General features: G+C 39.0%; 2 protein-coding genes and 1 long non-coding RNA gene across 7 annotated transcripts; all 3 read right to left on the minus strand.

The window, feature by feature from the left end:
• Nucleotides 1-40925: 40925 nt before the first annotated feature.
• On the minus strand, nucleotides 40926-75830 carry LOC131222838 (uncharacterized). Of its 2 annotated transcripts, none has more exons than XM_058218048.1 (6): nucleotides 75399-75830; nucleotides 57023-57157; nucleotides 56775-56883; nucleotides 55841-55935; nucleotides 41514-41681; nucleotides 40926-41190 (listed from the first exon to the last, which is right to left on the minus strand). In XM_058218048.1, exons 1-6 carry the CDS (start codon nucleotides 75751-75753, stop codon nucleotides 41030-41032), a joined length of 1023 nt encoding a protein of 340 aa, XP_058074031.1. In that variant the 5' UTR covers nucleotides 75754-75830; the 3' UTR covers nucleotides 40926-41029. The 2 variants fall into 2 exon arrangements, with proteins under 2 accessions (XP_058074031.1, XP_058074032.1); XM_058218049.1 differs by having other exon boundaries at nucleotides 56775-56853; nucleotides 75399-75827.
• LOC131222839 (uncharacterized) lies at nucleotides 67023-67998 on the minus strand. Of its 2 annotated transcripts, none has more exons than XR_009160201.1 (3): nucleotides 67822-67998; nucleotides 67446-67731; nucleotides 67023-67306 (listed from the first exon to the last, which is right to left on the minus strand). It is a non-coding gene; the product is annotated as an uncharacterized LOC131222839 (long non-coding RNA). The 2 variants fall into 2 exon arrangements; XR_009160200.1 differs by having other exon boundaries at nucleotides 67023-67328.
• A 17254-nt stretch (nucleotides 75831-93084) lies between the features above and the next one.
• LOC131222841 (uncharacterized) lies at nucleotides 93085-103531 on the minus strand. 3 transcript variants are annotated; one of them, XM_058218050.1, is made up of 7 exons: nucleotides 103320-103531; nucleotides 103060-103192; nucleotides 99459-99562; nucleotides 97115-97286; nucleotides 96814-96954; nucleotides 96176-96395; nucleotides 93085-95710 (listed from the first exon to the last, which is right to left on the minus strand). In XM_058218050.1, exons 1-7 carry the CDS (start codon nucleotides 103349-103351, stop codon nucleotides 93315-93317), a joined length of 3198 nt encoding a protein of 1065 aa, XP_058074033.1. In that variant the 5' UTR covers nucleotides 103352-103531; the 3' UTR covers nucleotides 93085-93314. The 3 variants fall into 3 exon arrangements, with proteins under 3 accessions (XP_058074033.1, XP_058074034.1, XP_058074035.1); XM_058218051.1 differs by lacking the exon at nucleotides 96814-96954; XM_058218052.1 differs by lacking the exons at nucleotides 96814-96954; nucleotides 99459-99562; nucleotides 103320-103531 and having other exon boundaries at nucleotides 103060-103184.
• Between the last annotated feature and the right edge of the window lie 11451 nt (nucleotides 103532-114982).

A 114982-nucleotide genomic window follows, 5' to 3' on the forward strand; every position in this document is an offset into this window, starting at 1 on the left:
CTTAAATACCTTTGAAAATCTATTCAAACGGTTCATATTTTAGGTGTAATGTCATGTGTCATTATTTTCTTAGCTTTGCTTCATGGGTAAAAATAAAGTACAATACTATTTTTTACCTTTATGTTTGTGGTAACAAGACAGATGGTTAAGAAGAAATAGATCAACGGCCCACGTTAAATTAAAAATATTACAAGTATTTGTGGAACATTTTGTTGGATGTTATCCCTGTGGGACTCAGCGTACCGATGATCTGGAATTTCTAACTATGGGCCCCACTACAAACAAATGAAGCATGTGACTTGAGTGTAGAGATGTGCGTTGCAGGGCATGTATTTTACAACCTGGAAATATAAGGTTGCGATTTATTGGAACGTGATTAGGGCCTATGTTGGGAGCGTGGATTTGGAATCCCCTGGATTTGCAATTCTCACAGTGTGTTTGATACCTTGGAGAGTGAACTAACTTTAATCTAAAAATATTTATGCATGGTATATTTATAAGGGTTTGAGTTTAATGACTAAATCAACTTTAATATCTCTAATTAGTGAGATATGTAATTTTTGACACAATGATCATGATAAGCCCACTAAAATAATGCTTTACCTAAAAATGATGAAATTCCAAGTCTTGGATGGGGCTGCAAATCATGTCTGAGTGACTAACTAATAATTTTTAATCGTAACATGGACAATGTTTAAATGGTGCCGGACAATGTTTGGACGGTGCCGATCATCATTAGTGGGTCATGTGCCCAATAGATTGATAATACAGTGACACACATGTTACACATGAAACTATTGAAATGATTTTAGGTGTAATCCAAGCTCTCACCGTAAATTTGAAACTCTCTTTTGGGGAGGGGAAGGGACAATAAAATGATAATACAGTGACACACATGTTACACATGAAATTATTGAAATGATTTTAGGTGTAATCCAAGCTCTCACCGTGGATTTGAAACTCTCTTTGGGGGGGGCAGGGTGTGTTTCTTAGTTGGGGATTATAACCGTTGATCTCAAGTAACCAACAATGGATGGATGATGCCACAAAATTCTCACAGATTAGACCATACTAACCCCTACATTGGTGGCCTCCAATTAATCGGGTCATGGAAAGTCACAGACAGTGGTTTCAAAATAACAACCATAGATCTGTAGATACTTATTCAATCTAGAAATTTTAGAGGTATAATCCGTTATTCACATTGGCCCACCATATCAACGGTCTGGATCACTAGACTCCGGAAACATACATGCCACCCTATTGATTTGCGTACACACTCATTTTCATATTTGAACTTGAAATAGCACATCCAAAGATGTAATGGTCACAAAAATTGTAACAACCCTAAATTTTGATACATTATTAAAAAACTAAATTAAATATTTAAAGATTTTATTTTTAAATAAAAAAATAAAAAACAAGTCAATAGTTGAGTTGGTAGCGAAATTCTTAGTTGAGAGAGAGGTTTAGGGATGAGGATGTGCTCATCCTATCTTATGAGAATTTTCTTTAAAAGGGATATGGAAGGTTTATGTATTTTTTTAAAAAAATGAGATAAAAAGCCTAAAGTAAAAGGAAGAGGAAATTCTAAGAAGGCTCGATCAAGTAAGTTCTAATTGTTAGATCTTTTTAACTTTTTATTATGTTGTTAATTTCTTCTTGATCTATACAATGGATGGCGTGGATCATCCACACCACCATTGTATAGGTGTGTAGAGTCAATTTTAATAAAGTGATGTTTTTATGATTTTGGTCTAATTAGTAATATTTTAGGAATAAATTAAATGGATGGAATCTGATTGTGCTAAGATAGATCTGTACGGATCATATGATCCTTAAGGCCAAAATATACAAGGGCCATAATTTTTAGATCAATCTAACAATCAGATAGACCACATTAGTCAGATCTAAAAGTGTTTAACAAAGGAATCTTAGATTTTTACACAAGTGTTGGTATCACTTGGCGTAAAAGGTCGAGATGGGCCATCGGTGTATGTGTGGTTAGATCCACACCATCCATCTAATGTGTAGAGGCAAAACATGATAATACCTCAAGAATCTGAATGATCTAACCATCCGATGGACCACCCCGATCAAATGATTATCATTTAATTTTATAATCTTAAAAAAGAGAAAAAAATAGAATAGAAATTTTAATTATTTGATTATTTTGGATCTGGCCACCTAGGATGTTAATCAGAGATGGGCCCCACCATGTAATAAAAACATATGAATAATAATATTGTTGATATAACTGATAGGATTTCTGAATTCAAACCAACATAATTACCCTATGGATTCTACACTACCAGACTCAGGTGAGTAACCCAACTTGTCTAATAATTCATTAAAATAAAAATAAATCATTGTGATTGTTTGATTGATTTACTGGTTTGAATATTTTGATATGATAATTGTACGATAAATTTATATGTGAATATTTTAATCGAGATAACAATTCCAAATATGAAAAATATGCATTTACATATCATCCTTCATTCATTACATTGCATAATGCATGGTCGATCCTAGGGGTCCTCTCTAGAAGAAATGTCGATCCTGGTAGAGCGTTACCAGATGCGGGCTATGCCCAAGCCTACCGAAAGGTGGAAGCCTACCCAACGGGTGGATATGGGTTGACGACTTCCAACCTAAGTAGATGGACGATCACCCCATCTGATGCATTCATACCCCATTTTACATCTTTGTACATGTATTTTTGTATTATTTTAATTGATATGATTATGAACCATGCTGGGTTATATCACTAAGCCTGGCTAGCTTATATTTTTTATTGATGGAAAAATCGTACAGATGTGAATGAGGGTGGGCCGGTGGCTCAAAAATAAGAATATGTGGTGAAGCCAGAAAGGACTTAAGGGACACGTGTCCCTATTTACAAAAGAAGAAATTGCAGCCTTAGACTAGTCATGATATTTTTAGTTTAATTATATTTAATTTTCTTAGATTATAAATTAATTCTTTCAAGTTGTTGGACATGTTTATTTCATTTCATAATATCCCAATTGAGAGGGTCCTTAGTTATGTTTATGATTAATTATTGGAATAAATGATCGTTTCTTATTTTTGAGATGTTATTGAGTATGAATGGAATGTAAATCTACGGTAGAGCTAGTAGGTAAATGAATAATTGTATAATTGAATAAAATTAGTACACTTAATGTATGTGTCATGGGCCGAAACTCGAATCTGAGGGTGCACACTCTGTACTCGAATTTCGGGGTGTGACAGAATTGTATCAGAGCGATGCTCGTTCTAAATTTAGTGTGACCTGTAAGTTATGATCCCACATATATACATAATTGGTAGATTCCTTTTAATTAGAAATTGTACACTTAGGATTCCCTATTTAACTATTGTGTATTAGAGAAAAAAAAAACGTAGAAAAAAAATAATAATAAATAAATAAATGTTCCATATTCATTGATATATTATTTTTTTTTTTAAATGAATGTATAAAACAACGTTAGAATGTTTTCCTATATTGTAATTTAATATTATTTGAACCGTAAAATTTTATTAAAAACATTAAAATTCCTAAAATCCTGCTATACAGAAGTGGACAACAATAGTTACTCTGATTGTAAAAATTGTAACTATAAAAAAATATATAATTCTAATGGTGGTGATTCAAAAAAAAAAAAAAAAAACTTAATTGTACGTTGTAAAGTTTGGATTAAATTTTATTATAAAGAAAAAAAATATAGGTTCCCTGCACTCAAATTGAATGTGTTTTACATTGAAACGAGTTATTTTGAATCAAATATAAATTTTAAAGATATTTAGTCGACAAGTTGCGTTGGACAGTATGAATCATTCACAACTTGTAAAATTCATGACTATAAAAGTATAACTCCGATCGATGCGATTCAAAATCCTAATCGATGATAGATAAGTCTAAATTAAAATAAAAGTAATTAGAAAATCGAAATCAGATGGTCATTATACTGATTTAGGGACTTAGTGTAAACTTGTCAAAAATTCGTCAAATTTTGGATAGATCATACTGCGGAAATTTTAAAAATTCATGTGAATTGCTAACTAAGCTAAAATTTTATAAAAGGACTGTATACTTGTCATGGAATCCCAAAATAAATAAATAATTAATTAATTAATTAAAATAAAAATAAAATATAATTTGAATATAATTTGATGTTCCTAAGTATTTAAATAGTGATTATGACCACATCCATTAAAAAGAAATTAAATCTGCCAAAAAAAAAAAAAAAAACTAAGTTCCTGTTAATTTTTGCTGAACGTAGAAATAAGAATTTAGATTCTCTATACTTTTATTTGAATATAATTTAGATTAAGATGGATTAATATAATGAAAATGAATTTTAAAGATATTTTAATTCACAAAATTCTGCTGGACAGCAATGGGCAGCAAGAATTACCCAACTTATAAAATTCATAGCTATAAAAGTACTATTCCGATTGAGGCGATTCAAAAGCCTAATCGAAGATAGACAAGTCTATATTAAGATAAAAATAATAATAAAATTTGAATCTTATAGTAAATATACCGATCCAGTGAATTAGTACGGGCTGGTCATAAATTATCAAATTCTGGACAGGACTGACTGTAGGAATTCTAAAAATTTTTACAGTTGGAATTTTTAGCTAAGATTTTACAGAGACAATAAACTTATAATAAGATCTCCATATAAATTTTTAACCTAATCTGAAATTTTTTAGTATAATAAAATATAATATAAACAACAGTCATCAAACCGAAAATCAATTTGTCCATACTGACTTTCTATAGATTTGAATTAATAGAATTTTTTCATTTTGATAATTACCTTTGGTTAAATAAATATTTTTATTTGAAGTACTTCATCTAAATAAAAAATATATATTAAGTATTAAAAAAAAACCATAATCTCTACTAAATTTTAAAAATTCCTTCTTATAGGATCATAAGTCTATATTTGGTCGAAAAAAAATATTTTAAGAAAAAAAGAAAAAATAAATAAATAAATAAATATCAAACTCACTAGAATTTTTTTCAAGTATAGGATAATGTCTTCCCTAAATTTCAAGGTATAGTTAAATTATTTCTAATTTTCTAATAAATTTCAACACTATAGAGTGAAAATCTAGACCAGTTTAGTATCCCTGATCAAACCAGATCAAATTATCGTTCAAAATCATTCTAAATATTTTTTTTTAGTCATATAAATACCCCTAGACAACTCCAGAAAATTTTATGATGATTCGAATTGTAAAGAAATTATAAACATTTAAGCACTAGGCTGTAAATAATAGAAATGACTGTTGGATAGCAGGATTTTTCACCCTTAGCAGCGATAAAAATCCTAGTAAAAGTAATAATTTTAATATGAATTTTTTTCTTTTTTTTATCATATAGTTAATGACATTTTTTTCAAATTTCAAGTCATTGTGACTTTTGATTCGAATGTTAAAATTCTGTAAATAACATTGTGTCTGTGAGTCCAAATTTAAAATATTTCGCTGGTTATTTGAGTGATGCAATACATAAGATCATTGATTGTTATGGTATCTGAAACTTAGAAATCCAACCTAAGAGCCCATAATATTAAAAAGAAAAAAAATTTGCTCATTATAGTTTGTTAAATAATGAAAATAACCTGATTTGAGAAACTCATAACTAATTAAGTATGAGTCCAATTAAGGTGATTCAAAGGCTACATCGTAGATTAATAAATCGAGTTCAAAAGAAAATAATTAAGAAAAAAAATTTTAAATTTTTTTAAAAACTAAATTTTATTTTTAACTGGAAAAAAAATGTTTATTTCTAAACAACCCTCACTGTCTGAATTTTTGAATCTTTTATAAACCATAGTTTTTGACAACATTTTACATATTTATAAATTCACTATTACAAAAACTAAAAGACCAATCCGGTATATAAAACCATCCATAATATAAGTGTGACCAATGCCACTAAAAACAAAAAGAATAAAAAAAATACAAATAAAAATTGAAATGTTAGTTTCTAAATCTCGAGGACGAGATTTTATTTTAAGGGGGGTAGAATGTAACAACCCTAAATTTTAGTACATTATTAAAAAACTAAATTAAATATTTAAAGATTTTATTTTTAAATAAAAAATAAAAAAATAAGTCAATAGTTGAGTTGGTAGCGAAATTCTTAGTTGAGAGAGCGATTTAGGGATCGATTCTTGAAGTGGTAATAATAAATTTTTTATTTTAAATAAAAAAAGGAGATAAGAAGCCTAAAGTAAATGGAAGAGAAAATTCTAAGAAGGCTCGATCAGGTAAGTTCTAATTGTTAGATCTTTTTAACTTTTTATTATGTTATTAATTTCTTCTTAATCTATACAATGGATGACGTGGATCATCCACACCATCATTATATAGGTGTGTAGAGTCAATTTTAATAAAGTGATGTTTTTATGATTTTGGTCTAATTAGTAATATTTTAGGAATAAATTAAATGAATGGAATCTGATTGTGCTAAGATAGATCTGTACGGATCATATGATCCTTAGGGCCAAAATATACAAGGGCCATAATTTTTAGATCAATCTAACAATCAGATAGGCCACATTAGTCAGATCTAAAAGTGTTTAATAAATGAATCTTAGATTTTTGCACAAGTGTTGGTATCACTTGACGTAGAAGGTCGAAATGGGCCATCAGTGTATGTGTGGTTAGATCCACACCATCCATCTAATGTGTAGAGGCAAAACATGATAATACCTCAAGAATCTGAATGATCTGACCATCCGATGGACCACCCCAATCAAGTGATTATCATTTAATTTTATAATCTTAAAAAAGAGAAAAAAATAGAATAGAAATTTTAATTATTTGATTATTTTGGATCTGGCCACCTAGGATGTTAATCAGAGATGGGCCCCACCATGTAATAAAAACATATGAATATTAATATTGTTGATATAACTGATAGGATTTCTGAATTCAAACCAACATAATTATCCTGTGGATTCTACACTACCAGACTCAGGTGAGTAATCCAACTTGTTTCATAATTCATTAAAATTAAAATAAATCATTGTGATTGTTTGATTGATTTACTGGTTTGAATATTTTGATATGATAATTGTACGATAAATTTATATGTGAATATTTTAATCGAGATAACTATGTCAAATATGAAAAATATGCATTTACATATCATCCTTCATTCATTGCATTGCATAATGCATGGTCGATCCTATGGGCCCTCCCTAAAAGAAATGTCGATCCTGGTAGAGCGTTACCAGATGTGGGCTATGCCCAATCCTACCGAAAGGTGGAAGCCTACCCAACGGGTGGATGCGGATTGACGACTTCCAACCCAAGTAGATGGTCGATCACCCCATCTGATGCATTCATACCCCATTTTACATCATTGTATATGTATTTTTGTATTATTTTAATTGATATGATTATGAACCATGTTGGGTTATATCACTAAGCCTGGCCAGTTTATATTTTTTATTGATGGAAAAACCATACAGATGTGAATGAGGGTGGGCCGGTGGCTCAAAAATAGGAATATGTGGTGAAGCCAGAAAGGACTTAAGGGACACGTGACCCTACTTATAAAAGAAAAAGTTGCAGCCTTAGACTAGTCATGATATTTTTAGTTTAATTATATTTAATTTTCTTAGATTGTAAATTAATTCTTTCAAGTTGTTGGACATGTTTATTTCATTTCATAAGATCCCAATTGAGAGGGTCCTTAGTTATGTTTATGATTAATTATTGGAATAAATGATCGTTTCTTATTTTTGAGATGTTATTGAGTATGAATGGAATGTAAATATACGGTAGAGCTAGTAGGTAAATGAATAATTGTATAATTGAATAAAATTAGTACACTCAGTGTATGTGTCATGGGCCGAAACTCGAGTCTGAGGGTGCACACTCTGTACTCGAATTTCGGGGCGTGACAGAATGGTATCAGAGCGATGCTCGTTTTAAATTTAGTGTGACCTGTAAGTTAAGATCCCACATACATACATAATTGGTAGATTCCCTTTAATTAGAAATTGTACACTTAGGATTCTCTATTTAATTATTGTGTATTAGGAAAAAAAAACGTAGAAAAATAATAATAATAAATAAATAAATGTTCCATATTCATTGATATATTATTATTATTTTTTTAAATGAATGTATAAAATACCGTTAGGATGTTTTCCTATATTGTAATTTAATATTATTTGAACCGTAAAATTTTATTAAAAACATTAAATTTCCTAAAATCCTGCTATACAGAAGTGGACAACAGTAGTTACTCTGATTGTAAAAATTGTAACTATATAAAAAAAATAATTCTAATGGTGGTGATTCAAAAAAAAAAAAAATAAAATTAATTGTAAGTTGTAAAGTTTGGATTAAATTTTATTATAAAGAAAAAAAATCTAGGTTCCCTGCACTCAAATTGAATGTGTTTTATATTGAAATGAGTTATTCTGAATCAAATATAAATTTTAAAGATATTTAGTCGACAAGTTGCGTTGGACAATATAAATCATTCACAACTTGTAAATTTCATAACTATAAAAGTATAACTCCAATCAATGCGATTCAAAATCCTGATCGATGATAGACAAGTCTAAATTAAAATAAAAATAATTAGAAAATCGAAATCAGATGGTCATTATACTGATTTAGGGACTTAGTGTAGACTTGTCAAAAATTCGTCAAATTTTTGATAGGTCATACTACGGGAATTTTAGAAATTCATGTGAATTACTGACTAAGCTAAAATTTTATAAAAGGATTGTATACTTGTCATGGAATCCCAAAATAAATAAATAAATAATTAATTAAAATAAAAATAAAATATAATTTGATGTTCTTAAGTATTTAAATAGTGATTATGACCACATCCATTAAAAAGAAATTAAATCTGTCAAAAAAAAAAAAAAAACTAAGTTCCTGCTAATTTTTGCTGAACGTAGAAATAAGAATTTAGATTCTCTATACTTTTATTTGAATATAATTTAGATTAAGATGGATTAATATAATGAAAATGAATTTTAAAGATATTTTAATTCACAAAATTCTGCTGGACAGCAATGGGCAGCAAGAATTACCCAACTTATAAAATTCATAGCTATAAAAGTACCATTCCGATTGAGAAGTTTCAAAAGCTGTAAAATTCAGTTCCCTACGGGAAGGTCCGTCGAATTTGATGCACTTTTGTTGGTGTGACCGCGTGATGGCTAAAACAAAGTAACTAAATGGCACGTATCCGTTTTATCTGGACCATTCATCAGTTGGGTCCCATCAACCTAGCTCCGAAATGAGGCCATTCTCTTGTCGGCTAAACGTGAACGCTTTGCAGTTTTAATAACCGTCCAAATTTCTCATACACGTGTGGCCAGCATAATGAGTTAACGGATATGATTTAGGGGACCAGGCACGCTTATGGTTTTGCCCACTTGACGAATGGGTAGGATCCTGCGCTTAAAGAATCGTACGAGTCTGATGCGACTCGTCCGAGTTGACTCGGATTTGGTATGACCCGACCAGCTTCAAAACCACGAGTCAACCCAAAACGGCCCAACTCAGGACCCGACGAGTCGATCCAAAGGACGAAATGATAACGAGCCTTTTGAACAGTAGACGGGGACGCGGCGATCGAAACCTATCTGGGGCCCACTGTGATGTTAATAAGAAATCCACCCCGTCCATCCGCTTTTTAAGATCATTTTAGGATTTGAGATCAAAATTGAGCAGGATTCTAGACTCAAGGGGGCCGTACTAAAGGAAAAGGTGGGTAGGGAAATCCTACCGTTGAAACATCCATGGGTTCGACGGTGATGTTGAAATTCCATCCATACCGTTCATAATGTCATTCCTGTCGTAATGAACTGAAAATACAAATATTATCCTGATTCAAAACTTCTGTGGCCCCACGAATATTTCAACTGTGGACGTTCAATCCTCACAAATTCGGCGCACTTAAGCTTATAATCCACCTCATTTTTTACCCCATAGTCTAAAATGATCTCAAAAAGCGGATGGACAGGATGGATTCCTGACAAACATCACAGTATGCCGCACCTAGGTTTCGAGGGCAGGATCTCGGTGGGAAAGGCTTTCGCAGGAAATCCGCGTGCGGTTGACGACTTGACGGGGGGAGATGTTACGGTAGAAATGGAAGAACGAAAATCTGGTACAGCTCTCCACAGGATACGTGGTAGGATGATGTATGACCAGATCCACCCTAGCACCGGACAGCTTAGGTTTGAAAATTAAAACCTTCAAGACAATCCCGTCCGTTGCTTTTTCTACACTTTAACTCTCTTTGTATTTGACCATTCATTATTTTGCTTTCCACCGTTGGTTAATGGCCAACGATTGTATGAATCAGATTGTCTGGTAGATGTGATTTTTGAGATAAACCATCCATGCTAATATACTGGATATAAGTGCCGGTCCGATTTACACCGTCATTGCCACATGTACTGTAAAGAAAATGCCTTCACCCTGCTCAGAAAGACCAGGACTGCTACTAGAGAACACCGCACTCATGTCGGTAGCGTGTATACGTGGCAAAACTCTACTATCCATTGCATGGAAACGGATTGGCTACTCCCCCTGCCACTAGCTCCGTGGCTGGTGGTCGGTGCTCTGTGAGCCCCACCACGATGTATGTGTTTCATCCATTCCGTTCATCCATTTTTACTGATCATTTTATGGTTTGATCGCAAAAATGAGATGGATATAGACCACAACATATGAAAACAATAGTGATTGGATATGCACTATTAAAATCCTCCTAAGGCCTACTATACTGTTTTTTTGACATCCAATCTGTTGATTAGGTCATACAGGCCCAGATGAAGATAAACAACAAATACCAGGTTAATTCAAAACTTTTATGGCCCCTAGAATATTTTTAATGGTCGACCCTCTTTCAACGCTGTTGCCTTTAATGTGGTGCCTATACATAATTTTTAGACTTATACCGTAAAATGATGTATAAAAATAGGTGGACGGCATGGATAAAACATATACATCATGGTGGAGCGCACGTAACACCCACCATGAGCTATTGGCTAGTGTAAGGGGGAGTAGCCAATCCGTTTCCCCATTGCATCATTGATTGTTTCTTAGCTTGTATGCAAAAGATTAGAAGTACTTGTGTACGGCAGGTATTATAAGTCTTTCTTTTTTTGCAGAATGACTTAATTGTCTTATTATTATTATTATTATTATTATTATTATTTTCTATATATGTTGATTTTTTTTAATCTTTTTTATTTATATTTATATATATAAATCATTGATTTTATATCTATTTTTTTATAATAATATTTTAATTTTCTATTAAGCACTTTAGTTTAATTAAACTAAATAGAATGATTTTAATTTCATTTAATATAAAATAATTTCTCCCTTATGTAAAACATTTCTAAACTGGAGATATAAGCAAATGTGTCATATTATCAGATTTAAGATATTTCATACTTTTGTTAACAAACAAGTTGTTTCAAATTTAGTACTTAATTTTCAGACTCCAACAATGATTACCAAATGAGTTTTTTGACTTTATATTTAGACTTCATATTCAGATTTTAAATTTAGATTTCGGACTTTAGATTCAGGCTTTAGACTTTAGATTTAATAAACGAGGCCTATGCGTGTTTAATACATTGAATACATTCGTTTCAACATTATTCCAAAAGTAGAACAGATCCATAGCTCACGTGAACCACACCATCAGGAAGCAATTGGGATATTCATGCCACTTGAAATCTTATTAAGGCCTACCATAATATTTAGTTTCCATCAAATTAATTTACAAAGTCAGACAAATATAGAAGAAGGGATACAAAACTTCCATGGACCTCGTGAAGTTTTCAATGATAGGCATTCAATCCTCACCATTTTATGTGATGTGGTTCATTTGAATCATGAATCTATTTTATTTTTAGATTCATACCCACTATAGATTTGGAAAAATAAATGAGTCACATGGATAAAACACATATATTATGGTTGACTATATTAATTTTTGTTACTTATATATAGTACTAATGTTGGCATTGTTTTCTAATACTAATTAGAATACTTAGGGCTTGTTTGTTTACTTTGAAAAATAGTATTTAATGCAGAATTAAGAAAATGCTCCGTATGGAGAGTTGTTTGTTAACGCTGAAATCATGAAGCACTAATTGATTTTTCATTAAATTCTTTCCACGGTAGGAGTTTGGCTTAATGGTGAATGCCTAAGCTGCTCCATAAAATTTTTTATAAAAAAAATCATTTTGCTTTCAAAATTATCCCTTTTCAAGTTACTATGCAAATTTTTTTTCTTTAAATTGCTTGCGTAATACAAAACCAACTTTTAACATGTGAAACTTCTTTATACCCCTACCATGATTTATCTATTTGATCCACACCGTCCATCAACTTTTTCAGATCATTCTGGAGCATGAGCCCAAAAATGAGGTACATGTAAAACTCAAGTGGACCACACCATAGAAATCAATGGAAATTGAATAAAACTATTGTTGAAACTTTCCTAGAATCCAATGTAACGTTTATTTATCATATAACCTCTTCATAAGGTCATACATACCTTGATGAAAAAGGAAAAATATAAATTTCAGCAAGATCAAGGCCTTCTACAGCCTTGAGAAAATTTCAATGGTAGGCGCCCAATTTTCACTATTTCCTATAATGTGGCCTCCACTTGAGCCTTATATCTATCTCATTTTATTTTATGCCTCCAAATAATATGAAAAAGTAGATAGAGAATGTGGGTAGATCGTATATTTCAAACATTTCAAATGTTTGTTAACAAACAGGTTGCTTCAAATTCAATACTTAATTTTGACTTTAGCCATAACTACCAGGCAAGTTTTTCGGCTACATATCTCAAATTTAGCCTTCAGATTTCATGTTCAGGTTTTAGACTTTAAATTTAACAAACAGAACCTTATTATTATTATTATTATTATTGCTAATACAAATTAGAATACTTAAAATAGGCCCCACCCACGTGACCCCAACAGTTCCCTCGATATTTTTATTCATGCTGTGTTTTATATTCAACAAGCGAACGCAATCACGAAATTTTGGAGCTCGTAAGATCTGAATATCACGAAGAGTTGAATACGAGAGCCATTGCATGCCCCCCTGCAGAGGGCTGTGTGGGACCCACAGAGATGGGCGTAATAAATCCACTGGGTCCATCTGCTTTTAAAGACAACAATAGGATATGAATCTAAAAATCAGTAATAATCAAAACTCTTGTGGGCCATACCACATGAAACAGTGTATATTGAATGGTTGGTGGTGACAAAAGTTTTGTATCAGGATGATATTTGTTATTTCGGTTTATCTGATTGGTAACAACCGTATGAACGGTTTGGATGGCATATAAACATCATGGTCAGATCCAGGAAGGTTCAGTGGTGGATGTTTCTGTTCCCACTCTTTTGTCTTTTGTGTCCCACATGAGTTTTGGATCTATCTGATTTTTACAATTACATCTATTGTGGTCTTTAAAAACAGATGGACGGAATGGATTTGTCACGGACATCTCTGTGGACTCACACAGCCCCGGGCACAGGTAAGTCTCTGTGTGCCCGCGTACATGCAATCCGGTCTCCTCGAATACTTGCCTCTTTTGCACGGCATTTTCATGCCGCTGGATTGTGTACGATGCCACGTGTCACATGTGCTTCATCATCCCATGCAGGCATCCTTTCAGCACGTCTATTGATTGTCTCACAACTAAAATACGGTATGATTCTACCATCTTAACCATATAATAAATGAGCCTTTCTTCACATAAAATGTAACCCAAGCTGATTTTTGTCTTCTCCACTTAAAAGGTTGATTTGCATGTGTCAAATAAGAAAAAAGGGTATATATCAAAATATTACAATTTTTAGAGCACATTTGATAAAGACAAATACAAAATCAAATCTTTTAATCCCATCCAAGTGTACCACGTGTTCACAAGGACTAGGCCAGGGCTAGCACCAACATGAGCCTAGCCTAGTCCATTGCCTTCCCTAAAGCTGAACTTGACCTTGAGCTCAAGACCTCAGTGATGAATGACCATTAAAAACTTTTCGTAGGTTACAAAAGTTTTGGATCAATTTGATTTTGTATTTTTCCTTCGTCTAGGTCTGTTTGACATTATCAATGTGCTGGATGGCAAATAAACATTACAGATCTGCTTACGGTGGGCCATGGAAAGTTTTCAATGGTGGGAATTCAATAAGAACTCTTTCCTGTGATGTGGTCCACCTAAGATTTGGATATGCTTAATTTTTGAGACCACCTACTAAAATGGTCTGGAAAAGCAGATGGACAGTATGGATATACAACACATCATCAAGGTGGGCCCTCAACACGTAAATAGTTTTCACTATAGTTTTCATGGATAAATGTAAGAGAGGGAACGATGTAAATTCCATAATGAAATTTGCAGTTTGGTTTAAGCTATAATTTTCATGGATAAATGCAAAAAAGTGAAAGGGACAACATTCGCATAGTTTAAGTTTTGTGCCTTAAAAATAATTTTAAGGCCTTTTCTATGGAAATGTTGACCCGTTAACGGCTTTTTGTAAAAAAATGATTTTACTCATTTTTTAGGTAAAGATGGAACTTTTCATTCTCTGTTGGTTTCTGAAACAGGGAGTGGATTAGGTGCCGCCGGCCTCACGCAAGATGGTGAGGCCCTTCCAATGGGGCCCACCTTGGTGTATCTATTCTATATCCACACAGTTTTTTCAGATTATTTTAGAATATAACCCTAAAACCAAAACAGATCCATTTCTAAGGTGGACCTTACAATAGGAAACAGGGGTGATTGCCCATTGCTACAAAAGTTTTGGATCAAGCTGATATTCATTTTTCTCTTCATCCGGGTTTATGTGACCTTATCAATATTACCGAAACATTACGGTGGGCCCTAGGAAATTTTTAGTGGTACGGTGTTCTATCATCACTATTTCCTACGGTGTGGTCCACCTGAATTTTAGATTGCTTTATTTTGGGCTGATGTCCTAAAATGATCAAGAAAAACAGATGAACCGCTTGGATGTAGAATAGATATCTAGGTAGGCCCCAGGCCGCACCGTCTTGGGTGAGGTGGGGTCGACCTAATCCGCTCCCTCTCGGTCACTTCAGTGGGGCATATCATGGGAAAAGTGGGGATGGAAGACCACTGAAACCTTCCCATAACCCATCATGGTGTTATAAGCTGTTGAACCGTTGGTGTTGTTATTTTGATTTTTGTATTTATCTCATTTTTGGACTAACATCTAATATAAAATGAAAAATTAATGAGCTGTCATCATATTATATCCTACCAAACACCATATAACAGGGGTTATAACCCAACTGGTCAGGTGTTGGTGGCCAATGTTAGTTAAAAGAGGCCAAAAATCAGAAAGAAGTTACTTTTTGTATCTAACAAAGATGGTAATTGTTGCGTGTGTAGTTGACGAATCAACGTACCTGAATCAACGGACCTCTTAGGTTGGCTGTAACAATAAAAGCAATTATTGAAGAAGCAGTAGCGTAGACAAGACATGACCAAGTCACTGTCTTTAGGACTAGCTCTGCCCCCATAGAGTTGTGGTGGTTTTACATAAGGGTAGTCTGCAGGTCTCAATGTCCCACCTCAGAAGCGTCTGGCTGCACCAGCAGGCTGTGTTAGGAAACTGAAAAGGGACTCTTGTTACACAAAATAATCAAAAGAGAAGAAGTTGCAGAGGAAACAAACAATGATTTTCTATGCCTAGGTTTATACTCTACTGTAGTTTATAAAGAGAGCAGAGGTTCTCTTTGTAATGGAATATACGCATAGCAAGGAACCACACACACATAGTGCATCACACTATGCCATGCCACACCATGGACACAGGCACAACTCAGCCCGGCATGACGCAGTTCGGAAAATAAAAAGACATATAATTACCTTATGATTTGAACTTATATCTTTATTGTAACTTTGTCCTTATAAGAATATTAGTGAATTAAATCTTGAATTGATATTATTTTAATGTAAGAATTGTTATTGGCTCACACACACACACACACACACACACACACACACACACACACACATTCTAAAAATCTTGTATATTACGATGTTATGCATAAATCTTGTTTTACAATCCTCTTGAGATTCAGCTTAAGTTTCATAGGAAGTGGTTCCACTTTCACATTTATATAGGTAAGTCTATCAAGAACATCTTGTAATTAATATACTACTATGAAAGATATGAAATCATTAATGAATTTAAACCTGTCTTCCAACGTTACAATGGTAGCACCATTGCACACCTTAAGAATGAGATATTGAGAATGTTATGTTGGTGCTCTGATTAAACATTCAATTTTAGTTTCCCCTTAATCTTATATATTTTTGATCTCCAGTTTTGGTTTTTTTTTTTTTTTTTAATAAATTTTTAAGATTAAAATTTATTGTAAGGGTTTCAACTGCAGTCTTCTCGATGTGTCTTTTATCTTCTCATGTGTTAGGCCGTTTGTTAGAGGATATGCCAAATTCTCACATGATTTGACAAAATCAAGAGTTATCACTTCATTAACTAGCAATTGTTTTACATGCCTATAATTTTCATTGTATATCTTTGAAAAATTATTTAAAAAACTTCCTTCTTAATATAGAATTTACATTTTAGTACTTTTTTAAAAAAAATGTTTTTAATAAACTGTCCCACCAAGTAATTATTATTGGAATACCTTGTGTTAGATTTTTTAAGGGAAGTTGGGGTCAACCATGTGAGCAAAGCTGTCAGTAGCTTAGGTGGGCTCTTCCATCCCAACAACCAAGTGCATCACCTCATGTTAGATTAAGAGCTCGCAAATCAGCTCAATTTTTTATTTAGATGGACAACATGATTTGACCCTCAACTTCAAACTGTTACTCTTGGCGTGGCCCACTTGAATAAAAATGGGCCTAGTATTTGGGCACATTGCTTAAATTTTGGTGTGACATTAATGGTTGGAAATGATTTTATGTAATCATTACAATGGGCCTGTAAAAATCAAGGGTGGACGTTTCTCTTCAAAATGTTTCCTATATGTTTGGGGGATTCAAATCCCTGTATGTTTGGCATCACAAATTAATTAGGGTTTCAAATCCTTTTGAAATTCAATGTGAAAGCTTGAATTACATCTAAAACTTTTCAAAGAGTTACATGTGTAACATGTGTGTCGTTAGATTATTAATTTATTAGACACATGACCCATTAATGATATACCAAAAGAATTAGATTATCAATAGCATCACTATAATTACTTTAGTACGATGATTTGCACCGTCTAAATATTGTCCATGTAAATCAATGGTTAAAATTCATTGGTTAGTCACTTGAATGTGATATTATACTTGTGGCCCATTTGAGACATGGAATTTTATCATGCAAAGTATATATTTCTAACGGGTATATTATAACAATTGTATCAAACATTAGGCAAGTGTACGAATCAAAGATATTAAAGTTATTTACTAATTAAATTTAAACTCTTACAAATATACTATTCATAGCTACTTTTGGATCATAGGAGGTTTTAAATTCAGATGCCAAACATAACATGATTCAAATCCACATTCCCAACCAACATGCCAACGACGAAGGGAAAACACACAAAGGCCTAATTCAAATCTTTTGTCATACTCAATGGTGGGCGGTCAATCTTGTGAATGAATTAGATATAATACAAACATCGTGGCGAATTTTCCATGGTAGGATAGGAATAAAAGAAAATGAGCAGACAGACACAAAACTCACGTGGACCACACCACACAAAATAATGGGGATTTAACGCCCATCGTTGAAAACTTAGCTAGGGCTACAAACTTAAAAGCTTTTGGTGAGGATGATATTTCCCTTTCATCCCAGCGGAAATAACCTTATGAACGGTTTGGATGTCATGTAAAAATTATTACGGTTTAAGCTCTTGGCCTTTTCATCCCCACTCTTTCACCAATGGTCTAGATTTCAGTTGGGACAAGGAGTCACTTGATTCGGTAATCCGGACCATTGGTCTCTTGAATCACCGCGTGAACATTCACCGTGACTGTGTGTAGCCGTCTATAAGAGTGGACAATGGACACAGTCATTGCACACGTGGCATCAATGGAACCGTCCCTGCACCGTAGAATCCTCGCTTGAGAGTTGAAATTGATGGACATTTGTACAATGGATTTGGACGGTTGCATATCATATCCATCAATTGGACGGTTAGGTCAGCCATTCATTGCGGTGTTTGGGCAATGACTAAATCACAGTGGCTTACGCGGTTTGGATGGTTTGAATTGAGGTTGGTGTTTGCCACGTGTACTACGGCTGGTGCTTGCGTACGGGCCCTAGTAAATGCTAGCGAATCAAAGATATTTTAGCAATGAATTTGGGGCCTTTCGTTGTAGGAGATTTTGAGGGAGACGCTCATGGATGGCGGGCCTCAACAGAGCAACGGTCTGGATTAAGAAACCGTTGGCTCCACTTGTACGAACTGAAATCCCCATTTCGCTCTCGTCACGATAAAATGAATTTATCGCGTTTGCTCGCGGAAAAATGGAGGCGTTTCCGCGTGGAAAACGGTCGCATACCTGGCGTAGGAACCTACCGGTAGCTTTCTCTAGCCAGGGTTAATTATCTAAGGTGCATACAATCCACACCGTCCATCAGATAAACCACCCCTTGTTTGGCCTTGATTGAAAAATCGTATATATTCAACACTCAGGTGGGCTATCCGGTTAAAATATTTACGGATTTATCGTGATATGGCCCCACCGAATTGTAGAATAATAAGATTTCTGGCAATCACTTCATCATGGTGACTCGCATCAGATGAATGGATTGCCTGCATATGCACTATGGTGGGCTCTACGCAAAACTAATGGTGGACGTTCCATCCAAGTGTTTCCTACGGTGTGGCCTACCTAAGTTTTGGGTCATCGTGATTTTTGGCTTACATGATGGAGATGAGGCAACGTACCTGATGGACGGGTGGATCCCAAGGAATTTCTAAACACGTGGCGCTCGGTTAGTGGTACGTACCTATGCGAGGTCACCGCTAGGTACCTACGCGAGGTACGCTAGCGCGGTTCATTTCCTGTAACGGGCAGGCCGGGCAGGGCGGAAGTGGCAACTGGCAAGGTACAGGGGCGGGGTGGGACCCACCAGTCAGGAGTAACGTCCAGTCGTGTTCCCTGTCCATCTCGTGTGCGACCAGGGCTCAGTTGGCGTGCGGTTTCAGTCTGACCGACGGTTGCGGTGGGTAGCCCGGTCAGGACGCAGAAACTGCCCGTAATCGCCCATGGAAGAAAACAGTGATAATTGCAGCGTACATGGACCCGTACTCATGCACAAATCCCTAGTTCACGCAGCACATGCATGGCTCAATCCAAACCGTTCAAATAGTGGGGTCCACTGTTACTCATATTCATACATGAAGAACCACCCTCGCTGTCTGATTATTGTCCACCAAACAAAATCTTTATTCAGAACCATCAATCAGAGGACATCCAAAAATAGATCTGATTAAGGGCTATCCATATCTAACGGGCCCAAAAACTGGAGGGTTTTGATTTAGGTACAGCTTCCACGTGGCGGACGCAGGCATTTTCGGATTAAAGAAAAGAAAAGTCGAAAGAAAAGATACGGAGAAAGATTTCGTTCCCATCAGCAGAGCGACACGGAGCCATAAATTTCGGTCTCTAACGTCGCTGTCCTGGCAATCCCACTAGCTTAAAATGTAGGGTACACCACTATGCGCGTACATCACTATTTACCAGAATTTGCAGATCTTCCACAGTCAACGTGTCATTCTTCTCAATCTTGGCCGTCCAAACTCGCCTGCGTTTCTGATGGAGCAGACACCGAGATAACACGTTGATTGGATCACCCTACCCTTCCAATTGGTGGCTGTCAAATCAACGGATGAAGAGAAAAATCCCGTGACGAAAATTAGAAGGTCGAATCAGCTGGTTAAGATTGCTGGATCAGTGTGGCCAGCTATTTTGGACGGCGTGGATGACGTCCCTAAGTTAACAATGGGATGCTCTCTAGTGCCGGGGCCCCAACTTTGCATCAGATCCACCCCGTGCATTAGATGCATCCTTATATGCTAGACATGGGGCGAAAATTCAGAGGGAGCGAAGACTTGAGTGGCCCACACCACAAGAAACAATTGGAGTAAGCACCTTAATGTATGTTTTACATATCCACGCCGGCCATCTATTTTTGCACATCATTTTAAGAAACGAGTTAAAAAATGAAGCAGATCTAATTCTATGGTGGACTATTCCATAGGAAACAGTGGTGATTGATCATTAAGCCACGAAAGCTTTGGATCAAGCCTATATTTTTGTTTTTTTAGTTAACCCTCATCCACTTTTATGACCTTATCAACCTGTTGGATGGAAAATAAACATTATGGTGGAACCCAAGAAGGTTTTAATTTTGAGCTTGTGCCGTAAAACCGTAAAATGATATAGTAAAACGGATGGACAACGTTGATGTACAATACATACACCAACTTGGGCCCGATGGTAAGGGCCGCACCATCTTGGGTGAGGCCAGGGTGCGGGCGCACCTAATCTGCTACTGAAGTGGTGTGCAGACTATCAGAATCATTGACGTGGTTAGAGTTGTACACACGAATCAAGTTGGATCAATTAGCTCGCTTCACTTGACTAAAAAAAGCTCATTTCAACTCGATTCAAAATTAAATTCGACCCTAGTTGGGTTGAATTTTTTAGCTTGAAAAGATTTTGAGCAGAGTTTGAGCTTGCTGGAGCTCAACTCAGCTCAGGTCGAACTCCAACTCAAATCAAACTCGGATCAAACTAATTTGATGACTTGGTTATTTTAATATTGATGTTGCACACCAAGTATTTGATGAAATGACTCAACAAAGTACCGGCTGGTGATGAGAAATGTATAGATATGAAACAAATATCATTGTATCTTGATTTCGATGTTGCTAATTAACTATTTGATGAAATACTTGGAAACTGCTACTTTTGTTTTACTTACCGTGAGAAATTGGAGGTCCACTCTAGTGAAAATGTTGCCAAGGTGAGCTCAACTCAACATTTGCTCAAACTAGCCAGAGCTATTGATCAAATTGAGCCGAGCTGGCAAGTCAGGTTCTAAGATTGAGACGAGCAGAGCTAAGTTAAGCTAATCGCCGAGCTACATGGCGAGCCTACCAAAGAAAGGGATCCTCTTGTGAGCAATGATATGCCTTTGTTAGTGATGAGCAAGCATCGGAGTCTATGACACATGATGGGCTTGCATAAGTCTGGATTCGTGATGAGCACGCATAAGTCACCTCGTAAAATTGGAAAATGGTACAATGAGGTGACCTGATGGGAGTTTCCCATGAGTTCGAGCTGTGTTGGACCCACTGTAGTGAGTGTAGAAAATCCACACCATCAATCAGATGCAACATTCCATGGTGGGCCGTGGGCCTAAAAATCAGGTCACTTCATGACATAAATGGGCCACACTGTAGACAAAAGTTGAGAGTGGTTACATGCCCATTGAAACCGTCATGATTTTTTTAGGGCCCTCTGAGATGTGGTTAAGACATCCAGACCATCTATTGTGTGTGTCCCACTTGGATGAGTGGTTATACGAAGTTTCAGCCGTATCCAAAACTCAAGCAGACTCCGCCAAGTACTTTTAGATGTTTTGGGCATCTATCACATGATTTTAGACGGTGTGATCCACTGAGCTCCATATAGGGCTTATTTGTGGTGTATCCCATAAACTAGAGGGTCCCACCAAAATGCACGGTGTGGATTTCCGACAAACATTATGGTGGGTTCTACACAAGTAGACATAATGGGAAGCTCCCACGAGGACCTTGCAAGTCGATGTACCTGTAAAGTATTAATACACGGAGACACGGTGAGTAAATATGCCAAAATAGTGGGTAAGTTTTTAGGGTCCGTTTGGCCGGGTGGATTGGAATGGATTTAATGAAATTAGGTGGATGACATGGATTTTTAGGTAATGATGGTGTTGTCAGGGAATTGTCTTGAGATCCATTATCCCTAGATTGCCATATCCAGTCTGTTTGGCACGCCCTGCCGGTCCCGGGATTAAACTTTCCCATCCCTCCCACTCCCTTAAACCAAACACGTCCCAGGCAAATTTGAGCGGATTAGGGTGGATTGGATGGGATTTAAAGGTAATGTTGGTATTGTCAGTGGATTGTCTTAAGATCCATGGGATTGGGATAAGATCACTGACTCTGCTTAGAATGCCCAGCCAATCTCAGGATTTAAGTTTCTTTCAATCCCTTCCAATATCATCCAATCCCTTCCAATCCGACCGGCCAAACAGGCCCTTAGTATATACCCGAGGGACCACTCACTTTTTTTACTCGACCTAAACAAAACTTATTGTATCAAACTAAACTTCTATCTATAAGGACAAGCTTATAAAGACTAAGACACCCTCACCATTTCTTTCTAGCTGATCTACCCTAAAGACCAAAGGTATTTTGGTCCATAACCCTATATTCGTACCTTGAAAATCTCCTTTAGTAGCACAAGGTGGCCATACGGAAGGGAAAAAAAAAAGAAAAAAGCCATAGTACAGAAGGGTCTACGGTGCTAATTTTTTCCCAAAGAGCCACCCATTAGCTTGGAATAGAAATAGTTCCTCTCACTGTCCGTACGGGTGATTTGATGTCATCTAATTTTTACAATCATTATCCTCTTCAAATTTCAAAACTTACTAACATTCTCAAAACATTGGCTGACTCCTTTAAACATTCTTCCTTAATCTATAGTAAAGTTTTTTTTTTTTTTTTTTTAATCTTAAATGTTGTTTTAGTTATCAATCATCTATTTTGCGGCCCATCATATGAATAACGTGAATCAATGCAAGATGCCCCACGACTTCGAAGTAAAAAACATCAATTCATTGTGATGCATTTATGATAGTCGAGGCCTAATTATTTTTAGTTGATGACCATTTAATACCAATTAAGAGCAAAATCTCTCACATCTCCTTTACTATTGGGTTTGTTTAAATACTAGGAAATAAAAATGCATGAAATGATGGTCCTTAGGATAGTGGTTTTTTTTTTTTTTCCAAATAATTGTAAGAAAGGAAAATGATATCTTTTTTGTATCAGTAGAGTATTTGATTTTTTTTATTTATTTTTGCATAAGTATAATGATTATAAATTATAATACATATTTTTTGAAAGTAAGTAATTTAACTGATAACTTTAATATTTAAATAAATGTGGTAAAAATACAATGATGATAGTTTTACATTATTTTAATGTTATATTACATAAAAAAATATATTAAATACAATCTAAAATTGAAATGATTATAAATTTCTTTACCCATCTCCTATATATTATACTTCTATTTAACTGTCAAATTATATGTTTAAACAAATATTATAAAATTATAATTATGACACATTTACAATACTTGACTTATTTAATTCAAAATCTAAACAGTTTGTGTTACTTGGCATGTGAAATTTTTTGACATGAAGATAGATGGTAGAATAGGTGTTCTGTCGAAGATAGATGGTAAACATGTTGAGTGCTTGAAGATGAATAATGCATATGTGACACATTCCTATGTGGGGCACATGTTGGTGCTTGGAGATAAAATTAGAGCACTTGGTGCATTGGCAAATGTAAAGTATTTGAAGTTGAGAGGCAGCACATGCCTAGGACTTAAAGGAATGATAGAACATATGACATCCTAGCATATGTGAGGTGCTTGAAGAAAAGGATGATAAATGCCGCAGATGTGGTGTATTGACACATGGGGCACTTGAAGATACATGGTCGCACATGAGGAATATGGTGCTTTAGCATATGACAAGTCATTAACATGTGGGGCACCTCAACGAAGAAAGGTTTTCTTTTTTTCTTTTTTTTTTGCTCTCTCTTTTTTCTTAAAAAATGGGTTTGTTAAGTATTGTTAGGAATTTTTTATTTTTAAAAAAAAACATTTTCCTAAAAAATGAAAAGGAAATGAAAATGACATTTTCAAAACAATTATATATATGTAAAAAAGAAGTGAAAAGAACATTGTTCTTCTAAAATAAAATTTCCTTAGGGTCACATTTCAGGGAATATAAACATGTCACTATAATTTAAAGGGAAAAATTGCAACTGCACCTATCATCCTCGTCTCTTAGGGAGTGGGTGAATCCTAACCATACTTTATTATACATAAGACTAGACTTAGGCTAAATTATGTATACGTCTCTTTTCTCTATCTAATATCCTTTCTCGCACCTTCAAATATTAAGAAGCTTGATTGATGTAGGATGGGCAGAGGACGACTACATGAATAGCCAGGATATACAAACTTGGGATGGAGAGCCTCAATTAGACAAAACAACTAAAAAGCGCACTATAGCTTCCCAGACAGCTATAATTTTATGACCAGTTACCTATTTGATGTGTATAATATACCACTAGAAACTTATCAACGAGCTCTATGCCCGAGCTTTCAAACAATTTCACAAAATTCAATTGTTTTATAAATCAAATTAGATGTATGTTAAAACTTAATATTTGTTAGTAAGCTCCGTCTTTATCATTTTTTAAGTTTTATGAGTTTGATTTATAGTTTAGAGTTTTGCTTTAGTCATCTAAGGGCTGTTTTACCAATTTTAATAGGAGTGTGTAGTAACTTTTATTATTTAAATAGTGTCCTATTTCAAGTCCAATTAAGATATAGGGTTGTTGGTGCTTATATAAGCATTCAAAGAAGTTGTACTCAACACTTTATTAAACAATATTAATTATATATATATATATATTGTGGATTCTAGCTTTATTTTTTAAAAGAAGGTGGTGATCGCTTTTCTTTATCCATGTACCCGCTATGTTAGTAGGCAATCTAAAAAACTAATTCAATGCAATATTTACCCCCAACTGTTCTCATCGATTAGAGAAGAGAATCTTTATTATATATAGCAAGCAGATCCTTAACTATTCCTTATTTAGGGACATATGATGGATTAAACTAAAGATAAGAATATTTAAGTATTTTGGAAGTGAAACTGAGCTATATTTTAAACATAGGAAACCTTTCCTTCCAAATTACCTCTTTTTTTCTTTTTTTTCTTTTTCATATGGTAAACAAGAATTTTAATACCATTCAAGGCTCAAGGCCAACTCCAAGCTATAAAATATATAAGAAGAGGCCCACAACAGGGGCGTCCAAAGAAAGAAGCCAAGGGTCAACAAAACCGGCTACTCGGTGGATAGGAAATAAAGTCTGAAATAAGTGACAAATTGCACGGAGCAATTTATAAAATAGGCAGACAACACGCCAAAGGAAAGCCGATTAGCCAGAATGGTGCGAATCATAATCATAGCCTTCTTGGAGCGATTGGTGACTAATGCGATCTGATTGAGTTGTAATTAGCTAACGACAGAAGAAGCTATCCTTGCGTGTATGCGCAATGTCTAAGAAGATGAAGATGGGTCTGAAATGGCCTTGCTAGCGATGACATTTGGAGCTTCCACCCTCACATGGGCAATGCCATTGTCAAGAAGCCTAGGAAGGCCTATATATGATAGAGATGGATTTATCTGCTAGATTCGTGTGAGCCTAATAGTGCTCAACTCAATTATAGTTGACCTTAGACCAAGGTTTAAAGCAACATTCGAATGTGGTGTGTAGTGACACACATTGGCCTGAAATAGCTTAATCCAACTCGACATGAGGTGATATAGGTGGGAAACAATACAATACCCAATGAGGCTGATTTTAACATTTGAGGGCCTGTTTGGAATGTGGGATTAGGTGATATAGAATTCCATTTGGTCCCACGTAAATTCCATCCAGTATTTGAAAATAACAGAAAAGATGGGATTAATCCAAGTATCATATCATATGATCCCAACAATATGATACTTGGATTAATCCAAGTAGATTTTTGGTGGATGTCAAAATCTACTACATTTGTAAGCCCCATATTGATGTGTGTGTTTTATCCATTGCCATTCATCCATATGTGCTCTTTATATGTGATTGTTGATGCAAAAATCTGGTCAGCCCTCCCTGGCTCATGAACCTGCACAAAGAACAAATAAAGAAAATTCTAATTTGTATGTCGGGGACCCTCCGATGCCAAAGTCAAGAATCTGAGTCTAGTTGAATATTAAAGGGTCAGGGCTAGAAATTTGCTTACCTCTCCCCTCTAGGGATCATCTTATTTATAGGTGGGAAGAGACAGTGGCGTAGGATACGGTCGTCGCTGCTTTGGTGGTAACAGAATCCTAGTAGGATTCTTAGTTTGGGCGCAGCGGGGATCCTTCTGGATCTTCGACAAGGAGAATCGTGTTAGATATAATTTTCGTAATCTTCGGCACGGATCGCGGGCCGACTGGATGTCGGTTAGTTCGAACCCGGGCTAACGTTGGGGTCGGGCGTGGTGTTCACTCCCCAAGTATAGGGTTGTGATGTAATAATAAACTCGGTGAGACCGAGGTCGAATCCCAAGGGACTGATACCTGTATATTATCCGAAACTAGGTAGAAATAGAACTAGCCTAAGATGAAATCTAAATCAAATATAAATTGATGCATAAAGGTGAGAGATTAATGCAAAACTTAAGAGGAATCAGAGATAAGAAACTAGGGATTCAGAGGATCCACTTGTAGAGATCAGGAAGATCTTATACCTGCTTAAAAAATCATGGAAATCAACTGGACTTCCTTTGATATAGTTTTCAAGAGATGAAAGGTATATGAATTAGAATGGATTCCATCACCAAACCATGCCCAGGAGACAAAGTAAACAACAAAATTAAACTAATTACCAACCAACCAGCAATGTATGAAGATTAGGAAGGGTACTGTCATCCGACCATGCCCATGGAACGATGATGAATAACAGGGCTTCCTGACTTCATAAACATGAAAAGGAGAAAGAAATACTCAAAGCTTTTGCAGACCCATTGTAATTTCAGTCACAACAGACCATTAAAGACTAAGAAAAGCATTCCTTTAATAATCAACTAAAATCAAATTCAGTTCATGAATTTAAATTAAAAGCACAAAATAGAATCTCCCATCTCGCTACAGGCTTCACCTCTTAGCCCTAGCTAAGAGGTTTAGCCGACCATGATTAGACCCTTTAAACAAAGCAATTAAAAAGAGAAAGAAAAAGAAAAGAGCAAGAAGAAAAATAGATGTCACTTCTCTCCTCCTGTGTGCTCCACGGCTGCCCCTTGATCTCCTCTCAATCTCCTTTATACATGCCAAGGGCGGTGGAGGGCTGGAGTCCGCAGAAGAGTCGGCTGCGGAAGCTCTCTTTACGCACAACAGTCCGCCAAACTGGAAAGTCGGTGGCGTGAATAACCCTTACGCAGTCAAATTCGGAGCCTCCCAACTCCCATTTTCTTTGCATTTTGTCTGTAAAATCAACGTCCCTTAGGACGTTTTTGAATGAGCTACATGATGGACGAATTAGATCTTCTATCCGATCATTGCCATGATCGTGCAATGGCCAAAAAAGGAACGCCTGGTGTCCGGCGCTAAAACAGGGATTGCGGATGGCACTTGCGCTGTTTCAATGGTGGGGCCCACTTCGTTGTTATTTTGTAAATCCAAGACGTCCATTAAATGCAGGACGAAATCTCGGTCGGGAAAGGTTAGTTTGTACTTGGATGTAGTCCGGCCCAAGGAAGAAAATCGCACTGCACTGGTTTGAACGTTGCGAGACTGCTTGCTTGTGACCTCTGTAGCGGGCACATGTGCCTGCATTGATGTATAATGTGAACATGGATTCGACCTTTGCGAGCCCCTATATAAGGTGGACGGCTTGGATCGTTCGCGTGGGCCATGATAGTGGCCCCCCAGCATCCGCCAAATCCGTCCGTTGGACGGTTACGCAGCAGCAACACGACAGTTGCCGTTTTTGAAAAGGAGAGATGGGCCAAACGTCGGTTTGACCGTCTTTAAGGTGCAGTGCACAGATGGTGCACATGCGCATTATATACACTCCACACAAGGTGGGGTCCACTGTGATGTTAATCCGAAATCCACTCCACTAATTCATTTTTTTCTCCCCATTTAATGGGTTGAAGCCAAATTGGAAGTATATCCAGACCTCAGGTGGGCCAAGAATTAACGGTTTATGGGCTGATCTGTCGTTTGAAATACTTCCACAGGGATTCGATGGCTGATTTTTTGGTGTATATGGTTAATTTATGGTCCTCAGGCCATGTATGAAGTTTCGAACCGAATGGATGGTTGAAACCATGTGATCTTGAATCTTGGACAACTTTTGGACCTCTTTAACGTGAACGGCTTGATTCCCTCAGATCTCTGTCATGTAAATCTATCAATCTTGGTCCTCTGAAATTCGTCCCTTGCTTTGGTGACTTTAGAGTGTTAAATTCATGCTTTAAGTATCCTTTTTCGGTCCATGCTCGTAAATACAGTCTGTATCACAAACACGATTAAATCGGGCCATTAAACGGTATCATGCTTGTAAATCCATGCAATAACTGGGTCTGATATGCAATATTTGACCCACAACACGTGGCTCATCTACTGAGGTTGAGCTCGGCCAAATGTTGGAGTCGATTTGGCTTGATGTTGAGTTTTGGCCTGCTGAGGTCGGACTTGGCCTGAAGCCAAGAGATAGAGCTTTCTTCGTAGTTGGTCAAGAGGTGCATGTTGGACTATTAGGTTGCACCTCCTACTGTTAGAGTGTTCGACCTAGCTTGTCGACGGCAGGTCAGCATATTTCCCTCACAACAGTGACAATTGAGTTATGTATATATACAAGTGACCAGCATTCCGGCGTGAATTCCAATCTATTGATTACAATTCCAATGGAAACCAAATGCGAGCTTGATGCAGTATTTGTCGGAGAGAGATTTTGATCCCAAAGGTAATATTGGATGGCAAAAAAATAGCATGGAATTTCCAGACATATAATCATTGTATAATAATGATGTTAATTCCACCTAATGCAAATCAATACCATTTAATCCCCACCATCCAAAGAGGGCATTAAAAGGACAAGGGTCTTAACTCAACCCCTTGATTGAATGATTTCACCATTAGCCACAGGCACTCATAACCCATGAATACACAACGGATGTTACTACACCTGGCATGAGAGTAACTGAAATTAAACTATTTATATCCGGAGCCATGATTTAGGTGGATCATATACTAAAATATATATTGATTTGATCATGCAAATAGCCGATATTGGTGGACATCTAATCCGCGGTAGATATCTGATGGTCCAAATTTACTGAAAATCTGTTTACTAACGAAGGGTTGGTATTACTTAGAATAAGGACCCATTCTCCATGATTTTTCCAATTTTAATGGTTGAAATTCAGTATCTGCTACATAAACAATATCTAAATGTTTGTGCATCGAAGCTCATGCTCTGCAAGAGTATCAAATAACCGTTCTTTCAATCCAATTTCTCTCTCCACGTGAGTTGCACGTGCCACCTCTCCAATGATCACAAATCACCCCAGCATGCTATTGCTTATCATGCTGCATGATCTTCACTAGAAAATGTTGCATGCGTGGACCATTATCATCACATCTGAGGCGTACAATAGCCAGGGCCCATCATAAAGATCACCTAGGATATAAATCATGTCTAACCACTCATTAGTTAGTTCATGGTTCCACTGAAATGAGGGGACAGCCGTGATCTGACTCAGGTTTTAGTGTGGTCACCTGATGAGTGGAGCAACTCGATCTTTCTGCCATTGATCTTCGTGGCTTGCTCTGGTTTAAGCTCGGATGCTTCCTACATGTGATGTGATTGGGCCGTACGTGATGATGATGGTTTGAGCCGATTGAATGGTGTATGTACCATGCAACATAATCAAAACCGTCAAATGAGGATCTGATTAGGTAGCCGGTGCTACAAAAAGCTCTATAGGACCCACCACGTGTATGGATGGCATCCTTCCCGTTCAAGGTTTTTTTTTTTTTTTTTTACACGCGCACACACCCCCACACACGCACGCCGTGGTGGGCTTTCACCAACTATGGATACTCGGACCCTTGACGGGGTGTTGAAACTCCCGAGAGTCTACCACCCAAGCAAGAGCAAGGATCCCGCTTCATCGTTGGTTGCAGCTCGTGTTAAGATGTGCAGATGCATGACTCAAGTAGTCCCCACCACAGGAATGGTTATCTTACCTGGGCACATCATGACGTTGATATTCCCCTCAACCTCAACCGTTCATAAGGTGATTCGGACGCGGTTTGGTTAGTGACGCGGCCACCGGCCAGGTGGCTAGTGGTCGGTGCTATGTAGACCCTACCATGATGCATGAGTTTTATCCACGCCGTCCAACAATTTTGAAAGACAATTTTAGGGCTTGATCCCTAAAATGAGGGTATATCTAAGTCTCAGATGGACCACACCATGGGAAAACAGTAGTGATTGAATTTCCACTATTAAAAACCTCCTAGGACCACTATAATGATTATTTGACATCTAAACTGTTGATTAGGTCATAAAGACTTGGATGAAGGGAAAAAATATATTTTAGATTGATCAAAACTTTTATGGCCCCTGAGAAGTTTTTAATGGTGGGAGTTCAATCAACACTCTGCGGTACAATTGAGATTTGGATCAACCTCATTTTTGGGCTCATACCATAAAATTACATGTAAGAATGGGTAGACGGCATGGATGAAACACATACATCATGGTGGGGCCCACAGAGCACCGACCACCAGTCATTGGATAGTGGCCGGGGGAGTAGCCAATCCCTTTACCTCCTTAGATGCCAATAGGCTTATTCTGCACCTACTTTTGTGGGGGCCACCATGATATAGGGCCCACATCCACTCCTTACCAAAGGCCTACCCCTTCAATTTCATCCCGTGTCTCAAAAATAGTCCAATCCAAAACACAGGTGAGTCAAACCATAGGGAGCAGTTGGGATGTGGACGACCGCGATTAGAGCCTTCCAAATTGTGTGTGGGGTCCACCATGTTATCAGGATGAAGGACCACCCCCAAAAATCAGGCCGGTCCAAAACTCAGGTGGACCAGACCATGTGACCGGCCTAATTTTGGGTCTTAGGTAGAACATGAAGGGGCGCACATGACCAACGGATTGGATATGTCATGCGCCCATCATGGTGGGCCACACACAACGTTGTAGAATAAACTTTATTATATGAACGTTGTAGATCATGCATTTTCTAGCAAGGGACTTGATTCAAAGAGTGACCTCTCATGCTATGGAACACGTGTCAGAGATCCTTGTGTATGCCGTATGTGTTAGAGAACTGGGCCATTCATCAGGTAGGGCACCAAAACATCAGGGCCACACACGTACTTTAAATCTGGACGGTTGGACTTTTTTTTTTTTTTTAACGGGTCATTTTTCTGACTGAAATTTGTCTCTGACACAAGTTCTGCCTCCTGAGGTGAAGGGTGACTCATTAAATTAGGGCGACGAAAACAATGGCAGGCAATTAATTTTTAAAGAGGTTGATGGCTACGCGTTCCGATGCAGCAGCGTACGTGATAGAGATCTGGGCAACTCATCCAGTGAGGCTGACCGGAACATGGCCTTGCGCAAAATTCAGCGGGGCCACACTGATCAGATGGCTCACACATGTACATTGAATGTAGAACTTTGGTTACACCTGATGAGTGGCCCAGACCTTGCTTACACGTGTATACTAAAGTCGCACATTTGGCTGCTAACGGGGGGGAGTTCAGGCATAAAATAGTAAAAGAGAGTAGGTGGTGGGTTATGAACCTTTCCCGGGGAGGGAGAAAGACTGAGGGGAGAGAGGAAAGGGAGAAAAGAATAAGAGGAGGAAAAGGTGGGGGCCACACGATATTTGTGCCACACCGGGAGAGAAAGAGAGTGGTGGGTTATTTATGTTTCCATTGATATGGCCTAATTGAGTGCTGATATATCTAATTATTCGTACAATGTATTACTCAATCTACTTGATTAAATGTTTAGTTAGAGATTATATGAAGAGAAGATAAGCAATCGATACATACAATACATTAAAATAAATTAAATGAATTTATTTTGTTTCAGACAATTTTAATGCCATATGATGTAAAACATGAATTATTCATTGATAAGTAGCTACTATTGACACAGATTTTCATCGAATTGTAATAATATTGGAGATGTTTGCATTAAGAGCATTTGTTAAGCAAAGCTATGTATTGAAAGAAAGCATACTCCCTTAAAGTGGCATTTTATTGATATGGTTAATTTCAAAGATACAATTTAAATTGTGGTTTAGCACACGCTTTTAATTACATTCCATGGGGATATACTCTTGATTCTAAGGTAAAGCTCAGATGAGACAAAGGCGTGCATCATATGAATGAAATAATAAGGTGGACAATCGATATAGTCCAAATCTATAAAGAATTTGTAAACCTATATAAGGTGGAGCTTTGAAGAGATGTGAGGTACTGGCCCTAAGGTGCCATGCCTTGGTTCGACCTTATACAAGTTGCGGGATCTTTCATATGGCATTATAAGCTTTCCTTTCCTTCCAATTAAACCACTCAAACACAAGAGGTATAGAGATTTACATGGTTTGATAATATGTTTACTTCACAAGAAAACAATACAGAACTTTCACTAAAATGAAGAAAATTAGGACTACAAGTATTATTTATCTGTGTATAAAATAAAGTAATTAATACATGCAGTACTGCATAATCCTTAATCAGTGATCGGTCATATTCAGAGCATTTGGATCAACAGTCAGGACATCATAACATCAAAGAACATAATATTTGTCGCATGTAGTTATGTGAAGGATCTACAGGTTGCCTTAACAGTGAGCGTCGGGTCTCTCGAGAGCATATGAGAGTTGGACTATCATTCAAGTGAGTACTGGGGTGTGCTCAAGCAGCTTTCCCCTATGACTAGCCAGTCATCGAATGCGTAGCTAAACTAAAATTGGCAGTGGGCCATATGAGGATGAGAGTGAAGAGAAATTTTATTTTTGTGTGTCAACAACTACATTTTTTACAACAATTTTACCACCAAAGAACCAAAGATACGACACTAACTATAGAGATAAAAATGTCCAAACCACCAGCATTATATATACGGGGTATGACATGTGCAACTCATGTGGATTGATAAGGGAACAAAGATAAAAAGAGAAAGAAAGAGAGGCAGAGATTACATTTAAGTACGTGGTACGTACATAAATAGAAACAGATAAAATTGGCCGATCCTTGCCTTTTTCTTCTTATGAACCACTCGAGTCCTCAATCTACCCAAAATTTGGGCTGGCATGCTATCTAAGCCAATTCAATACATTTTCATGAGCAGATATCACACAATCATCAAAGTGGGCTCCATAGAGCATTTTCTATGTCACCTCCCTATTTAAACATTTCGTCCAACCTAAACACGATAAAACGAGTGTATTTGATAATATTGGTCATTTATGCATCTTTTGTAGTAAAATCTAAACAGCCCTTGACAATTAGCTACGTTTCATTTATTTAAATAATGAATTTACATTTTAATGACGAAAATTTCTAAAGTTATGGAAACATCCAAAACTTTGGTGTATATATATATATATATATATATATATATATATATATATATATATATATATATATATATATATATATATATATATATATATGTGGAAATTATACTATAAGGTCTACCTCATAGAAATTTCCCATGGGGTTGAGCTGTGTGGGCCTCACCGTGAGTGTCGAACATCAACCCCATCAGTTAGATGCACCATTCCATGGTGGGCTACGGGCTTAAAAAGTTAATCCATAACTTGGGTGCGCCACACCACATACGCACAGTTGAGAGGGGTTACCCTCCGTTAAAACATTCATAATCGTTTATTAGGCCCATCGAAATGTGTTTCACAAATCCAGACCATCCATTTGTGTGTCCCACTTGGATGAGGGGTCTGACTAAGTTTCAGCCGCATCCAAAACTCAGGTGGGCCCCACCTCGTGCTTTTATATGTTTTAAGTTTGTCTTCACATGGTTTTAGATGGTATGGCCCACCTGAGTTCCGTATATGGCTGATTTTTGGGATATCCCATAACCTAAAGGGGACCCATCAAATGCACGGTGTTGATGTTCGATACACATCACGGTGGGGCCACACAGCTCGACCTCATGGGCAATTTCCTTAAGGTCGACCTTATAATACCATTACCCCCCCACACACATACATACATTGAGAGAGGGAGAGACTTTAAAAAGAAAAAAAAGATAGAAAGACTCTCTCCTACACTCACGGAGACACTGTTAGATTTGCAAGCGGATCTTTCGTTGGAAGATCCTATGTAAGGATTCTGTGTGGGGCCCACTATGATGTTTGTGATAAATCCAATCCGTCCATCCATTTTTTGAAATCATTTTAGGACACGTGACCAAAAACGAGGATGATCCAAAAATTAAATGAGCCACATGAGAGGAAACAATGGGGATTTAGTGACCACCATTAAAACATTCATATGGCTACAAAAGTTTTGTATCGGTTTATGTTCCCGTGTTTTCATTTCATGTCAATGAAAATAACCTTATAAACGGTTTGGATGGAATATAAACACCAAGGTGGAGCCTACGAAGGTTTCAACGATAAGCATTCCTTTCCCCACTATTTCATCTCGTATGGCCCACTTGAATTTTGGATCCTCCTCATTTTTAGTATAATGTCCTAAAATGATATCTAAAAATGAATGGACGGGTTGGATTTCACACAAAGATCACAATGAGCCCCACATGGAATCGTTTCGCAGGATTTTCATGGGAAAGGCTTTAGCAGGAAATCCGTGTCCCCTGGGTTTTGGGAAACATATTGGCTACTCCCCCGCCACCAGCCAATGGTGGGTGGTTGGTGCTATGTGGGCCCCACCATGATGTATGTGTTCAACTATGTTGTCTATCTATTTTTCTAGATCATTTTATGTATGAGACCAAAAATGGGGTATATCCCAATCTCAAGTGGACCACATTACAAGAAACAGTGTTGAATGAACGTCAACCATTAAAAAGTTTTTAGGGGCCATAAAAGTTTTGGATCAAGCTGATCTTTGTTTTTTCCCTTCATATGGGAATGTATGACCTAATCAACAGATTGGATGTCAAATAAACAGTACAGTGAGCCTTAGGATGATTTTAATCGTGGGCATCACTGTCCCTATTTTTTTCTATGGTGGGGTCCACTAGAGCTTTTGATCTGCCTCATTCTTTAGATAATGCCATAATATGATCTCTTAAAATGGATGGACGGTGTGGATATAATACATACATCATGGTGGGACCCACAGAACTTGGTGACGTCACTTTAACTACTCAACCTCTCATTAGGTAATCCGCGTCCTACTCCGAGACGGAAGTGGATTGGCTGGTGTACCACACACCAGCTATATAGTTGGTGTATTAACATCAACAAGTTCTGTGGGTCCCATCATGAGTTATGTGTTATATCCAAAAGGTCCATCCATTTGGCAAGCTCGTCTTAAGGCTTAAGCCGAAAATATGAAATTTATTTTTCCTCTTCAACTATGTATTTGTGATCTTATTAACAGATTGGATGGAAAATAAATGTTATGGTAGGCCCTACGAATTTTTTAACAGTGAAAGTCATCGTCCTCGCTGCTATTTTTGGTATAGTCCATTTGAGCTTTGGATATGGTTCATTTTTTGGTGTGGATATAATAAATAAATCATCGCAGGGCATGTAGCTTTGATCTCCTTTGAATTGTTAGTACAACTCGGAGCTCGAGGAGCGTCAGCGCTTGTCTTCGTGCAACACGTATCTACACCAACTATATAGCTGGTGTGTGGTACACCAGCTAATTCACTTCCCTCGTAGACAGAAGGGGGTTGCTTAGCTTACTGAGTAAACACTGTGAGGGCTACCATGATTTATATATTTTATCTTCTCCGTCCATCCATTTTTCAAAAATAATTTTATTGCTTGATCCCAAAAATGAGGTATATACAATGTTCAAATGAACCACACCATATGAAACAGTTGAATTGAACTTCTATTGTTGAAAATTTATTATGAGCCACATATGTTTTGGATCAAGCTTATATTCCTGTTTTCCGTTCATCCGTGTCTGTATGATCTTATGAATAGGTTGGATGATAAATAAACATCACTATGGGGCATAACAAGGTTTCAACAGTTGAAATCATTATCTTCACTTTTTACTCATTATCTTCACTTTTTCCCCTCGCATGATCCACTTTATCCTTGGATATGCTTCAATTTTGGGCTCAACCCCATAAATTAGGAAAAATGGATGGACAGCATAGATGAAACACATACATCATGGTGGGGCCCACATAGCACTGACCACCCCCATTGGCCGGTGGTGGGGTAGTAGCCAGCCCATTTCCCAAACCCAGGGACGTGGATTTCCTGCTTAAAGCCTTTCCCACAAAGATCCGCAGAAGGATTATGTGTGTGACCCACTATGATCTTTGTGTGAAATCCAACCTGTCCATTCGTTTTTAGATATCATTTTAAGACATCGTACCAAAAATGAGGAGGATCCAAAATTCAAGTGGGCCATACGAGATGAAACAGTGGGGAAAGGAATGCTTACCGTTAAAACCTTCGTAGGCTCCACCTTGATGTTTATATTCCATCCAAACCATTTATAATGTCATTTTTCACTGAGATGAAATGAAAACACCAAGAACATAAACGAATGTTTCAACGGTGGTCACTAAATCCCCACTGTTTCCTCTCATGTGGCACATTTAATTTTTGGATCCTCCTCATTTTTGGTCGCATGTCCTAAAATGATTTCGAAAAACAGATGGATAGGTTAGATTTATCACAAACATCATAATGGGCCCCACACAGAATCCTTGCATAGGATCTTCCAATTAAAGGTTTTTGCGTGAAATCCACTTGCAATTCCAAGAGTCTTTTTATGAGTATAGGAGAGAGTCGTTTTTTTTAAGACTCTCCATCTCTCAGTGCAGCTAAATCCTACCCGCTTTCCTTATCTTACGGCTTACTTGAAGGTTCGCACATAAATTTTTTGTGGTATGGTTTGCAGGAGACCATTACTCAACCTTAGGTGTAGGAACTTTCAAAAAGTCATTAAACTTGGGTTTTAACAGTATTTTTGCTCTAAAATTCGGCCAACCTAACTTTAAGTCTAAAAAAAATAACAAATTTTGTTAAAAATTCGTCTAGCCTAAGTTTAGTTCGACTAGCCTAAGCTTGAAATTTAGCTAGCCCGAGAAATTTCGGGTCAAAATACAGCATTACAATCTTATGAATTTTTGAAAAATTTAGGCAACCGAATTTTGAATAAATCTTATCCCGCGCAATCTGATGGCCGTTGGAACGAATCTGGTGGAATCCGACTAGCAGAAGCTAGTTTTAAGTTAGTCGAATTTTCAACCTCTTTGGCTATAAATATAAGCTTTCTCTCATTCTAAAAAATAACGAAAATTTACTATAATCTTTTCGTCTTTTTTCTCTCTTTTATACTTGGTTTTTTTGCATCTTTGACACTTAAAATCTTCATTAATCACCTCCAAATCATTAAATCTTTATATGGTCATTCTTTGAGTATTAAATCTTCTTTTTAATCATTCTTTTAATATTATCTCTCCAAATCCTCTCGCATAGTAAAACATATATAATTAGATCAATTAAGTATATCCATGCTTATAAAATTAATGCATAATAGAGGAGAAATATACAATATTCTCACTCAACAAAAAAAATGTATAAATTTCATAGAAGATGAAATAGTTGCTCAATTTCCAAGATATAAGGTTGAATTAGGGGATGATTCACAAGGGCAATGGCCCTATCAGAAGACGAGATGAATGCATTGAATCACTAGCACATATGGTTGAAATTTATATTATTTTCTTTAATCATATTTCGGAGTTGATTATAGTTGAGTAGCGAGAATTTTGAACATTTTAAAGTATTTGTTTGTTATGTGGTTTAATAAAACTCCGAATGGGAGGGTTGTAGGGTAGTAAGTAATATTATATGAAAATATGAAACATATGTGCTGAATGATTTTGAATTCTTTTAATTGGTTGATATATGTGAATGGTTAGATTAATTGAATGTGAAATGTCTCGATGAGTGTTTCAGTTTGTAAAATTAGGATACATTTAAATTATGCATATGGGGAAATAGTATGAATACTTCAATTAAGTACACATTGTATACGAGTCATAGTCCATAACTCGGGCCTGAGGGTGCACACTCTATATCCCAATTTTGAGGCGTGACAATATATATGACTAGGATACCATATGACGTTTGTGAGGCCACCATGTACAACTCGAATCATATTCATGGCATTAAAAAATACTTGATCTCGAAAGACCGGGCAAACATCCTCATATGCACAATAAGGACTGGTCGATCAAAAACCTTAGATCGGGCTTGCTACTACACAAAATGAACTGATAGATGTGTTCAACACAACATCTTTGGCCTTAGTAACAAGTTTTAGCCCAATCTGATCTAAAGTGAATGAAAACCATCCAAAACGGATTCAGTAGTCCAGCTTTGATTATGGACATATTTGATCATAATTAGTCAGACCCATGCCATAGAGTGAGTTCATCACATGGAATAATACTCCCACGTGAAATTTCACAGATCAACCTACAACGAGTGCGATCCGATCCAATAAAGTTTCATGTCATCCTCACAATTTAAATTGTATAATGTTTGTAAAACTGATCAACCGGGCATCCACACCACATAGTACTAGCATTAGATCATTCTTCCACTGATCATATGGCGTGGCCAAGCCCGTAATCACACGATCAATGAAAATCTAACCGCTAACGGTCTAGATCGTATGAGCATGCAAGCACACACCAGACATCATGGGCCCTACATGTGCATCTATGGTTGGACATGTAGCGCCACCACCCACCATGCGCAGGTGGGACCCATATGCCCCACAGGCGTGGAACCTCAATCATAAAAAGCCACTAAAAGTGGTCCATCATCACACAACAATATGTGCGGTCATGATAAAAAGGGTGACACACGGGGAATTTTTTAATGAAAAATTCTAGATTTAGTCTTTCAAAAATACCATAATTTCTAGATTTGATAAGATCCCAATTTGTGGGATTTTGAAAATTTCCAACTTGGAAATAACATGTTTTTAGAAAGCAGGGAGAAAGAGGGAGAAAAAGGAGTGAGGGAAGGAGGAAGGGTCATAAGGGTTATTGGTTTTTAACAAAAGGCTACGAAAAGATGTATTATTAAAGAAAAAGCAACAAAACAATGTATGTATGGCGAGTAGATGGATAATAGGAGAGTGAAAAATAGAAAGGAAAAAAAATGATGTCATAAAGGTGTTGTGTCAAGGGTGGGAATTCAATTTTTTTGCTTTTAACTTTGGGCCCACTCACTCTAAGAAGACAGTTGTTGATTACAGGGAATAGGGGGACACTTAATAAGGGTAAAAGTCTAATTTTTGTTCCTTAATTTTGACCAGAACCTGAGATCAATTATGAAAATATCTCACAACTTCCACAGGAAAAAGTGGGAACGGATTTTGGATTTCCGCTCTTTCCAATAGTTTAGTAGGAAAGGATTTTAAATTTCTGTTTCTGCCACGTTGGCAAAATACAACCCATGCCTGAAGCCACCATTTTGCATTCAACAGAATAGTTTTCCAACCAGTCAACGGAATGTTTAAAATATCAATTCACATCAGCAAATACCATAGCAAGGCTCAAAAACTATTCTTCCCGTGACAAAAATCAATACATCCAATTTTATGTCCGGAAATTTAGGGACCGTTTAGCCAAAACTTCCACAAATGGGCTGCAGCATTTTCCTCAGCCCACCGATTTGGAGAGTGAAAACTCCAGAAACCAACGATTTCTAGCAGTTTCTTTCAGGCGGTTTGGAAACGAGCCGCAATGCCCTGGTTTTTTATCCTAACACGTGCATGCTCTGGTGTCTGTTTGCGGTTTTTATATTTGTATTTCTGAGGTATGAAATAAAATCCAACAAACTTGCCAATCTTTTTCTCGGTGTCTACAAAGAATTGCTTCTAATTATCTTTTTAGGAATCCCACAAAGATTTCAAGAGTCCGGCTGAGTTCTCTGAGATTCTGGTTTTAGAATCCAAACACCAGTCTTGGCTTTGTCAGTTTGGCATTAAAGTTGAACCCAACAACTTAATTTGCAATCGCACCTCCAGAGGAACGATTGGATCGCCAACACAGGCTTTTACACATAAGAGTTTCCACTTCTGATAAATGAGGCCCATGGTTCACTGGTCTAGACAATTGGTCCGCTGGGACCCACTCTACGGACAACAGTCTCCCAACCTTCAAAAGAGAATTGCACCAACAGCCAACATTCAAAATGTGAAAAGGCTCAAGATTGGAGACTAGGATGTCCCAATAGAGTGTGGGGCATGGTCCATCCATGGTAGGATGCAACAGAACCAACAGTCTGGATCACTAAACAATGGGACCCACTTGTCATAACTGAAAACCCAAGCATATAGCAAAAGGCCTTGATAATTATACTTCTTTTAATACATCTATTTGGGAAGGAAATACCATGCCTTTTCAAATGGGCAGTGTCAATATCTAGCCCAAACAATCAATCCAACAACATGCATATATCTGTGGAGTCCTATGAAAGCAAACTTTTTAAAACCCTCCAAAACAAAGCTCATTTAAACATTACCATCATCCATAATATCAAATATCACATGGTGTTTATAGCTATTTTGGTGTCTGTGTTAGTAGTGATTTTGATGAAAGTGCTCTAGACACCAAGTAAATAATGCATGTAAAAGAAAATTCTAATTTTGGTCCCACATATAGATAAGGTTTTTTAATATTATGCAAATTGCAATGTTTAACAACAACATTCAAATCCCATTAATATTCAAGCTACGATCAAAATGGCAAAATTTGCTTTTTAAACAATGAATTGTAACAGCAGAACTGTAAAGTATGATTATTTTATGTGCTCTGGTAAAATAAATTGCATACATTTTAAGATTTGATCCTCGAAGGCTCACCAACTGCCGTCTCCATGCGTGTGTACCAGTCACCAATTCGGGTGTTGTCTACCATATCTTTACCAGACGTTAGGTATCTAATTGGTCTTAGGACTCCAAAGACAGCAAGGTCTGCCAAATTAGGATTGGAGCCCCCTGTAGAAATGAACAAATCAAACAATATGATAGCCTGACAAAGTAGACAAAAAATCTGAGACGGTTGCATTTGGAAGTCCTGCTTTAAGTAGTGGATGGGATGCACTCTGCCCAAATCTAAATTAATAATAGGAGCTGGACATTCCCATTCGTATTCTGATTCAGATTTGGGGTGGGAAAAGCAGGAAATGCAATCAAACTAAATGTGTGGTCTCAGTTTCCGTGCAATCCCAAATGCAAAGAGAACAAGGCACCACACAGGTCTCAAAACTAATCCTGAGTCAGCAGTACTTCCAAACAGGCCCTAGATGAGGTGAACATACCAAGAAAATCTCTGCCATTCAGTGCTTCAACCCATGTTTCTGCAGCTTCATACAAAGCTGCACGCTCATCGGTGATATTATGTTTCTTCTTCAGTTTCTTGGATACAAAATACATAGCTGCTGCTCCTGCATATTTCACGGTCAACCTCTCTGTAAAGCTGAAGTTGCCTGCACTTTCAAGAGGTCCACGGAAGAAGTAAGAAATGAGCCAAACTGAGACTAGTAATAGATAAAAATAGATCTTTGAAAATTGAGTATAGGCAAGTTGAGGATGGTTGAGCATTTCCAGTTCCCAAGGCCACATCGTGGTTGAGATAATAAGAACCTGACCTTCACATTCTCATCCTATGTGATTTAAGGTGGATAAAATGGGCAAGTACTAAACTGCTTAATGGGGATTCCATTTTCAGGCTGCCCTAAACACCAAGTCTACCGTGCATGCTTAAGACACCCAACAACCACACCCAAACACAGTAAAGCTCTTAATTGTATAATTAACATGAAAATCAGAAACTCATCATAGTTCACTCATCTGATGTAAATATTTTGCAGCCACCTTCATATAAAGGACACTTGAGGCATGAACCTACAGAATTATGGTGCATTTCAATAAGCATTTCAACAAATCCTGTTCTGAAATAACGGAGTTCTAGTTTCTCCAAATAATTGTCAGTAAATTCATGTTAAGAACCAGGAATGTAAACATGGGGGTGGCTATGTGCAGGTACAAACTGCTCAATGTCGTCCATTGGGACTGGCAATGTTTTTTCCATCCCTTGTTACAGAGTCCAATTTTTCTGTGACCCAAGAATTTTTTTTATATATATACCCCAGCTGCATCTTTTGGATATCTCATGCTCAAACATAGTGAATGTGGGACCAATCCTTCATGCATCAGGACATCAATCACTCAAAATGGTTCCCTTGTGATCACCGAAATGAGAGAAGAAAATGAAAAAAGCAAATAAGGTTTGGAGTTTGAATGAGAAAGGCTCCAAAATTGAGCAGGAATATAATTTACATAAAGCCTGTTTGGATTGTCCTGCAGATGTTCAATAGTTACATAACTGATTATATGGTTTAATAGAGCCCTAAAATAACCTTTTCACGGAAAAAGTTTCACAGAACAACATACTCATTGTAAAAGACAATCATCGTATGTAATGACACTAACATTCTTAAGAAATTGGAGCGTTAGACATGCTCCAACACTCACAATTGAAATTCTGGACAGACTTAAGAATGTTTTTGGGCAGAGCAGGTTGGGAAGCGTGAAGGCCATTTTTGCCCCATAGGTGCTGCAGGTCCCCTTTTTTCGAGCAATGGATGGGGGATGCGTAAAGATCAGCTGTATATTTGAGGGCTTGCAGGGGGGCTGAAAGGATGATCATTATTTGGGATTTAAGAGATTTATAGGATAACTGTGACTAGGTAAGTGTAACACCCCGGCCTGTGGCATTGGATGACCACAGGCTTTACCTTAAAAGCTTTTCGAGAAAGTGTGTCTGCACATGCACACACGTCCGAAACTCAAGAACTTAGGAAGCTTGTAGGTGAAACGAAACCACGAACGCAAACCAGCCCTTGGGACCTAGGCAACTGCTCGCATTAGGAGGGAAACCAATGCCCTATCGGTCCAACAGACACCCTGTCGGTTCAACTGACAGGAGCACATGAAGCAGAAAAAAATGTGTAAGCATTGTCGGTCCGACCGACAGACCGTGTAAGTCGTGGAAAACTTGCACATGAGCTACTAAATTGGGGGGGGGGGGGAATTCTTGGGTATAAAAGGGCATTTCCTCTCATTTGTGCATCCCACCAAAACCTTGGGGGATTTTGAGAGGGAAAGCAAGGGAGAAGGTGGAAGGAGGAAGATCCTACTAATCTAGGGTTGCTAGCCTCCGTATTAAGGGCCGTGCAAGCTGCCAAGCGTCCTTCCCTAGGATGGACTCACCCCATTTGCTTGGTAAGTGGCCTTCTAGCTGTACCTATGCATTTTCTCAATTCCTAAGCCATTTGGAGCTATTAGGGTTGGAAAATCATTCGTATTTCTCCTAATTTCGGATTCTAACATTAGGGTTTGTATGCGATAGGACTTGATGCCCCATTTGCCGAATCGTGGCAGGAATCGTTCAATTGATGTGGGTAATCACAAAAACCCTTGTTGAACATTTGATTAGAATCAAATTTAAGTTATTAACAGTATTTGTGCACTTGAAGTTAGGGTTTGGAGCTTTTCCCCAAATTTCCTACCCCTGGGTGATTTAAATCATTTGAGTCGAGGGATTCCAGCTCCAAGGTGAAGATCCATCCTTCAAGCTTCCCTACGACATCTTTTGTCTTCAAATAGTCTCAAAATTAGAATAATCATGCTAACTAACCTATGAATCATGCGATAACTCTTATAATCTACTTCACATGTGCTAAATTTAGAATGATTGGGTAGAATTCTTAACTTTTGAACCCTGTATATGAACAAGTTAGTTTAGTTCTTGTATAGGTCGATTCACACACGGACACTCCTTAGCGTGCTTTTGATTACTCAAATATATCCCTTGCCCTGTATGATTTACATGAACATGTAATGTAACATGCTTTAATGTGATTCACACGTGTTGCCTGCTAAATGGATAGATTCATGAAATTGTACCTTGAACTACTGGTCACCTTGTAATGGGTTAAATGAAATTTAGTTGTAAATTTACCATCCCTATGAAGTTATGTGCCCTAGTTGACTCTGTTGGGTAGAATCCCTTTGTTATGTTCTTGAATGGCCTTGGTGCCTTGTTGGCCTTGTTGGGAGGAAACCTCCGTGCTTGTTGAGATTATATATGGATTGGCGATGGTAAGGTCTACATGTCAGACCAAAGCGGCCACTAGTTGTAGAGGCTTTGTTATATGGATTATCTATGAATCGAACAAATAAAGATTTGATTCATCATGCATTCACAGCACACAGGTGCTATCGGGTGGCTAGATACTGTGATAGCAGGTACCTTCAAGTATTTTCATTGGTTCCTAGTCCGCTGTACAAGTGGCGAGGAGTTAGCCAATGAGGAGCAATTCACTAGCGTGGCTGAGCTATATGAGCTCAATCAATAGGCTACTAATCTATTCTTTTGAACAGTTTTCTTTTGGGTATTCCTATGCACAGGTTATTGTGGATTGTACAGGCCCCTACTGAGGGTATTTTTTTGGATATTAGTCTGATATTCCTTTGCAAGGCTGCTTTCATTACTTTTGATAAACGTTGTTTGATTGTGTGCTACTCTGATTTATGTGAATGCTAATCTAAATTGAGGAACCATGGGAATCGTACCCATGTACAATATTCCATAGCTTATCACTGCTTCCATCACGAGAGTGTTATACTCGAGTGGCGAAAACCAAAGCGTTACAGTAAGCATTTAGGCATAGGCGGATCAGGAGGGATGGTTGTTATTTGGGATGCTAAAACCCTATGAAGTTGGAGTCATTGGGAAAATGGTCGATCTCGATGTTGTTACAACCTGCTTTAGGAGGGGATGGATGGGTTCCGACCTCAATCTATGGTCCAAATGAACTGAATATGCAACCGGTTGTTTTGTCAAACTTGGATGGGATTCGGAGGAGATGGGAAGCACCGTGGTGCTTGGAGGTGAATTTAATGTCATTAGGTTCGGCTATGAAAAGAAAAGGGGATCAACAATTACAAAATAGTATCATTGTTAGTGAACTCATTGACAAAATGGTTGAACAAACAGGAGAATCCGGTCCTTCTGTAGATTGGATTTTTTTTTCCTCCATCCTAGGAGAAGTCCCACAAAGCATGCCAAAGAGTCCTCCCTAACAAGGTGTAGGACCACAAACCCCTATTATTATCAACATCATTCACATCCTAGGGCCCAAAACCTTTCAGATTTGAGTTGATGTGGCTCAAGCATCTGGGGTTTGTGGAGCTAGACTTGGAATGGTGGTCGCAATTCTCTATCTCCGGGAGTGAAATGTCATGTTTCATCTCCTAGTTAAAGAGCTTAAAGAGAAGCTACAGGTGTGGAACAACGAGATTTTTGGTGACATCCATTAAGAATAACCTTCAGCTAGAATTAGCCCAGTTGGAGATATCGAAGATGATCTCGGGCCACAGTCCCAAGCTCAAATGAGTAGGAAGGTCAAAGTCTCTTCGTTAATGGAAATTTCCCTCTGGATGGAAGAAATACATTGGTGACAATTATCTGGAGAGTAGTGGATTAAGGGTCGGGATCAAAATATTGCCTATTTCCACATGATTTCCAACACTAGAAGGAGAGTTAACTGGCTGGAAATGATTAAAGATGGGGATCAGCTGCTTTACACCAAAGAAGAGAAGTAATTGTTTTATTAATTACTTTGAAATGCTTTTAATGTTTTCCTTCCTGGACTGTTTTAGTGATATTCAATTTCAATCAGTTTCCCAAAACGAGCTAATGGTAGTAGAAAGTGTCAAGGGAGGAAGAAGAAGGGAGAAAGAGAGAGGAGAGAAGCTTGGGGTAACAAGTGGTGTTGTGTTGTAGCCCAAAAGACTAACACACATGCACACACATAGGGATAACATACATACAATGACATGCATCTGATGGCATCTTTGCGCCGCCTCAACTTAGTTCTAGTTGCCCTGTGCCGAACAATGACATCATCACGTAGTGACGCAGAAGCAAAAAACCAGCAAAGGCCTTTAGACCACATAGACTGCTAAGGCAGGCGTAGAGGTTTCCACCTCAAGGTGTCGAGAAAATCAGGCCCACTGACCTATAAACACCCCGACTCTCATTTCGAGGAGGACACACACATATACAAAAAGAGATACATATACTACCTTTAGACTTTTCAAAGAAGACAAGGAATTGCATTTGCCTCACTTTCCTGAACATTCCGCCACTCACTGGAGGACCCCGCATCATGCGTTAGGGACCCCAACAAAAGGAGAGGACCTTGAACCACACATTAGGACCTTTCGAACACAAGCTCTAGCACTATGCACCAAGTGTTATTGGGTGGAGCTCTGTGCCTAAGCAAAAACTTGTCACAGCATCTACGCCAAATAGCCCACTAAAGGACTATGGACACATGCAGCCCACAAATGGACCTCTCACATAGCCAAGTCCCTAAATTGGGCACAGACCTCCTCATAGTCGATGCTCAGCATAGAGGGTCCCATCACCCAATGATGGAAGCTAGAGAACCACCTTTCACACATTTTGACATGTGTGCCCCCACGACAATGTCGGGACAACCACTCATATGTGCCACGGCTATCACGAGTCACCTAGTTCCAGAGTCTCTGAAGACAGAACCTAAGACTAATAAATGATCTGTGCCACGCAGCAGAACATCACAAATGGTTGGATGTGTGTCTCACCCAAGCCATCCAACCATTTGGTGGCCCACCCTGGTAGCATGTTTGTGGGTGGGGCCCACCTTAAATATATGTTACCCAAACCGTCCAGCGTCCAGGGACGCTGGATGTGGCTAGGCAGTGAAGAATGAAATGGTGTGGTGCATTGGCGGCTATATATATATATATATATATATATATATATATAAAAATATTAGCTTGTTTAAGCTTTTTTGGTGGGCTGCTCATACAGGCCCCATCGTGATGCATTGATCCAATCCATGCCATCCATTCCATTCCTCATCCTGTCTTAGGCCTTGAGCCAAAAAATGAATCTGATCCGACTTTCTAGTGGGCCATAGCATAGAAAAACTGTAGTTTTTACTGTTGAAAAACCACCTGATGTCTTTACATACTGAAAAATATCAGATATTGGGCTTGTTTAGTCTGTCTCAGGATATGGAAACCAGTGGCCGGGGTGGATTCAGCTGATGCAGGCCCCACGCATGAAAAACCGTAGAAAAACTATATTTTTTCAAAAAATAAAATATAAGAAGGCAGAGGGGTAGCGCCTGCTGCTGCTGTGCAGCAGGACGCTGCTCGCGTCCATGGAGACGGGCAGGCAGGACAGGGCCCAGTCGTGGGCCCCACCATGATGTATGCTATATATCCACACCGTTCATAGGGTGGGCCCATTCCTGAAGCGGACCCCCTTCAAAAAAATCAGCCCCATCCAGAGCATAGGTGGCCCACATCACGGGAAACAGTGGAGATTTAACGTCTGCCATTGGAACTCTTTTGGGTAAGCACAGAAGTTTTGAATCAATATGAAATTTGTTTTTAATCTTCATCCAAGTCTGCGTGACCTTATGAACGGATTAGATGGCTTATAAACATTATGGTGGGCCCCACAGTGATGTAAGTGTTTTATTCACACCGTCCAGGTGGACGGTGGAACCCACCAGAATGTATGTGTTTTGTCACCACCGTCCACACCACTGGACGGTGGGACCTCCCACGTGATGTACGTGTTTTACACATGCTGTCCATATGTTTTGATGGTGGGACCCACTGCCATATGGCGATAGCAAGTGTTGTGGGTCTCACTACTAAATAGTATATTGTATTATATATTATATATACACACTATATGATATATGCATGGTGGTGGGCCCTACGTGGTACCCACCTTTGCCTTCCTAAGTGCACCCAGCTACCTATGCAGGAGCCATCTAGCTGCTCCCTTGTTGGCAGCAGGCCCCACATTGATGTATATCGACACCGTCCACACTGGACGGTGGGACCCACCCCCACGTGTGGGACGGGGTGTGTGTGTGTGTGTGTGTGTGTATAAAATATTATATTATATATAATATTGTATACATGTACTATATATAAATTATATATTATATTATATATAATATACGGGATGGTGGGCCTTCATGTGGACCCCCACCATGATGCATGGGTTGCATCCAAACCATCCACCATTTGGCAAGCTTGTATTACAGGCTTGAGACTAAAAATTAAACAGATCTATGGTTCAAGTGGACCCCACCTTAGTATATGTATGGGGCCCATTTTGATTTATTTGTGGCCGCCCATTGAGGCCCACCTTGGTATATGTATGAGGCCCATTTTGATTTATTTGTGGCCGTCCGTTGAGGCCCACCTTGGTATATGTATGAGGCTCATTTTGATTTATTTGTGGTCGTCCGTTGAGGCCTACCTTGGTGTATATATAAGGCCCAAGTGATTAGGCTCATCTTGTCATATTTATAGCCGTTGTTGAGGCCCACCTTGATGTACTTTGTGGCCCATCCGTTAGGCCCACTTTGATGTATTTCGTGGCCTAATCAGGAGGCCCACTTTGATATACATGTGACTCATCAGGATGTATCTTTGACCCATGAGCGGGGCCCACCTGTTGTGTGTTTTGAGGCCCAGGTGCAGGGCCCACCTGTTATGTATTTGAGGCCCATGTATTGAGGCCCATTGTGATGTATTTGGGGCCCATGGGTCGAGGCCCATTGTGATGTATTAGGGCCCATGGGTTGAGGCTCATTGTGATGTATAAGGGCCCGTGGGTTGAGGCTCATTGTGCTGTATTTGGAGCCCATTGGGTTAAGGCCCATTGTGATGTATTAGGGCCCGTGAGTTGAGGCTCATTTGATGTATTTGAGGTCCAATGGGATGTATACAAGGTCTATTGCATTGTGTGATTCCACCATGGGTTATGTAATGACATTTATGGCGGGCCATGCCTTGAGAGAGCAATGTTGGTTTGACGTCCACATTGTAAGAATAATGTTGGTTAAATGTCCACATTATAACTCTCCCTAGGGCCCATTGATAAGCCCATACTTGTTGTGTGTAGGCCATCAAGGCCCATCTTCGTTGTGAGGATAGTTCATTACCATATAAAATGCATAGTATAACTCCATGATTCATGCCCATACGCATCATATGTATGACTGATATGAGGAATGTTTGATCATAGCATACGCCATTGGGCGGACTATTTACGGGACTCCTTATGAGATGGAGTGCCCACATTATCGCGCCGTACGCGCAGGATTGTTGCATGACTGGATAGTGTGACTCATGCATCTCGTATACATGTGACATGATCATTGTACGCCCTAGCGACATCAGGGCCGCGACCTCCACAGGCACATCATGGATGGCCAGATGGGACACCGGAAATATTTGGTTTTAGCACTGTGGGCACTTAGGATGTCCTTGGGTGAAAATCCCAAAACATCCTTGGTACCAGGAGTTACTCCAACGTCTAGACCGAGTGGAATATGAGCGTCGGTGCCCATACCATGAGGTCGTGTCTCCCACTGTGTCGTGGTCGGTTGGAAGGGGGTGTGGCCTTATCCGCCCGAGTGAGGGGGGCTATAAGCTAGGCTGAGTATGACCAACTCGTAAATGGGTCCGCTATCGACGAGTCGGGCCTGATATTGGCAGGCGGATAGTGAGGTCTCTTCCACTCATTGGATTGTGCAACTAGGGAGGAGGATGTCTGAGTGGAGTGTAATAGACCCCGGTGATTTTTCCAGAGAGTAACCGTACTGATATGTGGACTTATTGAGCAGGAATTGCATGTCTATTCATTCATTCATTCACTATCCACTCGGACTGGTGGTGCGTAACTATTTGTTACATGTACCATCGCATGGCCAGGATTTCGGTTGGGGTGCGCAACTAACCTGAGATTAGGAGTTTACCACATTGTGTCTGACTATCTAAATTTAGGTATGGGACTGGTTTGGATAGAAGTCCCTTGTGATGGACCCCATAGCCTGTGATACTTCATACTATCATCCCGACTTCACATCCCAGCATGATCATTTCATTCGCACCGCATATTACATTGCATCCGCAGTACTTAGCATTTTGGGTTACTATGTTTTGCACTTATATGGCCTAGATGAGGTTGATGGTATTTGCGTCTCGTCAGGATTTACATATTGCATTGCATACTCAGCATCTGTTATTGTCTTATTATGTTTTGCATCACATAGCTTTGGTACAGCTGATAGCATTCATGGACTTACTGCATATTTTCGCATTACTCTGATGTTGTATGATTCATGATCTTGTCAGTATTTCCGCTTATTCCGATAGTGTATGATTTGTGGGCTTTATTATATACTTGGCACTTATCTTTTGCACACACTTCCACCACCCTCTAAGCTTTTGTAAGCTTATGCACGATAGATGCGTGCAGGTGGTGTTAGGTTGCAGCAGTGTTGAGCTTGGAGTGTGCAGCTGTCCTCTGGAGCCTTGATTTCGATATATGTATATTTCTCTTTCTGCATTGTATCCAAATGATTATATTAGTGGATATGTGATGATGATGTTGCCTTTGTGATTTGGGTAAACTTGTGGTTATGCTTCTTACAAAAAAAAAAAGTTCGTTGGAAAATCCTCCTTGTAGGATCCCAGGATCGGAATTTGGCATGTGAGTGCCGGGATCGGAGAATGGGGTATTACGGAGGCTGTCGGCGCCGGATTCGGCGATCGAGAATTTTGTGAGCCCGTTTTTTGAGTTTGGGGCATGACATTACAGGCATTGGTGGTCTGGTGCATGACCATCTAAGCAATGTGTCAATCAGTTATTGGCCCAATTGGTGTATCAGACACGAGCATTGCAGAAGCATCTTCCCTCCTGAAATCAGTCAAATTAGCACTAAGCTTCACCATATCCCCTGCTATAATAGAGGGTGACTAAGCCATAGTTCTGAATATCAGTATCAGGGGCATATAAGCCCGGCAAGAAAACAATATGATACGGCCATCATGTACTAGTATCGGTCCGTATCAGACCATATCACAGCCCATATCAATCTATATCTTTTAAGAGCTAAAGAATTATGGAAAATATCTGGAACAAGAAAGAGAAAAACGAGATATTCAAGAATCCATTTCTTTTTTTCTTTTTTAGTTTCTTTTTCTTTTTTTTTCTTTTTTTGTATTTTGGACATGCATATAATGTTGTATCAGACCATTCTTTGATAAATATGTTGCATGCCAGTTTGACTTGTTGAAAGTCAACTAAATGAGCCCTAATCGAACACAAATCAAGCAAAATTTGGTGAATCAGAGCCCATCACATTGAAATACATTAAAATTTAAATTTAAAAAAAAAATTAAAAGAAAAGAAAAAAGAAAAAAAAAAGAGATGAAATTATCAAAGAGAAAGTGAAGGTTAATTCTTCTGTCCTATTTTCCCATAATGTTCCCTTCACTTTGATTTGTCAAATCCCATTGAAATATTTTGCTTTGATCCTAAAATAGGCCTAGATCTAGCCTAAATGACTTTCTAAGTTTCCTCTGTGGTTTAAATGAAAAAAGATGAGCAAACATTAGTGAAATTTTCAAAAGAAACAAAAAGAAGAAGAAGAAGAAGAAGAAGATGGACCTTTATGGGTGTATCAGCCTGTATTGGCCCATATTGGGCCCATATTGGTGCCAATACACCCCGCATCGACTGCTATGGCCCGATTTGGTCCTGTAACTCGTATCGTATTAGGCTGATACAAATACGATATGCCATATCGACTGATACAATATTGATATTGAAATTTTATTTTATTTTTTAAGAGCAATGCTTTTCATTGATAAGGAAAAACAGGAAAAGCACAGACAAAAGGAAACAACAACACTATGCTGAGATGGCATAGACCATTAAGCAACGAGGAAAGTAAAGTCCGCTTCCCTTAAGGAAGGGTCGAAAGTGGCCCATTCGATCACCGATCTGATGGCATTGGAAGCCACTTTCTCCACTGAAGAGGAAGCACTGCGGAAGCATCTAGCATTTCTTTCCAACCACACTGACCACCATAGAGCGAGGGTGGCCATTCTCCATAACTGAGTTTTTGGATTTCCTAATGTGACGCCGTGCCAAGCTCTGAGAAGAAGGTCGACGGACCGAGGGATGAACCAATGCATGTTGAACCTTCTGGAGAAATCTGATCAGATGGAGTAAAAGAAGGGGCAATGGAGGAGGAGATGATCGACCGATTCCACATCCTTCATGCAGCATAGGCAAATGTTGGGCAGCACCATCCCTCTTTTCCTCAGGTTGTCTACAGTTAGGATCCTCTTGTTGGCAACAAGCCATGCAAACGCACGAATTTTGGGGGGGATTGGATAAGAACATACATGATGATGAGAAGCATCGGGCGGCAAATGCAGGGGGGCGAGCACATTGTAGAAGGATTTGACCAAGAATCGCGAAGACTTGTCCAAATTCTAGATGATTTTGTTGTCGATACTGGGATTTGGACTGGACCTGTACACACAATCAAGCAGGTTGGCATAGTCTGGAATCTCCCAGTCCTTTAGGTTTCTCCTGCAGCGAATTTCCCATACCATCTTACCATCCAGGACAGAGAAGCAATCAGCCACCGTTATATCCTGGTTGGGGGCCAGTCTGAAGATAGAGGGAAACCTATCTTTGAGGGGCCTGACACCAACCCAGGTATCCTTCCAGAAACTAATTCTATTGCCCTTACCTAGCTCGAAACCGACCTCACTGAGGACTTCATTTTGCAGGCGAATGATGTTCTTCCATATAAACGAAGCCTTGCGCTTGGATAAAGGGTTCGTCCACCATCCCCCATACGAAGTACCATATTTGCACTTAATAATCGAGCTCCATAGGCTACCATCTTCCGATCCTAACCTCCAGATCCATTTCCTGAGCAAAGTCTTGTTCATACAGTTGAGCTCCTTTATGCCTGCTCCACCTTCTTTGTAATGCTTGCATACTTGCTTCCAATTCATGAGGTGAAATCTCTTTCTTTGCCATGCCATAGGAAATCACGTCTCAATTTGTCAATAGCTGAAAGAACTGAGGGGGGGCATTTAAAAAGGGGCATGAAGTAAACCGGTAGATTAGACATGGCAGATTTGATGAGCGTCAGACGACCACCGATCGATAGAAGGCGGCATTGCCACTTGGCCAGACATCTTTCGAGTCTGAGAATAACCTTATTCTAGGCCTCTTTTGGAGGTGCGCCACGGCCCAGCGGCAGACCAACATAAGTTGTCGGAAAAGAGTCAGCGCGGCACCCAAACCTGGCAGCGAAGGCCTGAGTTTCTTCAACAGACAGGTTCACCCTGAATAGTTTTGACTTGGCCATGTTAATTTTCAAACCTGATACCACCTTGAAACAACGGATAGCCGTTCGGAGATTGTCCATTTTGCTGGGAGAAGCCTCCGAGAATATAAGAATATCATCTGCGAACTGAACGTGCGAATCTGATCGGCCTTTATCCTTTCTGCCTACCCTTTGTGGAGCATCCTAGACAGCGCCTCGGCAACAATGAGAAAGAGAAACGGGGAAAGAGGGTCCCCCTGCCTGATGCCCCTATGACTTTTGAAAAAACCTTTTGGCGAGCCATTAATAAGAATAGAGAAGAAATAAGATCGTATGCACTCTCCAATCCATCTGCACCACCTGGATGCAAAGCCCATTCGCTTTAGCATATACAATAGGAACTCCCAGTCGACATGGTCATACGTTTTTTCGACATCCAGACTGCAAAAAATGCTTTTTGAGGCAGATCTAGAAGAGGAGTGGAAGCACTCATTGGCAATCAGGCGCAATCAGTGATTTGTCTACCCAGGAGGAACGCGCATTGATTACGAGAGATGACTGATCCGATGACTTTCTTTAGGCGAGACGCGAGGACCTTCGCCAGAATTTTGTAAGGGCCGCCGATCAGACTGATTAGACGGAATTCACTGAAACTGGCCGCACCTGCTACCTTGGGGATGAGCGCGATGAAAGAGGCACCGATGTCTTTTGATAATCTGCTCCTCTCGTGGAATTCGGCCAAGAAATTCAAAATGTCCGATCTTATGGTCTCTCGGAAGTGAAGAAAGAAACGAATTGGGAAGCCATCGGGGCCGGGCGCCTTGTCCCCTTGGAGTGATTTGATAGCATCTATGACTTCTTCTTCTTCTGAGAACGGTAATTCCAGCAACCGCACCTCATCTGGGGATAAAGTGTTCACCTAGAGGAAGTCTAGGCGAGGTCTATCCCACAATCCTCCATTTAATAGAGCACTGAAATGAGAGACAACCTCTATTTCGATCAACGATTGATCTTCCGTGTGGGTTCCTCCAATGATAATGCTGGAGATTTTATTAGCGGAGGCGTGGAAAGAAGCTAAGCTATGGAAAATTTTCGTATTTTTGTCGCCTTCTTTGATCCATTTCGCACGAGACTTCTGCCTCCAGGAAATTTACTTTTCATGCACTCTTGCAGACAGGTCTTGAATGAGCTAGATTCTCCTTGCCAGGCATTGATATTGAAAACTATGGACACAATAATGCAGGAGCATTTTCACATCGGGCTCAAGTGGGGTAGCCTGTGGGATGCGGGGACACACTCGAGGTGGGTGGCCCATGTAAAGTGGGGCCCACGAGGAGGTTCAGCCGAGGTCCTAACCCATGTGATGTGGGGCCTGGGCTATGAGACAAAGGGATTAATTCGCCATGCTCAATCAGTTCAAGCTTTTAGAGCAAGTGGCTCATTATCCTGCATCAAAGTGGTATCAGAGCGGGAGGTCTCGTGATCGAGACTCCTCACCAGGAATGATTAATGCAGCGGCATTTTCACACCAGGCTCAAGTGAGGTAGCCTGTGGGGTGTGGGGACACACTCGGGGTGGGTGGCCCATGTGAAGTGGAACCCATGCGAAGTGGGGCCCATGAGGATGTTCGGCCGAGGTCCTAACCCATACGATGTGGGGCCAATCTGGCCAAATTGGGGGTGTCTAAGATGGAGTTGATCATGAAACACATGAGATAGGCAGCAGCTTTCGCTGGTTTTGTTATTACTAGTTTTCCGTCTCTGTTTTTAGTTTTTTCGGCTAGTTTCTAAGGTTGGCCATTTGTTTTTCACCACCTTTTTAGCCTGTCCCAATTTGTTTGGCATTGTGCCATTGTTATATTTTATTTTGCTTCTCTTTAATACAACTATCACTCATCATAAGAAAAAGAAAAGAAAAGGCCTAATCTTGACATGACAGAAATCAGAAGTGTAGAAGATGTAGTTTTGCATGCGTGGCATGGGTATTTGTGCAAAAATCTCATATTCAATGTCGGTATAGTGTTCCTGCCATATACCATTCATTTTTTGGTTATTAGGGTTGGTTATAATAACATTAGGGTGTGAAATTTTGATTAGTCTCTTTAAAACCCTTTTCTCTCACATGTAAACATATGCATGCATGCATGCAAACAAAAACAATGCATCATTCCAATAATAAACTTATCTAGCTTCTGCGACAGCAACATAGAAACCACACTTCCTGGCAGTATATGAAAGGCAACAGAAAAGGAACATAGAATATAGTACATATGACACCCCAACTCTATTAGCAACATAGGCATATAATCAAACCCTGATTAGTACCAGAATCACTAAACTATGACTACTCCAATAGCGTACCATGGCTCGTGATATAATCAAATGATTCAAGTGCCTCAGAAGTATTTCGGTATATATTTGGTGATAAGACATGGACCAAGTGATCATCAACCCACCTAAATAGTAAAGAAAATGCAGCATTAGTCCAGTTATGCCATCAAAGTCAAACAAACTTGGCAAGGTACCAACAACAATAGTTTTTTACAAGATATCTCAAAACTAAATTTGGCAAAACACTACAAGGATAAAGGCAAAGCAGAATGAAAGCAAAACCAACAAAACATGATCAGGATCATTAATGTGAAGTAGTTATGTGATATGCTGGCAGAATGGTAAGCCATACACAGGCACTCATCCATTCTTCGCATAGAATGCATTTACCCAAATTCAAACCGTCCAAATGGTACCCCATTGAATATGACATGGCCCAAAAATCAAATTTTGACTGGACAATTCTAAGCTCTGACTAATGAATTTGGTGGATTTTTTTATTGATGACTGTTCTTAGTTTTAACCATCCATTAGATATGTCCACTGATTGACCAGCTTGAGTGATTCATTCAGTGACTTTTAGGTCTTCACTCATCTAAAAACTGCAGCCCATGATTCTACAAGGTTCTAATTGAGGTACATGAATCCCCATGTACAATGGATGTGCCCAGGAAAATGGCCATCACTCTCAGCCAGAGTATCAAATGTTTTCCTTAATGTGAAGATAGTACCAAAAACCATAGCCACAAAAGATTGCACAGTAAGGGAGTATTTGGAGTAGGCTTACGTTCAAAAGGATTGAATAACAAAATCAAGCATTTTATGAAGGTGAATCAAAATGTAGTGGCTAGAAATGTTTTTTGCTGGCCTGAAATTGACATCCTAAAATACATGGAATGAATAGGAATTTTTTTTCAGCAGAATTGCACCACCAAAGAAAACAAAAGTAGCAAAGAGACCATACCTTCTCCATTTCTTCTCTTCATCATCACTAAGAACCTGTTTTTCAGGATGGATCCTATGGCTTAACTTCTCAATTATATCTGCACCATCACAGCCAAAAGCTTGTATTCCTTACAAATCCAAAATGGCATGTAATCTTCAGTGATAAATGCATAAAGCTGTCACAAATTGGCAATGCCTACTCATCTACAGCTAATTACAAAATAAAATTAATCCTTTTTTTTGTTATGGAAATATATGATTGCAAACCTGATGAGTCAACTAGCTGTTCACCATCCACTGTCAGTATTGGAACCTTCTTATAATCGGACCACTTGATTTCTTTTTTACTTAGGGGGTTGACCTCCACAACTTTGTATGGTATGTCATGATAATCTAGGAATGCTGAAAAACAAAAAGGAAAGGCAACAAGAGAACGGTAAGTCAACCAAAGAAGTGGCAACATATTTTCAAGTAAACATAGAAAGAAAGAAAATGGCAGTTTCTTTTTGTATAGAAATATGAAAGGGAGAGATCATCTCTTTGAATAATCGTTATTAGGTGAAAAAGCAAAAGATAGGAACTCCTGCCATCTCCATTCAGAGAAGAGTACGCAGATACAGAATTACTAAACACAGAACAAAATTGCGGAAGATTTGAGGTATTGGACCAGTGCCAACAACATCTCCAAAGTATAAGGTCACTAAGGATTTAGACCTGAGAAGTCAACTGGGCCATTCTATATCCATCGTGAGGTCCATCACATAAACAGTTTGGGTCATTGAAAAAGACTTCAATCCAATGGCTGAAGTCCCGACATATCCTATTGCATTACATCGGGATGTATTCTAGCAATTCTCCTTAAAGTTTCATTACTCTTCACTTCTTCAAGCATTCCTTCTATATCCATTTGTTTACTTAAAGCATGGAAGCACAAAAGACGTGTGTTACTTAAGGATCCAATAGTCAATGCACAAGTAGCCAACAATGACATTGACCTGACCATCTCTTCCCTTGGTATTCTTTAAAAGATCTGCAACTTGAAAAAGTGATCATCCCATTTTCCAAAATATAAGAGTAATCTGCATAGGATCACCATCCGAGATCGTCCTATTTCCAAAAGATGAGAGAGATGCCAACATTTCTCTCTCCTTTGCACATTAAATGCACATGATTTTTTTCTGGCTTTTGTTACCAGATACATATAACCTCCATGTCATCCAATTATATGGGAGTAATGGGGATTGATCTTTATTTTGGAAAGGTGAACACATGATGTGGACGAGCACATAAAGGGATCTACAGATCTAACTCGAAAATCCACAATTTTATCACCCCTACAGCCAGATATCACACCATTACTCACAAATATATTTTTTTGGGCAGCAGCAGCTTATGTGAATACGTATAGGAGAAGAAAAACACAGAAGATTTTAAATATATGTGTGTGGGTGTGTGTACAACAGCAAAGGATCAGGATTGACAACCAATCAACCTGAAGGTCCTGGTTGAGGCTACTAGGAATCACTAATAGTCATTTCTCTTTGTTCCAAACTACAACCCCTGAAACAGGGGGCCCCCAATGCCCAATAAAGCATGCATCCTTTTGCCTTCTGAAAAATAATAGTCACAGACGCCGATTTGTTGTTGAAAATCCTGTTATTATGCTCTTTCCGTAAAGAACACAATGACGCTTGTATCATTAAACACCACCCCACAGCTTTCTTTTTTGTCGAACATGACCCATGTCTCGGTCTGAAAGAGCTCCATTATCAATGACAACATCACCCACTGAATCCCATAGAGACCAAGGATCCTCCACCAAACACCAGAGGAGAATTGGCAATGTATGAGCAAGTGATTGGCTGTTTCTTCAGCTTTAATGCATAATATGCAACAACTTATGACCGACATCTTCCTTTTCCTAAGTTGATTGACTCTGAGAATTTTCCTTTTGCTGCCAGACACCCAAAAGCCACTACTTTCGAGGGGGGCATTTGAGCATCACACATGATATTCCTTGAGCTTCCTTCCCTTTTCCTAACCATGTAGTACTCTTTCACTGTGAAGGCCCTTTTTAAAGTTAGGTCCCATTTCTATACATTCCTCTATACCAACATTGGAGTTACACTGTGTATTTGTTGTTATACCTAGCAAATTCCTCCCCTTTCGAGCCCGAAAAATTCCTGCCAGAATGTAGGCATCAAACGAGGTTGTCCCTAAACAGGGTGAAACAATTGGCTATCCTTAATCCCCTATCCATTGGTACCCCATAAAGACAACTGACTAGTGACGTAAATGGGGTATCACCACACCATCTGTCATCTCAAAATCCTGCAGACTCCTTCGTCAACCATCCTGCCTCTTCCAACCCATACATCACAACAAACAGATAGGAATAGGATCTTCCTTGTTCCCGAACCTCCACAGCCATTTTCCAAGGAGACCCTCATTCATACATGCAATATCTTCCCAGCTTACCTCCTCCCATTTTATCAAATGGTATCGGTATCTCTTCATGTCATTGGACCCATTCCAAAGGAAATATCTTTGCAATTGCTTAATGGGTCATCACACTTCTAGGACATTTGAATAAAGACAAAGTACGCCAGCATATTCTCAAAGGACAGTATTATGAGAGTGATTATATCCCCCAATGATAGATATCTGCTCTTTCATGCGGACAGTTTCCTCTCCATTCTTCCAATTATAGATCACTTGTTGCAACAGGTAGAGGCACTGGGTGGGGTGGTTGTGGGAAAGCCAGATTAGGATGTGTTGTAGCAGGATCTGTGAAACTAAGGTGGTTGTATGGTTCCACCTTTAATAACTAGATTTTTATCCATGTATATGGATTTGAGGGAAATCCTATTGATTGTTGCTTTGTCCAAACATCTGAAAAAAGCATGAAAAGAAAAGGCAACATCCCTTGCCCCTCCTATGTGGCGGCATGGAGGCAGAAAAAGGAAAGAAAGGGATGGGCTTTCTCTCACTTTTGGCACCACATCCCATAGCTTCATAGTCAGCCTACCTACGCACAAAGGTAATCCAAGATATATCGATCGTAGCCCTCTACCTTGCAGCCAAAAGTACCTGCTATCCTCAGGTGAATGCCCAGCATCTAGGGCTGTCAACTAGCCGAGCTTGGGAGGGGCCAAGGTCTGTCTAAGCCCGGCCCGCAAAACAGAACCTTGGCATGAATCCAGCCCAGGCCCATGAGGGCAGAAATCAATAAGCCTGGCCCAACCCAATAAGTTTATGCCAGGCCCAAGCTAAGTGCACGATCCAAGATGTTCATTAGGTGTGTCCCACTAAACATGTACAAGGCCCAAAGAACTAGGTCATTAATGCATATCTTAGTTATCATTTTCTAAAAGTAAGGCCCATGGATCGGTGCTCTGAAACTTCCATACGGTGGGCTACAATTGCCTCCCAGAGGAAATAGATGGTTGAATGGTCAGGATCATGTGTGACCCATGCCCACTTGGTACATATATTAGATTTTAGAAGTATTCCATGGGCGTCATGATTCACTGAGCTGGATGAAAAATGATAGGCCCCACTTGTATAGTCAGTGGACTCATAAGGTAGGATCATGTGTGGCTCATGCCCACCTGGTACATATATTAGATTTTAGAAGTATTCCACATGTGTCGTGATTCACCAAGCTGGATGAAAAAATGATAGGCCCCACTTGTATAGTCGGTGGACTCATAAGGTAGGATCTCATGTGATGGCACAATAAGACACAAGCCATTGGCCTAACGAGAAACCCAACATCAATCATTTGGATCACCCAAGGCACATGTCCATCCAAGGTGGGACACACAAGATCAACAGTGTGTATCACAAATTTGGTGTCCCATCGACAATAAGAAACAACTGTGGCAACGTGGAGGTATTAACATATTTGGGTCATCTTCTTCATTCTTATGTACTAGATAGAGGCGCTATTCTTGTGCACTAGAGAGGCATTCTTCTTATGCAATGGAAAGAGGTAGGAAAGCTCCTCCTTTGCTTTTTTAGAGAAGTAGGGAGAGAGTCGTCGGAAGAGGGAATGGATGAGGTAGTGATCCTACGCCCGGGATTTTGAATTTTCTATTAGATGGACATTGGCGGGTTCCCTTATTCTTTTCTTTTTTTGGGCTTTCCCTAGGCATTAGGAGAGTCATAATCCAATGGTTTGAATGAGTTCAATCACTTACTAGAAATTGTATGCCTCTTTTTTTAAAAAGAAAATGATATTATTAAAGAACGTGCAACAATGGAAGCAACAAAAAACAAAAAAAGAAAAAAGACCCACAAAAGGCCCCCACAAAAAAAAAAACCCCCACAAAAAAAACAAAAAGAAGGATCCCGGTCCTCAATAAGAGCAGATACTTTCCTTGCAGTTGTTTGAAAAGAAGCCCTGCTATTCTTGAAGCATCTATTGTTTCTCTCCCACCAGATTGACCATAGAACCACGAGCATAGCAAGCCTCCGTTTGGCCCTATCTTTGGCGCTTGAAACACCTTTCATGCTAGGAGTGAAATAACTCGACCACAGACTTACCTAGGCATGACCCAAGAGATGTTGAAAGCAAAGAGAACTCAATCCCAGACTCCTTTCGCAAACTAGTAGTGAATGAAAAGATGGTTCACAGATTCCTCATCCTTCAAGCAAAGACTACAAGCATTTGGAACCACCACTGCCCTTTCCTATAAGTTGTTAAAAATGAGAATCTTGTTGCTCTTGAGAAGCCACGCGGATGCAACAATCGTCAACGAAGCTCCATATCTCCACACGTAACCCGTATCGCTAGAAATGGGAACTGTTGGAGGGGAAGACACCACCTCTAGAAGAGACCAAACAAAGAAACCCCCTGACCAGTCGATTAGCCAAATCAATGGACCTTCTTGTGAATTCGAAGGGATTTTGAAGGCCATCTAGGGCACTTGGAATTTCAAGATACGTGATGTTGGTAAATTAAGACACTTGGATTCAGTATCTGTTGGATTTCATAGTTAAGTTTGAATTGTTAATCCAAAATTAGAAGTTGTAAACATTGATTGAGTTATGATCTCACATGTCACATCTCGCTTTCACATTAAGGTTTCAGTTTGATATTGAAGGATTTACTTGGTACTCACTAAGCTTGAAAGGAACCAACCTGAGAAATTGAAAGGATTGGGCGAATGGTCTACACCATAGGTTTGCTCCCTATAGGTGTAGATTTAATTCCCTATGAATGATATGTGAAAAATTTGGGTGTACAGTCTTCATCATAGGTTTGCTCCCTGTAGGTGAGGATTTGATTCCCCTTCTTGGCGTCACTTTTAATAGAAAAATCAAAAGTTGAAGGAATAAAAAGATGATCTGTGAGGCAAGTTTTGGTTATCATGAATCTTCTTATTGATTACCAATGATATCCTGAAATAGAGAAGTGAATTTTAATGATGATAAGCTGAGATTACACTGTACGCTCATAGATCTCAATGATTAGAATTTTTCTAATTAATGGAATAATACTTTGAACTTGATTATGAAGTTTACCATGCGCTTGAGTCTAGGAGAAAGTAATATCCAACATTCATGAATCTGGGAATTCTCATATCTGGATTATTCTACAAAAATCACTCGAGTTTATAGAAATTGTTCTGTAATTCTCAACTTACTTTTCGCATATTTTGCTCGGGACTAGCAAAATGCTGGTTGGGGGTTGTGTTGAGAGTCAAATATTGCATATCAGACCCCAGTTATTGCCTGATTTTACGTACATGATAATGCTTAATGTCATATTTTAATTGTGTTTTTATTGCAGGATGCAATCAGGAGCGTGGACTGAAAAATAGCACTAAAAGCATGGATTTGACACTCCGAAGTTACCAGAGCAAGGGACGCACTCCAGAGAACCAAGACTGAAGAATTTACATGCCAGGGATCCAAGGAAATCAAGCCATTCACGTTAAAGAGGCCCGAAATTGATGAAGAATGCAAGATCACATAGTTCCCGCCATCTGATTGGCCCAAGCCTACATAGATGGCCTGAGGGCCATAAATTAACCGTACATATCAAATTTCAGCCCTCGGATCACTATAGAAGTGCCCCAACCAAGGTGTCCCGTATCGGTATCGATTCTGGGCCCACCTGATATCTGAAGCTGCCTCAAATCTGGTCTCAACGCCTTAAATAGGGAGATTAATTGAATGAATGGTTTGGATTTTGTAGGAACATCACAATGGGCCCCGTTTATACAGCGTGTGTACATAAGGTACACACGTGCCGCTGCGCACCGAACCACGTAAGGCGGGTCAGCAGCGCTGACCCGCGTTCTCTTCTCAATACGGCAACTGCCGTTTGACGCTGTTGTAACGAACGGACGGCGTCCGTTTTTGCGGATGCTAGTGGACCCCATAGAATGACCGTACGGATGATCCAAGCCGTCCATCTTGTAGAGGGCCATGAATTCTTCAAACCTATGCTGAACTTTTGGACCCATACAAGCACACGTGCGCGATACAAAGGCCATAAGTGGACTGCCCTGCAACGTTCAAATTGATGTTTTAATGATTTCTTCTCTGATTCTGAGTCAATGGACATGAAAAACCATCCGTTTCTTACCGAAATTTCGAGGGCAATCTAATGGACGGGGTGGATTTCCTCGAAAACACCTCTGTGGAGCTCACCGATCACGTCAGCGCCGGACATGCGAAAGGCTACGCACGTCCGCGAAATCTGATTTTCCAGGCAGTTGTGGCCCACCATCTTTGATCATATGGTAGATCTGAACCGTCCATCATGTAGGCCAGCCAAAATACTTCCAAGAGACGTTGATTTTATAGGAATAACGCAAGGAACGCGAGAGTTATGAAGCCCCAAACTTGGCTGTGAAAAGGCTTTCGCTGCGCGTGCGATAGCTTCCCAAATCCAATTTCCACCACTCCAAAAGCTATAAAAAGAGTTCCAAACGTGGAGAAGAGGGTGTGCTTGAATAGGGGACGTCAGATAGAGAAAGAGAGGCGGAGAGAGAAGTGTTTGGAAGTTTTATAGATTTTTTCTTTATTTTTCTTCTTTTTCCTATGAATTATGTTGAGACTTAGTCTAATTATGTTAGGCTAAACCTCTTAGCTAGGGCTAAGAGGTGAAGCTTGTGGCGTGATGGGAGCTTCTACAGGTTTGATTTGAACTGAACTGATTGACTCTGTTTTGATTTAAGAAATTCTTTTAGTCATTAATGGTTTGTTGTGATTTAAATTACAGTAGATTTGTGATGGCTTGAATAATTCCTTTCCTTTTATTTTGATGTTCGGAAACCCTGTTGTTCGCCGTCGTCTCATAGACATGGTTGGATGATGGAATCCTTCCTCACACTCATACATCTTTTAGTTGGTTATGGATTGGTCTAAGTTCTGTTGTTTACCTTGTCTCTTAGGCATGGATTTGTGATGGAATCATACCTAATTCTTATACCTTTCATCTCTTGAAAACTATATCGAGTAAGTTCAGTATAATATCCATGAAGCAGGCATAAGATCTCCCTGATCTCTACAAGTGGATCCTCTAAATCCCTAGTTCCCTTTCTCTGAATTCTTTAAGTTTAGATTAATATTTCACCATTATTCCTCAAATCACAATTGGTTTAGATTTCATCTTAGCCTAGTTCTAGATCTGGTTATTTTCAAATAACGTACAGGTTTCAGTCCCTGTGGATTCGACCTCGGGCTTACCGAGTTTATTACTACATCACAACCCTGCACTTGGGGTGTGAACACGAGACTTTTCGGATTGGGTGACTAGGAACGAAATAGTAGGTATCCCAATGGATGATGAGACCTTCACTTAGTCGAACAATTACGAGAGGGTCGTGATGCCTAAGTTAGATAGGTTTTTTGTTTTGGCTTCTTGTGTCAAGAAACAACCCCTAGTGTTGCAAGGGGGCCTCCCAAGACCGGTCTACAATCACTGTCGGATTCTTTTAGAGGTGGATGATGGCAAATGGAGGCCACGCCCATTTCATTTTGAGCTTATGTAGCTAGAGGCGGAGGGCTTCCTCGGTTTAGTGGAGTGGTGGGAATCCTTTAAAGTAGCAAATTTTGTCAGGTTCAACCATTTCCAAAAGTCGAAATTACATTTTTTTTAAAAAAACACAAGCACGCACACACCCACACACTCACGCTAGTGGAATTTCACCACATATGGGTACTCGAACCCTTGACCAGGGGTTGAAACTCTTTAGAGTCTACCACCGGAGCAAGGGTAAGGACCCAAAAAAAAAAAAAAAGTCGAAATTACATAAAGGGAGGATCAATGACTGAAAAAGAGGAGTTAAGCAGGAGGCATAGGTGGACTCTATTTTGTGGGATATTCAAACGCTTGATATAAAGGAAGGAGAGAAGTTGTTGGCGGAAGAAAGAGTGGCAAGGGAGAATTTAATTTTATAATATAAGAACAAGTTGAAGGAGGAAGAAATCAAGTGGAAACAACATTCTAAGTTCTTCAACGACATTGTTGGTGCCCAAGAGAGATCTAACATGATTCGTAGCGTAAAGATGAAAGAAGACAAGGTGGAAGACAGAGCAAGAGTGAAGTTATAGTCTTTTTTTTTTTAAAAAAGATTTAATAACTGGCGAAGGGTGGATGCAGCCACATCTAGACAACTTGCCATTTAACCGCTTGTCTGAAGTAAAAGAAAAATCCTTAAAAAGTTTGATTTCAAAGGAAAAAGCTAAGAGTTGGGGTTAAAGCGTTGGAAAGGGATAAAGACTCCAAGCCCAAATGGCTTCTGTTAGGTCGTGTTTGGCCGCGTGAAATACGGCGGATTACATGGGATGGAATTACGACCATCCCATGCATTTATGAGGCGCAGGGTAATGTCAGCAGATTATGGTGTAAATCGATATCCCATGCGCCGCCGGGCCCTATTTGGGTTTTGTGGGATTGCAACCATCGAATGAGATTTCGAAAGAGATTTTGTTTGGATACCCCATGGGATTTCCTCTCTCTCTCAATGCCTCTGCATCTCCGGGAGAATCTCATCTCATTCACCGTCAAAACCCCTTCAAATCGATTCAAAACCTATCTCTACTGCTCCATCCCAATACCCTTGTCCCAGTTTTGCATGACATCTCCATCCCAAAACTCCATCTCCGTTGTTGATTATCTAATCAACCAACATGGATTCTCATCCGAAATTGCTTCCAAGGCCTCTACTGCCCTCACCCGCATCAAGACTCCTGAAAAATCCGATTTTGTCCTTGCCTTTTTCGTCCATTGCAGTTTCTCCAGGACCCACATTGAGAAAATGATCCAGCACGCCCACAAGCTCCTCTCCACCGATGTCGACAAGACCCTCAAACCCAAAATCAAGATTTTCGAAGAATTGAGTTTTCTCCAAAATGACATTGCTGATATAGTTTCTACAGACCCTTTGGATTCTTACTCGCGATGCCGAGAAATAGCTCCTCCCTTCGCTCCTCCTTCTGAGGAGAGTCACCCAATCGCATAGGGTCCAGATAGTGTTCTGGGGAAGACAACGGGTGTCGCTACGAGGGATAGGAAATGAGAGAGGCATATGCAGGGATTTCGAAATCCCACCAACTCCATCAGGCGCATTCAATCCGTCTTAAAACGTGGAGAGACGATGGCCATCCAAACACGAGTCCGTCCGTCACATCATGGATTGACGAATCCCATCCACCGTAATACGTTTTAAGCCAGTTACCCAAACTGGCCCTTAGCATTTTTCTAGGAGTTTTGGGGAGTTATTAACGAGTGATGTGATCAACTTTATTATTGAGCTTTTTAAAGGCGGTCGGCTAGCATCGGTGTTGGGCAACTGCTTCATTACTATTATCCCAAAGAATGGAGCAGAGTGCCTAAAGGATTTTAGGCTAATCAGTCTAATTGGAAGCTCATACAAAATCCTAGCCAAAATCTTGGTCCAAGTTCCGTGCAATTCTCTAGAGAGTCATCTCTATTGTTCAAAGTTCTTTTGTTGCTAGGAGATGGACTTTGGATTGTGTGCTTGTGGTGCACGAATGAATCGACTCACGTCACAAGGCCAATGAAAAAGATATCATCTGCAAGCAATGTTGTCATAATCGTTATCATATCATAAATCCTGAAAGGGTCTGAATTGTATCATATCGTGAATCATATTGTAAATAGTTAGATTTTTTTTCGGATTTTCATTAAAAAATGTCATTAAAAAAAAAACAATTTAATATAAAATTGTGATAAACTGTATACTAAATGTATCATTGATTCATTATGAATGTATGGTATCTTCATGTCATAATCAAGTTCAAAAAATAACCCTTTTTTCTTTATATGATTCAAAAAATAACATTTTCCCCATCCCCATTTACATGTATAATGTATTATCTATTCACTTGTTTCTATAAGTTAAAAAGGAAATAAAAAGTCCAAACGAATCTATTCTTAATCGGTTGCGGCGGCGCTATCATCATCAATGAGATCAACATTATCAACATCATCTTCAACCTTCAGAATTTGATGTTGAAATAAACTTTTCTTCCTCTTCTTCTACCACTTTCGCTTTTCCCTTCGCTTTACTGATAACAAGTTTTATAAGACCTATAAAATAGTTTTTGAATAATGCATTATAATATAAGACTATTATAATTAATAATTATAAGACTACAAGACTAAACAATAAGAATACAAATCATACGATATGACATGCAATCATACCACGTCACCCATCCAGTCTTGATGTGGATCCACCTACACCTTGTACATCCTCCAATCCTTCAGCAAAGCATTCACCTATGTCCATCCGGTTGTTATCTACAAGAAGTGCAAGATCATCTTTCTCTATGATCCATTCATCATCAGATTCCATATTTGATAAGCATATAGGATTAAGCCCTTGGTCCTCTCTCTTTGCATGACGGACTTCGAGCTAGAGATTAAATTTTATGAAGACAAGCGCATTCAATCTTTGTTGCTCGAGTTTATTCCTCTTCTTTGGATGTATCTACAATTAATGTAATATTACATAACATAAGGCTATTGGTCACTACATAGTGAATTCCTAAGTTGAGTAATGAATTCAATAATGACTCACCTGCTCAAAAATGGTCTAGTTGCACTCACAACCAGTAGCACTATATGTCAAACTAAAAATACAAATAGTTAGTTTTTGCAATTCTGGACACTCGTCTCCTTAACTCTCCCACCATAAACCTAAAAAACACTCATATAATTATATAAATAAACTAATTCAAAAACCATAGGCACCATGGTGTGCCGTAAAGGCCGTTACGTAAAGGTCACAGTACCAACCATTACACGTTACCGGGTCATAAACATTGAAACAATCGTTACAGGAAAAAAAAAACATAAAGGTCATTATAGCCCCCGTTACACCCTCCCGTAAAGGCCGTAACGGCCCATTACGAGGCCGATACAAGTTCTTGGGTTTTTTTCCAACACATACACACAACAAAAAAAAAAAAAGAAGACGAAGAAGAAGAAGAGAGATCGTAATGACCGTTATATCGTAAAGGTAACAGTGGTGGCCATTATGGCCACCGTTACCGTTATGAAATACCTTGATAGGCACATCATCAAACTTAAACTTACTTGGTCGCTTTGTCGTTTTAGTTAATTTTGTTGTCTCTCTTTCAAATAAACCATAGGCCCTTTTGAACTTATCCATCTGCTCATCAGTGATGACCATTTTCCTTGAATCTGGAACCATTCTTTCAATACAGTCATACAAGCCAGTTTTAATCTCTAAATCCGAATGAAAATTTTCATCATATTGAAATCTAGAATTTAATAAATAAGTCGCCGCATGTAAGGGTCTATGCAACTGAAGATTCCACCGCTGGTCTATGATTTCTCATATGGTAAAATATCACTTCTTCACCTCTCCCAAGTTTTTTGATATAACCTCTTTCGCCCGATCCATCACTTCATAAATATATCCCATGGTCGGCCTCTCATCCGAATCAACTAGCCATAGCACCTTCACCAATGGGAGAGTGGTCTTCAAGCAAAACTTGATAAATGGCAAAAAATCTACAGCCGCCAGAACTATCTTGAAAATGCTTCCCCTTTGCGGTCTTAGAGAAGCTGCTACCTTTCCATTCTTTTGAGGTAAACATCAACCTCAAGCCAATACTATTTTCATGGATGCTTGTCAAACTCAATTAATACGTAGCAAACCATGTTACAGCCAGTCAAATCAACTCCCCATTTATGTGCTTCCTTATTAAATTCAAGACCCAACAGTGTTTGTAAATATAGACCGTTATAGCCCTTGCTTTCACCATGGTCTCCGAATGAAAATTGTCATCATATTGAAATCTAGAATTTAAGAAATAAGTCGCCGCATGTAAAGGCCTATGCAACTGAATATTCCACTGTTGGTCTATGATTTCTCATATGGTTGAATATCGCTTCTTCACCTCTCCTAAGGTTTTTTATATAGCCACTTTCACCCGATCCATCACTTCATAAATATTCCATGGTCGGCCTCTCATTTGAATCAACTAGCCGTAGTACTTTGACCAATGGGAGAGTGGTCTTCAAGGAAAACTTAATAAATGGCCAAAAACCTACATCGGCCAAAACTATCTTGAAAATGCTTCCCCTTTACGGTCTTGGAGAAGTTGTTACCTTCCCATTCTTTTAAGGTAAACATCGACCTCAAGCCAATTCTATTTTCATGGATGCTTTTCAAACTCAAGTAACATGTAGCAAACCGTGTTATGGTTGATCGAGTTATCTCCCCATTTGTGTGCTTCCTTATTAAATTCAAAACCCAACCATGTTTGTAAATATAGACTGCTATATCCCTTGCTTTCACCATAGTCTCCGAATGAACTTGCAACTTTCCAATGTTTGCAAGCATTAAATCTATACAATGAGCTACACATGGAGACCAAAACAATGTCTTCATCTCCATAACTATATGTACTACATTCTCTTTGCCCACTTCATTAATAACTGACTCGAGTAAGCCCAACAAATTGTCCGTATTTTTTTTTTGAAATATCAAACGTATCAACATATTTCAAAAATACAATACCACTTAAACTATCAACCAAAAAAATTGTAATCAACCAATTCACTCCATTAGTCCACCCATCTGACATAATTGTACATCCGGTCTTCCCTGTTCCTTCTTATAAATATCAATAGATTTCTCTATCAACTCAACCTCCATATTCAAAAATTTATTCGTTACTTCGTGATACGACGAAAGCTTCAATCCCGGCCCAAATGCAACAACTGTTTCCATCATGGGTGCAAAGAATGGGTTCCTTATAAGGTTAGATGGTAGGGCATTCACATATAGGAAATGAGAAATAGATAAGCACACACTCTTTATCTCATTTATTCCATATTTTGTTTATAGTGGCTTGTTGTTCTTCTTTTGTATCATCACAAACTCGTGAACATGCCGCTACATTTTTCTTCGTTCAGGCTAAGTGATGTTTCATTCAAAAGACACCTCCCCAATATGCCTTTCCCCAAAAATTACATCTTAAGTGGAGATTATTGTTCCCATCCATCTTTGAACAACATTCCCACATAATATCATTGTCATTGGTCTTCGATTTCTTTCCAATTTCCAATGCTCAATAAGAATTAACACACAAATGAAAAGCCTACATATTAAGGGGGGAAAAAAAAACTATTCAGGCCCCACACAAACATAGAAGCTTGTAAATAATTAAAAAGACGAGAAATAAATGAGAAAATTCTTGAAAAAAATATTTATTTAGGCCCACATAAACTCCAAATCGCACCACTCTCTATCAAAAGAAAGAAAATAAGTGATATTATAATGTGTATGGGGCCTAAATAGCATTTAAAAACAAAAGCTCTAAAAATTGCAAAAAACTAAAAAAAAATCAAAATATATTATTTCGTCTGCAGATCGCGTATTTTCACCTAAATATGAATGAAATGAAATAGAAAATAATAAATTAATATTTTATATGTATTCTTACCTATTTTAATGTAGAACTCAAATGCAACAAGCGGCATTCGATTCCGTTGAGCGACAAAAAGACATGTCGATTTCTTTCTCTAGGTTTCCTATAACCCACATCCTCCAAAATCTGTCAAAAGTTGCAAAAGAAGTGATATTCTATTGTATGTAGGGCCCAGTGTTCAAATTGTCGACGAAATGTCGATATTATCGGCGATAATATCGGTGTCGCTAGTCTAGCGATACCGAAACCCCAATTTTTCGTTTCTCTCCCTATTATCGGCGAAAAATCGGAGATATTGTTGATAATTTTGGATTATTGCCGAGAATATCAACCGTAGCCACCAACCACGCAGCCAACAACCCATTTTTTCGATAAATAGGTATTATAAGGGGAAAAAAATAAAAAAATCACTTTGATTTCGCTGTTTTTGTAAATACGTGAGAGTGATAGCGTACCTGGTTAATCGAAACTCACAGCTCCGAAGAATGCCTCCTGTCGATCTTCGAACATTGCAAAGAGGTAAGAAAAACAGCAAAATCCCCTTTCCCTTTTCCATTTGAAGCTTGAAATTTCAGCGAAAAATGAGCGATTTTAGGAATTTCCTCGCGATTTGGGAATAATATAGGGTTTCGAAACCCTCCCTCAAAAACCCCCTTTCTTCGGCAAGAATCCCTCGCGAACGACATTTCAGGGTTTTTCTTCCTCTTTTTTTCTTTTTTCTTCTTTTAGTTTCTTTATTTCGGGCTTGATATGAGGACGCGGATTGGCTGGTGTACCTTACACCAGTTGTATACCTGCTGTATTGACGTCAGCAAGTTAAGTGGGTCTGATGATGAGGTATGTGTTATATCCAGACCATTAATCCATTTGGCTAGCTCGTCGTAAGGAGTTAGAAGAAAAATAAGACAGATCTAAATATCAAGTGGACCACACTGCAAAAAGCAGTGGGAAATTGAACGTCTCCCATTAAAACACGTTTTTGGGTCACAGAAGTTTTGGATCAATATGAAATTTGTTTTTCCTCTTCATTCATGTCTTTGTGACATTATGAACAGATTGGATGGAAAATAAACGTTACGGTGGTCCCTAGGAAGGTTTCAACGGTGTACATCAATCTTCCCGCAATTTTGTGTGGTGGGGTCCACTAAAGCTTTGGATCTGCCTCATTCTCTAGGTAATGACTTAAAATAATATCTCCAAATGAATGGACGTTGTGGATACAACATGTACATCCTAGTAGGGTCCACGGAACTTGATGATGTGTAGCGAGTGTCCCTACGGCAGTATCTAATCCGCGTCCGGTTTTTACGCGGAAAGCACATTGCGTACTGAGTTATACGCTCTAATCGTATAGAGTAAACTCTAGTAGGCCCACCGTGAATGCATCTAGTCCATACACGCCGTCCATCCGTTTTTTCATATTATTTTAGGGGTTGAGACCAAAATTTAAGCATACCCAAAGATCAAGTGGACCATACCATTGGAAATAGTTGGAATAATAACTTCCACCATTGAAACATTTCTTGGGCCCACAGTGATGTTTATTTGTCATCCAACCTATTCATGAGATCACACAGACATGGATGAAGGGAAAACACAAATACAAGCTTGATCCAAAACTTCCGTGGCCCCCAAGAAATTTTCAACAGTAGATGTTCAATTCACACTATTTCCCATTATGTGTTCCACTTGAGGTTTGGATATAGTTCATTTCTACGCTCAAGCCCAAAATTTATCTATTAAAATGGTTGGACGGAGTGGATAAAATACATAAATTATGGTGGACCCACAAAGTTTACACAGCACGCTTAACCTATTGAGTTACTCGGTACGCAATCCGCTCTTCCTTTTAACATAAGTGGTGTGTGGACGTCACCAAGTTCTGTGGACCCCACCATGATGTATGTGTTATATCCACATGGTCCATCCAATTAGCGAGACCATTTTAGGTAGTGAACCCAAAAATGAGGTAGATCCAAAGCTAGGGTGGACCACACTGCCAAGGCAATGGGGACAATGATTCCTACTGTTGAAACCTTCCTAGGTGCCATGGCCCACAGTGGTGTTTATTTGTCATCCAAGTTGTTCATAAGATCACACGGGGATGGATGAAGGTAAGATACAAAAATGACATGGATCCAAAACTTTTGTGGCCCCTAATAATTTTTCAATGGTAGGCATGTTCAATTCACATTGTTTCCTGTGGTGTGGTCCATTTGAGCATTGGATATGCTTCATCTTTGGGATCAAGCCTTAAAATTATCTTGTAAAATGGATGGATGGGGTGGATAAAATACATAAATCACAATGGGCCCCACACAGTGATAAGCGTACTGATTTATAGGGTGCGCACGTGTCACTTGTTTGTATCCGTGGATTGATGGGTCAATGTTATGTGGGGCCATCATAATGGTAAATATTTTATCAATGTTGTCCATTTATTTTGATAGATAATTTTAAGGCATGAGTCTAAAATGAGACAGATCTGCATGACTGTATCTCAGGTGGACCACACTAAAGGAAACAGTAGCGATTAAATGCTCACCATTAAAAACTTCATAGGGCCATTGTAATGGTTTTTTTTTTTTTCTTGCCATCCAACCTCTTGATTAGGTTACACAGATCTTGATGAAGCGAAAACACGGTTTAGATTATGTTAAAATTTGCCACATGTACCATTTTCAAATGTTAGGTGTCAAGCGTCATACACAGCCAAAGTATCAAATACCACACTGATTGGATAATCTAATCCATCCTTGATTTGGCATCTTTGAGTTGATTTACTTTTAGATGTCTTAATTACTATATACCAGCTGCATTTGTATTATATAAACTAATTTTGGTTACTATTTAAGTGATTTCTTACGACAACACATACTTTTTGGCCCCCATTAAATGAAAATTTCTAATTTAATGCATTCTTTTTGCAAAATTTTCATTCTTGAATATGTAAATATGTGTATTTAGGCATGTCCTGAAGTTTCACTGAAAAATTCCATCATTTTCCCCATATTTCCCGCTTTTTCCCTGCATTTCCGGTTATCGGCGATAACGATATAATATCTTTATCTCCGGCCAGCGAAACTTGTAGCGATACCGACAACTCGAACACTGGTAGGGCCTAAATAACCTTTAAAGGCAAAACCCTAAAAAATTGAAGAAGAAAAAAAAGCAAAAAAACAAGAGTCAAAAAATCCACCGGAAACTGCCGGTTTTTTGTCGAAATTATTGAATCATACCATTTGATCTAAATCGTACGATTCACGATTAATCATACAATTCATAATCGAATCGTATGATTTTTCTCAAATTGCGATTCGTATGTACGATTCATATCGTACGGACATATGATACAATTCAAATTGTCAGATTTGAATCGTAAATCATATGATAATGACAACATTGTCTACAAGTTAGATATTGAAAAAGCTTATGACCATACTGACTGGGAGGTTTTTTTATTATATGCTGGGTTGGTTGGGGTGTGGGGAAAAGTGGAGGTGGATCCAAGCTTGCACTCAGTCGACCAACCTTCCATCATAATAAATGGATCCCGTAAATGTTTCTTCAAGGCTTCAAGGGGTTAAGGGATTTGAGGTGGGGAATGGGGTGCCTCGAATCTCCCACCTTCAGTTTGCTAATGATACAAATATTTTTTGTCATGAGGAGGTGGGCATGGTGGATAATTTGAGAAAGCTTGTGAGATGCTTTGAAGTAGTTTTGGGCTTGAAAACTAACATCCTTAAGAGTGAAATGTTGGGGATTCGCACGTCTAATAAGAAGGTGGAGTTGGCTAGGATGTCCAGATGTATCTTCTGTCTATGTGCCTTAACCTCCCTCTCTGCGTGGGCAAACCTAAAAAGCACCTATGGGACAAGATCATTGAAAAGGTCGAAAGAAATTGTCTAGATGGAAGAGCAGGAACTCATCTATGAGGGGTAAGCTTACTCCCATTAAAGAAGCAATGTCTAACATGCCCCTCTATTTCATGTCTTTGTTTCATTGCCCAAAGTCAGTGTTGGCCCGGCGGGCACTTATCTATGGGAGCTTGTGGAGGAATGTGGTAGCTTCCAAGTACAAGGTTAAGGAGGGGGGTGGTGGACTGGTGGGTTAGGAATTCATCTTTGTATTGGGCTTTTAGAATTTGGAAGGTGATTGAGAGTGTAGCAAGTTTAAGCCAGGAAATAGTTTCTCGGTTAGGGATGTATCCAGTGTCAAGAATGAGAAATCAGACAACATATCAGCCATTATGGATGTAACATTACTACTAAATGGAATTATCATTTTAATTAAGCTTAACCAATTAAACAATTTCATAGCTTAATTACAATTGGCTGGATGCCAGTCACTATAACACAATCTATTGGCCATTTATCGGCCATAATAGGTGTTATTACCACCCCATAATGTAAAGGGTGCCCCAAATCCATGATAACGCCAATATATTGAACGTTTGATTGGCGTTAGAAAAACAATGATCAACAGAGCACATCTCAAACAAGAACATGGATGCTGTCCCTAGACGGTAAACGCAAATTACATATCATTTCTGAGCAATTACTAACATTCACCAAACACCAATTCATACAGAAATCACACGCAACAGTAGGTGGCATCAGCAGCAAGATTTCATAAACTGATCGAGCAAGTATAAAAGTAAATATGTAAGTGCCAACATAGAGAGAGAGAGTACATTTGACTTTGTTGCAGAAGGGGCATGCTTCATACTGATAGAGGACGACTTCGCGGGGTAGGAGATCAGGCGATAGGGGCTCTTTGGCTATTGCGGCCGTTGAAATGGATGATGCGGCGAAGGAGAAGGATAAGGCACCTGCAAGGGCGAGAGAGAGGGGCTTGGAGGAGCGAGGGGAGAGGTCGGAGGAGGTCGTGGGAGAAGAGAAGAAGCGAGAAGAAAAGGAAGAAGAAGATGAAGAGCTGCTGTGGAAGGACGCGTGGAGGAGCTTGCTGCGATCGACGGCAGGTATTGAGGATGGAAGGAGAGATCGACGAAGGAGGTGAGAGGCGAGACCACGAGGCACTCCTGCCATCCTTGTTCCGTTCGTAGAAATGCCAAGAGAGATACAGGTAGCCTCGACAAAATGAACGGGGTTTTATATTGGTTTGAAAGAGGGTTTTGATTCTGACACGTGAGGGTAATATGATCGTGAGGCAGCGTACGGCGCTTAATGCACCAGCACTCGGAAATTATTGTCGCATGCGTTTGACTTAAAATGAGGTAAAATGATACGGTCAATCACCATCGTTTCCTATGATATGGTCCACTTAATAATTGGATTTGCTTAATTTTTTGAACCATGCCCTAAAATGAGCTTTCAATACAGATGGACGGTATGGATGTTATCACATAGATCACAGTGGTCTCACCCCCCCTCTATGCAGAGAGGGTCTCACCTAATCTGCTCCCCTAAATCGGAGAGAGGGAATTGTTGTCGTGCAACCCCCGCCAACTGGAAGCATTGTCCCACTGCTATCTCGTGTGGTCCACTTAAGATTTGGATATGAATAATTTTCGTTATCACACTCTACAATGATCAAACAAAATAGATGAACGGCGTGGATATAATAAGTACATCATTTTGGAGCCCATGTAACTTTGACATCCTTTGAACTGTTTTTACCGCTCGGAGCGGCAGCCCACGCCTTCGCACGATACGTACTCCAGCCAATCCGCTTTGTAGGGCTATCCCAAAGTATATATTTTATCCACTGCATCTATCCATTTTTTCGTATCATTTTAGAAAACAAAACAAAAAACAAGTCAAATCTAGGCTCAAGTGGGCCACGCTACAAGAAACGGTGGGAATTGGGTGCCTACTATTGAAAACTTTTTTTTTTTTAAAGACACAGGGTGTCCCCACCTCCTTTTTGAAGTGAGACTAATCCCTGCAAATACACGCAATCACCCATAACTACGTGTATCGGGTAAAGCTAAGGAGGGGGATCGAACCCTCACCTGTAGGGAGCAAACCTACGGTGAAGACCATTCGCCCAAACCTCGTTAGGTACCATTGAAAACTTCTTGTGGCCACAGAAGGCTCTGATGGAGCTGATTTTTGTATTTTCCATTCATCCAGGTCTATGTAACCTTATGAAGAGGTTAGATGGCAAATAAGCTTCACGGTGGAACGTAGGAAGGTTTTAACGGTGGTCGTTCCATTTCCACTACATTCATGAGTGTGGTTAACCTAAGCTTTGGATGTGACTATTTTTTTGGGATCATGCTTTATAATAATATAAAAAAGTTGATGGACAATGTGGATAAACACATAAATCATGGTTGGCTTAGAGAAGTGCGACAAGTTAAAAGTTGGGTTGTGTACTATATAAAAGAGAAAATCTCTCTCCCCTGGGGCAATTTTGGATTTTTTTTTATTTATTTCACCGAGAACATTCTTGATTCACAAATTTACATAGCACCTTCCACGTTCAACTTTAACAAACATCACTAAACATTGAACGCTTTCCAAATTCTGCATTAAGTCAAAATTTTGAGTGTTAACAAGCAAGCCCTTAAGCTCGAAGTCACTGTCTGAAAATGTCCCCAAATTGACAATCATAAGTTGACAGTTTATTTTAACTTATGTTGGCCGCTCGATTTGCTTTTAATTATGAAGCGTGCTAGAATTGATCAACGTATAGATTATGACATAAACATATAGGATTAGATTATGAGAAGATTGGTCGCTTACTCAACCACTTGCGAAAGTTTGTAATGATTAAGTGATAATCAAATGGTGTGGCTCTTCATTTGAAAATGGATTACTTTGTGGCTTCCATAACAAAGAACTTTTATAATACAAATGTAAATGAAACAAAAGGAAAAACTTACAATCGGCAATTAAGAATGACTGTAAGAATGTATCTCTTAAAAGAATCACTTGACATTGTATAGAGAAACAAAACTAGCTTATGAACATAGACTTAGATTATAACTAAGGATTATGGCTAAGAATTATTGTTATTGGATTATCGCTACTCCGATGATAAACTGAGATAAAGGAAATTGATAAATAAATTTTGTTGTTGCTTAAATCTGGATGGGTAGGATCCACCCCTTCTAGGCATGCGAGTACCTGCACCAAGTGCATATGAAGGACAGCGGAGGTGTTGGTTGTGGCCGGGACCCTCCGATGCCTAAGTCAGTTGAGTTAAGTGGAAACAGGGACTCAAGTTTGGGTTTTTTGTGTACCTTCTCCCATTAACCGTATATGTATTTTATAGGGTGTTTAGGCGGCTCTTGAGCTTGCGTATCTTAAAGGGATACGGTAATCTCACGTATCTGGATAGGATACAAAATGTACGTTGAAGGGTCTTTATTTGGATGTAAATTTGCTTCTCAAAGTATCACTGATCTTGCCTTGGTTGACGTGATCATTGGCCAGGATCTTGCTGAATCTCTTATTCCTTGGTAGGAGGTAGGACTCTCTTCAGATATCCTGCTTCTCAAGTCAGGATTGATCAGGTTAGTTCAGCAAGTTACTCTGTTGTGCCTTTGAATAGTTCAGCTCAGTGTCGATCCTTCGAGGTCGGCTCATCTCATAATTGAGACATCGATAGTTTTAAAGAGTTCGTTCAGGTAACTTTTAGTCGATTCAATTTTTATACAGCACTCGTGATCGATCGCATATTTTGTACAATAAGTCAGTTCAGTTTTCCTCATAACAAATTTGATTGTTTATTTGTTAGTTTTGAGATTTGATGTGTTTGTTTTTATGTTGAATTCCTCAGTTATTTATAGAGTTTTACCATTTATTGAAACTATTATAGCTGTTGAAAAGTCTCTCTCTAAATCATTTTCTTGTTATGTTTCTCCTTTACAACCTTTCCACTTCTAAATGCTTCTCGTCAGCCAAGGTTTTGTTTTTGTTGTCCTTAGTCACCCCTCATATCCTTAAATAACTTGACTACTTCTCTTGTACATCGACCATAACATTCTATCAATCATCCTTTAACGTGTAAAAGTAAACTCTTGCCAATTGTAATCCCACAAAAAGTGTTCAAAATCTTTAAAGATCTTTTTTTATCCACTTTCTATCCCTCATACAATGTCGCATGTCATTCCCCTATTAGTTTTCTCATAATTGCAAGAATTAGGATTCAACAACTTGAACACCATGCATGCAATTTCTAAGTGCATGCATATCATTGACCTCAACTAGACTCTCCTAGAGTATACAAGATTCTCCTAGAGATGTGAAGATGTTACGATGCATATCTAATTGGAGTTATACGATATGGGACCCATCATTTTGGATCAATAATCAGACCACTTGTTTGATGTGTCCCATCTTAAGTCTTAAAAATTTGTGTCATGTGCCGTCACAATGGGACACAACTAACCAATGATCCGTATCATCAAACCATGTGATCCACTTGCTATAATTGGAAAGTGTAATGGTACAGCTCACGTGTTAGAATTTTGGTGAACACTGAATCCGCTACCATGGGGATTGCCTGCAGCCCTACAGTATGTGGGGCCCATTGTGATGTATGTATAATCTGCACTCTGTCCATCCATTTCTCCAACTCATTTTAGTGTATGATCCCAAACATGAGAAAGATTGAAAGCTCAAATGGACCATACCACAAGAAATAATGGGGATTGAACACCCACCATTAACAACATACTTGGGGTCACATATATTTTAGATCAAGCTAACATTTGTGTTTTTCCTTCAACCAGCTCGAAGTCACCTTATAAACGGGTTGGATGGCATATAAACATTAGGTGGGTCTCCGGGGGGTTTCAATAGTAGGCTTCTTTATCCTTACAGACACTCCCCCTAAATTGTGAAATACTGCTTAGGGCTGAAAGTCGGGTGGGTTGGGTCGGGTTGGTGCTCAACCCTAGCCCAACCCAAGGTTCCTATACCTCAACCCTAACCCAACGCAACCCAACCTCCGGTTGGGAATTCTCAACCCAAGCCCAACCCAAGAGGGCTCGGTTGGGTTGGTCAGGTGGATACATGCTAATATTTTCATTATTATAATAGTCTATCATATTTCAATACACATCTTATTTTTTGAACTTATGATTTTATTAATTATATTTGTAGTTATTTATTGTAAAGAACTTCAATTTTTCTAAACAAACAAACTAAAATATAGGTCAACTACTTCTTTAAAAGTCATGTTGTGTAGCACGCAATTTATTTGAGAGAGAGAAATCCAACATATCTTGTTAACTTGAGTCATTGAAAATGGTGTGGACCAATGAGACCCGACAACACTGGAATTTTTGGTGCCTTCAACATAGACGATCTACACTCAATTATAATTTATAAGTAACTTTTATATCGATTGGGTTTGGGTTGGGTTGGGCAACCCGAGACCTCAACCCGAGCCCGACCCAAGTTTTATTGGGTTGGTTTTTATATAGCCCAAGCTTGAGACCAAACCTGATACATCTTGCCTGAGCCCAACCCAATGTCGGGTTGGTCACGAATTGGTCGGGTTAAACCGGCCCGACTTTCGGCCCTACTTCTGAATTTTCACGGATGCAGTTACCAGATTAGATTGGGAAGTTTATTACCCTCGAACCCATATTCAGAACCAATAATCAACACTCATACCTCACTTCAATAAACCGCACTACCCAAAAATGCATGGGAAACCGACCAAAAGACACGGTGTAGTCGATTCACCATAGATACAGAGCATGAGGCCCACCGTGAGGTATTCAAGAGGCCTACATGCAATACAATTAGGTACTTAGAAAATTTTCAACAAATAGAATAGTGCAAAAGAAAAGAAATAAATCCAATGACAAGTGAGGCCCACATGGTGGAAATGGTGAGGATAAGATACATTCATCATGAGTGGGTCCCACTTTTTTGTGCCATTGGTCCTACTATTAAACATCCTAGTGGACCTTTCCATGGGCGGATGGCCATGGAAAGGTCCATGAAATATTTGAGAAGTCTTGTTTAAACGTATGAATGCATATACATGCTCACAGACCCGAGGAATGCATATCCAGATGGTAAAAAGGTCACCGAAGGAGAACTAGTTACTCGAAAAAGTACTCAAAGGTAAGCCCTAAGGAGAACTAACCACCCATAAAAGACCATGCAACTGGTGCACTCAAGGCGAACTAGCCTCCCGGAAAAGTACTATAAAGTACGCCTTAAAGGGAACTAGAAACCTGAAAAAGTCCATGCAACGAGAACACCCAATGTAAACTATCCTCCTGGAAATGCACTATAAGGTACGCCCTAAGGAGAACTAGGCACTCGAAAAAGTCCATATGCCATGAAATGCATTATTAGTCTAATTATTATTATTCCAATTTCATAAAGCTCAAAGGTTGTTATGGGGGGCTCATCACCCAGCATAGGCTGATAGCTCGAGCATAGTGTCTCATACCACCGTCCCCAGCTCACGAGAATCCAACACAAGGATATTTAATAGTAACTTTCTCAACCAGTGGCCAATCATAGTTCAACAAGTGAAACTTACAACCACAAGGTTATACGAAAATAATCTATTAAGCCACATAGGGCAAATATTTCATCAAAGTCACAAAGGGCAAACATTCAATCATAACCACTTAAGGTAAATAGTCAATCGAAGCCACATAGGGCGAATAGCCCATTCAAGAACGCGATAAAAGAGGATTATCCCTAAAAGGCCACATGGGCACAAATTATCTATAAGATGGTAAGTCCACGACAAAATTTCATTTAATATAATATATAAAATGACCACTAGTTCAAGGGTCCATTATAAACACAATCAATCAAGTTACATCCCAAATCTGGATATACATAAATAAGTGGGGTTTTCCACTAATCGATGTAATAATTCAAGTTTCATAGACAATCCTCAAGCATGGGGAGATATTCAAGTACAACATGTAAGTGTTAATAAGAAATAAATGTTGAACGTATAATTTGAGGATTAACTCCAATTACTAACACAAATGATCATGAAATAGATATATTAATTATCAATCAAAATTAAAATAGAAATTATCACTTAAGCTAACATGAAAGCAGAAAGCCCAGGGGGAAAGGTCATCACCTTACAAGTGAAATTGTTTACCAATGTCGTGGGGAATGTGCGTGCCCTTAAAGTCAAATCCTATAATGAATTATGAAATTATACGGTTATATCAAAGTTCTACATGCTACCTATGGTTAAGATCATAGTTTAGTATTTGAATTACTTGGATTTAGGGTTTCATCCTAAATTTAGTTCTAGGCTTAGGTTTTACGATTTGAATGCTAATTGATGTACAATAGATTGCAATATTAATAATGTTAATAATTATAAATCATCATTAACATTAACGATATAATTAATATTAACTACGTAATAATAATAATCATTATGATGGTAATAAATAGTATGATATACTATTAATGATAATATTTAAGGATGGTAAATAAAATACTACTATTTAATAATTGTAATTTTATTTATAATAACTAATATTAGCATAAATAGTCTACTAATGGCTAATCATGCTTAATAATCATAATAATTATAGTAATAAATGTTTATATCCTATTGGACTGGATCTTGTTACAGTTAGACTGATCATGTGGATCACATGTGCACGAGGTTAACGGTCGAGGGATTATTTCAAGAATGCGCGAACGAATCTCAGAAGAATGCAATCACATGTCATGCACATTGTAAGCAGTCATTGTAGAGCGACCAAGTTCAAGGGACTAAACAATCAATTAGCCAGTGGTCGAGCCCATATGGATGTTGAACGGATGTTAAGAATTCAAGAAATGCAAGATTGTGGGAAGGATCTGAAAGCAAGTGAGGGTAGAAGCGGTTATGGTAACCGTCAAATCATTGGAATGATCTAGAATGGCTAGATCAAAGCTATAAATAGAAGAAGATTTCAGCAGGAAAAGTCATCTCACACCAACCCAAATAAATCAACGAATCAATTATTTTCAATTATCCCATTAAATTAACATTCCATGGTGTAATCCCAACTTTTATCAAGTAATTCCTTTCCTTTGGAGTAATCATTTATTTATCGCAGTTACTTGCTTTCTTTAGCATAATTCTAGCATAAACACAGTAGTCAATAGTTGTAGATGTAATCTAAGCAATCTCTAGCAGTCAATTTCAATTTCTCGCTTTATATTCCACTCTTCATTCATTAAGGAAGTCCTTTCGTATGGAATGCAAGGAGAAACCCATCATGAGAGGACGAACCCCACCCTCTAACTATCGCTTGATCCATTTACACTTCGAGTGAGTGGCTGAATAGGCAATCGATCTCCTCATATCCCGGTCATACTCATTGTCTGCCTACTTCGGCGCTCGAGGTCATTTTGTTCGATTTGAATTGGAACCGCAATCTCAATTCTGGCACTCGCACGCACCTATCACCCGTGCTGGAGAAAACAACGACGAACAATTTTCTAACATACCCAGTGGGACCCTAGTGTAAGTCACTGATTTAGTTGTTGCCAAAATGCAACAGAGGAGTGGCAAAATTGTCGGGAATGAACTTGCAACGTCGACCGCACCACCCCGGTGGATGACATGCAGGTTCAAGTACCTCCAAGTGAAATTAATTTGAATGTTAACTAGACCGGAAACCAAGCAGGGTCGTCGATGGCCTGTCCTATTCTTCCAGATAAGGTATCAGTGGTACTAAGAGATGTGCATATAAGCATCCAGATAGTACAGGAAAATGAGAGAATTCAAACGAAATAGCTTCGTCAGCGGGCAGAAAGCATTAACCATTATATGGCCAATCAGACCGAGGCCATGCAATGATTATTAGCCGTTGTGATAGAGCAAACATAATCTATGCAGAAAAATAATGGTAGTTCGGTTGGTAATGATGCCATTTTCCCATCGACACTACCATTAAGACGTAATAAGCCGCCTACTCCTCAGGAGGTCAGAAATATCCTGCCTGCTGCATAAGTCAAACGACTGGAGCAAGAAGCTAGAAATTATGATAATAAAAATCAATGATCGTCAATGAGATTTTACCCTCCACAAGGTCCTAGGTTTTAAGAGAATTTTAATATGTTTGGTCTATATCATTCGCCAGTTGTGGAACCTCACAGATTGATTATAACCAGATACTGCAACTCGTGTAAGAGGTTGCGGGTCAGGTGTTGGGCTGCAATGCCATTCCTACTTATCATAAACCTTACCTAAAATGGATGGATCAGTAACACCCGTTGCCAAGAAATTATTGACCGGATTTTACCCTGTTCTCAGGGGAACACGGTCAATCGACTATCGAACATGTTGACCGATTCACCATGCAATGTAGTGAACTAGCCAATAATTATTATTATAAATTGTAGTTATTCGGTCACTCGCTAACCGTCGCGGCTTTCACATGGTATTCCAATTTGTTGCCTGATTCAATACATAGCTAACAAGAATTAGAAGAGATGTTTCATGCTCAATTCTTTTCTTAAAATAGAGACATCACTATGGTCGATCTCACACGATTCTAGCAGTTGCCTGGCGAATCCTGCGAAAGCTATATCATGCGATTTAAGCGAGAAAAGATTCGTTGTAAGGTGTTCATGACCGATGCTGAATTTGTGCAACTTGCACATGATGGTTTGGAATACAAACTTCGCAAAACGTTCGTAAGCACGAAGTTTGTTGATTTATACGACCTCACTAAGGTCTCTTGGTACGAAGAATTGCTTTAAGAAGTGGCTAGGCAAACAAACTCGTCAATTGGAATGTATTGCAACGATCTTAATTACGAAATTGCAATTGCCAAAGTAGTGGCTATGAAACCACTAGTTTGCTTGGCGTTGGTTAAGGCAGAGTCAGCCGCTTCAATGACTCAAAAGACTCAGAAAGTATACACCTTTGATATTACTCGAGCTAAGGAAAATTTTGATTTCATATTAGAAATGAAGTTCATTAAAGTTCTTATTAATCACAAGATACCTTTGGTTGAAGAACTCAAGAAGGTTAACTATTGTAAATGGCAAGGATCTCGTTCATATTCCACTAACAAATGTGTTATTTTTAGGAATCTAATTCAGGAACACATCAACCACCGATTGTTTAAATTTCTAAAAAAAGAAAAAGAAGCTATGCTAATTGATACCGACCCGTTCCTGGCTAACATGGAGATAAACACAATTGCAACCGACTTGAGGGATCGACCTCAACCGAAAATAAAACTCGGTTTAGGAAGCTTGCACTGGACGAACAATCGATACGTCCCCAAAGAACAGTTGATACCTCAATGTCGGGACACATACGGGCGTAAGAACCATCAGTTATACAACCGTTATGCCCGAAAGATTCCTTGACGTCTTAAAGACTGTCTTGAAAATCACAACCGTGCAATAGTCGAGATCACCAATGGCCGGAGCAATTAATGTCTAACTGCCAACAACATTGGGGATTATCCTCGACCCGAATGGTCAAGCCACTCGCTACATGAGAAGGGGTATAGAAGCGGCTCATGCATCCAAAATTCCCCATAGTACGGAAAAATCTGACCAGAACTCAGAAACGTTGTTGGTAGAGAAATAGGGCCACGATGAGAAGTGAAAAGGAAGAAAACAAAGATCTTCTTTGACCGGAACCCAAGCTGCCACGTCCATTTTGGCAAGTTCCTCTATCAGAGGAACATAAGCAGTAAATGCGGTCGACGCAATTGCTCTACCTACTGATCAGGATAACAAAGCTATTCTCAAAAATGCTAAAGCATCGGGTGAATTTAAAGAAGAAGATAATACCTACAATTTGTCAGATTATTTTAGCGAGGATTGCTTCCCAACAGAAGAATGGTTACGCGGTGAATTCACAACTACTGTGAACATGCTAGGAGATGTGGTGACCGATTCGTCAACTGGCCCCACAAAGAACATAATCCCTAGTTAGACTGATGAGATCAAGTCTGATACACTAGGGGGGCAAGGTTTTGATAGTATTATTGTATTTAGTTCACTACCATCGACAGTATTCCATTGTAATATGATGCTTACTTTGCTGTCTGATTTTTAGGCAAGAGCCACTTAACCAAACACAACACCTGGTGATGTAGAAGAACATGTTTCTCCAATAGTTATTCAGCACGATTCTTTCTCTTATGATGAAGGGAAATAAGGTGAGGTATTGCACACCGACATGGTCATTGTAGCGACCAATTGGGCTACCGACAAAGAAATTATCAATAGACCCATCACTTATATTAAGCAACACCTTAAGCCGTTATATATTTCAGCTCATTTAGACGGATGTCCTGTAACCGAAATTTTGGTGGACAATGGAGCTGTAGTAAATTTATTGCCAAAGAGAATGATGGCCGAATTGGGGAAGACTGCAACTGATTTGATCCCTTCAGAAGTAATTGTTAGCAATTTCACCGGCCATGTTACCAACACTCATGGAGTTCTGTTGGTTGATCTTACAGTAGACACCAAGTCTGTTTAGCACCGTTCTTCGTAGTTGACACTTTGTCAAGCTACAATGCCCTGTTAGGGAGAGATTGGATTAATTCTTTTGCATGCATTCCCTATTCTCTTCATCAGTTTGTCATATTTTGAAATCAGAACAGGGTCAAGCTCGTGTTAGCCGATAATAAGCCATTTTTACCCACATCAAACGCCAACGAAGCTTATTACTATGGCGAAGAGATAAGGCTCATTAGGTTCATTGGAAGGAATAAATATGGATGGTCGAGTATTTCAGTAAAGAAGAACCTAGGTAGTATAATTCAGGCTATGACAGTTCAAGAAGATGAAACCCAACCGAATGGTTTAACCCTTAATCGGTCGGCTACAAGTTGCATCATCGAAGAGTTACCATGATCGTGACAGCTAAAGGTGTATTGTGTCTGGCTAATTTCACGACCAATATAAAGAGGCTTGAAGAGAGCTTGGATGGAAGCGATGAACGAATTTTTATAAACTTGGTTGAATTAGACAAATCGACTGAGGAAGATAGTTTGGATATAAAAGATTTACTAAAAGAAGTAGAAGAACGTCGACCACAGGTCCAAGACTTGCTGGATGAAGTAAACTTTGGGACAGATCAGGATCCAAAGCCCACATTTATAAACAACCTATTATGACCACCCAAGCTGGACAAGATAATAAAGTTATTGTAGGAATTCGCAGACTGTTTTGCACATGACTATCATGACATGCCAGGATTGGATTGGTTTTTGGTTAAGCACAGGTTACCGACTAAAGAAGGATATCGGCTGCATAAACAGTCCCCAAGGAGGATGATGACTGAACTCACTTTCAAAGTCAAAGAAGAAATCGAACGGCTTTTGCAAGATAGGTTTATCTGACCAATCAAATATGTAGAATGAATGTCAAATGTGGTCCTAGTAATGAAGAAGACTGGTAAGATAAGAGTATGTGTAGATTTCATGAATTTAAATCTAGCCACTTTCAAAGGCGAATATCCTATGCCTATGGACGACTAGTTAATTGATCGAGCGACTGGGCACAAGATTGTGTCATGAGCAGCTGGGCACAAGATTGTGTCATTCTTGGATTGGCATTCAGGGTATAATCGGATATATGATATATATATAGTCCCAGTCTCCTGCGCACGGTACCGCATGAGATATTTTAGGCACCAACCAACACAAGTAAAAAGGATATGCTGAGATTAGGCCCCACCATGATGCATTCATGAAATCCACCCCAATAATTAGGTTTGTGATAGAAATTTAGTAACATATGTTAAAATTTAGGTAGATTGGTGATCATATCGGTCACACCAAGTAAAAACCATTTGGATAGTTGGCATCCCCTACAATGTTTTTGCTAATGTGGCCCAACAACATTATAAATGTGGCCGATGTTTTATCTCTACAACTAAATTATTATTACGCACCTTATGGATGGAGCGGATTCAAATAAACATCAAGGTAGGGCCAATCCCTAGCTGACTCAGTGGTGGTTGGGATGCGTCAGACACGTGGATTGCATGCCAAGCCTGTCAGTAGCTAACAACCTTGCTATTGGTTGGTGCTAGTGGGCCAAACGATGATGTATATATTTAATCCAAGCTGTCCATCCATTTTTCTAGCTCAATTTATGGTATGATCCCAAAAATACATTAGATCCAAATTTAAAGTGGACCACACTGCATGAAAATAACGGTGATTAAACGGATTAAACGCCCATCATTAAAATTTTTTAGGTATAGTTTATCTGCCATCCAACCTATTGATTAAGTCATAGAGACTTGGACGATGGAAAAACACAAATATTATCTTGACACAAAGCTTACTTTGGCCGAAAGAATTTTTAATGGTAGGCTTTCTAGTAATCTTTCTTGTGGCATGGACCGCTTGATATTTGGATTTGACTCATTTTTTTGAAACATGGCATACATTCAGCTGAAAAAATAGATGGACGTCTTGGATTAAACACATACATCATTGTTGGGCCAACTAGCACCATGCTAGCCACCACTGCTAGGGATCGATACCAAGACCTCAAGTGTTGAAACAAGGTATTTCCACTTAGTCTGCCAGTTGAGCTATGGATCTGGGTGTTTTAATCAGCAACCTAAGACAAAGTCCCAACCAATATTGGGTCAACTGGAGGTGGGCCTACCTTGACATGTATGTAAAATTCACTCCAAATATAATGGGTTAATATGATAATTTAGGGTTATTGATCCAACATCAGCCACATCTATAATTCTAGTGGGCCACATGAGTGGAAACCGTGTAAGGAACACTCACCATCAAAATTACTTCACTTTGGTGTGATTAACATAAATTAGATATGAGTCTAATGTTTGGTCTCCATGAATTAACCTCTACGAGGCAATTAATGGATAGAATGGATTTCACATAAACATCATGGTGAACCTAGTAAAAATTTAAAGGCAGGCTTTTCCTCTCTTATTTTTTTTGTGGCCTAGTAAATCACAAATCAGTCATATTTTTTGCACTCAACGGTTTAATTGATATCATGGATTGAATTGTCAGAATGGATCACAGGAAAACATTATAGTGAGGCTCACTTACAACACATCTGTTTAAGTTGGCATGACCGGTGGTAATTTTGTGCGCAAAAGTTCTGTTGCGGTACGGTCCGCAGGAGATAATTACTATATATATATATATATATATATAAAAGTCCACACGTGAAAGTCAGCCATAATGCACATGCCCCTGGATATTTTAGCATGGCAAATAGGTGCAATATCAAAGCCATCCATCACGGCACACCCGCCACGTGGACCACCTTTTATCTTTCGAAAATACCATCTACACAGAGGTCCACATGATAGATGGCTTTGATATTTAACACGTGTGCCACATTGGCATATGAGCTGGCCTGTGGATTAGCTGACTTGCACATGTTTGGGCTTGGCAAAGCTTTAGATATAGATAGATTCGATACCAAGCGGACGCGGATTGCGTACCGAGTAACTCAGCACACACCCTGATCTATAACTCAGGTGGTAGACTGAGTGAAAGATATCTCGTTTGAGGTCTTGGTATCTGAGCCCCAGTTGGGTGGGAAAAAAAAAAGAAAAAGAAAACTCAGCAGGCTAACCGTATTGATAAACTCAGTGAGGTCCACCATGATTTACATATTTTATCCACTCCGTCCATCCATTTTAACAGATAATTTAGTCTCTAGCCAGAAAACGAAGTATATCCATATCTCAAGTAGACCTCACCATGGGAAACAGTGTGAATTGAAATTCTAAAATCTAAAATTTCATGGGGGCCATAAAAGTTCTAGATCAATCTGTTTTTTGTGTTTACCCTTCATCCATGTCCCTGTGATCTTATGAACAGGTTGGATGACAAATAAACATCACTGTGGGCCCTACCAAGGTTTCAACGGTGGAAGTCATTATTCCCACTTTTCCTGTGGTGTGGCGCACTTGAGCTTTGGGCATTCTTCAATTTTCCGATCAGCTCCTAAAATGAGATGGAAAAACGGATGGACGGCTTGGATAACCCACGCACATTCAAGGTAGGCCCAACTGAGTTTACCGAGTATGATAAAAGCGTAACTCAGTACGATAAAAGCGTACTGAGCAACTCAGTACGCAATCCGATTTCACGCAAAGCTAGTAGCATTAGGGTGTTCATTGACATGGTCTCAAAACATAGAAGTGCTATCTCTTCTGCCCAAGGGTTTTAATTGGTGTGAATGGACATATTGTATTGAAGTTGAAATTCCTTCAACCCCATCTGGATTTTTTACTAATGGATGAGGTGAGAGATTGGAACATGATAATGAGATTGATTTGAGGTTCCTCTTGCTTTTTGTTTTCAATTTTTGTTTTTTGTTTTTTTTTTTCCTGACATTATGAAAAAGAATACATTTCCTTTGTGAATTTTTCTCCACCACCATACTTTTGCATGGATTCGATTCTGATAGCACTATCCATGAAGTCCCCTCAATCAAGTCAATGCATATAACACTATTTTCCCAATGCTATTTTTGTACAGGTATAGAGTCAGCCACAAAAATTGAGTGGACCCACCAAAAACCATAGTACTAAAACTAGATAACTTGACTGGAAACATGGCCGAGTCACTCAATACCATGACTCAGTCCCAACTCAGAAATAAATGTCGAGTCAGTTCACTGATTTGATCAACTGGAACCGAGTAGCGACCTTAGCCAAGAAAGCAAAGGAGTTACCAGCACACCTGCCTCTAAACAATTTCAAATTGTAACTATTAAATGTTAAATCCAATAAAGAGTTGATGGAGTCTTCAAGGGGGCTCGATTTTGCGGGATGTCGAGTTGAATCGACTTTTCAGGTTTCTTAACTCTGCTTAAGATCTATGTCAATTTGTGGTCCAATCTTTTCTTCTACAAAAATGTAGGATCTCTCATTTCACCAACAAATCTGTTTGGGTTAATGTTACTTAAATCACGAAAACCCCCACATCCTCCATTCTGGATCCATCGTTATGGATTATGGGTCCTTTTCGATCTAGATTGCTATTTTTCTTGTCACCCGAAGTTATGGATCTTTGTTCTTATTATTTATTAAGTTAATGCAAATTTATATTACAGCATAGAGATTTATACCTTTTATTTATTTAGTTTATACGCTAAGCTTGTGAGATGACATTCATGATTTCATATATAAATCATGGCATCTCTCTAGAGATTTATACCTTTATTTATCTAGTTTATAAACTAAGCTTGTGGGATCTATTACAATGACATTCATCGTTTCATATATAAATCATGGCATCAATTCATACATAAAAGTATTTTGCATACAGTGATGCACATAATCCTATCCCAGCACACCACGTACCTATTCTCGTATCACATACCAAATCAACCTATGCCTTTCACATAGGATATGTTGTACTAAAGCGGCACTTTACTCCGCATAAATGTTGGGGTCCCTCCTCATGTTGAGTGGGACCCACATGTGTCGACTTAAGTAGTATTTTAGTGCCACATGTGTGAGAGTATTTTGATCTTTTTGCCAAGCCACTAAAATGACAACAACTTTTGAAAGCTTTCTTTCTTGGAGAACAAACAAAAAAAAATAAAAATAAATAAATAAATAAAAAGAAGAGAAGAATGGGTTTTGTATGAGAAAAGAACAAGAAACTTCTACATCTGAAATCTTCGTATCTGAATTTGTGAGGATCCATTTACAATGTTGATTTCTTTGATTGTCTTTTCTAAGAATTGTGTTGGAGATCTTCTATCCTTATTAGTTTGTGAAAAATTCTTTTTCTTCCATTGTTGCTTTTAATCAACTATTGGGTGATGTTGTTTGGGTATCCAAGAGAGATCTCTTAATAATTGTATTATTATTATTATTATTATTTTGAATTTGTGTCGGACTAGGTTCCGTGATTTTTCCCTTCATATCAGAGGGTTTTCCACATAAAATATCTTGGTGACTCTTGTATCGTACATGTTTGTTGCTTATTTATGTTGGAGGTGATTTTCATCCACTAAATATTTTATATTGTTAATCCATTAATTTGCACATAGAAAGAAAAGTTGTATACTTTTCCAACAATAAATACAATCAAGAAAGTTTTAAAAGAAACCAAAAGGACCATTAATTGGTGCAACCAAACATGCTCTATAATGTACAAAATGTCTGGAAACTGAAAGGCCACCTTGGACAGATTTCTTGGAGAGATCTTTCACAAATCCTGCGGCGCATACCTTCACCAATTCAGGTCCTGCTCGTTAGTTTTTTAGGAATCTTCTAATAAAAAGTCTCTATTATAAATCCATCCTCCCCCTCTGAATCACATTCAAGAGTAGCAATGGGCCTATAAAGGATCACCTCACCTGGCTTTGGACTGGGCTTGAACAAATTAGCTTGGCCCATTGGTTGATCAGCTGATCTTGGGCGCAAGTTATTTTAGCCCACCTGGCCTGGCCTGGCCTGGCCCGACTTCATGTGTACATGTGTTCCATCCTGCAGATGTGCTATTCTAATCATCGGTTAGGAAACACCTGCATCTTGCACATACACCGTTGCCTTTCATTTTTTTTAATGCCTATTTCTTTGTGCAAGTTCCTGTTTGGATCCTGGCCCAAATTTTTTTCCAGCTGGAGCTTGGGCGCGCTATGCAAGGCTAGTGTCAGACTTAGGCCAGTCCAGGTCTAACCAGGCCCAGCCCATTGCCACCCCAATCACCACTCAGAGACTTTAATTGCTAGCATCCCAAAACTGCCATGCCCAACAATCACACTATTAGACAGACAAAGATGCTAACTGAAGGGGTGCATGCTGTAGGAGGTAGGAGTACTTTGAAAGGGCAAGAAAAGAAAAATAGAAGGGGGGAAGTTAGCTTGACGGATAGTGTGATTTAAGCAGAATGTAACAGAAAATACAAAATGCTGTCCAATGATCGGATCAGAAGTTTGTGTGGTACAGTTCCATGGTTTTTTTAACTCTCCAACTCGTTTGGCTCAAGAGGAGTCATGACTCACCCGAATTGGGGGCGAATCAGGGATGACTTGTGGTACCAAGCCGTACTGGTCTGACCAACTCCAATTCGACTTGGACTAGCCCGCAATCCATGTACAGTTCAGATTTTCTGTTTGTATAAGTGGGGACCTGGTCTAATTCCATTCCAAACTGCTGATGAACCACATTTTGGAGGAACCATGCACCAAAAATGGTTGAGTAAAAATCCCAACCCTTCAATGGACAGCCAGCGAAATAGACGGTGAAGAAGGATAACACACTAATGGTTCAAATTCAACCAACAAAAGGCCAAAAACCATATAGAATGACATTGCAATCTGGCAATTTTTTGCTCATGGGCATCCAGGGTGATGCCAGTTGTATCAATGGTTTGAATCACTGAAAGTCTACAACTGAAACCACAGACATACTGAACAAAATTCTCAGCTTCAGCATCATGTAATACCTCTAAAATCGAGAAGTGATGAAAAAGAAATATATCCACTGGTGAATTACAAAGGACAAATCGTAAAACCATTTCAATATTCACAGACTTGTTTCAAATCTTGAATAAATGTATCAGAAAACTATAGCACGCTTCAAATATATTTTGATCATGTACAGAAGCAACATGTACACATGGGATTAATCATCTGATTATTGTAAGATCCCTGACAGAAAAAAAAAAAAAAATACAATCGTTGAGATTCCGAACCTATTGCGAACGTCGATTTGTCCGGAGCAACTCAAACTGCGCCTTTAACGTATCATAATCAGGAAGCTTTGGGTGAACATGACTAAGACTTTTGAGAGAATTCTCCCTAGATGTTGAACCCTCGTTCAAACTCCCTGGCTTTGGAGTTCCATTGCTCCCTGATGTCACAGTCTTGGGTGGCTGATTGGCTTCTGAACTCGGTGCCACTGACTTTGCACTTTCTTTGTGTGTTGAAATTGTGATATGTGGAAGAGGATTTGAAGACTGTCGTTTGGCTGATGAATTAGGCTGCGATGATATTGAATTTTCTCTACTTCCCGCGACAGGAGTTTGGGACAGAGGCTTAGAAAGAGGTTCGGCCATAGAAGAATTCGGTTGAGAGAGCCTGCTTCCTGCACCGAAATCAGATTGAACTGGTGCCCCAGACCTGTCAGTGAACCTTAAAGGATTACCCTTAGCTGACTGGAACATAGAATCCCTTGCCCTGCAAGAACGCACATTGCCTTGGTAACCTCCATTGCCAACAGTTTGGTTTGGCTGCACCTCCTTGGCATCGTCACTATTCGAATCAAAAGTAGTTGGGATCAATGTTTTAGGAACTTTAATATGTGGCTTCTGATTGTATAGCTCATGATTGCGAGGTTCAGAACTCAGTGAGGACTTGACTGAGGGGAAACCAGATGGTGGTTCCTGAAAGGTGGCGGGAGTTTCTTCCACAGTCTTTTGTTTGGATGAGAGTGAAGTATCAGCGGGATGATTCCCCATGTAAGGTGGCCGGCTGAGACCCTTATTTCTAAGACCACCCATTAATCTTCCCAAGTTTGAATCATTGCCGCTTTCATTGCTTGAGTAGCTTGGAACTTCTGAATTTTTAGTACTAGCAGGCGACGGTAGTTCTTCAGAGGTATCCATAGTCCTCACTTCCTTGGCAGACACAAGTCTAGAAGATAGCAGAGATGGCTGTTCTTCAACCTCTGATCTGTAAAACGTTTTCCTGTCCACATTACATGATTTCCTTGGGGATTTTGGGTGTCTGGGAAGCAGCTGATTGCTGAGCAAGGTATGTGGACTAGGCATTTCTGTTTCTGAATCATCGGGGGCATTTGACCAGGCATTTCTGTTCACACCTTCAGGTTCCTTTTTCTCATGAAAGGAGAATTCAGCAGGTCTGCGGCCAGTTTGGGCAGATGATGAGCTTCTAGTGGAGATGGTCTGCTTAAGATGTGAAATGCCAGGTTCAGTTCTTTCTCTGAGATTAAACTTGTTTGTCTCTTCTTCACTACTGGAAAGCAGGTCATCCAAGTCATCAGAAGCTTCAGGCGACAAATCATCAGATTGCGATGGGACTTTGGATTCACTAGCCCTTGTTGGAAAGATATTTTGGAGTTGGGGTTCTACAAAATGCATTCTAGGGCTGTCACTCTGAATGTATCCAATTTGGCTTTTTTGTTGCTGGGGGCTCCAAGAATCCATATTTGATGATAAGTGAGATGGTGGTTTCGTTCCTTTAAGTGGAAACCTTGATTCATGCCTGTTACTGTCTCCATCAAATTCCAAATCACTATCACCATCTGTGTCGGAATTGTCAAAAGCTGGAGCAGAAAAATCACTCAAAATAGGCTGATTACTGCCTCTTTTGGCAATTCCAAGTCTGGTACTGATTGAGGACTGTCCATCAGCGTCATTTCCATATTTTTGAGTATTCCGGTCCACAACGGGATAATCTTTGACAGAACTCGTGCTAGAATGAAAGGAAACAGATCTGCTAGACTGTTTCTGGATACTTCCTACTACTCCATCCCTCTCACCATGAAAAGCACCCATCTCAGAACATCTTCTCTGACAATTCAGGTCAACCGCTTCTGCACGAAATGAGCTTTTCTGAGAATTTTGGAGATTGGATGCTGTGCTGTCGTCATCAAGGGAAGTAACACTGGAGTGAGAGGAAACAGACCTACTAGTTCTGCTCTTAACACTTCCCGGATCATCATATCTGCTTTCCGCTGCTCCCAGAGGACAATGTTGTCCAATTTGATCTCTGTTCTGATCTTGAGACATCGTCTTCATCCAATAGGAATGATCAGCTTCCATCTTTCCTAAAACTTCAACATCTTCACCCCTCTGCATTGAACTGGTTGGTCTTCCGGACCCCTCATCTCTGAGACCATAACGAGGCAATTCATCCAAACTGGTGGAATACTCTCTCTTGATCTTCTCACGGCTTGAGAGTTCTGCAGCTGCCCTTGCTGCTATACTTGCCCTTTCCGCGGATTCTGCAGCTTCCTGTGCAGCGGTAGCAGCATCAGGAAATTGCATATTCCAATTCCACCTATTCATTGAACGATTCTCATCCTTCTGAAATGAATTTCTGAAATCCTCCTGTCCAGCTTTACTTTCTGTATAAATCAGACAACAGCCTATGAAATCTTTGTGGGAAAAACATTGTTAATTTTAGCATATGAGGAATTAGGACATGCATATTATCCTTGTTGTACAAGCTTGGCCCATGGTTTGGTGATCTGGACTGTAGATCTGAAGGGCCCACCACAGATGGGCTCCCAAAGATCTGCCAGATTGGAAGATTCAAGCAATCCCGTATTTTAGTTGATTGTGAACCGTTGCAGTATTTTCTCTTAAAAGTCTATCTGCAGGCTATTGGTAGGAGGTTAGGATTATCTCATCAATAAGGTTTCAAGGCAACAGATCATGGTCTTGATCGCCTAACCATGGGTCCTACTTGCACAAACTCAAGGCCAAGGATTATGCAATTCCTTGTTAAAGGACATGCTTCTTTTATAGACAAAATGGAATAAATGATCACAAAGAAGATTGCATTAAAGATCATATTTTGTTTCCCACACCTGAAGTTCTTGATCTAGAACGAGAAGTTGTAGGCACTGAAGCAGTTGGAGTGCTGACGTTTGTAGAAGAAAATGTTCTAGAACCTGGTGATGATCTGGTGGCATCATTGTCCGAGTATTTTGTAGCAGGTTCATGATTTTGGCTGGCAGGAGGTTGGGATTGAATGTTATGAGATTCCCTGGGCATCCTCCTGGCAGTCACAAATACATTTGGTCCATTCTGCTCCATCACAGGGTTACAATTTCAGATGCAATCACTCTATTGGAAACAATTGTTGAAAGATAAATATGATGGCAACTGACAAGAGTAGGATTCCAAATCCTATTCTTCAAACAAGTGCCAATGTGGCATGTTTGTCTCAGATCTGGTTCATTCATCTGGTGGGCCCCAAAGATCAGGCCTGACCAATCATCATGTGGGAAAACATAGGTATGGAAGAAAAAATGGATGGTTAAAAAATGACCAGCAGTGCTCATACGAACATGGATGGGCTACCTTTTTCAAAGAAGCCCGATTTTGGGTGGCCACGTAATGCACAATGGCATGTGTGGGAAGATAGGATTCAAAATCTTATTACTCATGCAAGTAATCGTAACATGGCTCTTGTTTAAAACAAAATTCACTGCATTTTTTTTACCAGCAAGTCCTCAGAAGGATTGGAAAGTTGCTCTCCGGGAGCTGCAGGATCCCATTTGACATTGTGTTCATGGGCAATTGCAGTCAGAATCTTAATTTTTGTCTCACCATCAGGTGTTTTTGCTGATAGCTTCTCTATGATCTGACCCACAATTATGTAAAACCACAACAAAGTAAATAATAATAAGACAAGAAAGCGGACACTTGCAAACATTTGATTAGCTGATTAAGTTTCACTTCATTTAATATTCAATCTCAATTTTCGATTAATAGAGAGTGTTGGCAGAAAGTTACAGACTTACTGTATGGTTTACACGACATTCAGGCCTAAGTTCAAGAGCAGCTGTTGTGAACTCCTTCCCGTATTTTGCTATGAAATGCTTGCGAACATCCTGGAGTTCTGGTATGCCTGCACATCTTGCGGATGCAAATATTACGCTGGATATTGCTTCCTTCAAGTCGATGGGACAGTTCCTGAAGAGAGCATGAGAGCACTCAGTCATATCTAAATTTCCCAATCCAACTGATATTTGAAGTAAGACCATATAAAATGTTCACAGAGCACCAGTCACCACTCGAAGTAGTAAATATAAGTGTTGATGAGTTGGAAAAGAAATCGGATAGACCACAAAAGAGGTAAATTAGGCAGGGCATGAATGGCCAAAAAGACAGCCCATTACAACAAACTACAATCGCTTTTGGGAAAGTGAAATTCCCATTACATCATCCAAATTGATGGTGTAAGGGCTTTGTCACAGAGCACAAGTCACCACTCAAAGTAGTACATATAAGTGGTGATGAGTTGGAAAAGAAATCGGATAGACCACAAAAGAGGTAAATTAGGCAGGGCATGAATGGCCAAAAAGACAGCCCATTACAACAAACTACAATTGCTTTTGGGAAAGTGAAATTCCCATTACATCATCCAAATTGATGTTGTAAGGGCTTTGGTTTCAGATGGACCAATGGAGAGTGTCCATATTGGTTTTACATGAGAAGGGATTGGATGCTCCTTGATGGATAGATTGTTGTTGTTGTTGTTGTTGTGTGTATGTGTGTGGGGGGGGGTGGTTGGGGGGGCGCTTGGAATTGTTGTGTCGGGGCTCTGAGGATGTGAATCATAATCATCATCCAGATCTTCTCAATAATGTTTGCTCCAAAGATTGCTGATAGCACAACTTGTCAAAGCCCTGGTTGAGTGGACCCAGTTTGCACCAAACTGCCAACCTCCACAAGATGAACCATAGCGGCAACATGGCGAAGAATGAAGCCCAACTGACAATTGAACGGGAGTGTAACACACCACCACACATGGTCAAAGGACATGATGAGGCCTCATCTGACAGGGCATAATGCTAAGAACCCACAACAAGACTACCCAAGGTTTGAAAAGATATCTGCAAGATTTGCCCGTACAGGACATTGGCTGCTATTGTGGCTCATGTGACGGACCAGAAGATCCAGTGAAAGACATTGGGAAGATTCAGTTGAAGGAACATTAATGAGATGTGAACACATGACAAGTATGCAAAGCTCGCTGACCCATCAAGTGCCATACTCTATATAACGATGGACTTCCTTTGGGAGCAGGTTTGATTTTTATTTATTTATTTATTTAAATCGATGTACTTCCTGAGGAATCCTTAAGTGAAGTTTGGTTTCGTTGAGATTGATTTTTTTGCCAAGCATCTGTGGTTCTCCAAAGGGGGGATTCAATTTGAGGCTTCCTAACAGAATTCAATATTCAGGCCTCCATCAGCATCCATCCTATTTGGTGTCCATTAAACCTCCCCAGCTTCATAGGCATACTCAGGATATTTTACACCGTTATGATTGTACATGTAACCAAGGAGCTGGAATCAAAATTTCACCCTTGCAGCCCTCAATAGCAGTTTTGCTTTGGTAACAGAAAGGGTTGAGTCCCATCACTTGTAAAAATAAACCTTCCTTTAGCAACAGGGTGTTTGTGATGATATTAGTGCATGTTTTTTCAATTCATCTGGTGGTGCATTGACTGTATTGAATCATTAAGCATCGGGCACCCTCACACAAGTCTCACTTAGGATGTGAATACAAGCACTCAGTCCCAATTTCCCCGAGCGAGTGGAGCATGAACAAATCCAGATCAATATATGTGAGACGAAGAGAAGTGAACATCTAAGGCTGAGTTCAAATTATCCTAATAACGGAAATGGGAAGCAAGAGAAATGTAAGCACTTTTTCCTATGAAAAAGGGAATTCCTGGCAGCAACGCTACAGAAGATGAAGATGTTTGCAGCCACAGCAGCTAGGGCTGCAACTCAAAATGGACGGTTAAAAGTACAATAGTGCGTGGTCCAAATTCAAAAGGAAAAACAGATCATTAATTTTATTTTCTCAGGAATTTCTCGATTATGCTCCACCCTAGTTGGGTGAGCAATTTGGACAGTCTAGATTTCCATACAACTATGCCATGTTTTTAAATGGTTCAAAACTAAAGCAGCAGACTAGCCTGACATTAACATTCTGACATATAGGTATAGATGATTCTTTTCCATGAAAGTTATGCCACTTAATGGTTCTCAACAAATCTGTAAATGCTCGAGAGTGGAAACAAATATCAAGGTCATTGCAACATGATAATAAAGATACTAAGGTTATACATACTTTTGAGATTCAATTACTGGCAATTGTGCTACAATGAGCTCACAATATAGTTTGATAATATCATATGCTGCCATTGTCTTCTCCTCCCTAATGACATGCTCAACCTGAAATACAAAGGTCACCAACAAATGTAAGTGCATTGAAGACCAATGGAAAATCACTTTGGAATGCGGACTCAGTGAAAGGAATTCAAATGGGTCCCTTCAGTTTATATCTTATTGAGCAGACTATTCAGCAAAAGAGCCCACACCATAATATGCAATGTTAATATCTCAGACTAGTCTTAAAATGAAACACTATAGAAAATGAATCAGATTATGAACAAAATGTTTGAAGATGTCTTATTATATACAAGAACAGATGCAAACTGGTATGGCATATATCATCCAGATGCTTGGCGTAAATTAAATCAATTTGTAAGAATTAGAAATGTGAATGCATCTTAAATATAGATAAAAAGATACAAAAGTGGTTCCCTGCAGCTTTCGTATTCAATATAACATCCAACATCAATGCAACCACAGTTACGAAGAGTTGTAGTAACAAAAAGTCTTCTGCATTGATCCTATAAGCATTGAGTTTCAAGGAAAAGATCAACTGAACATGTTGAACACCAAAAGTATTATATAATATAATATATTTACATAAAAGCAACATAGATAACAGTGTCAATGTCTGTTCTAATTTACATAAAAGCAACGTAGATAGCAGTGTCAATGTCTGTTCTAACCTACAGATTGTTTGTTTGCAACAAGCGTGCAATTAACTTTAAGCCCTCATTACAGATAAAGACCATAACAGGTCACAACAGACTTGACCACCGCTTCAAAATCTGCCAGAATTTATAAGTCAAAATGCTTTCAAGAAAAATGGATTAAATGGCACTACCACAAATATAGCACATCAAACAGAGACATGCTGGTGAGCCACTGTTGCCGTAGAGGATGCAGTCATAGACATGCAGCTCAAATGCAATTCAGATTAAAGAAGAAGACATGCGCCCAAACTCATGATAATTTTTTATGCCATTATTGAAGTAGTGAACACAAGAATTAGGTGAAGTTAAGAGGGGTTTACAGCTATCATATAACTCACCTATTGTCACTACAAGTTTTATCTTACAGAAAGCTTAAGCTCGGCTCAACACTTTGAAACATAAGGAAATGAGAGCACCCAACAATGTACAGCTATAGAAACAAGGGAGCACTCAAGACAACTTAAAGGACTATCCATCTTGAGACTAACCAATCACCAGAGTTAACCCTCTGCCTTGTCCTAAAACTTTTCCCTGTCATGTGTAAACAATTTGTCATGGAAACATGTCTATGTGTCAGGCATAGATACCATGTTGGAAAATGTGGGTTTTAACAGTCAGATTTCAAGACCAAGCCCATAGAAATATATAAAGACGGTATCATATATTATATATAGTAATTATGTTTGTGTAAAAATCCAAAAGATGAACAACAATGATGATAAACAAACAAACAAACAATAATAATAATAATAAACTAAAAAATCAATTATTTGATGAAAAAGAAAATACAAAATAAATGATAACAAAGTTAAATACAAAATTACATTTTATATGAATTGTGTCCATGAGTCCAGCAAATGCATGCATGTTCATAGAAGTTAACACAACACAATCTCCAAGTAGTGTTATTGTCCTTGTTACATGGGAACTTGTGTATTCAACTTCATATAGGAAAGCTTTTTGATACCGATGTAAGATCATCTAATATACCACCATTTTCTATGTAGAATGCAGATGGCAAATCTTTCTCAACAAGAGGGTAATCATAATCCAACACACTTCAAGTCTCTTTGGTGCAAGGTAAGTCCAAAGTAGTATTTTATATTAAGTGGGAACTCCTAGATGCACTTTACAGTTTACCCCAGGGATATAATTGTTTACTTCTGAACTGGGAAGTTCCTACCCATTAGCTCATCAGAGAAACCTTACGAATTTCCAAATATAATCACTTATTTAGATGAAGACTCTTGCTCAAGAGTCTGTGAGAACTTGAGGCATAAATATCAAACTGATTAGCAGATATCTAATTTGCTTGCATTCCAAGTCTTTGTATGCGCGCGTTCTTGATAATTTATATACTTATTTTACCATTAAAGTATTGGCTGCTTAAAACTGATATAGAAATTAGTCATCAAGCACTCAATCTATGTCAATGTGTCACAGTATGCGGACCATTCATCTGCCGGGCCCTATTATGGATGGGTATACCCCAAAATCACACCGGTCAAGTGATCCTAGCCACTAATTGGATGCCTTCAGATTATCTCAAGTGGGAGGTTTGAAGTATATTACCTCAAATAGCTGGGACAGGTCTATGATGATGATTATGATGAGGACAATGACAATAATTTTAACCATATCAGCGGCTATTCCCTAATTCCTACTAGATGTGAAGTGCCCAATGGTCCAACTCCGAGTAAAAGGAGCATTGATTTCATGTGGGCAGCCATGATGATGATGATGATATGGCAGCAATAATGACAATGGCAATGATGACGGTGACAATGACGATAACACAACGACGATGAAGATGATGACAACTAGGAGGCGGAGGATGACGAAGACAATGACTGCGACAAGGATGATGAAGAATACAATGATGAGGATAGGGATGATGTTGGCGGCGAGAGGCTGATATGATAATGGCGACTCCTGTGACGACAGCTGTTAAGACAGATAGTCTAGACCTCAAGGTTAGAACCAAGAGTTGCCTCACCACAAACTACAAAAATCCCATCTGAATCTTTCCCAAACCACGAAGAACTCCCTTACCAAAATTTTCCCAGAATCGGAACATTGCAACTGTGCCCAACCCAACTAATTTAAGATTGAGAAAAAGAAATCAGATTAATCCCAACCCTACGAATCAACCAGACAGTGAATAGGAATTACAGGGTCCTGCCCATGAGCAAAGGAACACTTTGCTCACAACAGCTGAACCGAATAATTCCGTACAGGTGGGCCCATATATCAGTAAACCAAACCGTTGATTTGATGGCCACCATCTTAGATGGGGCATGGCCCACAATGTTTATTTATCAGAAGATCCCCCCCTCCGATCAATGGCCTAAATTAGATGGTTAAGGAAAAATAGGGCAATGGGCCACTTCGAACCAAAACTATTCCAATGCTGAAACGGTTCTGATCAACGAATCTAGATGATTTTCAGGTAATCCCCTATCTAAGGAGAACCCATCAGATCAATGGCCCCACCTATACTGAATCCTCCCCGTCAGCAAAAGAAAAAGCAGGGCCCCTCCATTTCGTCAAATCTGCAATTCAGTTTACCAGAACAGAGTCGTTTCGAAAGAACGATGTCTAATTCAAAATTCGAAGCTTGAGAGAGAGAGAGAGAGAGAGAGAGAGAGAGAGAGAGAGAGAGAGAGAGAGCAAAAAACAGAAACAAACCCGAATCCGGGCAGTCTGTTCCTGGCCAGCTTCAAGAATCAGAGCTAACTCTCTCTTCCTCTGCTGAGAGAGAGAGAGAGAGAGAGAGAGAGAGAGAGAGAGAGAGAGAGAGAGAGAGAGAGAGAGAGAGAGAGAGAGCAAAAAACAGAAACAAACCCGAATCCGGGCAGTCTGTTCCTGGCCAGCTTCAAGAATCAGAGCTAACTCTCTCTTCATCTGCTTCACTTCAGCTTCTGTTTTGTACTTCAGAACCTTTACGCGAGCCATCGCAAGCTTCAAAGACGTCTTGCTGCATCCAACGCCAAAACGAATCCGATTTCAGTGAAGAAGGGAAACACAATCTCCAAACCAAACCCTAGAAAAAGCTGAAATTGGAGATTTTACGGTTTCGTAGAACTGCAAATTGAGGTAATTACCATTTCCCGGCCTTGAAGCTCTTCGATAACATTTTTGCAGAGAATTTCTTCAACGATTCTAAATTCAATCTCTCTTCTTATGCAGAAACGCTTTGATTGCAGAATTTGGCCTCTCTCTTTTTTTTTTTTCGTTTTTCTTTTCTCTGCCGTTTTCTGCAGAAGAGAGATTGGGATCTGAATCTTTTTAGATTGGAAGAAACCAAACGATATATAACTCACGCTGCTTTCGATTCTGAATTTAATAAGTACACTTAACGTGGAACCTTGAGTGTTCTCACTCGCGTCAGATGGGCATCGGTGCTTCCTGTCACACGTGCCAATTTTCTATTCGTATGGTGGATCATACCGTTCATCGGGTGGAAATAATATTTGTCTACTATAAAAATAAGACTATTTAATTTTCATAATGGCTAAATTTATAATAGAAGAATGGAAGGTTATAAAAATGAGTATTATTTATAAATAATATGCGGATTATACTTTCATTTTTTTCCCTAAAACGAAATTCTATGGTATTTTATGTCGAAAAAATGAATGGATCTCTTTCATGTATAAAAATTTGGCATGTGTTTTGCGAAGAACTTATGTGCATCTCACGCTCGAGAGTGTCTTAGCGCATCCTTAGTCCATGGTTTCGAACTCGTGTCATAACCTGCAGAGATGCGGCAATAACAGAAAACCATATAATATTTACGTGCTTTTACAAATAACTACCCGGCTGAATATATAATTCATATTCTAGTAGCTATTTGAAAAAGGTTTCCTATAAACTACCTTAGCTTGCCATTTGAACAGAAGTAAACGAAGGTAAATGAAAAGAATTGAAACTAACAGGAGATAAACGATATTTGAAGTACGTTTGGATGGAGTAAATGCATGAAAATAAAATAAAATATAAGTAAATGAACTTGTAAAATGAAATAAAATCATGAGAGAGAGAGAGGATGTAGAGCTAAATGGGGTGAAATGACTTTTTAAACTCTCTTCGTGAATCCCATCATTAAATAAAGGTGCTACTATGTATATATATATGCCTGTCATACATCGTGGCACACCAATGATACTTCAAAATAATTTAATTATTTTCTACTTAAATTTAAACCAATAGAATGATTGAAAATATCCAGCAATTCGCTATCTAAATATAATGTTAGAAAACATTGACGAATTGATTGTTTGTGATCCTTACAATTGTGGCCCACTTAAGGCTTAAATTTTTTTCCTTTTTAGCTAAAGTATATATTTCAATGAGCTTATTATAATCATTCAATTAAATATCACATATGTACACTAGTTTGATATATTAAAGCTAATTTGGAATAGTATATGTATTCTTGTAAATATATTTAAAAGATTCAATGCATTTCAATTTTCCCCATTTACTTCCGTTCAAATATAAAACTTAATTTCAAATGCATTTCATTTACTCCCATCCATACAAAATTAAGTGATTTACTCTTAATTTATTTACTTCCAATTCTATTTTTCATTTACCTCTAATGTTTATGTATACCTCGACCACGAGGTGCATCATGCCCCATGAAGCCCATGGGTCCATGCCCAAAACTCAACTCTATTCATAATTTAGATGGACCATACGGTTAGAAACAAGATAATGCTCACGATCTAAATTGTTTCCTTCATTGTGCCTCAATTTAATTATGCATAGGCCTATTTTTTATTTTTTGTTGTCCAGGCCTGAATTATGGTATGAAATTTAATGATTTGAGTGGATTTCATGTAACCATCATAGTGGGTTATATAAAAAAGTGGATGTCCCTCTCAACTCTGTCCTTTGGATCCTCCTAAATCTTAGGTGACCTTGATTTTTTTGGACTAGCCTAACTTAGAATTATACATCTAATGATAAGAGTGGATCTCACACACACAGTATTGATGGGCAGTGTCAAAATTCAAGAGATAAGGTAGCATGATTAAAAAAATAAAATAAAAATTTAGCTGTTTTTTTTTTTTTCGGAGCCTCTATGATGTATATGTGAAGTTGACTCCAACTATCATATGGCTAATCCTGCATTAGTTTTAGGACCAAAAAGTCAACCTGTGATTCAAATGGGTTATAATACGGAAAACAGTTATAGGGCTTACTATGATGATTATATGAGATTAAATTCAAATATTAAGTGCCATAGCAATGTTTATGCTTAATGCCAAACATCATTTGTAAGTCAAATAGGCTATGCAGAGGGAAATAATTTAGAGGGTGAGTATTGCGTGTATAATATTTTTAATTATTTGGTCCACCTGAATCACAAACGGAATTGAGCTTTCGGCTCTAGGATTAACAATGGTTGTAGCACCTGGTGGTCGGTGGATTTCACATAAACATGGTGGCAGGGCCTGGTCTGTAAACCCTTATCTTGTACGGCCGATTGATTAAAAAATAGTATGCTTATGGAAAAACCTTTTGAAAAAGGCAAACGGATGTAAATAGTATAATAATCAGGTAGTTTTTTTTGTCAAATTTCCTTATATTTAAATGAAGAATTAATTACTTAGTACAAGGCAGAGTCTCCATATGCATGCATATCTTTAATACCATCCATAAATTGACATAATCCAAACCGTTAAAATAGTGGGTCCAAATGCATATAAGCAATAACTTTAAACTATATATCGAATAATAATTTTTAAGTTCTTATCTTTGCCCCAAACAGACGGTCCCAATCATAACTTAGTCAATAGTCTAAATTCAATGAACCACTGGCCTGTAATCAGGAACAAGCATGCGATCGACATGGATCTGAGGTATGCTTCGGTTATAGACTTGGTGGGTTGGGACCCTGATCATGGCGCTCATCTCAATGTATGCATTGTATATCCATACTGTTCATTCGTTTTTTCAGATGAATTTAACGTATGGTCCAAAAAATGAAGTAGATAAATATCTCAGGTAGATCACACACCAGGAAACAATGGTCATTAAATGCCCACCATTAAAAACTTCCTAGGATCCACCTTAATGTATATTGACCATCTAACCTATTAATAAGATCACCTGGATGAAGGGAAAACACAAATATCAACTTGCTCCTAAGCTGTTATAGCCCACAAAAAGTTTTTAATGGTCAATGACCACTCTTTCTTGCAGTGTGATCCACCTGAGATTCATATATGCTTTAATTTTTCAGACCATGCCTTGAAATAAGTTGAAAAAATATACAAAACATACATCAAGGTGAGCCCCATGGCTAGGGCTACACCTAATCCTCTCCAGTGTGTACTGGCGTTAGGGGTGTACACGAACCAAGTTAGCTCAATTAGCTCATTTGACTCGACTCGAAAAAGCTCGATTCAACTCGGTTTGAAGCTGAGTTGAGCTGATTTTTTGAGCTCGAAAAAATTTCAAACTGAGTTTGAGCTTGCCCGAGCTCTACTTGACTCAGATCAAACCCCAACTCAAATCGAACCAGTTTAGTGGCTCGGTTACTTTGATATCGATGTTGCTCACTAAGTGTTTGATGAAATGACTCAATGAAGTATCAAGTATCAGCTAGTGGCTAGAAAGGTATGTATATGAAACAAATATCATCTTTTTTCTTGATTTTGATATTACCTATAAGGTGTTTGATGAAATACTTATAAACAGCTACTGTTGTTTTACATACCGTGAGAAATTGAAAGTGCACAGCATGTGTTTGTAAAAATGTTGTAGAAGCTTGATTTTGACTCAAACTTGGCTCATACTAGCCCGAGCTGCTAACCGAACTGAGCTGAGTTAGCAAGTCAAACTCGAGGACCATGCCGAGCTAAGTTTGAGCTGGGGTTAGCTAGTGGTTGAGCCGAGTCGAGTTGAGGCCAGCTCGACTCAGTTCGACTTGGTGTACACCCCTAACTAGTGTCACATAGGGTTGTCAATGGGCCCAACTCAGGCTTGAAAATCAGATTTTTAAACAGGACTGGCCCGATAAAACAGTTCAAAATCCGGGCCACGAGCTACCCCAGGCCCGACCATGTGACAGCCCTAACATCCGATTGCGTTCGGCCACACCTACCAAACCCCACCAAGTCATTTCACCACAAAATAACCTAACCAGCGTCCCATTCATGGGGAATTCGACTTTCATTTTGGACTAACCATTCTAGATAAGTTGAATGCTTGTGCACACGACTCGGTTCCGGTTTCGAAACTGAACCGAATAGTTAAGGAGATAGATGAATTGGTCACTGCCAGCTGTTGATATGGACCATTCATGTGACGGGGGCCACCTTTGCACCGCCAGTGGGCCCATGCGCAGCCCTTGTAAAGTCAGCTTATTGATAATGATAATGACTGGGAAAGGAACCGGCCTGGAATAACAAACAGAATTGACCTTTACACCAACCAAACTACCTTCCGTAAGTGATGGTAGCCTCAAAGTCCACACCACTTAAATGATTTAACCATCAGACCAATGCGACTTTCATGGATGATTCATTCAAGTTGATGGTTCAAACGTAGATTATTCATCGGATGGCCAGGAACATCCCTATTAGATGCTAGTCTATACAAGATTTAGCATGATTAGTTTAAGATGGGGAGATTGCGAGCATCTCTTCCTGGCATACTTTCTGGTTAATCCGAACCGTTGATCTGGAAGCATACCTCGTGGCAGAAAACGATGGTGAATATAAGAATCATAGCCGTCTGATAGGCTTGTTTTTTGTCCACTGACCATGGTTCATATATCAACGGTCCTGACTGTTTTATACTGGAGATGCTGGATGCGTTGAAGATTCCTTTACAAAGAAAACTCAATCATGAAACAAGAGGTTGGTTAGCAACACACGCACCTCTAAATACAGCCGCACGTGCCTAATCTGACAAGTGCGTAGGAAATCCAAGCCATGGATCATGTGGGATCCACCTTCAAGGTCATCTGACCAAAGAAATGAGATCTCTAACTAACAGGCAAGCCACGCATGTGTGGCAACAACAAACGGTTGAAAAGTAGTTGTAAGTATTTTTTGGCCGTCCGAATGTTTTCATGTACATGTTACCTACTGAGATAGTTAAGCTGCCTGGGATTTTAGCATAGTGATCTAGACTGTGGGACCCACATGGCACACCGCTCGGATTTAGTAATCGTGTCATTTTGACACGTGTGAAGGCGTGTGAGGCTTACAAATCTTCAATGATAGAACGGCATCTCCCCTTCACAGTATAAAATTGAATATTTTATTATTTTATTTATTGTTTTGTTTGTGTGGTTTTGGTCTGAAAAGTCAACCAACTCACGACGCACGTTAGGCTCGCCGGCGTGGACGGCATTTCCTGCAACGAGTACGCGCAACAAAAGGCTCCGTGGGGCCCACCGTGTTGTGTATATGGCATCCACTCCGTCCATCATTTGATCCAGATCATTTAAAGCCGTGAATCCAAAAATCAGGCTGATCCACACCACAGGGGAAAACTGAGTATATCTTTACGTGCCATCCAAACCGTTCATAAGGTGATTGCAATCAGAATGAAGTAAAAAGCTAAATATTATGCTGATTCAAAACTTCGGTGGGCCCAAAGAAGGTTTAGATGGTAGGCATTCCCATCCCCACTTTTCCCCTCGATTTTTGGATCGACGTGATCCTAACGTTAGTGGGGTGGGCCATGGGGCTTTTTGTTGCACGGTCTGTTTACAAGATGCACGTCCAGCGCAATGCATTGTCTCCAGTCTCCACTATTGCGGCCGTGTGGGCCCCCTTTTAAATCCCAAAGGTTTGGGAAGCGGATTGGCTCATGTACCTTACACCAGCTATATAGCTGGTGTATTGACGTCAACAAGTTACTTGGGTCTGATAATGAGGTATGTGTTATATACAAACCGTTCATCCATTTGGAGAGTTAGTCTTAAGGCTTGAGACGAAAAATAAGACAGATCTAGCTATCAGGTGAACTACACTGCAAAAAGCATTGGGGATTGAACGTCTACCATTAAAACCTTTTTTGGAATTACAGAAGTTTTGGATCAATATGAATTTTTTTTCCTCTTCATTCAGGTCTTTGTGACCTTATGAACAGATTGGATGGAAAATAAACGTTATGGTGGGCCCTACCAATTGTTTATCAGTGAATCAGTGAAAATCATTATCTCTGCTGTTATTTGTGGTGTGGTCCAGATAATCTTTGGATGTGATTATTTTTTGGACAATGCTCTAAAATAATATCTAAAAATAGCTGAACAGTGTAGATATAATAAATACATTACTGTAGGGTCCATGTAACTTTGATCTCCTTTGAACCGTTTGAACAACTCGAGCTCGAGGAGCATCAGTGGTCGCTTTCGCACGACACTACCTACAGCAGCTATGTAGCTGGTGTGTGGTACACCAGCCAATCCGCTTCCAAAGGTTTGCCATCTGTCGGATGAGGGTTCGTTTGTCTACGTTCAATCCAACGATAGGAACCCACAGTTCGGACGGTCTAAATTGAAGACTTTAATTAACTTAACTCCAAACGTACAGTTTCTAATTAGATACATGATACGCGTCCATTGAAAATGGGAAATCGGATTGCGTTAACGTGCTGAGTAAACTCTGTTAGGCGCACCGTGAATGTATGTGGTTTATCCACTCCGTCAATCCGTTTTCCCAACTCACTTTAGAGGTTGAGCCGAAAATTAAAGGATATCCAAATGTCAAGTGGACCATACCACAAGAAATAGTGGGAATAATGATTTCCACCGTTGAAACCTTCCTAGGTCGTACAGTGATGTTTATTTGTCATCCAACCTGTTCATGAGATCACATGGACATGGATGAAAGGAAAACACAAATATCATCTTGATCCAAAACTTCTGTAGTCGACGAGAAGCTTTCAACAGTAGATGTTCAATTCACACTGTTTCCTGTGATGTGGCCCACTTGAGCTCTGGATATTATTTATTTTTGGGCTCAAGTCTGGATGGACAGAGTGGATAAAATAAAATAAATCAGTGGGCCACACAGAGTTTACTCAGTTCGCAATCCGCTTCCTGAAAATGGATTGTTGGTCATTTTTCTAATAGTCCATTTTCTTCCTACAGGTGTGGCCCACTTGATCGACGAAATAACATGATTGTTCGGACAGGGCATGATCATAGTTCGCTATGACTGATGAACGGCACGGATCTCCTGAGCGTGGGCATATGAACAATTCTGCTGCGATGCTCCGTCCATCTCACGCCAATCGGGTTACTTTCGTGGTAGCCAGTTCCTATAGAAAAAGCTTACTCGGACCCTGGGGCCCACCTGGGTGCGTATGGTATCTAACCTGTCCATCAGGGTTTCCGTATAACGAAAATTGGATAGTCGAAAAAATAAAGAAAACAGGCCGATACAACATGGTGGCCCAGATTACAGTAAACAATGACAACCATCCAAAATCCTCCTAACACACTTAGTGGTTGATGTAGAGTGGGTCGTGGACAATTACATGGCCAAGATGGATCAGAAAAGGCCCGGTCGACAACAGAAGTGATCCAAACCATTGAACCTTAAATCGGGCGTATCTTGCAATCTGGAATGAGTTATCTGACGTGAAATATATGATTTCGGAGTAGAACGAGCTACTGAAGCCAACCAACCCCGCTATGCCAGGTTGCGCAGCCCGAAATTGCGAAAAACCCTTGGATTGACAGTCGTTTCCTTGTTTTAATTTCGTTTTTACTATAAATAGTAAGTTTTAGTTTGATTATAACTCTTCATCCGTCAGGCTTTAGGAGTTGCGCCCAATGTGAAAAGAGCTTAGAATAATTAGGAGAATGGTTTGGTGAAGCCAAATAGGACACTTACTATTTTTGGCCGAAAACCTTGCGCACTAGTAGACATCACGACCGTCTATAAATAGTAAGTTTACTATTTATAGTAAGTCGCTGATTCTAAGAGTTTGAGTTGTAGTTTGATTCTAATTTCTTTCCCATTGCTTAGTAGCCCTATTTAAAGGGTTGTAAACTCGTTTTTTATTAATCAATTAATCAATTTCGAATTTATTAGAATTTATTTCTATTTTCTGTTTTCTTTCCTCGTGGATTCGAGAAGTCTCTGTGAGGAGTCCAGAGAAGCTCCGTGGATTCGGAGTAGTTATCCTCATCACGTTCATCCCTGCGTCAGTGGTCCACATGATATTTGGATCGGCCTGATTTTTGGGTTGTCCAACTTTTATGGTAAGAAACTCGGATGAGCATATTGCATGCCACGGTTACCCAGGTGGCCCCACGAGAAGCACCTGTAGAATCTTGTATGATGGACCGGGTGATTGCACGTGGTAGTTGACTAGTTCTCTTCTTTCATCGGACGTGAATTGCGTGAGCGTCACTGGCCAAGTGACTACTGAGATAGCCCCGCATGACACACACACACACACACACACACACACACAGAGGTGCGCATCGTTACACACATGTCATGGCGTTTAATCCAAATAGTCCATGTGATGATGAAGAATTCTATGAAACCCAAGGTACAAATTTTTATAATGATTTAAAATTTTGGTGAGCCATAGAAAAGGGTGATCCATAAAAAAGAGAAATACAAATTACAAGACGAAACTGTTTTCATTTTTTATAGCCAACCAAAGTTTTAAATCAAAGTAAAAATTAAGTTAAGGGGTTTCATGAGGTGTTGCTTCACGTGGACCGTTCAAATTTTAGAATCACATTACTTTTATATATAGAGAGAGAGAGTCATGCTTACCATCACGCCTATGCACGTGCGTACCTTTGCACACGTGTCATGGGTGTATAATCTGAACGGTTCGTGTAATGTGGAATCCCATGAAATTCTAAGGGATAAATTTTTACCCTGATCTAAAATTCTGATGGGCCATAGTAAAGAGAAATGCAAATCAAGGGAGAAAACTGTTTTCATTTTTCATGGCCCACCAAAGTTTAGGATCAAAGTAAAACTTGGGCCTAGAGGGTTTCATGAGGTGCTGCTTCATATGGGCAATTCAGATTTTGGATCCACATCACTTATGATGGGTTCTAGAAAAAGGTCGCACTAGTTCCATGCAAACTAGTGCGCGGGTGACCATTTCCATATATATATATATATATATATATATATATATATATATAGAGAGAGAGAGAGAGAGAGAGAGAGAGAGAGAGAGAGAGAGTCATTCTCCCCTGCGCACCTATGCACGTGCGCACCTTTGCACACGTGCCATGGGTGTCTAATCTGAACGGTCAATTTGATGCGGAATCCCATAAAACCTTATGTGACAAATTTTCACCTCAATCTAAAATTCTGGTGGGCCATAGAAAAGAGAAATGTAAATCAAGGGAGGAAACTGTTTTCGTTTTTCATGGCCCATCAAAGTTTTAGATCAAAGTAAAACTCGGGCTCGGGGGGTTTCACGAGGTGCTGCTTCACATGAACGGTTCAGATTTTGGATCCACATCACGTATGATGGGTTCTTAAAAAAGTTCGTATGTAGTACGTACGAACTGGTTCGCAGGTGAGCGTTTCCGTGTGTGTGTGTGTGTGTGTGTGTGTATAGCATTCGTGTGTGTGTGTGTGTCAAAGATGCATATATATGTAGCATTCGCGCGCGCGCGTGTGTGTGTCAAAGATGCATATTTATTTTTTCGAGATTATTATAAATCTTGATAATAAAAAAAGTAAGATCGATCCAAATCTTGAGTGCAGTATAGCACAAGAAAATAATAGAGAAACTTTGGCAGGGCTCATTGTAATGTTTATTTTTCATCCAACCTGTTGATTAGGTCACGCACACCTCAACTAAGAGAAAACGTGGATACCAACTTAATCTAAAACTTTTGTGACTCTTGAGAAGTTTTAAAGGTGAGTGTTCAATTAACACTGCTCCATGTGGTGTGGTCCATATGAGATTTGGATCTGCATTATTTTTGGGATAATAGCATAAAATATTCCGGAAAAAAATGGATGGATGAATGGATGGCGTGGATAGGACACACATCATGTTGGGGGCCCACGTAACCCTTTCAGTAGCCATCTCCTGTACGCAATCCGTGTTCCCTTTCCTTCAGCGTTTCCTGCCAGTCGATCAGAATTTCATTCCAGTTATTTGACAAGGCGTCTGATGATTCCTACCCATGCACGCTAAATTTACCATTATTATAATAATTAGCTCAACATAAATCGTCCAATTGTGGGACCCACTGGATAGGCCACAATCCTAAAATCGGATTCGTTGAACGATCTTAGCATCTGATTACCGTAGTTATTGCTGCATTCGGACCATTAACCAATTTCATATTAGCCGTTCACTAGATGTCCACACACTGGTCACTTATAAAATCCATTCACTCTAACTTCTGGTTTATAACCCATCTGATGCAGTGCCCTACGATATGGATGGTTTGATCTAGTTTATCCATATTCCACTTGCTTGATTTTTGTACGCATGAGTATGAATAATCACACTCTGCAAGAGTATCAAAGTTTATTCATTTTCAACGTTTGCTCCCTTCGTAAGGAATTTGTCCGTACATGCTCAGAAAAGTACTAACAGCCAGAGAAAAAGTCAACTTACTGGCAGCTCGACAAATAAAGGTCAACTTAAGAACAAGAAAGGAGATCTGGACCGTAGCCAAAGATCAGAAGTCGCTCTGATCAAAACATCCTGACCGTTTGGCCGCTCACGTAAAATTGGACGGTTAGGAACAAAAGCAACAGTCCACTTTCGATGTGTGAAACCCCTTCGGATAAGAACGGTTAGAATATTCAAAGCAATGTGATTTTCGCAGTGGTGGGCCCACCAAGTGAACGATTGGGATTCCATACGCATGGTTGGTGAATGTCTAGTTTCTAGATTTAGGATTGCAAATGTCACGAAAGTCATAAATATGAAATTATACTTTAATCATGCGTTCGGTAAGATCCGATTTTTTTGACAATTTAGTCCCTGCAGTTGAATGTTGAAAAATCTATTCAATCAAAAGCAAGCAGTAGAAATTAATAGTTGGTCGGTGTTCATAACTGGATTGACCTTTCAGATTTCGGTTGAGCTTCTTCCGAGTCCAGCTTGAGATTATCATAATTATCGGAATTTATTTAAACTTTGTGTGGTCCATTAAACCTGTATTGACACATAGGCATCTTTATATTCATTAGATCGTTTGAGGCTTATCTAATGCATACTTTTACATGTTTAGATGTGATTTATTTATTTATTTATTTATTGCCTAAGAGGATGATGTATGCACATTACACATGAACGTGATGTGGACAATTGGCTATTAAAGGTTGTATATATTTTGTGGGATTATATGTAATTGAAATAGTGAAATAAATAGATTATATATGTATTAATAATAGAAATTTTAAAATGTAATTTTAGGTAGCATTTAATAAATTAAAAAATAAGATTTGAAAATTAATTGGAGTACCAAAAACTTATGCTGAATTTTAGTACTTGTAAGTACCGAAAATTTTATTTGATAATTTATTTAAAGAATGTCTCAATATTTAAAAATAAGCACTTTTTTTTACATGAAAACTTGTTTGGTAAACATAAATTACAAATGTCTAAAAAATCACAATTTGTCATATTTGCCTTGTTTCTTATTTCTCTCAATGACCACTGTTTCTGTGATGTGGTCCACCTGAGATTTGTATTTGCTTCAATTTTAGGACCATGCACTAAAAGAAACCGAAAAATAATGTATACATTGAGGTGAGGCCACTACCCACTATCATGGCCACAC

This window comes from Magnolia sinica, chromosome 13 (assembly GCF_029962835.1).
Source record: "Magnolia sinica isolate HGM2019 chromosome 13, MsV1, whole genome shotgun sequence".
Taxonomy (NCBI): domain Eukaryota; kingdom Viridiplantae; phylum Streptophyta; class Magnoliopsida; order Magnoliales; family Magnoliaceae; genus Magnolia; species Magnolia sinica.

What these genes read in the sequence shown, in the direction of transcription:
- LOC131222838 (XM_058218048.1), bottom strand. Translation starts at nt 75,753, where the DNA reads ATGGCAGGAGTGCCTCGTGGTCTCGCCTCTCACCTCCTTCGTCGATCT. An exon ending in GAAGAGAAGAAATGGAGAAG is followed by an intron (nt 55,936 to 56,774) that starts GTATGGTCTCTT and finishes TTTACTATTTAG; the next exon opens with GTGGGTTGATGATCACTTGG. An exon ending in TGATTATATCACGAGCCATG is followed by an intron (nt 41,682 to 55,840) that starts GTACGCTATTGG and finishes TTGAAAGTGCAG; the next exon opens with GCAACTTCAGCTTTACAGAG.
- LOC131222841 (XM_058218050.1), bottom strand. Translation starts at nt 103,351, where the DNA reads ATGTTATCGAAGAGCTTCAAGGCCGGGAAATG. An exon ending in AGCTTCAAGGCCGGGAAATG is followed by an intron (nt 103,193 to 103,319) that starts GTAATTACCTCA and finishes CGTTGGATGCAG; the next exon opens with CAAGACGTCTTTGAAGCTTG. An exon ending in ATCCTTCTGAGGACTTGCTG is followed by an intron (nt 96,396 to 96,813) that starts GTAAAAAAAATG and finishes GTGATGGAGCAG; the next exon opens with AATGGACCAAATGTATTTGT.